The sequence below is a fragment of the Alnus glutinosa genome, chromosome 7 (genome assembly GCF_958979055.1).
Source record: "Alnus glutinosa chromosome 7, dhAlnGlut1.1, whole genome shotgun sequence".
NCBI classification, from domain to species: Eukaryota; Viridiplantae; Streptophyta; class Magnoliopsida; order Fagales; family Betulaceae; genus Alnus; species Alnus glutinosa.
In genome coordinates this window covers 7,480,929-7,624,412 of record NC_084892.1, presented here as the reverse complement: position 1 = coordinate 7,624,412, position 143,484 = coordinate 7,480,929, and the positions used below count along the sequence as shown (strand labels likewise).

The 143,484-nt window shown below is 36.2% G+C and overlaps 13 protein-coding genes and 1 long non-coding RNA gene across 21 annotated transcripts in view; 9 read left to right on the top strand and 5 right to left on the bottom strand.

The window, feature by feature from the left end:
* Positions 1-1,908, top strand: part of LOC133872181 (glutenin, high molecular weight subunit PW212-like) — a 2,133-nt gene extending 225 nt beyond the window's left edge. The window contains exons 2-3 of the mRNA XM_062309621.1: positions 41-695; positions 762-1,908. Coding sequence (XP_062165605.1) covers positions 41-695; positions 762-1,708 — 1,602 coding nt within the window. The 3' untranslated portion in view covers positions 1,709-1,908. The remainder of the gene's footprint in view (positions 1-40; positions 696-761) is intronic.
* A 6,365-nt stretch (positions 1,909-8,273) lies between these two features.
* On the top strand, positions 8,274-8,933 carry LOC133874052 (11 kDa late embryogenesis abundant protein-like). Its single transcript, XM_062311886.1, has 2 exons — positions 8,274-8,456; positions 8,555-8,933. The coding sequence occupies exons 1-2, from the start codon at positions 8,361-8,363 to the stop codon at positions 8,711-8,713; spliced, it is 255 nt and encodes an 84-aa protein (XP_062167870.1). The 5' UTR covers positions 8,274-8,360; the 3' UTR covers positions 8,714-8,933.
* Positions 8,934-15,741: 6,808 nt separating this feature from the next.
* Positions 15,742-16,053, top strand: LOC133873204 (late embryogenesis abundant protein 46-like). The gene has a single exon (XM_062310934.1). The coding sequence runs from the start codon at positions 15,742-15,744 to the stop codon at positions 16,051-16,053; it is 312 nt and encodes a 103-aa protein (XP_062166918.1).
* An 8,100-nt stretch (positions 16,054-24,153) lies between these two features.
* On the top strand, positions 24,154-24,974 carry LOC133873096 (11 kDa late embryogenesis abundant protein-like). The gene is made up of 2 exons (XM_062310817.1): positions 24,154-24,324; positions 24,418-24,974. Exons 1-2 carry the CDS (start codon positions 24,229-24,231, stop codon positions 24,580-24,582), a joined length of 261 nt encoding a protein of 86 aa, XP_062166801.1. The 5' UTR covers positions 24,154-24,228; the 3' UTR covers positions 24,583-24,974.
* An 18,491-nt stretch (positions 24,975-43,465) lies between these two features.
* On the top strand, positions 43,466-43,744 carry LOC133873202 (18 kDa seed maturation protein-like). Its single transcript, XM_062310933.1, has one exon. The coding sequence runs from the start codon at positions 43,466-43,468 to the stop codon at positions 43,742-43,744; it is 279 nt and encodes a 92-aa protein (XP_062166917.1).
* Positions 43,745-47,037: 3,293 nt separating this feature from the next.
* Positions 47,038-51,424, bottom strand: LOC133873047 (zinc finger CCCH domain-containing protein 14-like). The gene is made up of 3 exons (XM_062310760.1): positions 51,127-51,424; positions 50,247-50,301; positions 47,038-47,979 (listed from the first exon to the last, which is right to left on the bottom strand). The coding sequence occupies exons 1-3, from the start codon at positions 51,197-51,199 to the stop codon at positions 47,232-47,234; spliced, it is 876 nt and encodes a 291-aa protein (XP_062166744.1). The 5' UTR covers positions 51,200-51,424; the 3' UTR covers positions 47,038-47,231.
* Positions 51,425-54,268: 2,844 nt separating this feature from the next.
* On the top strand, positions 54,269-59,566 carry LOC133872938 (enoyl-[acyl-carrier-protein] reductase [NADH] 1, chloroplastic-like). 2 transcript variants are annotated; one of them, XM_062310608.1, is made up of 13 exons: positions 54,269-54,420; positions 55,470-55,762; positions 56,302-56,411; positions 56,515-56,570; positions 56,676-56,760; positions 56,849-56,896; positions 57,323-57,397; positions 57,478-57,589; positions 57,737-57,788; positions 57,871-57,922; positions 58,035-58,092; positions 58,866-58,964; positions 59,268-59,566. In XM_062310608.1, exons 2-13 carry the CDS (start codon positions 55,486-55,488, stop codon positions 59,417-59,419), a joined length of 1,176 nt encoding a protein of 391 aa, XP_062166592.1. In that variant the 5' UTR covers positions 54,269-54,420; positions 55,470-55,485; the 3' UTR covers positions 59,420-59,566. The 2 variants fall into 2 exon arrangements, with proteins under 2 accessions (XP_062166592.1, XP_062166591.1); XM_062310607.1 differs by having other exon boundaries at positions 54,270-54,420; positions 55,448-55,762.
* Positions 59,567-60,499: 933 nt separating this feature from the next.
* LOC133873123 (non-structural maintenance of chromosomes element 4 homolog A-like) lies at positions 60,500-64,542 on the bottom strand. Its single transcript, XM_062310846.1, has 7 exons — positions 64,162-64,542; positions 63,640-63,720; positions 62,244-62,496; positions 62,040-62,130; positions 61,675-61,891; positions 61,479-61,570; positions 60,500-61,099 (listed from the first exon to the last, which is right to left on the bottom strand). Exons 1-7 carry the CDS (start codon positions 64,325-64,327, stop codon positions 60,815-60,817), a joined length of 1,185 nt encoding a protein of 394 aa, XP_062166830.1. The 5' UTR covers positions 64,328-64,542; the 3' UTR covers positions 60,500-60,814.
* A 1,771-nt stretch (positions 64,543-66,313) lies between these two features.
* Positions 66,314-88,003, bottom strand: LOC133874238 (protein PHOTOPERIOD-INDEPENDENT EARLY FLOWERING 1). Of its 3 annotated transcripts, none has more exons than XM_062312109.1 (21): positions 87,731-88,003; positions 86,813-86,926; positions 82,852-82,932; positions 82,570-82,677; positions 82,362-82,442; positions 82,190-82,278; positions 81,897-82,030; positions 81,737-81,798; positions 80,660-80,795; positions 79,844-79,966; positions 79,681-79,754; positions 79,462-79,596; positions 78,054-78,092; positions 74,798-74,866; positions 74,561-74,623; positions 71,393-74,474; positions 70,394-70,458; positions 70,235-70,305; positions 68,421-69,204; positions 67,698-68,230; positions 66,314-67,217 (listed from the first exon to the last, which is right to left on the bottom strand). In XM_062312109.1, exons 2-21 carry the CDS (start codon positions 86,870-86,872, stop codon positions 66,764-66,766), a joined length of 6,243 nt encoding a protein of 2,080 aa, XP_062168093.1. In that variant the 5' UTR covers positions 86,873-86,926; positions 87,731-88,003; the 3' UTR covers positions 66,314-66,763. The 3 variants fall into 3 exon arrangements, with proteins under 3 accessions (XP_062168093.1, XP_062168094.1, XP_062168095.1); XM_062312110.1 differs by having other exon boundaries at positions 86,813-86,888; XM_062312111.1 differs by lacking the exons at positions 82,190-82,278; positions 82,362-82,442; positions 82,570-82,677; ... (1 more) ...; positions 86,813-86,926; positions 87,731-88,003 and having other exon boundaries at positions 80,660-80,791; positions 81,897-81,952.
* Positions 88,004-94,686: 6,683 nt separating this feature from the next.
* LOC133872992 (uncharacterized) lies at positions 94,687-96,186 on the top strand. Its single transcript, XM_062310688.1, has one exon. It carries the CDS (start codon positions 94,943-94,945, stop codon positions 95,984-95,986), a length of 1,044 nt encoding a protein of 347 aa, XP_062166672.1. The 5' UTR covers positions 94,687-94,942; the 3' UTR covers positions 95,987-96,186.
* Positions 96,187-100,086: 3,900 nt separating this feature from the next.
* Positions 100,087-104,141, top strand: LOC133872925 (uncharacterized). The gene is made up of 3 exons (XM_062310587.1): positions 100,087-100,585; positions 100,693-101,386; positions 102,857-104,141. The coding sequence occupies exons 1-3, from the start codon at positions 100,233-100,235 to the stop codon at positions 103,925-103,927; spliced, it is 2,118 nt and encodes a 705-aa protein (XP_062166571.1). The 5' UTR covers positions 100,087-100,232; the 3' UTR covers positions 103,928-104,141.
* Positions 104,142-112,051: 7,910 nt separating this feature from the next.
* LOC133872585 (uncharacterized) lies at positions 112,052-115,011 on the top strand. Its single transcript, XR_009901060.1, has 3 exons — positions 112,052-112,378; positions 114,100-114,207; positions 114,309-115,011. It is a non-coding gene; the product is annotated as an uncharacterized LOC133872585 (long non-coding RNA).
* LOC133872583 (protein EMSY-LIKE 1-like) lies at positions 114,438-123,436 on the bottom strand. 5 transcript variants are annotated; one of them, XR_009901058.1, is made up of 11 exons: positions 123,140-123,436; positions 122,005-122,207; positions 121,799-121,908; positions 121,586-121,706; positions 121,166-121,393; positions 119,234-119,302; positions 115,673-115,918; positions 115,526-115,594; positions 115,379-115,442; positions 114,702-114,823; positions 114,438-114,599 (listed from the first exon to the last, which is right to left on the bottom strand). XR_009901058.1 is itself a non-coding variant. In XM_062310139.1 (10 exons), the coding sequence occupies exons 1-10, from the start codon at positions 123,165-123,167 to the stop codon at positions 114,780-114,782; spliced, it is 1,182 nt and encodes a 393-aa protein (XP_062166123.1). In that variant the 5' UTR covers positions 123,168-123,436; the 3' UTR covers positions 114,438-114,779. The 5 variants fall into 5 exon arrangements, 3 of the variants coding, with proteins under 3 accessions (XP_062166123.1, XP_062166125.1, XP_062166124.1); XR_009901059.1 differs by having other exon boundaries at positions 114,702-114,820; positions 123,140-123,434; XM_062310139.1 differs by having other exon boundaries at positions 114,438-114,823.
* A 17,389-nt stretch (positions 123,437-140,825) lies between these two features.
* On the bottom strand, positions 140,826-141,822 carry LOC133873008 (uncharacterized). Its single transcript, XM_062310712.1, has one exon. The coding sequence runs from the start codon at positions 141,791-141,793 to the stop codon at positions 141,206-141,208; it is 588 nt and encodes a 195-aa protein (XP_062166696.1). The 5' UTR covers positions 141,794-141,822; the 3' UTR covers positions 140,826-141,205.
* Positions 141,823-143,484: the final 1,662 nt, after the last annotated feature.

The following is a 143,484-nucleotide window of genomic DNA, read 5'->3' as shown; positions in this document are numbered from 1 at the left end:
TTTATTGTAATAATGGAATTTATGGTATGTGGTTGAGCAGATGGAAATGGGGAAAGCCCGTGACCCAGCGCAGAAAGAAGCCGTCACCAGAAAGAAAGAGGAGAGAATAATCCAGGCTGATCGCCAACAGCAGGAGGAGCGTGCATGCAACGCAGCAGCCATGCAGTCGGGAAAGGCTGGCACAGGGGGGCCCACAGGCGTCCATACCACCGGAACCCACACAAGGTCAGCCTTGCCTCAACAAGGCGTCCATCCCACCGCAACCTACCCAACGTCAGCATTCCCTGGACAAGGCTTCCATCCCACAGGAACCCACCCAACGTCAACCTTGCCGGGACAAGGCACAGGCGTCCAACCCACCGGAACCTACCCAACGTCAGACTTGCCTGGACAAGGCACTGGCGGGTATCCCACTGGAACCCGACAAGGCAGTGGCGGACATCCCACTGGAACCCGACAAGGCAGTGGTGGGCATCCCACCGGAACTCACCCAACGTCAGCCTTGCCTGGACAAGGCACGGAGGGGTATCCCACCGAAACCCATCCAACGTCAGACTTGCCTGGACAAGGCACCCGCCAACCAACGTTAGACCTGCCTGAAAAAGGCACTGACGGGTATCCCACCGGAGCCCACCCAACGTCAGGACAAGGCACTGACGGGTATCCCACTGGAACCCACCCAACGTCAGGAAAAGGCACGGACGGGTATCCCACCGAAGCCCACCCAACGTCAGGAAAAGCCCACCCAACGTCAGGAAAAGGCACCGACGAGTATCCCACCGGAGCCCACCCAACGTCAGGAAAAGGCACCGACGGGTATCCCACCGGAGCCCACCCAACGTCAGGAAAAGGCACCGACGAGTATCCCACTGAAACCCACCCAACGGCAGGACAAGGCACTGACAGGTATCCTCTTGGGTATCCCACCGGAACCCACCCAACGCCAGGAAAAGGCATTGACGAGTATCCCACCGGAACCCAGCCAACGTCAAACTTGCCTGGACAAGGCACCCGCCACCCAACGTCAGACTTGCCTGGAAAAGGCACTGACGGGTATCCCACCGAAACCCACCCAACGGCAGGACAAGGCACTGACAAGTATCCGCTTGGGTATCCCACCGGAACCCACCCAACGTCAGGAAAAGGCATTGACGAGTATCCCACCAGAACCCACCCAACGTCAGGACAAGGCACCGACGGGTATCCCACGGGAACCCACCCAACGGCAGGACAAGGCACTGACGGGTATCCCACCGAAACTCACCCAACGGCAGGACAAGGCACTGACGGGTATCCTCTTGGGTATCCCACCAGAACCCAACCAACGTCAGGAAAAGGCATTGACGGGTATCCCACCGGAATCCAGCCAACGTCAGACTTGCCTGGACAAGGCACCCGCCACCCAACGTCAGACTTGCCTGGAAAAGGCACTGACGGGTATTCCACCGGAACCCACCCAACGGCAGGACAAGGCACTGACGGGTATCCGCTGGGGTATCCCACCGAAACCCACCCAACGTCAGCCTTGCCTGAACAAGGCACTGGCGGGCAGAGGACTACTGCAGGACAAGTGATCGAAGGTGAGGTCGGGTCGCACCCCATTGGGACCAACAAAGCTGGCACCGGAAGGCCCAATGCCAATGACCCCCGCGTGGACCATGACCCCATTGATGAGGGTTATGGCACTGGTGGTGCCCATAATACTTGAAGTTGGATTAATAGAGCATGAATGGAGGCACCGTGAATGTCGTGTGTAGTTGGTTTGCTGTTTTTTGTGTTTTTTTTTTCTCCTTCTGTTTGTGGTTTTCCCGCATTTAATTAAGGTTGTGTTTTCTAGATGACCTTACATGCTGTAACTATATATGTAGTTCGGTGTTCCATTTGAATAAAAATACAATGATTATGTAATTAATTTTGAAGTACATATGGGTTTGTAAGAGACACGAGAGAGAATTTTACAAGCTATGACTGCTCAGCCTGCTCACGAAGAGAAACCAAAGAAAAGAAAAATAAAAAGGGAAACCCAATCTAAAATTGTTGGATCTTTATTTTGTTTTGTTGTTATGTAGAATATCAAACTAGACACGTGTAATTTGAGGGTATTAAAATTTTGGATCTTCAACATTTTTTAAATATTTTTTTTAAGTGACCGGTGTTGATCATGAAGACAAACTGACACGGGATAAAAGAATTGTAAAAGAGTAGCATAGATAACGCAATTATCTTTGAATTTTAACATAAATTTTAGTTAGATATTAATGAGTTTTTGAAGACTTTGATGCCACAAAAAATAAATAAATAACGTTTGAGAGAGGGATAAGGATCCACTATAATTTTAAAGAAATTTAAAAATTTTAAATTATGTGTAATGTAAATTTCAATCGTTTCATGAATCGAAAGACATGAAAAATACTACATAATAAAAATATGAAAGGTTAACAATAAGAATTAAGTATATTTTTATTAGTTTCTTACACTTTATGTGGTATAAAAGGTTTGAACAAAAAATTAGTGTCTTTTGGTTTAGTAAAGAAGATGCGTCTTTTTAAAAATGAAGAAAAAGTCTTTTCGATGATTTTTTTTTTTTTATTACATCGATAACATGTTATATCTTTTAAGATATAGTACTTTTCATGCCGTTTGATGGATGAATGATGAAACGACCTAAATTAACATAATTTGAGAATCTCAAATTTTGTAAAATTGTAGAGGATCCTAATCCTTTAAAGAGTCTTGAAACATCGATAAAAATAAAAAAAAAAAATAAAAAAAAAATTGAAAAAAAAAAAAGAAAAAAAGCAAAGAGTTACAAAATACCAAACGGCCATACGTAAATGAGTGAAGTTATGTTGGTGAATATTACCCCATATAAACATTGGAATATAGTAGATGGTATTTATTTTTTAGTTATATGATTATGATTTAAAATTGGTATATATAAAAAGTCAATGTTGACACGTCTTTTAAAAAAATCAAATAAAAAACTTTTTATCAAATTCTAAATTAACGAAAAATTCTAACCATTGGTAAAATTACAAGAGAGAGAGAGAGAGAGAGAGAGATATGAATATATTAAATTAATAGTTTTTGAAGTTTAGAGAATAATTATAGAAGTGATGATAATTCAAGAGTTAAAAGTGAAATTTCTCCAAATTTAAATAATGTACAATCGTGAGTTAAAAGTGAAATTTCTCCAAATTTAAATAATGTACAATCGTGTGTGTGTGTGTGTGTGTGTGTGTGTGTGTGTGTGTGTGTGTGTGTGTGTGTGTGACAATATAAAACAAAAAAACAAAACCACGTGTCAACCTTTGAGGGTTGACACGTGACAATATAAAACAAAAAAAATTGAAAATAAAAATCTTTAAAAATTAATAAAACTTAAAAAAATATATATTAAAAACTTTTTTTTTTTTTTTTTTAAAAAAATGGTGGTTCAGCCACCATGGCCAAAGAGAAAAAAGAAAAAAATTGTTAGGGTTTGGGCCCTTGGGGGTGGCCGAACCACTCGAATGTCCAAAAAGAAATATATATATATATATATATATATATATATATATATATATATATATATATATAAGGGTTTTGGTCATTGGGGGTGATCGAACCACCCTCGAGGTCCACGGGGGTGGTTCGGCCACCCCTATATCGGCCGGCCTGGAGGTTGCCGAACTACCCTCATGGCCCTTGGGGGTGGTCAAACCGCCCCCAAGGGCCAAAAACCTCACAATTTTTTTTTTTTCTTTTTTCTCTTTGGCCATAGAAGTGGCCGAACCACCCCCATGCCGGCCAAGGGGATGGCTGAGCCACCCCTTTATAAAAAAAAAAAAAAAAAAATGTCTAAGTTTAAATATTTTTTTTTGTAAAGTTTTATTAATTTTAATTTTTAATTTTTCTATTTCTATATATATATATTGTGCCATGTGTCAACCCTCAAGGGTTGAGGGTTGACACATGACAAACCGTTAAATTAATATTGGACGGAAAAATAGATGGGAGTATCAATTCCATTTTTTCCCAAGACCCACGTACTATTTGTGATGCAAATTGAAATTGAGGTACCAAAAACTAAAGTTTTGAAACCACGTGCACCAAATATGTATTTAACCCAAAACTTTATTGGATACTTGTCTTCCCTATGGGTTCAATTGTTCAAATCCTATATATCACAAAAAAAAAAAAAATAAAAAAAAAAAAAATAAAAAAAATTCAAAGCCTAAAAGGCGATAAGGGCCAACTTAAACAATGACCATCCAAACAAATCGACACGACATGCATAGCAACTTCCCTCTTCACGGGGATCCAGACTCTCTTCAGTTCTAATGAATTGGAGAGGACCCGGTTGATGGCCTGAATCTCTTTAAAGAGATCCAGGCCAAAAACCGGCCATGTTCTCAAGAAAATAAAAAACAAAAACAAATTTAAACTATCTAGCATTCCAGCATGGCGCTATCACCCAAAACTTCTGCAAAAAACCCAAAATACACTAGAAAATCCTCACCTCTCTCAAGACCGTCATCTCCCTGAAACCCATCTTCCTCGGCTCTCTCCAGCAGACCCACAAACACCGGTAGGTTTAGGAATCGGGTGGGGATCATGAAACGCTTGCGTTCCTGGCCAACATACACAACGAGATTAGGGTCGGCAATTTTGACACGACACGACACGACAACCCGACACGAACACGACACGAAATTAGAGGGTTTGAGTCTACCTTAAATGGGTTTAGGTCATAAACGGGTCCGTTTATGACCCGTTCATCTCAGTTAAACGGGGGTGACCCGCCAAACACGATTAACCCCCCCCATTTTTTTTTTTTTCTTTTTTTTCCTGGGGGATTCAATAATGGGCCATGGCTGAATAGGCTTATAAGTTATAGCTTATTAGTAATTTAGTTATTTAAATTATATTATTTTAGTAATTCTGATTGTCTGATTTTATGTTTTAATTTTTAAGCTTTAATCACAAAACAAATGTTCAAAAATCACAAAACAATGAAAAGAAAAAAGTTCAAAAATCAAATTTCAAAAGACGACTAAAGCTATTAAATTGAAAACCCTAATCTTTTCCACAGTTCCACGGTCTTCCACTTCCACCGCCCTCCAGTAGTTCAGCCCCTTCTCTTATTCTTTCATCTAATCATCTAAATATCTAATCATCAGTTCAGACCCTCTCTGACTCTCTCCAAGACTCCAACAGACTTCCAAGTCCAAGCAAGTTATAAGCAATGTCTCTCTCCACCGGCCGACAAAATCCATCATGGTAAGAGTCCAAAATTTGTTCAGATTTCAAACAATTTTCAGATTTTCATCAAATCTATCACCGGCAAGTCTAAGATTTTCTTTGTGGTTTCAGAGCATGACTTTTGTGGGTTGTGGGTTTTGGTCCTTCGGAGCATGATTTTTATTTTTTACTCTTTGAGTCTTTGCTATGGCCTATGGGGTTGTGGACCGTCGACACTCTCTCTCTCAGTCTCTTTAGTCTCTAATCTCCGGCTCTCCGCTCACTGCCAACTGCCGACGGCCAACGCTCGATGCTCGCTGCTGACTGCGAACGCTCTCCCCATCTCTCTGTCACTCTCTCTCTCTCTCTCTCTCTCTCTCTCTCTCTTCCGCCGATGTCGCATCCGGTACCGCCGGTATGTTAATAGTTAATTTTCATTTTTAGAGCATTTTGATTTGTTTCGGGAAATGGATTGTCATCTTAGATTCTCAGTGGTGTTCTTACTTGTTAGTGTGAAACTGTGAATATAGGCCCCCTCACTGCCTTTTCCAAATACAAGGGGATCTCTTTTTCTTTTGTTTTCTTTTTCTTCTCTTCTTCGGAGTTCAAAAAGGCAAAATTGCTTGGATTAACATTAACTGATTAAGAGTCAAGTACTTCAACTGTAAAGGAAAAAAAAAGGGGTTAAACGGGTCGTGTTGACCCGATATGACCCGTTATGCTTAACGGGTCGTGTCGGGTCATGCTGACCCGATATGGCTCGTTTTGCTAAACGGGTTTCACGGGTTGTGTCGGGTGACCCGTAAAATAGCCGTGTCGTGTCTGGAGCCTCGACCCGTTAATATAAATGAGTCGTGTCTGGGTCTAGCTTAAATGGATTGCAGGTCTTAACGGGTCATAAACGGGTCGTGTCGAATACCCGTTTTGCCAGCCCTAAACGAGATAGCCCTGACGAGGTGCGCCGATTCGTACCGGAATCGAAGGAGCAGGATGGGTCGGTCCAGAACTGAAGGCTCATGTGTGAGACAAAGTAGTGGTGATCGAAGTGCGACGTGGTAGCGAGACAGATCATGATGTCGGCGACGAAAAGCACTAGAAATGAGAGGATTTGGACCATTTTTTACTGACCCGTGTGCTTCTCTACGATTTCTTCTCCATCTCCAATCCTATTGCTAATCCGACGCATTGGGTAAGTTTTTTTATAAGTAGTCAACGAAGGACTTCCAACTTTGATTTTGGCCTCCTATATATTGGGTAAGTTCAAAATCCATAATTCAAAATTTTCAATATCCAAATATCAAACGTTATTGCACCCCCAAAGTGGTCATAATCAATGATCATTCTTGCATCAGCCCAAAAGATACTAGTAATCAACTCTTCAACATCCAATTGAAAAGCATAATAATATGAAGGATTTTATTTAAATTGACCCCTGAAATATCTTTCCAAACTTGCAGCTTCCCTAAACTTCAAGGCTCTTTGTCGCTTATTACGTAGATAGTTCTTATGATCTTACTTGGTAAAACCAAGGTTATCACCTCCATCAACTTGCTTACTTATAAGCTGATAAGAATCCTTTAGTCTTAAACCTAATTCATATGCCAAATCAATCTCAGCAGCTTGAGTTATAGAGATTTTCCGTTGTGATCAGGGGCATCATGTGCACAGTTGTTGAGAGATGGAGATTATGATTATACTCAACGATGAAGTCAGTCACTATGTATTTGTCACTATCTCAATTATATACAATAACTAAACATGCATTACATGCATCCACATCTTGTTTCCGCTTGAGGTTTCCTTGTTTTACCATATATCTCGCTTGTCTATGCCCCAAATTTCTTCATTCTCACACACAAATCTCCTTGAAGTAACAATTCTCGTCTTTTTTACATTTGTTTACATATTCTTTTATGATATTAAAACCTGTCATTCTCTCATACTCAGTATACAAATTATATGCAATCTCATCTAATTCAAACTGCATGCCTTTTGATGATGTAAGTTCTATAAGCATATATGGGGACACGAAATCTTCCATCGAGACATCCATATATTGTTATCCTTAAAAGAAATTACATTATCAACCAAAGACATTAATTCAAATTGTTCTTAAATAATAATATTCACTAATATTTATTCAAACAATATCCTACATCAAAAGCAATTTAAAGGTTTCAAATTTCAACCAATAATGGGCTACACCCAACTAAAAGCCAAACTTTTTTTTTCTTCGAATCTTACACGAATAAGACAAACATCTCAAACTTTATGATTAAAAAACCTTATTGTATCTTCCTCCAAGAATTTAGCTTGACCATTTTTTTTTAGCACATATATTGATTTGGTCACACTATTACATAATAAAAACTGATGCTAGCAAGCTAAATAAAAAATTAAAAAAAAAATGCCATTTTTTATTGCCGCATTCAAGATTAAAACCACAAAAATCAAGCCTTAAAATATGAAACATCATATAATAACCATACCTTGATCCAGCGAGCTGCTTGATGAGATATAATGGAGTTGATAACTGTAGGAATTGATAACTGTAGGAAGAAGAACAGAGTTACGAAAAAAATCAGGAAGACCACATGTATTTTGCATTTATCTTTTCTTTGTCTTTTAGTTGGCTTGTTTCACACGTTGCCGCCCATATTTTTCGGAAAAGCAGGCTTTAGTTCACAGGCGCGCCAAATCACGTTTTCTTAAAAGAGGAACTGAGTGACAGGACAGGTGCTCTTTAGAGATATTTTTCCTGTCCTTTAGAGTTATTTTTTCTTGAGAACGTGGCCGGTTGATGGCCTTGGATCTCTTTAAAGAGATCCGGGCCATCAACCGGCTCTACTGGAGAGGATCCCATATATTCCGCTTCACAGCAGGGAGAGAATCAAAATATGTTTCGGACGCGTGTCGACTCATGACGAATCAGAAAGAGAAGAACCCAGAACATAATTCATTACAGCTGCCACCTTGCTTTTTTTTTTTACCCTTGCTACGTGTCTCCACGCGAGACGGCCTGAAATACTATTTAGTCCACAGCCATGAACAAGGTCTTTCATTGCTAGTGTGTGTGTGTATCTCCAAGCAATTGAAGTGAAAAACAATTATACACAGAAGAGAAAGAAAGAGCGAAAATGGAGGCAGCGAAGAATGCAAAGGAAGCGGCAGCCAACGTAGCGGCCTCCGCTGCGTGTGCCGTGGAGAAGACCAAGGCAACTGCAGAAGAGAAGGTATGTTTGTTTTTTTTTTTCTTTTGGTTCTTTAGACAGTACGTAGAACGATATTCTTTTCATTGTAATAATGGAATTTATGATATGTGGTTGAGCAGGTGGAACTGGGGAAAGCCCATGACCCAGCGCAGAAAGAAGCGGCCACCAGAAAGAAAGAGGAGAGAATAATCCAGGCTGATCGCCAAGAGCAGGAGGCGCGCGCATGCAACGCAGCAGCCAAACTGCCAGGAAAGGCTGGCACAGGGGGGCACCCATAATACTTGAAGTTGGATTAGAGCATGATCGAATGGAGCTAGGCACCGTGAATGTCGTGTGTAACTGTTGTTGGTTTGATGTTTTTTGTACTGTTTTTCTTCTCCTGTTTATGTTTTTCCCGCATTTAAGGTGGTGTTTTCTGGCTGACCCCTTAATTGCTCTAACTATGTAGTTCGGTGTTCCATTTGAATAAAAATACAATGCTTATGCAATAAATGTTAAGTACGTATGGGTTGTAATGCTAACTTGGTACTGTAAATTAATTCCAGAAATTACGATCTAGCCGGATAAAGTTGAACAATAATGTAATGTTTGGATCTGACTAAAAGCATGGCCTGGGTAAAGTCATTAATATGTTACTGGAACTTTGACTGAAAGTTGAAAAGTTCTGTACATAAAAAAGAGAAACCAAAAAAAGGAAAAGAAAAAAGAAAAAGGGAAACCCAATCTGAAACTTTTAGATATTTGTTTTGTTTTGTTGGTATGTAGAATATCAAACTATTTGCTGACACGTGTAATTTGAGGGTATTAAAATTATGGGTTTTAAATATTTTTTTAAGAGGCCGGTGTTGATCAAGACAAACTGTCACGGGATAAGAGAATTGTAAGAGATAACAAATTCTATGAGTTTTGAAGACTTTGATGCCACAAAAAGCAAAAAAGAACGTTTCAGAAGGGCGGTAGTCGGTAGACATCGATAAAAAGAAAGCCAAAAGTTACAAAATACCAAACGGCCGAGCTAAACTTGGATGATAGCTAAATATTTGCTTTTCTCCTGTTTATTATGCCTTACTAAATATTAGTGTTACGAGATTACTTCAACAGATTACCGACAATCCCCCTTGGTGATAAGACTAGGATTAGGAAAAATAATTCAATTAGAAGAGATAATTATTTTTCTGAGTAAGGTTATAGATAGATTCAAAAGAGATCAATAAAATATGCTGGAAAATTATAATGGACAACTTCCTTCTTATAAGGCCTAAATGATTCCCCATTAATTATGCGCTTTCATACAAGCATATGACCTGATTATTTGGGTTAGGTTCTTCAAGGCCAGCAATACGTTCGCTTTGAATCAATTTATAATATAATCGATGCTCGATAATTAGTCAGGCTGAAAAGCATAAACTCCAACAGAGAAATCTTCAGTACAGAATTAAGCTTTGAAAATATAAGATTTTTGCACTATTTAAGCATAGGTTAAAAAAATTTATGACTGTTCAATCTCCAATCATTAGCCTGAGTGCGCCAAATTCAACATATATATATATATATATATATATATATATATATATATATATATAAGCATTAACGTTAAAAACATCTAGTTCTAGAAGGCAGATTATGGATAATAAAGCCTAGCTATGATAGTTTTCGAAATAAACAAGAATCCCAAAAACTCAGATGTCATAATCTCATCAAATCCACTACGTACGTTGCATTGCATAACATACGACAATCCAAAACAGACCTCCAGCCACTAATACAACACCGCAAAACAACTAATGCCTTGAACTAATCAAGGGAAAGCCACAAATTAATTAACCTAACATAACTTATTATTAAGAAAACATAAGGTTTAGACTACCTAAAAATAACCTATTAGAAAAATAAAATCAAAATATACAGCTTATTATTAAGAAAATAAAAATGTAAAGTTTCTTAACATATTATTCTTATTTTCTTTTACCAGTCTCCTTCTTGTTGTTAGACCGATATTTGCTCAAATAAAAAAATAATAATAATAACAATAAAAAAAAAAAATCTATATACCCAATAAACTTAAATCGGCTTTTTTAGTCTTGCAAGATAGAAGAAAAAAAAAAATTCAATTATTGGATATGGTGGTTTGTGAGACTTATAAAAGAATAATAATAAAATAAAAAATAAAAAAGAAATTGATCCATCCAAAAAAGATTGGTTCAAAGGAGATAATTAAAGGTGGCTTACGATGACTATCCAGCGGACACGACACGTGTAGTAACTCTCCTCTTCGTGTTGCCATGTAGATCTGAACATCCATAACTGTCATGTCAGAGAGAAACATGGATTCCATATGCATGGGTCTTATACCGATTGTTAGTGTGTATACAATATGTGTGTACAAATATCATTTTAGAATAACTTCACAAAAGGGTATCGAATTTTACGCCGTTTTGAGATAAGGGTACTAAACTAGCAAACGTCTCAAACTGGAGTATCCACATTTTCAAGCGTCTCACTTAAGGGTATTTCGTTAGGATTTGCTGTTAAATCCTGCCAAAATTCCTAAAATACCCCTATGTTTTTTTTTAATTATTAAAATTTTCAAATATTCAGGCATGGGTATTTTTACAAATTCCGTTAAATTTTGACCAACAGCTAAATCCTACCATTTTTTTTCTTTTTTTTTTTTTCCTAAAAAAGAAGGGGTATTTTGGGTACTCCGTTAGGATTTAACAGCAAATTCTAATGGAGTACATTGCAAGGTGATGTCTAGGAGACCTAGTGCTTAATATCCGCATAGCTAGGTGATATTTTACTCACTGAGAAACTATTATTTTTATGTATATTAGAATTGCAAAATATATATGTTTTATAAATCCGAACTAACTGTATGTTGAATATATATGTTTTGGTTGATTTGAGTAGTTTCAATTATGTTCAAATAATATTAATGATGTTATGAAATGATGTATGGATGAAATGTATTGAATTGATTTATAGTATTTGAATGTGAGCTGTGGTTGAGATTTAAATTATGCAAAGTAGAATGATAAAATTACATGTTGATTGGTTTATCGTATTTGAAGAAAGCATGATTTGCAAAGAATAGGAGTATAGAGTTTAAATTGTAAAGCATAAAGCATGAACATAAGAATGAAATGAAGGATAAGCCGCATAAGAATAAAATGGAGGGTAAGCCTCACAAGGAATGAAAAAACAATCATGAGCATGCATATCATTGTTTAAATTGTGTGGTGTTTTCATGATATAAAATATTGTAGTTTTTTTACTAGACGTATTTGTATACCTAAGAGTTTTACTGGCAAAGAACTTATGTATACTTTTATCGTCTAATTGCATGATTTAAGAATATTGAGCTTTAAGGTGCAAGGATATTGTCATTGTTCGGTATGAGTAATTCAGTGTCCTGGGAGTATGCAGATGGATTGTCATGGTACATCAGTAAGAAGTGTCTGAATATCAGAGTTTTACTCTAGTAACCGCATGGACAACTATGTGCCATAGACATGAAGTTGTAATGCCCTAGGATTCGGCATTAACCATATTCGGAAAATGATAGTAACCTCGTGCTAAAGAGCGAGATGACATGTTTTAAGCTTGGTGTACTTGGATGTGATGCTATTGGTTGGGATATCAGTGTGACTTGGGAGTAGGTAGATGGATTGTCATGGTACATCAGTAAGAAGTGCTTAGATATCAGAGTTTTACTCTAGTAACCGCATGGACAACTATGTGACATAGACATGAAGCTGTAATGCCTTGAGGCACGGTGATATCCAGTTAATAACGCTAGATCTCTATGCATTTGAGCTACCAACATAAAAGTATTATTGTAGGTGGTGTATACGTGGTTGCATCCAAGCCATTGGAACTTCTATGTATGAGTCCAACTACATAGTATGTTTTAAATGTTTTCTGATAGTCGGTGTTCGCTATATCAACTATGGGGGTTTTCAAACAAAGTTTATGAATTGGTAGCTGTTATAGTGTATGCGAGACTAAAAAGAAAAAGTTGATTCTTTGCGAAAACTCAGTAAGTTTAATATCACTGAGGTTTCAATATGTTTTATATGGAGACGGTGGGCTTATAATTCCACCTGTGCGGATGCGGCAACCCCCGCAATTGTGCAGACATTAATGCTTTTGTTGCAGGTTCTGCGGATATAGATATTGACTTGTCCACCTAGCATATCGGATGTTATGATTGGAGCACATCGCGACAGTCATAAGTCACGAACTCATGGGTAGTCCGCATTTTGGGTATTTTATTTATGGCTCGTGTCTTACGGGGCATAGGTATTTTTTGAGCCTGTAATTTTAGTATGTAGTTAGTGTAATGTGTTTTATAAGCCTTAAATAGATAGACTTGTAAATGGCTCTTGTTGTAATTAACAGTTATGTATTAAATGTACTTCCATTATTGATATGTGTTCCGCTGCACATTGATATTTATATTCCGCTGTGTTAGATGTAACTCTGAATATCAGCTACATGTTATGGCACATGTACGTCATGTTAGCTGAGCGACAAGTAGTCGTGCCACTGTGAGGATCCATTTATGTATGTTTTCAAAAAAAAAAAATGGGTCGTCACATGTTTTCTATATATAGCACTAATCTAGGGTTAGGGTTCAATAAAAAGAATATATACATGATGTATATAGTATTAAGTAAAAGTTATTTTATTCTTTAAAGTATATATATATATTATATGTATAGTATACAAATGTGAATCCTAACCCTACGTATACTATATATAGTCATATTCTAGGGTTAAGGTATATAAAAGAATACTTAGATCATATAGTTAATTGTATGATTAGTACTTATATTATTATGTTAAATATATTAATAATCATGTCATACATAATTAACTAGTTATAAATTGCATGTACTAATATACATAGTTATTTAATATTCAATAGTATTATGCAATTAATTATAATCAAATAATATTTTTAATATGTTAAATATATTATCTAAACAATTATATATCAATAAATAAATATTTTAAATATTTATTTATTTAGCCATGTGCCACATAAGGCATGTCCCGAAATCACCACGTGTCGAATAATAGCACGTCGGCCATTAATGACATGTCGTGATAACATGTCATTAATGTATGAATTGCTGACATCACACGTTAGCATTTAATGATGTGGAAAAAGCCATGTCAAAAAATATTTGGTGATGCGGCATTTTTACACGTCATTAATGTGTGACATGTCTAAATGCCACGTCAATAATATATGATGTGCCCTACTACCACGTCATATTTTGTTGATGTTTCACAAGACCACGTCAACATTTTTTGCTGAAGTGTTAAACCTACCCGTCAATATTATACTACGTGGCATTGTGACATGTCATTTTTTCTGACGTGATTTTCTAAAAATGTCATTAAGTTAATGACGTGTCACTTTGTGCATGTCACTAATAATTTACATTTATGTTTTTCTTTAAAAAATTATGTATATAGTGACGTGGTGAATGTAGGACGTCACCATACAGTGACATGGAAGATATAACATGTCACTGTATGGTGATGTGTCCACTTTACCACGTCCGGAAATGCGGACGTGGAACAAAGACTACATCACGAAAATTTTTCTGAACATGGCCTTAAACCACATGTCGTGATTCGCGGATGTGGCACAGATCGAGCGACTTTGATTCTGAACATATTTAGTCAAAACTAGATGTCTTTTGTAATTTGTGCAAGAATGGATTCATTGAATGATTTAATCAATTTTTGAAGCATAGTAGAACAAACATAACATTTGTATGGTGAGAACTTCGAATATGTATTGATGAACATGTGAATATGTTGTTGTGATTTAGTGGGTGTGGATTCTTGAACCTTAGAACCCTATCTTTTGATTTATTTAGTTTATGTTATCTTTTATTAAAAAGCCATAAATTTGAAACTCTGTTAAAATATGATTAGTTTGAATAAAGATTAATTTTTGCAACACAATTCTCTGTGGATTCGACCTCGCACTTACACACACACTATATTGCAAACGATTCATGCGCTTGCGAATACATTTAAAACTCACAACAAGCGCCGTTATACCGCCAAATATTTTAAAGTAACATTAAGCGTTATTAATATTAATCCCGTTACTCTGCTTAGTTTTTTAAAGAAATAAAATTGAAATTATTTATAACTATGGCAATTAGTTATATTAACTATTATATCTATTTTAATAAAAATAGGATATTATACTACTGTGATATTTATGTAATTTAATAATGTATAACTATTGTATAAATATATAGCCGTTATAATTAAAAGTGTTGGTAAAATGATCATTCTGTAAATAAGTATTTTAAAATGCAAAATGGTATTTTGGTTATTATTTACAATGATGTTATAATGCCCACATAAAATATGTGGCATTATAATTAAACTATTTTATATGCTGTTATTATCTTTAAATGATGTTAGAATGGTTTGGTAAAACTTACCTAAACCGTGTATTGTATTGCTCTTATATAAAATTTACAGTTGAGAGAATAAATGAGGGAGTTACAAAGATTCAAATATTTAAATACACAACTAATTAAATAATCCGAGAGGTAGAGTTCTACATGGATTTTTGGTTAACAGACGGAAGGATTAATCTTTGGTCACAATTTGGTAGTTTGTTGTATTTTCAGTTATGTTCAAAATAGATAGTATATAGTTTAAGAGGTTTAAGTATATATATTTATCTTTAAAAAAAATTAAAAAAATTCCTATACCCTATACATGGCCGGAATCAATATTATCAGGTGAGACTTATTAAAAAAAAAAAAAAAAAAAAGTACTATATGTACGTTATATATCATATAAGTATCTCATTAATTAATAGGATCCAGTGACCAGTAGTCATAGATATTTTTTTTGTTGTTGACGAGCTGATCTTTACTAAATCTTATCACATTAACTTTGTCCGATATTTGTAAGATATTTATTGGATACTTGTCTCCCCTAAGGGCCGGCTTCTTAAACGATGACCATCCAAAGGAATAGACACGACATGCGTATTGCGTTTCAACTCCCCGCTTCACGGCAGGGAATGTCTGGGACGCGTGTCGACCCGTGACGAGTCTGCAGAAAGAAGAAGAACCCAGAACATTCATATCAGCTGCCACCTTGCTTTTTACCCTTGCTACGTGTCTCCACGCGAGACGGCCTGAAAACCTATTTAGTCCAGAGCCAATGAACAAGTTCTATCATTGCCAGTGTGTGTGTATCTCCAAGCAATTGAAGTGAAAAACAATTATACACAGAAGAGAAAGAAAGAGCAAAAATGGAGGCAGCGAAGCATTCGGCAGCCAACGCAGTGGCCTCCGTTAAGCATGCCTTGCCCGGCCAAGGCACTGGCACTGGCGGGCATACCACCGGAACCCACCCAACGTCAGCAGCCAACGCAGTGGCCTCCGCTAAGCATGCCTTGCCCGGCCATGGCACTGGCGGGCATACCACCGGAACCCACCCAACGTCAGCCTTGCCCGGACATGGCACTGGCACTGGCGGGCAGAGTACTGCCGGAAAAGTGATCGAACGTGTGACTGGGACCAACAAAGCTGGCACAGGAAGGCATAATGCCAATAATTATTAACCCCCGTGATCAGGGTTATGGTAGTTGAAGTTGGATTAATAATATTTTATCAGGATGAATGGAGGCACCGTGAATGTCGTGTGTAGTACTGTTGGTTTGATGTTTTGTGTTTTGTGTTTTTTTTTTTTCTTTTTATCCTTCGATCTGTTTGTGGTTTTCCCGCATTGAAGGTGGTGTTTTTCTGGCTGATGTTACATGCATGCTAACTATGTAGTTCGGTGTTCCATTTGAATAAAAATACAATGATTATGCAATTAATCTAGAAATACATATGGGTTTGTAAGAGACAATAGAGAGAATTTTACAAGCTATGCAGGCTGCTCACGAAGAGAAACCAAAAAAAGAAAAGGAAACCCAATCTGAAATTGTTGGATATTTGTTTTGTTTTCTTATGTAGAATATATATCAAACGTTTTGCTGACACGTGTAATTTGAGGGTATTAAAATTTTGGATCTTCAACATTTTATAAATATTTTTTTAAGTGATTGGTACTGTTGATCGTTCCAGACAAACTGAGATGGAATAAAAGAATTGTCAAAAGAGTTGCAGAGATAACACATTTATCTTTGAATTTAACATAAACTTTAGGTAGACATTAATGAGTTTTGAAATATATATATATATATATATATATATATATATATATATATATATATATATATAAAATTAAAGTTGACACGTTATTTAAAAAAATTATAGGTGAAACTTTTTCATCACATTTGAAATTATAAAAAAATCTTTGACGGATCGATAAAATTAAAAAAAAAAATATTGAAAGATTAATACATTAATAAAAATAATTACAAAGATAGTGATAATTTAGGAGAATTAAGTAAATTTTCTTTAAAATTAAATAATATAAAATAATGTATACCGTTATATATATCGACTTTAAATTCTGATAATGAAATGGATATTATAATATTCTTGTCCATAAACATAAACATCAAGATTTCTGAGTGAAATTTTGAAATTCAACCGCAGGCCAGGAGCAAAGATGCTCCAGACATTTATTTGAAAATTTATGTAAATAGCGAAATCCAGTTAGCTTTTAATTTCTTAAACCAATACACACGAAATGTTTATATTGATAAGCTATGGGATTAATCAATTTCGTATTAGAAGAAATTTCTGCAAAAGGTTTTTTTTTTTTTTTTTTCAGAAAGATTTGTTTAATCCAACGCAGAAATGGAAGATTTCAGAAGGAAGAAGAACGAAGATAGCCCCCCATGTTTTTCTTTTCAACACAGAAATGTCTTTTCTGCATGATCATTTCACTTCCGAAATTGGGAGTAATATTTTGGGTTTAAAAAACGAGATGTTTGTCCTACATGTAGATGTTTGTCTTACAAATCAGATGTTTGTCCTAATATTTTGGGTTTATATTTTTTTAAAATTAACTATTAAATTTGTATGACTTACATGTAGATGTTTGTCCTACAAATCAAACGGTTAAAATATATATATATATATATATATATATATATATATATATATATATATATATATATATATATATATATATATATATATATATATATATATATATATATATATATATATATATATATATATATATATATATACATGAAATGTGCAAAAGATGTATGTACGTGTGCATTTAATCTCTAGGTTTTGAAGTCTATAGATGAGGGTGAATCTTCTTCACAGCTGAAAAATTTAAGAAGAAAAAAAAAAAGAAAAAAGAACTGGTGATGAAGTATTGACCGTGGCTGAACTTGTTCTTTATAATTTTAGCAATCCCAAATAGTTTGAGAAAATTAAATTGGAAGTGGGTTTTCTAACATAGCTATCCAATCCGTATTGCAAATTGATTTATAAGAGCCAAACTTGGATGATAGCTACATATGTGTTTTTCTTCGATTCAGAAGCTTTGACGCACAAGAAAATGTAAGATTTTTGAACTATTTAAGCATAGGTTAAAAAATTTTACGACTGTTCAATCTCCAATCATTAGCCTGAGTTCGCCAAATTTAACATATATATATATTGGAGGGGAAACTTTAAGCATTAACGTTAAAAACATCTAGTTATAGAAGGTAGATTATGATTTATGGATAATAAAGCCTATGATAGTTTTTGAAATAAACAAGAATCCCAAAAACTCAGATGTCATAATCTCATCAAATCCACTACGTTGCATTAAGAAAATAACCTAACTTATTTAATTAAGAAAATATAAGGTTTAGACTACTTAAAAATAACCTATTAGAAAAATATATAAAATCAAAATATATAGCTTATTATTAAGAAAATAAAAATGTAAAGTTTCTTAACATATTATTCTTATTTTCTTTGATTAGTATCCTTCTTGTTGTTGGACTGATATTTGCTCAAATAATAAAAATAATAATAATAGAAAGAAAAAAAAAAATTTATACCCAATAAACTTAAATCGGCTTTTTAGTCTTGCAAGATAGGAGAAAAAAAAAATTAATTATTGGATACTGTGGCTTGTGAGACTTATAAAAGAATAATAATAATAATAATAAATAGAAAAGAAATTGATCCTTCCAAAAAAATTGGTTCAAATGAGATAATTAAAGGCGGCTTATGACGACCGTCCAGCAGACACGACATGTGTAGCAACTCTCCGCTTCGTGTTGCCATGTAGTTTTGAACATCCACAACTGTCATGGCAGAGAGAAACATGGGTTCCACATGCATGAGTGATGAGCCTCACACCTATTGTTAGCGTGTATACAAAGTATTATGTATGTGTATAGAAGTATCATTTTGGAATAACTTCACAAAATAGTATCGAATTATACGCCGTTTTGAGATCCAATGACTGGCCAGTAGTCATTTAGATATTTTTTTTTTTTTTGTTGACAAGCTGATCTTTACTAAATCTTATCACATTAACTTTGTCCGATATTTATCTCTACTCTCCGACATCCAAATGTTTCTCAAGATTGGAGGATTTCATCCCTCATTTTGAAAATGATTGAATCCATCTCAGTCTCTTCCTCTTAGAAAGCTACAAAAATTTAAAGAAGTACAAACTTCTGTGCCCATTATGTGGCACATTAGGCTGCAACCAGATTCTTTTCTGGTAACATTCTCACTTATCCTTCTCCTTTACCTTCAATTCCTATTGTAAGTGGCAAAGACCTTCCTCTTTCTTGAGATGTGGTAGGCTTTTTTCAATCTAGTTCTAATTTTTTTCCCTTTTGCTTGTTTCTTTCAAAGTATTTAAAAAAAAAAAAAAAAAAAAAAAAAAAAAAAAAAAAAAAAAAAAAAACTTTGTCCGATATTTATAAGATATGTATTGGATACTTGTCTCCCCTATTGATTAAATTGTTCAAAAGCCTAAAAGGCGATAAGGGCCGGCTTCTTAAACGATGACCATCCAAAGGAATAGACACGACATGCGTATTGCGTTTCAACTCCCCGCTTCACGGCAGGGAGAGAATCAAAATATGTCTGGGACGCGTGTCAACCCGTGACGAGTCTGCAGAATGAAGAAGAACCCAGAACATTCATATCGATCAGCTGCCACCTTGCTTTTTACCCTTGCTACGTGTCTCCACGCGAGACGGCCTGAAAACCTATTTAGTCCAGAGCTATGAACAAGCTCTGTCATTGCCAGTGCGTGTGTATTCCCAAGCAATTGAAGTGAAAAACAACTATACACAGAAGAGAAAGAAAGAGCGAAAATGCAGGCGGCGAAGGAAACGGCAGCCAAAGCAGCTGCCTCCGCTAAGTGTGCCATGGAGAAGACCAACGCTGGCACAGGAGGGGGAGGGCATCCCACTGGAACCCATCCAACGTCAGCCTTGCCTGGACAAGGCACTGGCGGGCAGAGTACCACTGCCGGAAAAGTATCGAAGGTGAGGTGGGGACCCACCCCACTGGGACTGGTACCAACAAAGCTGGCACAGGAAGGCCCAATGCCAATAACCCCCGTGATACGGGTTATGGATCTTGAAGTTGGATTAATATTTTATGGATCTGAAACTTTATTGAGAAGTTCACCTGTGTCATCCTCCTATATAGGTTAGAGACCCGCATTCCTTGCAGGCTGCCAACAAAACATACATTCGTTGAAAGAACACTCTAACATTTCCAACAACCAACCAACAAGAACAGGACAGAAAATGCCAAAAGCTACAACCGACAAAAACACAGTGCATTGAAGACCCTACATAAAGTTCGGGACTTTATGCTTTGCCCACAAAACCAAACTCATATAATAAAATACTTTGCCCAACAATCAACCCTAAGACAAAAGATGTATATAAGGCTTCTTGGGTCAAGTTTTTCCACATATCACAAAGAAACTTCACACTAGCATCATGAAAAACAACTTTTGGGTCTCAAAAATACCTTTTGTCTTTTGTTGCTACTCTGTCGCAAGTGGGTTCCGAGAAGGTTAGCCAAGTGGGTTCCGAGAAAATATAATCAGAAATTTGCCTCTAAGCCTCGAACCTAAACAGATCCAACCTAAATGTTGGAACTTAGCTTTGGGGGGAGATCGAAAGGAACGAGTTGAAAGGGACGGAATAGATTTGGGTAAGGTCGACAAACTTTGAGAAATTAGGGCTGGGAATAATCGAGAAGTTGGGAAAAAAAATGGTTCTAATCAATCGGAAATACACAAGTCTTATTTTTTGAAATCTTGAAATATTTAATTTCCCTCTTAAGTGATGTGGCAATGGAGCGACTGACGTGGCTGTCGTTTGAACTCTGAGGTGGCATATGGACAGGTGTCGTAATATTACACCAACACTTGTCCGATGACATGGCCATACGTTAGTTTTGAACGGAAAAATGGACGAAAGTACCATCTCCATCTTTTCCCATAGCACAGGTACCGCTTATGACAAAAATGAAAACTCATGAGACAAAAAATAAAATTTTTAAACTACAGGGGATGTAAGGTATTTAACCCTAAAAAAAATATTTAAAAAATGTTGAAGATCCAAAATTTTAATTGTTAGAGTATATTAAGAGATTTGATTTCAGAGATTTATTGTTATTATTGTTATCTTCTATAAATCAGTTTTGATGGTGATTTGATTGTAATCAAATTTGATGGTTATCAAATCACATTGATTTGATTACCATACTTATCTAGGGGTGTGCAGATTAACCGATTACCGCCTACCGACCGCTTACCGAACCGCGGCCGAACTGAAATTGACCACCTACCGACTTAACCGACAAAATTCGGTTCGGTAGTCGGAAGAGAATCTTTTTACTGAAATTTGGTCGGTTCGGTAGGCAGTCGGTTAAGCGGTTAACCGAATTTCCAAACCGGCCCGAACCGAAAGTTAACCGACCGCCTATATCGAAACGACGTCGTTTCAATTCATTTTTTTTTTTAAAAAAAAAAAACCAAAAAAAACAAAACGGCTTCGTTTTGTATGGAGTATATATTCATCTCATTCTTCAATTTCTTCTGCTCTTCATCAGTTTCGACTGTTTCGTAATTCGTGAACCTCCTTGCCCAGTTGCCCTTGACTGCGTTGCCGCCTTGACGGACGGCTTTTGGGCTTTGGCAGTCTAGCTATCCCGAATCCCCTCTCCACTTCTCCAGTGATTCGGCCATTCTTGGATCCCCTCTCTGCCTGCTAGTTGCCGCGGCACCTCCCCGGGACCCAGACTCCCCACAACCCTACAGTCCCCACCTGGCCACCTGTGAGTCGGTGACCTAGTCACCAACCCTGTGCCGAGTCGCCGACTGCTCAGTGCCGAGTCTGCCAACTGCCGACTGCCCTCTTCTCCGGTAGCTCTCTCTCTCTTTTCTCTTGGTCTTAATTTTTTTTGAGGTATCATACTATCATTTTTAAGTTTTTTTTTTATGTATTATTTTTAATTTTTTTGAAACAGCCAAACAGCTTATTGATATAGGCCTTAAAAATTAAAATTATTTTGAGTCTTTTTGACCCATTAAAAATTGAGGCCCAAATTAAGAAGGGTCAGAAGGCCCATTTTAAGGCTTAATCTTAACCAAAACCGATTAACCGACCGCCTTAACCGCTTTAACCGCCTTAACCGAAAAGTTTGAAATTTTTTCTTGTTGGTTAAATGTCGGCGAATTAACCGACATGGTCGGTTAACCGAACCAACTTGGCCGATTTAACCAACTTTCGAACCGCTGCACACCCCTATACTTATCTACCCAAATTCTCTTAAAAATATGAGTCTAATGTATTGTGAAAATATGAAGAAATAAAAGCATAATGTAGTCTTTTGGACTTTATCCTGTGAACCTAGGTCATATATATACCGAACCATGTAAAATATTATTATTTTATTATTTTCGCATTTTATCTTTAGTTTTCTATTCAATTATACTTTCTAAAGTATTTAACCCTATTTTTTAAGTGAACAGTGTTGATGAAGACAAATTGACACAAGATAAAAGAATTGTAAGAGAGTTGCAGAGATAACACATTTATCTTTGAATTTAACATAAACTTTAGTTAGATATTAATGAGTTTTGAAGATTTTGATGCCAAAAAAAAAAAAAAAAAAGTTTCAGAAGAATGGTAGATGTTTAAACGGGAATCAGGATCCCTTGCAATTTCAAAGAAATTTTTTATTTTCAAATTATGTGAATTTAGGTCGTTTCATTTATCGAACGACATGAAAAATGCTATAATATTAAAAAAAATATATGACATGTTAACAATGAGAATTGAGTATATTTTTATCAAGTTCTTAGAGGACTCACAATGGCTTATGTATTTTTCAATTTAGAATAGCTAATCAAAATCTATTTTATCTAGTTTAGCTAATAAGTTTTAAAATGCACTATACATCCGATTATCTATTCTTAACTCTATATTATTTTTTTATTATTTTTCATTAATTTTTTTCATTATAGTATTTTTTTTCCACGTGGGTCCCGCTTGATAACTCCACTACTTTACACACTTTCCCTTAAATCTCCACTATAAAGAAAAAAAAAAAAAAAAAAAAAAAAAGAAAAAAAAAAAGAAAAAAGGTAGAGATAAAGAATAAAAAAAAATAGATAAGTGAATAGTATAATTCTACTTGTAGAGTTGCACTATTTATGGAATTAAGAAAAATCTATTCTAGAGTTGGAATACATAAGCTCATGGAGTCTCTTTTTAGCACTTTTATTTTTTATTCTAGCTTAAAGTTGCAAATAGATAATCTATTGGGAGTGCTCTTACACTTTATGTCGTATAAGAGTTTTGAGTAAAAAATTGTCTTTTGGTTTAGTAAAGAAGAAATGTTTCTTTAAAAGTGAATAAAAAGCTTTTGAAATGATTTTTTTTATTGCCTCGATAACATGTCATATCTTTAATATGTAGCATTTTTCATGCCGTTCGATGCATGAAACGACCTAAATTCACATAATTTGAGAATCTCAAATTTCTTTAAAATTGTAGAGGATCCTAATCCTTTAAAGAATCTTGAAACATCGATAAAAGAAAGCAAAGAGTTACAAAATACCAAACAGCCATACGTAAATGAGCAAAATCATGTCAGTTAACAGTACCCCATATAAACATTGGAATATGATAGATGGTATTTTTTTTTTTATAGTTATATGATTATGATTTAAAATTGGTGTATATATATATAAAATCAATGTTGACACGTCTTTTAAAAAAATTAAAGAATAAACTTTTTTATCGGATTTTAAATTAACGGAAAATTCTAAGGATTGGTAAAATTAGAAAGAAAAAAAAAATGAGAGATGAATATATTAAATTGAGAATTTTTTTAAGTTTAAAAAATCATTATAAAAGCAATGATAACTCAAAAAAGAATTAATAAAATATCTCAAAAATTAAATAATTTAGAATCATGTATATATATATATTGACTTTTTAAATTCTTATGATGAAATGGATGGTAAACGATAACCATCCAAACGAATCGATCGACACGATATGCGTAGCAAGTCCCCGCTTCACGGCAGGGAGAGAATCAAAATATGTCTCGGACGCGTGTCGACTCGTGACGAGTCAGAAAGAAGAACCCAGAACATTCATTACAGCTGCCATGCACCTTGCTTTTTACCCTTGCTACGTGTCTCCACGCGAGACGGCCTGAAATCCTATTTAGTCCACAGCCATGAACAAGCTCTTTCATTGCTAGTGCATGTGTGTGTATCCCCAAGCAATTGAAGTGAAAAACAATTATACAAAGAAGAGAAAGAAAGAGCGAAAATGCAGGCCGCGAAGAATGCAAAGGAAGTGGCAGCCAACAGCGCGGCCTCCGCTAAGTGTGACGTGGAGAAGACCAAGGCAACTGTAGATGAGAAGGTATGTTTGTTTTTTTTTTCTTTTGGTTCTTTAGACAGTAGAACGATATTCTTTTTATTGTAATAATGGAATTTATGATATGTGGTTGAGCAGGTGGAACTGGGGAAAGCCCATGACCCAGCGCAGAAAGAAGCGGTCACCCGAAAGAAAGAGGAGAGAATAATCCAGGCTGATCGCCAAGAGCAGGAGGCGCGTGCATGCAACGCAGCAGCCAAACTGCCGGGAAAGGCTGGCACAGGGGGGCACCATAATACTTGAAGTTGGATTAGAGCATGATCGAATGGAGCTAGGCACCGTGAATGTCGTGTGTAACCAGGGGCGGAGCTACCCCTGGCCTTGGGGGGCCAGGCCCCCCAAGCCAGGGGTTTCTCCCAAAAAAAAAAATTTGAAAATTTTACATCTAAATTTTTTAATTTTTTTAGTTTTGACCCCAAATTAGTTTTTTTTCAATTTGGTCCACCAAATCCTAAATCTGCCAGTGTGTAACTGTTGTTGGTTTGATGTTTTTTGCACTCTTTTTTTGTTTTTTGTTCTTCTCCTGTTTATGTTTTTCCCACATTGGGTGGTGTTTTCTGGATGACCTTACATGCTCTTAACTATGTAGTTCGGTGTTCCATTTGAATAAAAATACAATGATTATGAAATTAAAAGTTGAACAATAATGTAATGTTTGGATCTGACTAAAACAATGGCCTGGGTAAAGCCATTAATATGTTACTGGTACTTTAACTAAAAGATGAAAAGTTCTGTCCATAAAAAAGAGAAACCAAAAAAGAAAAAAGAAAAAGGGAAACCAATCTGAAATTGTTTGTTACGTAGAATATCAAACTATATGCTGACACGTGTAATTTAAGGGTAGTAAAATTTTGGATCTTCTACATTTTTTTAAATATTTTTTGAAGTGGCCGGTGTTGATCAAGACAACATGACACGGGATAAGAGAATTGTATAAGAGTTGTAGATATGTTATTCCTACGTCACATTATCTTACATTAATTCTACACTAAAACACATTGGGCGTGAGACTTATGTATAGGACTCACATATATGGGACTCACATGTATAGATTTTACTCTATGCATTTTGGTATAGGATTGATGTAGAGTAATGTGATGTAAAAAAATCATTTCGCTTACAGAAAACACATTTGAGTAACGTAAAAAAAAACACCACAAGTTATACACTATGTGCAATCACCCTCTTACATGGGGTGTTCCCCCAATATGAGAGGATGAGTGTGCACATAGTGTGTAACTTGTGTGTTTCTAACACATCCCTAACACATTTAGCTTTGATATTAATGAGTTTTGAAGACTTTGATGCCTCAAAAAACAAAAAAGAACGCTTCTAAAGGACGGTAGATGTTTAAAGAGTCTTGAAACATCGATAAAAAGAACGCCAAAAGTTACAATATACCAAACGGCCATACGTAAATGAGCGAAGTCTTGTCGGTTAATACATATGATTAAGGGTATTTATTTAATGGTTATATGATTATGACGTAAAATTAGTGTATCTAATTGTATATATAAAATTAATGTCAAAACGTTTTTAAAAAAATTAAAGGTGAAACTTTTTCATCACATTTGAAATTAACAAAAAATTTGAACGGATTGATGAAATTAAAAAAAAATAAAAATTGAAGGATTAATACATTAAATTGAGAGTTTTTTAAATATATGAAAATAATTGTAAAAAGGGCTATAATTTATGAGAGTTAAGTAAATTTTTTACAAAATTAAATAATGTAAAATAATGTATTCCATTATATATGTCGATTTTAAATTCTGATAATGAAATGGATAATATAAGATTCTTGTACATTAACATAAGCATCAAGATTTATGAGTGAAATTCTAAAATCCAGTTAGCTTTTAATTTCTTAAACCAATACACATGAAATCTTTCTTTTGATAAGCAATGGGATTGATCAAATTCGTATTAGAAGAAATTTCCTCATTGGAAGAAGAAAGAAGAAAGCTTCGTTTAATCCAATGCAGAAATGGAAGATTTCAGAAGAGCTAAACTTGAATGATAGCTAAATATATGTTTTTCTCCTGTACGTTTATTATGCCTTATTAAATATTAGTGTTACAAGATTACTTCAACAGTGCAAGGTTCTAAGACTAGTACATCAAATGTAAATAAACCACTCTGCACTTACTTTATGTGTTTTAAAATTGTTGGGAGTAAAAAACAGTGCTCACGTACAAGCATAGGCCAAAATGATAGAAAACCAGATGATCATTGGCTTACAAGTTAAATAAGCCTAACGATTTTTTTTTATTTTTTATTTTTTTGGTCTTGCTTGCCCCATCTTATGATCCATGGAGTCAAGTTATCAATTTGGGAAAACTACAATATAATGGAAATAGCAAAAATGACAAAAATACCACTTGTAAAATAAATAAAAACACAAAAAAAGGACCCACAACCAGGCTGTACGTGCGTCAATTCAACTTTTTTTCTTTTTTAATTTAAAGGCATAGTTGTATTTTCATAAATTTTACGAGTGTATAGATATCTTAAATCACGTGATGCATTAGGCATCATGTGATTTGTAACTTCTTAATACAACTGTGCCCTTCAATTCCCCCTTATAGTCAGGGTTTTTTTTGTTAACTCAAACAACTAAGAAGTTAAAGGTCTCTTATACCTCTATAAATTTGTAAAATACAAATATATTCTTAATTAAAAAATTAAAATTTGACAAAAAAAGCTCCAAAAAATTAAAAAAAAATAGAAGAATAAAATAAAGTAAAAATGGCCGTGGGTCACAATGAGTCAAGATCCACGGCCCGGTCGTGGGTCAATGAAGTGGATTTTTTTTTTTTTTTTTTTTTTTTTTTTTTTTTTATCTTTTTTTTTTTTCTGGTCGTGTCAATGCAGTGTATTTTTTATTTCATTTTTTTTTCTTCTTTTTTATGTTTTTTTTTAAAAAAAAAAAATTATAAATGATGGTATTTTCTTCATTTTTGTTTTCCCTAGGTTGACAGGAGCTAACAAGGCAGCGTTGGCTTCTCCTACATTAACAAGTTTAGTTTAAAAAATTTAACGACTGTTCAATCTCCAATCATTAGCCTGAGTTTGCCAAATTCAACATAGAGGAAACTTCATAAAAGGGTATCAAATTATCGCGCGTTTTCAATGGGTACCGATGTAGCAAAACGTTCGATTGAGTGTATGCATTTTCAAAAACGTTTAATGTTGGGTATTCTGTTAGCGTCCATCCTAAATCGATGACGGAACCCAACACACGTGTGTTTCACATGATATTTTAGCCTCGAACTACCACTTTTGCCCCTCATCTAAACGATCAAAAGACCTGTTATACTCGAACTCAAAACACACTCTTCTTCCCTCCCAACGCAACACAGCTGTCGAACCAGAGAGGTTGGGGTCAAACAGCTTCTTCCAACAACATCGTGAAAAGGTGGGTTTTTATTCTTGGTCATTGTCCTCCTAAACTTCACTAGTATTTTCGTTCCTCAAGGAGACCATTTGTGCAGTGACGGCGCCAAGGTGAAATGGAGCCTACGTCCAACAGTGAGTCGACCGAGTCCAGATCAAACAGCCCAGCATGCAAATGTGGAAAGACATCATCATCGTGGACGTCGTTCACCCTAAATAATTTTGGTATGAGGTTTTTTTCTTGTATAGATTACAAGGGAAGAGATTTTTCCCAAAGTTTTTCCTTTTGATTTTCCCCAAAATTTTTTCTTTAGGGTTCTATCTCTGACTTACCGTGAATGATGAGTTGATTTGATTTTATTTCCAATTATTCAGAAACCAGAGGTGAGATGTAATTATTTTAAATTGCGTGATCCTGAAATCTGCGTCTACGGTCAGAAAGTTGTGTCGAGATTAAGAGATTGGCATGAGAATCTGAAGGCACTAAAGGCCGAACAAGAACTGAGTTGAATAAATAGGTTGGAGGAAGTTAAAAAATACAAGAATGAAGCTGAGAAATGCAGGGTTGAAGCTGAGAAATACAAGTTCAAACTATGTAGACAGAAGGATAAGTTTCGGTCAGTAGAGAGGAAGTACCAAATTGCATTGATCTATTCATGGGTGATGTTGAAGTGGTTGCTAGTATATCCTTCGTATAACTGAAAGTTTCTTCCATCAAGAATGATGTTGCAGTGAAACAATTAATCAATTGTAGGATGATCAATTGATCAATTTTGTTGTTGACCAAATGCTGATGTTGTAGTATTTTGTAATGCTCTGAACATTTTTTTGCTTTTTTTTTTTTTTTTTTAGTAATGGTCTTCCTAAACTTGGTGCAAGACTCTGTAATGTTATTGTTAATATTGATGTTATTGTTGATGCATGTTATTGACATTGTTGTAATTTGTATGGTGTTTGGTATGGTAATTCATTATGCACAATTCAATTATAAGCAATAGTTGCAAGTGGGTAGCAAAATAATTGCAAGTGGGCAACAAATGGGCATAAGCAAATATGGTACCAAATTTTGTAGCATCTTTGGTCACAACCTGGTACCAAATTTGCAAATGGGCAGTAAATAGGCATAACCAAAATTGTTGCCAAATTTTGTTGCAAATTTGGTACCAAATTTGCAAATGGGCAGTAACTAACATAACATAACATGGTACCAAATTTGACCACAATCCTCATATGTTTGTTGATCAAATGCTGATGTTGTAGTATTTTGTAATGCTCTGAACATTTTTTTGCTTTTTTTTTTTTTTAGTAATGGTCTTCCTAAACTTGGTGGAAGATTCTGAAATGTTATTGTTAATATTAATGTAATTGTTGATGTTATTGACATTGTTGTAATTTGTATGGTGTTTGGTATGGTAATTCATTATGCACAATTCAATTATAAGCAATAGTTGCAAGTGGGTAGCAAAATAATTGCAAGTGGGCAACAAATGGGCATAAGCAAATATGGTACCAAATTTTGTAGCATCTTTGGTCACAACCTGGTACCAAATTTGCAAATGGGCAGTAAATAGGCATAACCAAAATTGTTGCCAAATTTTGTTGCAAATTTGGTACCAAATTTGCAAATGGGCAGTAACTAACATAACATAACATGGTACCAAATTTGACCACAATCCTCATATGTTTGTTGATCAAATGCTGATGTTGTAGTATTTTGTAATGCTCTGAACATTTTTTTGCTTTTTTTTTTTTTTAGTAATGGTCTTCCTAAACTTGGTGGAAGATTCTGAAATGTTATTGTTAATATTAATGTAATTGTTGATGTTATTGACATTGTTGTAATTTGTATGGTGTTTGGTATGGTAATTCATTATGCACAATTCAATTATAAGCAATGGTTGCAAGTGGACAACAAATGGGCATAAGCAAATATAGTACCAAATTTTGTAGCATCTTTGGTCACAACCTGGTACCAAATTTGCAAATGGGCAGTAAATAGGCATAACCAAAATTGTTACCAAATTTTGTTGCAAATTTGGTACCAAATTTGCAAATGGGCAGTAAATAACATAACATAACATGGTATCAAATTTGACCACAATCCTCATATGCTTGAGCATTAACATTATGCACTTATCTTTTCCTTTGGTACCAAACTTGGGCACTTGGCATACCAAATTTGGTACCAAATCTGCAAATGGGCAGTAAATAGGCATAACCAAAATTGCTTTTTTGACCCCTACCTTGTGCAGTAGTTGCACTGCTTTCACCCCTTCCTCTTGTGCAATTTTGAACTCTACCTTGTGCAATTGCAATGCCTTCACCCTGACCTTGTCCTTCCCCTTCACTGCTTGCACCCCTTCCTTTTGTGCTCCTTTGACCCCGACCTTGTGTAGATGCACTACTTGCACTCCTTTCTCTTGCGCTCCTTTGACCCCGACTTTGTGTAGATGCACTGCTTGCACCCCTTCCCTGACCTTGTCCAGATGCACTGCTTGAACCCTCTTCTCTTCTCCTCTTTTGACCCGTCCTTCCTGTTAGGTGAGTAGGATTACAACACATGGGGCACTAGATGAACCATCCAACTACAAAAGCAAATAAACTAGTTGGTAAACAACATTGAATAACATACAAGCTTGCAGTCATAAATAGAAGAGAGGAAACACGTACCATGTCAAGATTGCAGTCAAGATCTACTATGTTTTCTATAGAAATTTCGCCTACATTCTTGTCTTTCATCATGCCACATCCTCGCAGTGCATGTTCTAGTATGACCATATTTTTTGCACATCCTACATTGGTTCTTCGTACCACCCTTTCTAACTGTGTAGGGATTTGAGGTCACATCAGCCCTTTTGTTCCTCAGTTTTTTAGGTCTTCCTGAAGATCCCCTTGCCTTAAGTGGTTCAATGATGGGTTGATTTGTCCTAACCCACTGCTCCTCACTAGGTACATGGTAGATGAGGGGTGTATATGCCTTTAGGTACATCTCCTTGCCAAAGTATGGGCTCAAATAATCCTCAGGATTGCCTCAACCATGCCATATTGATTAGATGGCATGAGCACATGGGATACTAGAAATATCCCACTTTCTGCACCCACATGTTTTGGCAGGTAAATTCACAGCATACCTTTTACCCCTGCACTTGACCTCAAATAAACCCTCACCAGCAAATGTTAGCATACAATGTCCGGCCTCATCTTCCTCTATCTCTAACTTCTCCTTAATTTTTGGCCCAACATTGCCTTCCATCGCAGCTATAATTTTTCTTTTCCTCTGGTACCTTCTTATCAAACTTGTTCTAATTCCTTCCAACATTGACAGTATGGTCTTATCTCTGAACTTGGTGGTCCAAGAATTGAAGTACTCGGCCAAATTGTTGTGTAAGAGGTCACACTTTGCATATTTGTTAAACCATCCCTTACACCAAGTTGCAGTGTCAACTTTCGAAAGGTACTCATATGCTGGCAGATTAAGGCCCTTAAGCTCTTCCATTGCAGCATATAAGTCATTCTGTGTGTAAGATGCAGCAGCTCTCCATAGCATGTCCTTTAGTAACACCCCCCGGTGACCATCATTTCAGAAATTGGAGTAAATGTGCCGCACACATATCCGATGCTCAGCATTAGGGCACACCTCCATAAAACTTGGTACAAGACCCTGTACACATGAAAAGCAAATCAAACACATAGAAAAATACCAAATAATCTGGAATGAAATGTCTAGCATAAAAAGCATAAGTTGAAAGATACATATTGTCTATCTGAAATAAAAGTCCATCTAGGTACACCATTGGGGCCAAAATTAGCCAATAGTGCCTCAAGAAACCATGACCAGCTATCCTTGGTCTCTGCCTCTACAACTGCCATAGATATTGGATACGTGTTATTATTGGCATCCCTTCTAATAGCTGTCATTAACTGCCTCTTGTAAATCCCCTTCAAGAAACAAGCATTAAGGCATATCACAGGCTTACACCCATCCTTGAAGCCATTTTTCATTGTTGCCAAGGATATGTATATCCTTTGAAATCTACATGGCATTTCGAGCATAGGTCTCTCAACCATCAAAAGAACACAACTCCCCACATTTGTGCTTCTGATTGTCGCACAATAGTCCCATAGATAATGGTACTGCTCACCCAACTTTCCATAAATTACCTCTTGTGCCCTCTTCCTAACCCTATACAGGGTATTAAGGTGGATTTCAACATTCTACTTCTTTTTCACCTTTTTCTTTATGACTTCTACGGGCATGTTCGATTGATCTTTAAAACTGTTCAAGCACCACTCAGCAATCCACTTGAAAGTAATCAAATGATTCTTGTCTTTCCTGGCACATGTATGTTTGGGCCTAAGCGAAATCAGCATGAATGTGGCCTCACCCTTCAACTACCTTCCATAAACCCTATATTTACAATTCTTGTCTCCACACACTGCAATTACTTTCGATCTAAAATTCTTTTGGTAAACCAAGTCATTCCCCTTCAATATATTGGCCTGTTTAATGGCTTTTCTGAAATCATACACACTCTCAAAAGTATTACCTAGCTGCAGAGTCGGCTTCTCAAAATCAAATTTTGTAAATGGCACCCTCTTGTCAACACATGGCCTTTTTGAAGAATCCGGCTCATCCTCTTCACTAGTATTACGAGGAATGATCAGTATATCACTCCGAGACATATCGGAAACAGGCTCATCCTCACCCTCACCTTCTGCGACCTCATCTTCAGCTGCAGCTAAAGCAACTGCTACTTCTGCTTCCAACTCTTCTTCTACTACATGTGATGGTTCTCCTACAAACTCTTGATCTACTTCTACATCTTCTCCTTCGACAGAAACTCCTGCCTCTCCATACTCCGTATGATCAGCAACATTTATTTCTAAGGCGTCGGAGTCATCACTTAGAACCTCATTCCAAAATGGATCACTCATATATACAGTATTTCTCTCATATTCTTCTTCATATTCTTCATCAACACTTTCCTCTCCTCCAGGTACATCTACAGCTACATCATACAAAATAAACCCAACCACATATAACTCTACTATTCCATGGCCATTATGGTGCCCCACCATTTCAAGGATATCATGGTCAGAACACAGAAGCTGTAGCCCTTTATCTAGACTCTTGTTGGGTATTTTGTAATAAATTAGGTCACCGGGACTATACCCATAACACTTAATTACAGTCTCCACCTCAAAAAATGACAACCCATCTCTGCCATGCAAGTCAAGGTAATTTGTTACATCCCCACCAACATAAGCTACCCCATTTTCCCTATTAAACCGACCTCTGTGGTGCACCTCAAGCATAAGACATTCATTAAACATTATGTGTCCTACAAATTGACAAAAAAAAATATGAAAATGAAATTGAAAATTCAATGAGCAGACAAAAAGAAACGGATACAACACATTGGGACCACAAGAGTAAAGATTTTATTCCAAATAAAACACTACAATATTGCAGTTACTAGATAAAATCATTCGGACCACTTCATCACAGACAAAAACAAACTAGCACATTGCACAGTCATCAAAAAGACCCACGGGACCACAAGAGTATAAAAAATTCAAACCATGATCCTACATCATCTCGACCCATTTGCTTGCAGCACCAATCACAACACACCCACAAACAAGATACTCACAACAAACCAGCAACATGAGGGACCACAAAACGTAAAAAATATACATTTTTCACTAACATAAAAACACAACCAAATGTTGACAGTGGCGCTAAACATGGTACCCAAACAAAATCAACCATTTAATCGGAAAAGTATGTGAAAATCCAATCAACTACAAACATGATGTTATTAACATGCAAAAATTGCATAAATGAACCGGATTCCACAAACCCATTAACAAAATAGTAAACTTTGATAAATTAGGGTTACATAAATAAGCTAAAACACTGAAATAGTTCATTACCTTTCTCAACCCTTTGTGTATTTCACTTGTGTATACAGTCGAAAGCCGAATCGATTTAGAACGGAATGCACCAGATTAGGGTTCCGAGTCGCAAGAAGGAGTTGGGTGAGTTGAGTTCGAGGGTCTAGATGCTTCCAAAGAATGGACCGAATGGTGATTTTTTTTTTTTCAGCCAGTTATTTTTAAGTTTAAAAAATTCAAACGTTTAGATGAGGAGCAAAAGTGGTAGTTCGAGGATAAAATATCACGTGAAATGCAAGTGTTTTGGGTTCCGTCATCGATTTAGAACGGAGGCTAACGGAATACCCTACATTGAATGGTTTTGATAAATGCATACACTCAATCGAACGTTTTGCTACATCGGTATCCTTAATTGAAAATGCGAGATAGTTTGATACCCTTTTGTGAAATATATACATATATATATATATATATATATATATATATATATATATATATATATATATATATATATATATATATATATATATATATATGTGTTGGCAGGGAAATAAAACCACAATACCACGTTAAGCATTAATGTTAAAAACATCTAATTCTAGAAGGTAGATTAGGATGATAAAGCCTATGATAGTTTTCGAAATAAACAAGAATCGCAAAAACTCAGATGTCATAATCTCATCAAATCAATTTACGTTGCATTAATTGCGTAACGACAATCCAAAACATACCTCCCACTAATACAACACTGCATAACAACTAATGCCATGCACTAATCAAGGGAAAGCCACAAATTAAGTCTTCAAAATAACCTATCATAACTTATTTAATTAAGAAAATATAAGGTTTAGACTACTAAAAATAACCTATTAGAAAAATAAAATCAAAATATACAGCTTATTATTAAGAAAATAAAAATGTAAAGCTTCTTAACATATTATTCTTATTTTCTTTGATTAGTCTCCTTCTTGTTGTTGGATTGATATTTGCTCAAATAAAAAAATAATAATAATAGAAAAAAAAAATCTATACCTAATAAACTTAAATCGGCTTCTTAGTCTTGCAAGATAGAAGAAAAAAAAAATCAATTATTGGATATTGTGGTTTGTGGTTTGTGAGACTAATAAAAGAACAATAATAAAAAAAAAAAAAATAGAAAAGAAATTGATCCATCCAAAAAAGATTGGTTCAAAGGAGATAATTAAAGGCGGCTTACAACGACCATCCAGTGGACACGACACATGTAGCAACTCTCCCCTTTGTGTTGCCACGTAGATCTGAACATCCACAACTGTCATGGCAGAGAGAAACATGGGTTCCACATGCATGGGTCTCATACCTATTGTTAGTGTATGTACAATGTACTATGTATGTGTGTACAAATATTATTTTGGAATAACTTCACAAAAGGGTATCGAATTATACGTCATTTTGAGATAATGGTACCAAACTAGCAAACGTCTCAAACTGGGGTATCCACGTTTCCAAAAGTCTCACTTAAGGCTACTTCGTTAGGATTTGCTATTAAATGTTATCAAAATTCCTAAAACACCCCTGTTTTTTTTTTATAATAAAAAAAAAATAGAAAAGTTTTAAATATTCAGGCATGGGTATTTTTGCAAATTCCATTAAATTTTGACTAACACCTAAATCCTAGCATTTTTTTTTCTTTTTTTTTTTCATAAAAAAATATGGGTATTTTGGGTACTCCGTTAGGATTTAACAGCAAATTCTAACGGAGTACCCTTAAGTGAGACGTTCGGAAACATGGATAGTTCAGTTTGAGACGTTTGCTAGTTCAGTAGTACCCTTATCTCAAAATGGCGTATAATTCGAAATTTTTTTGTGAAGTTATCCCTATCATTTGTCTAATATATATAAGACACGCACTACAAAAATCCACGTCACTAATGGAAGACGTGGCAACTTGACCACCTCACTTGATGTTGCCGACGTGGGAAGCAGGCCACATCACCAATATTAGTGACGTGGCATAAAGTGCCACATCATTTTTTTTTTTGGCAGGTATCCAATAGACAATTTGCCTTTCAAAGAATCTATCAACAATAACAACAATGTACATTTTCATAAATTATCAACATTATAATTACAACAATTCAAATTTAAAACAGCAGTTTCAACAAACTTACATGAAATATCTGTCATAGTTAGTAACAAATTAATTATAGTACTAACAAAACACAAGTTATATTGAAATTACAAAACAGCATCAAAAAATACATTCTGGCCACTTCTTCACGCTCCTTGATTTTCGATACCACAATTTGCCGGAACGTTCGACGGCTGCCCAGCGGGCGTTGCATTACCTGCAAATAATAAGAACAACAACATTAAGAAAATAAGATATATGCATGATAGAATGCATATCAAGTCCAAAGCATTGAGCAACGAGAGAGTTTACACAAACGTAATCATACATACATAACCACTAGCAACAGACGATTTCACACATTCCAAAAGCGGTGTCCTACTTTTTGATTAAGAATATTATTGTAATTTTAAAATCTCAAAATTTGATTAAGAATATTATTGAAAATTTAAAATCTCAAAATTTGTTTTTTTTTTTTTCAAAAATACCAAAATTCATCTACAAACATCGCACCCAAAAAATATCTCTAATCTTCTCACAGCAACAATTAAACCAAAAAAAAAAAAACACAGAATATAATAGAAACATAAACACCCAAAAAAAAATTAAGAATTAAAAACACACACACACACACACACACACACACACGCAACACACTTAAACATCAACACCCAAAAAAATCAAAAACACATACACGTACTGAACAAAAAATAAAATACAAAAATTACAAAAAATAAAATACATGTAAGAGGATAGTTAGTCGGCCGTTGGAGACTCACAGTGGCATTGGTGGAGCTTTTCCGGGCTTCAATCGGCGGACCTGAGATGAAAAAGAGAGAGATATTCTAAGTGAGAGAGAAATCGATAGAGAGAGAGGGAACTGAGAGAGAGGGAACTGAGAGAGAGAGTGAGGTGGTGTCATACCGGTTGTGTTGCCGTACCGGTGGTGTCGTCGGAGGGGGTTGCCGGACGGTGGGCACCTTGGTGTTAGAGAGAGAGAGAGAGAGAGAGGAGTGTTCGAGAATGTTTAAAAGGGAGAAAAAACAAATTATTTATTTTTAGCAGGTGGCGCTGAGATGTCCCACGCAGGGGCTCAGATCCCCAGCAAATTTTTCGTGATGTGGCAATGTGCCACGTCACGACTTAGTGACATGGCACACTACCACGTTACGAAAAGCATCGCGATTGTGTATCGTGGCATGAAGCCACGTCACGATTGTGTGATGCGTGCACTAGCCACGTCAATAATTAATATTTATTATAAATTTAAACCTTTATTATATATATACTATATATAGCACTCCTATCTTAGTGTCCTAAACTATATACCAAATCTCTATCTACTTTTCAAATAGCTTAACTAATGGAAAAATCTACAATATTATAATAAATAGTATATTTATAATTAATACTATATATACACTATAAATTTAAACCCTAATACTACTATATATACTTTATATGGCACATTATATATTATATGTATAGCATACAAATGTAAACCCTAACCCTACGTATACTATATATAGCACAAATCTAGGATTAGGGCATATAAATAGAATATATACATTATGTATATAGTATTAATTAAAAGTTGTTTTATTTTGTAAAGTATATATATTATATGTATAGCATACAAATGTAAACTCTAACCCTACGTTTTCTATATATAGCACTTTAGGGTTAGGGTTCAATAAAAAGAATATATACATAATGTATATATATAGTATTAATTAAACGTTGTTTTATTTTGTAAAGTATATATATTAAATGTATAGTATACAAATGTAAACCCTAACCCTAACCCTACGTATACTATATATAGCCCTATTCTAGAGTTATAGTATATAAATAGAATATATACATGATGTATATAGTATTAATTAAAGTTATTTTATTTTTTTAAAGTATAGATATTATATGTATAGTATACAAATGTAAACCATAACCCTACGTATACTATATATATCACAAATCTAGGGTTAGGGTATATAAGTAGAATATATACATGATGCATATATATAATATTAATTAAAAGTTGTTTTATTTTTTAAAGTATATATATTATATGTATAGTATACAAATGTAAACCCAAACCCTATGTGTACTATATATAGTCATATTCTAGGGTTAGGGTATATAAAAGAGTACTTAGATCATATAGTTTTTGTATGATTAGTAATTATAATTATGTTAAACATGTTAATAATCATGTCATACATAATTAACTAGTTATAAATTTCATGTACTATTATACATAGTTATAATAATATTCAATAGTATTATGTAATTAATTATAATCAAATAATATTTTTAATATGTTAAATATATTATCTAAATAATTATATATTAATAAATAAATATTTTAAATATTTATTTATTTAGTGACGTGCCACATGAGGCACGTCCCGAAATCGCCACGTGTCGGATTATAGCATGTTGGCCATTAATGACGTGTCATGATAACACGTCATTAATGTATGACATGCTGACATCACATGTCAGCATTTAATGACATGGAAAAAGCCACATTAGAAAATATTTGGTAATGTGGCATTTTTACACGTCATTGATGTGTGACATGTCTAAATGCCACGTCAATAATATATGACGTGCCCTACTACCACGTCATATTTTGCTGACGTTTCACAAGATCACGTCACCATTTTTGCAAATGTGTTAAACCTACCTGTCAGTATTGTACAACTTGGCATTGTGACACGCCATTTTTTCCTGATGTGGTTTTCTAAAACATCATTAACTTAATGATGTGGCACCACACTACATCATTAAGTTAACGACATGTCACTTTGTGCATGTCACTACTAATTTACATTTCTGTTTTTCTTTAAAAAATTATATATATAGTAACGTGCATGGTGAATGTAGGACGTCACCATACAGTGACGTGGAAGATATAACACGTCACTGTATGGCGACGTGTCCACTTTACTATGATCGGAAATGCAGACTTGGAACAAAGACTACATCACAAAAAATTTTCTGGACGTGGCCTTAAACCACACATTGTGATTTGCGGACGTTGGCACAATTCCGATTACTATAGCCACGTTGCGAATTCCTTAGTTTTTTGTAGTGACATGTCAGGAGAAGAAGGCAAGAACATCCTGCAGAGCTGCCACGTTGCGTTTTTACCCTTGCTTCGTGTCCACGGCCTGAAAACCTATGCAATTGAAGTGAAAAACAATTAAACGAGTGAAGATCAGAAGAAAGAGTACTGAAAATACAGGCAGGGAATTAGAATGCAACGGCGCGCGTCTGCAAAGCAAACAGCAGCCAACATAGCTAGCGGCCTCCGCTAAGTCTCGCATGGAAAAGACCTGAGGCACTCAATCCCATATGCATCTTTTCTATGCTAATCAAAAAGTCCAACCTGATTTTCTTCCTTTGAAGCTTTTGCAGCTCTTTTCGGGATTTCTTTAATGCATGCATGGTTCAGTAAATTCTGGGTTAATTAGTGCTGATTATGACCTTTCTGATCGATCCCTTAATGTTAGAGTTAGCCCTATATATAACTAGGTGTTTGCACTAGAACAGTGAAAGTTAACCCTATTAGGTTAAAAGTCTAAGAAATAATAGTATGGTTATAAAAGCTTTAAAAAGCTTGTAAAAGCTTTATAAAATTTAAGAATATGTAACTTATTGTTGGGGATAAATTTCACTCAACCCGATCCAAGGAGGACATAGACATTTAGCAACTACTTCAGATAAATCAGAGAATTGGGATAGGACTCAAGGTCCTATCAGATAAGAATAATGATCAGATCAGAAGTCTAAGAAGATATCAAATTAGAAGTCTAATAAAGGATCAAAGTCCAATTAGAACTCTGACAGCAGTTCTAGATCAACAAGGAGCAGGAGTCCAAATCCAGGTTTGACTCCACCTCTATGCCTATAAATAGGTCCATACCCCAGGTATAAACTAAGACTCAATTTTATGCATAGAGCATTATTTTCTTACAGAAGCTAACTTAAGCATCGGAGCGAGATCCCCGGAAAGGTCCCTAGTTTTTGTTGTTTTGCAGATTTATTAAGAAGCGTGAAGAACATCAGGAGAACGTGCAGATTCACACCATACCGGAAACTGTACCAACAGTTTGGCGCCGTCTATGGGAACCGATTTTTCGTTCCTCATAAAAGAAAAAGAAGATCCAGAATGGTGATGAACACACGTTCCGGAAGTCAGACCAACCGACAGCCTAGAGCCCCACTGGAACCGGTTATTCAGAATGATCTACAGCCTCCACCGACCGGTGGAGACCAGGATCGCATAACAGCGTTAGAAGCTCAGATTGAAGCCTTAAATGCAGAATTGTTGCGTATAAGGCCGAGACTGCCCAATCCCGAGATGAATAGGGATGAGCGTGAGGAAGAAGATCACAACAGCAACACCAATCCTTCTTACAGGAATGCAGGACTATCAGCCCCGAGATCAGCAGCCACGAGATTATTATCCCTGAGACCGTCCTCAGCCAAACAAAAGGGATCAGGAGAATGATCCCCGAGATGACATAGAAAGAAGAGAGGACCAAGGAAGCAGAAGCCCACGGCGTAGAGAGCCAAGGCAACAACAGAATCTGCTCGTGATAAGGTAGACAGGACTCTCCGAAATTTCAGGCTTGCTTTTATTTTTTAGCATTTATGTTTGCAAAGAACTAGACTTTTATTTTTAATTCAGACTAGTTGTAATAAAAGACAGAAAATTCCCCAGATTTTGGGAATAAGTATTTTCAGAATAAAAGATTAAAGCTGACTTAAACATCGGAGTGTTCCCGGTCTAGGGACCGGGAACCCATTGATGTCGCTTATTTTGTAGGTAAAGCCTCTCGGATCAGTCCTAGCCGAGAGCAAGAAGAAAACTCTCGGATCAGTCCTAGCCGAGTTCAAGAAGAAAACTCTCGAATCAGTCCTAACCGAGAGTCTCGGATCAGTCCTCGCCGAGTTCAAGAAGGAAACTCTCGGATCAGTCCTAGCCGAGAGTCTCGGATCAGTCCTAGCCGAGTGCAAAAAGAAAGTCTCGGATCAGTCCTAGCCGAGTTCAAGAAGAAAACTCTTGGATCAGTCTTAGCCGAGTTCAAGAAGAAAACTCTCGGATCAGTTCTAGCCGAGAGTCTCGGATTAGTCCTAGCTAAGTTCAAGAAGAAAACTCTCGGATCAGTCCTAGCCGAGAGTCTCGAATCAGTCCTAGCCGAGTGCAAGAAGAAAACTCTCGGATCAGTCCTAGCCGAGTTCAAGAAGGAAACTCTCAGATCAGTTCTGTTCAAGAAGAAAACTCTCGGATCAGTCCTAGCCGAGTGCAAGAAGGAAACTCTCAGATCAGTCCTAGCCGAGTCCAATAAGAAAACTCTTGGATCAGTCCTAGCCGAGAGTCTCGGATCAGTCCTAGCCGAGAGAAAGAAATAAAGAAAGCCAGGGGGGTCGGATTTAACCCTCGGGTTTTGCAGGAGTTAGCCATTCAAAGTGACAAGGAGAAAACCCTAAGGAAAAACAAGAAGGTAATGAGGAGGGTAAGATTTAACCCTCAGGTTTTGCAGGTTAGCAGGTTTTCAGAAGGAGACAAAGCTCGGGTTTCCTTAGACATGGAATTCCCATTATTCAAGCAAGTTTCGGATAAGGGAATTGGGGGGTAATTGTTGGGGATAAATTTCACTCAACCCAATCCAAGGAGGAAATAGACATTTAGCAACTACTTCAGATAAATCAGAGAATTGGGATATGACTTAAAGTCCTATCAGATAAGAATAATGATCAGATCAGAAGTCTAAGAAAAATTAGAAGTCTAATAAAAGATCAAAATTCAATTAGAACTCTGACAACAGTTCTAGATCAACAAGGAGCAGAAGTCCAAATCCAGGTTTGACTCCACCTCTATGCCTATAAATAGGCTCATACCCCAAGTATAAACTAAGACTCAATTTTATGCATAGAGCATTATTTTCTCACAGAAGCTAACTTAGGCATCGGAGCGAGATCCCCGGAAGGGTTCCTAATTTTTGTTGTTTTGCAGATTTATTAAGAAGCGTGAAGAACATCAGGAGAACGTGCAGATTCACACCATACCGAAAACTGTACCAACACTTATAATGCCTTAGATTTTAAGAAATAAAATATAATGTCTTAAAGCAGAATTTAAGACCTAATAATAAGGTAAAGGAATAAATATGAATATTTATGAAAATAAATATTCATTAATTAAGAAGCGTTTATAGTTTCAGTTTGATAAAAGTTCAAACGGACCTTAAACTTTGGAACGACAGAAACAGGGGCAAACAAACTTCATTTGAGTTTATTCAAAAACTAGAAAACTCCATTTGAAGTCCTCTATCTACCCTCCGAATTTCATAATTTTTGGACTCCATTTAGGGCGGACAAACACCCACGAAAAATATTACAACTGATTTGGACGAAAATTTAACATTAATAATTGATGGGCCCGTTTTATCTCTTTAAGAACCTAGCCCACATGTTTAAAATGACCCAGCCCAGCTTACACAAACCCAGCACACGTTGATGCCCAGCCCCAACCCACACATACCCGTTAACCCAGTTTAATCACTAAGAGAACCAAGTTAAGTTTAGGAATGATTAGTTAGAAATCTAAGTACCGGTTAGAATTAGAAGATAAGAGATATTAAAGATTGGATTGATTGTTTTCTATCTTCTTGAAGTCATTACCGAATACTTATGCCGTAATCTGACGACGCCCGGCTATCGTCGTCGGATTCTGGCAGTACCAGACTGCCACATTAATATTATTGTCGATCAGTACTATTTATTATTTTTAGTTCTTGAAGAGGTAATATTATTATTTTTAATGTACTATTTAACAATTTTTCTTTAGTGCTAACTTTTATGAAATATTTGAGCTTAAGAAGGTTTATCATATAATAATTAAGCTGTGTTTTCTTGCTGGACCTTACATGTTAACTTTGTGGCAGTTGCATTTGAATAAAAAGAGATAATATCACTTTTTCCATCCATCCTAACGTTTGAGGTTGACGGAAGGATTCTTTGGTCACAATTTGGTAGTTTGTTGTATATATTGTCGGTTATGTTCAAAATAGATAGTATATACTTTAAGAGGTTTAAGTATATATATTTATCTTTAAAAAAAAAAAAAAAATCCTATACCCTATACATGGATTCATCAATATTATCAGGTGAGACTTATTAAAAAAAAAAAAAAGTAATATATGTAATATATCAGATAAGTATCTCATTAATAGGATCCAGTGACCAGTACTAGTCATTTAGATATTTTTTTTGTTGACGATGGAGCTGATCTTTACTAAATCTTATCACATTAACTTTGTCCGATATTTATAAGATATTTGTTGGATACCTGTCTTCCCTATGGGTTCAATGCCTAAAAGGCGATAAGGGCCGGCCTCTTAAACGATGACCATCCAAAGGAATAGACACGACATGCGTATTGCGTTTCAACTCCCCGCTCCACGGCAGGGAATGTCTGGACCGCGTGTCGACCCGTGACGAGTCTGCAGAAAGAAGAAGAACCCAGAACATTCATATCGATCAGCTGCCACGTTGCTTTTTACCCTTGCTACGTGTCTCCACGCGAGACGGCCTGAAAACCTATTTAGTCCAGAGCCATGAACAAACTCTTTCATTGCCAGTGTGTGTGTATTCCCAAGCAATTGAAGTGAAAAACAGTTATACACAGAAGAGAAAGAAAGAGCGAAAATGCAGGCAGCGAAGGAATCGGCAGCCAAAGCAGCGGCCTCCGCTAAGTGTGCCATGGAGAAGACCAAGGCTGGCACTGGCACAGGAGGAGAAGGGCATCCCACTGGAACCCACCCAACGTCAACCTTGCCTGGACAAGGCACTGGCGTTCAGAGTACTACTGCCGGAAAAGTGAGCGAAGGTGTGATGGGGACCCAACCCACTGGGACTGGGACCAACAAAGCTGGCACAGGAAGGCCCAATGCCAATAACCCCCGTGATACGGGTTATGGATCTTGAAGTTAAGTTGGATTAATATTAGCAAGAGCATAAATGGAGGCACCGTGAATGTCGTGTGTAGTACTGTTGGTTTGATGTTTTTTTTACTGTGTTTTTTTCTTTTTCTTTTTATCGATACTTCTGTTTGTGGTTTTCCCGCATTTAAGGTGGTGTTTTCTGGCTGACCTTAGATGCTTTAACTATGTCTATGTAGTTCGGTGTTCCATTTGAATAAAAATAAAATGATTATGCAATTAATGTTGAAGTACATATGGGTTTGTAAGAGACACTAGAGAGAATTTTACAAGAAAGCTATGCAGGCTGCTCACGAAGAGAAACCAAAAAAAGAAAAATAAAAATAAAAGGAAACCCAATCTGAAATTGTTGGATATTATTAAAATTTTGGATTTTCAACAGTTTTTAAATATTTTTTTAAGTGACTAGTGTTGATCAAGTCAAACCGAGACGGGATAAAAGAATTGTAAGAGAGTTGCAGAGATAAAACATTTATCTTTGAATTTAACGAAAACTTTAGTTAGATATTAATGAGTTTTGGAGACTTTGATGCCACAAAAAACAAAAAAAAAATAACGTTGAGAAGGACGGTAGATGTTTAAACATCGACAAAATATCAAACGGCCGTACGTAAATGAGCGAAGTCATGTCGGTTAATATATATATATATATATGAGCAATATATACAGGTGAAAGGAGAGGGGATCAAAGGGAGATGTGGAAATGCTTCTATAACAATGATATGAGTAACGGTCTATTTGGCAATTAAATGTGTCCAGGGATTAACACTCCTTAAAACTTTGGTCACAGAACAAGAGGGAAAAAAAGAAAACAAAGAAATAGAAATAGTAATAGTAATTATGGATGTCGAAGACCATTCAACACTTAAACAATAATTATTTAAAGCTGAAATAGTAATTAGAGAGTCCCCTTCAAGCAGAATTTGAGAAGAAGAAGACAGGTTGACAGCAGTTTTCACAGCTAGCAAGGCAGCATTGGCTTCTCCTGCATTAACATTAAGAGAAGGGAGTCTACGAGCAGTTTTCACAGCTAACAAGGCAGCATTGGCTTCTGCATTAAGAGAAGGGAGTCTACGAGCAACCGCAGAAAGAATAATTCCATCATGATCCGTAATATCAGCAGCAGCCACCATAAAAGAATTTCTTACTACAACATCAAAATTCAGCTTAAGAGAACCAATCGGAGGGCAAGACCAAGAATCTATATCTGACCAAGCCTTATAATGGATAGCAATAGAAGTCTGAATCTGGGCCAACAAACTTTGCAAATATATATGTCGGTTAATATATGTGATAGAGGGTATTTATTTTATAGTTATATGATTATGACGTAAAATGTGTATATATATATATATATATAATCTGGGTCAACAAACTTTGCAAATATATATGTCGGTTAATATATATGATAAGAGGGTATTTATTTTATGGTTATATGATTATGACGTAAAATGTGTGCATATATATATAAAAAAAATTAATATTGGGACTTTTTTAAAAAAAATTGAAAGTGAAACTTTTTCATCACATTAGAAATTACAAAAAATCTTAACAGATCAATGAAATTAAAAAAAAAAAACAAAAACAAAAACAAAAAAAAATAAAAATAAAAATAAAAATAAAAATTGAAAGATTAATACATTAAAAGTTTTTTAAGTTTATAAAAATAATTGCAAAAATAGCAATAATTTAGGAGAGTAAAGTAAATTTTCTTCAAAATTAAATAATATAAAATAATGTATACCGTTACATATATCGACTTTAAATTTGATAATAAATGAATATTATAAGATTCTTGTCCATAAACATAAACATCAAGATTTCTGACTGAAATTCTGAAATTCAAGTGCATGAGCAAAGATGCTCCAAACATTTATTTGAAAATTTATGTAAATAGCGAAATCCAGTTTGCTTTTAATTTCTTAAACCAATAAACACGAAATGTTTATATTGATAAGCTATGGGATTAATCAATTTCGTATTAGAAGAAATTTCTGCAAAAGTTTTTTTTTTTTTTTTTTTTCAGAAGAAAGCTTTGTTTAATCCAACGCAGAAATGGAAGATTTCAGAAGAAAGAAGAAAGAAGATAGCCCATGTTTTTCTTTTCAACGCAGAAATGTCTTTTCTGCCTGTTCACGTCACTTCGGAAATTGAGAGTAACATTTTGGATTTAAAAAACAAGAAGTGATCTTTTTATATCTCTTATTTATTTTTTTTATTTTTTTTTTAAAAAAAAAATCAACTATTAAATTTGTAGGACCTATATATAGATGTTGGTCCTAAAAATCAAATGGTTAATTTTTTTTAAAAAAAAAAAAGTGTACATAAAATGTACAAAAAATGTATATACGTGTAGGATTTCTAGGTTTTAAAGTCTACAGATTTGAGTGATTCTTTTTTCACATATGAAAATTTTAAGAGATAAGTAAAATTTCCTTTCTTGACTCTGTCCATTGACGTCAAATCTTTAAAAAAAAAAAATTAAAAAAAAAAAAAAAAAAAAAAAAAAAAAAACTTAACTGGTGACTGGATAAACTTGTTCTTTATAATTTTACCAATCCCAAATAGTTTGAGAAAATTAAATTGGAAGTGGGGTTTCTAACATAGCTATCAAATCCGTATTGAACATTTGTTTATAAGAGCTAAACTTGGATGATAGCCAAATATGTGTTTTTCTTCAATTTATTATGCCTTATTAAATATTAGTGTTACTTGCTTACTTCAACAGATCACCAACAATCTCCCTTGGTGATAAGAGATTAGGATTAGGAAAATATTATTCAATTAGAGATAATTACTTTTTTGAGTAAGGTTAATTATTTTATCTTGCTAGGGATTTACTTAATTAGTAGGATTAATGTTATCTCAGTCTATTTATAGATGAGTAATTCTAATGAGGCCTAAACGATTCCCATTATGCGCTTTCATACAAGCATATATATATATAACCTGATTATTTGGGTTAGGTTCTTCAAGGCCGGCCAGCAATAGGTTCGCTTTGAATCAATTAATTTATAATATATTCGATGCTCGATAATTAGTCAGGCTATATATATAAAAGCGTAAACTCCAACAGAGAAATCTTCAATACAGAAGCTTTGAAAATATAAGATGTTTGTACTATTTAAGCATAGGTTAAAAAAATTTATGACTGTTCAGTCAACAATCATTAGCCTGAGTTTGCCAAATTCAACATATATATATATTGGCGGGGAAATAAAACCACACTAGCACGTTAAGCATTATTAACGTTAAAAACATCTAGTTCTAGAAGGTAGATTATGGATAATAAAGCCTATGATAGTTTTCGAAATAACCAAGAATCACAAAATCTCAGATGTCATAATCTCATCAAATCCACTACGTTATATTAATTGCATAACGACAATCCAAACAGACCTCCCACTAATACAACACTGCATAACAACTAATGCCATGAACTAATCATGAAGGGAAAGCCACAAATTAAGTCTTCAAACTCCTGCCTTGCGCAATTCAGCACCACCATGAGCAAAGTGACATCTTTCTCCAAAAGTGCAGGATCCTTTAGCAAAATTTTCACACAGCTTAGTCTTATAGTTGCTTCCTGGTGGAGCCGCAGCCCCAGGCATTCCATGGGATTTTGGAGGGCCGGTCACCGAAACGGTCACGATTAGTTGTCTCACCATTGCACTTGCTTCCTTAATCTGTTCAAAAGTCCCCTCAAGTTCAATGTTCCTTAGATTAGGATCAGACTCGTGTTCTCGAATTGAAAGCTTGGCTCCTGTCTGCCGACATATCTGCTTCGAGTTCACACCACCCTTCCCAATGATGGCTCCTGCAAGTGAAGCATCAACACTGATTTTTGCAGTGGCTGAGGCACCAAAGCTAGCAGCAGGGCCTGGTGGGGGTGGCTCCATACGAGAACCCATACGGCCTGGAATAGGTCCCATGGCACGCGGATCCTCATGGGATGGAGCGATAGGCTTACCAAGTTCCCACTCGTTATGAGCAAAATGGCATTTGTCACCAAATTTGCAGCCTTCAGCAGTATTATACTTGTTGCACATGCGAGTTTTAACTGAAGTTGTAGAGCCATTAGGGATGGCTGGTGGCCCAGCCATGTTTCTAGATGGTGCAGGAACAGCCGGGGCTAAATTCATCATATGGGCCACAGCATTATAACCACCGGGAACAAAATGCAGAAAGTGGCAGCTCTCACCAAAGGGACAGCCGGCAGTGCTGCAATTCAAAGCATAACATGTCAGATCACACTACACAATTTTTGTTTTTTTATTAGCCAGATCACACTAAACAAGTGATAGCAAGATACTGCATCTGAAGCAAAATATAGATTAAAACCCATCACAATAATGCACAAGATTGTTACATCCGAATGAATTTTTGGATACTGCGACAAGGCCAACAATTACCACTGGACTAGAAGCCCACAAAAAATAAAAAAGTTAGGCTGCAGTTTCATAATTTATTAGATGTCAAACTAAACTGTTTTTTTGATAAGAGTAATATCATTAAACACACAAAGCGCAATAAAGTACACAGGGAGTCCTTGATGTCAAACTAAATTGTTGGTAGCTTATTCCAAAAAATATTCTGTTGCCTACCAAGGTTCTAAGACTAGTACTTCAAATGTAAATAAACTACACTCTGTGCACTTACTTTATGTGTTTTAAGATTGTTGGATGAAAGAGCAGTGCTCACGTACAAGCATACGCCACAATGATTGAAAACCAGATGATCATTTTTCACCATTGCCCCATAAAGGTAAGAATCAGAATGACAACCCATAGCTATATATTGTTTTCTATTCTCTATCAAGAAGAGATCTCTAGATTATGGAGAGAAGATATGTTTATTATGCAGAAGTATTATCACAAAACTTTGGGTGGTGCGGATGAGAAAATTCTAACAAATTATTCATATATACAAATTGAGGGTTACTGCATCTAGCTTGGTTTCACTGGGGAGGGAGTCAAATAGAATAGATCTAAGACGCTCTTAATCATTAGAAAGTAGTAACTAAATTATTAGTCCAGCATTTTCCACATGAAGACTTAGGTTGCGTTTGTTTCGACATTAAATGTTTTACGTCAGAAAATGTTTTCAAAGAAATCATTTTTCGGAAAAATGATTTCCTTGAAAATATTTTTACGTCGAAACAAACAGAGCCTTAATCTTCAGTGATGAATTTCTTTACTGTAAGATAGCACACAGAGTTAGGTCAAGGCACATGTTTTTGTTTTGCTAGGCTTCTAGGACAGGTACATACTACATATTGAGAAGGCAGTTAAGAATGGATAATGTGATATATATATAAAGGAAACATCAATTAGTCTTAGGGAGCCACACAGAACTTTCTCGGAAGACCAAAGGGTTTGAAATTCAGTAAACCACAGGCAACAATCTATCTCCTTTCTTGATATAAATTTATACCGAGTTCCCCCATTCTAATCCTCTTCTTCCTAAATTTGATTCTCTGTCCTCTTTTAAGGAATTCATTCCTTATTGTATTTTCTGTGTTTCTGAGAATCAACCCACAAAAAGAAACTAACAAAACAGAAGATATTGGTTCTATTGTTATCCAGATCTAGTGACAATAGCCCTCTATGAAAATGTATGAAAATTATAAAAGACTTGCATAATGCAAGAGGTAACCCACACAAACATATCTAGCAATTAATACTCGAAAAAAAATTCACAATGCGTATATAAACTTTTTAGCCTATTTTTCTGAGATAATTTACCCCAAGCTTTTCATTAATTTTATGTTACAATAGTATTTGGGGCACGGGGCTGCTGAAAAAGACTACCCCAGATATTAGAGAACACCCCCCCCCCCCCCCCCCCTTCTATTCTTCTCTCTTCTCATATAGGTAAGGGAAAAAAAAAAAAAACCAAAAGTGGGGAAAACAATGTATTGAAGGTAACTTTAAAAAGTAAAAATGAGACCAATAGACATATTTTCGTGGCCTATTTAATTACAAAAATGTTTGTGTTGCTGTGCATGGAATGATATATTATTTTGACATACCTGAACGCGATTTATCACACTTCAACGTATTAAAATGTGTATCTTACCGAGAGAATTGGTGGGTTCAATTTCTGTAACAATCCACTTAAAGATGGAGAAATACCATTAGATTATTTCCACTGGATTGGTGGGGAAGTTCTTGGACTTCAATTTAGCTATAAGGTACAGTATAAATGAATTACGAGAAAAACGATCAGTTTCCATGTAACATCCTTAATGCCAACTTTATAATGGCAAATGGTTATCTTTTGTACGCCATTAATAACAGAACTATTCTGTTAGACTGCACAGTATGTACCTGTATAAAAGCTATGAATGCCCAGTTCATTAGTGATAGTGAAGGTTCATAATTCTTATCTTGTACAATCATAAATTAAATTCTTACAGAAATTTAAAAACATTAGAAGAAAATAAGACCAATCTCAAAAAGTTTCTTTAGATGAGAAAAGATTTGAACCTGAAAAACTTGGTGCATGGCTTCGATTTGCTTCCTACACCAGTTGAGTCCATTTCTGTTGAAAAAAATTAGTTACTTTTTCTCAGTTAATATTCCTCTGGATTCTTCCTCTAATTGTTCTGAATATTTCAAACTCATTAATCTTAATACCGTAAAATTTCACTAAAAAAAAAAAAAGTTGTTTTCTACAACAAATGTCCAAATAATCCATGACAAAGCATTCGTTAAGTTAAATACAGGTACTAAGTAAATTTAGTGACTTAATTTTCTTTTTTTCAAGCTGAGAAAAGGTAGTTTTGACTTTCCAATGCCCTCAATAAAGAGAGAGTGCTAGTGCTTTAAAATTTAGGGCAGCGTAACCGTAATTATCAACTAGAATAAGACCCAGTTGACAATCTTTCCAATAATTGAGCAAGTTCATAAAAAGTTCTCTTCTCACTGTTCTGCTATTTCAGTCTTCAAAAACTCAAATCCCAAATGAGTTTTAACCGGATTTGTTTTGTTGGTAAACACTTACCACATTAGAAAACTCGTCAGGCCTAAATACACGATTAAATTACAAATTTTTATTTGCATAAATAGCCCCCATATATAAATACAAAATTGTACGCCAATGTTTTAAGTAAAAACCCGCACAAATATAGCTGACAATTTCTTAAATACTGCTACAAATAGCTAAGTATCTGAAATTTAACAAACCCAGAAGAAAAAGAAAAGGCATCTTAACGCAAGAAAGACAGAGAAATGATTGCACTCTTTAAATTTCTATTACCCCAGTATAGTTTCTCAGAAACCAAACAGAGCATCAAATGCATAACAAATCAGAAGCACAACCAGCACATGAACATGCCAAAATCGGAAGAGAAAGAGCGTCACGAACCTTGCTTGGACTTCTTGAAGCCGCCATTAGCGTTCAACCCAGCTTCAGGCCTCCCTCTCTTACGAGTATCCATTGGCGAACCTCACAGATCCAGATCCAGACACAACAATTCGAAAAAAAAGAAACCGACAGAACACCTCAAAAACCACAGAGAAACCAAAACCCCAAGCAAGGACGGTGAACTAACGAGCCAAAAACCCTACCCTAACCCTAACCCTAGACGAGGGTTTTTGTGGCGGAGAAGAAGCTTGGCGTGGTGGGCTTTCCCAAAAGAGAGTGAGAGAAGTCGGGAGTGGGATATAATTAATAATACCGCAATTTATAATTATTATTTTTAACATTTATTAACCACTGTCAAAATTTAATGTGTATTTGACAGTTTGTGTGCGGGTAAATAATTGATGGCAATTTCAGATTCCGCGCGGTTCGGTAAAAAAGAATTACTCTACGTCACGTGCGCTGACGTTTGTTCAAATTTAGTTGGAATAGGAAGATGTACAAGTTCGTATTCTCGGCCTTTTTCTTGGGAGCCCATTGTGTTGGCCTATCGTGGAAGCCCATTGAGTAACACTATTTATGAACTTTTATTAGTCATTGAATTGTATTCGTAAAAAATAATAATTAAGAATTTATTTTTATTGACACGTCATTTTAATATTTTATGTATAAAAGTCAATTCATATTTAATCTCAATCGAATGAGACGTCAGACTTGACATTTCACATTTAATTAAGCGTCAAATCTCATAAATCTGCTCGTGCTAACCTCTACTCGATCCACATTTAATAAGCTTTTGTTTGAATGAGATGCTATCTGGGCATTCACATTTAAAGCTCATCTATCTGCACGTGCTGGCCTAAGCTCAAACTACATTAAATGAGTTTTTATTAATTAAAAAGAGTAATTACAACATCAGAATCATTTGATTATTTATATAAAAGTACATTTAGGATTGTGATTTTGTAAACAATAAGTACTATTTTAAACCAAATCGTAGAACATAAATCGTTTGGGAACTACATTTTTAAAATTTGCGATTTGAAAACGCAGAAAAATCTGCTTTTTCAAATCGCAGGTAAGATGGTGCTTTTTTGAAAACGCAAAATTTTAAAGGTTAAATTGCGATTTTGCCAAACGCTTAACTGCATTTTTAAAAATCACTTTTTTTAAATCGCACTTTTTGAAATCGCAAATTCAAACAGACCCTAAGTAAAGCTTATCAATTACATTTTTAAAATTTGCGATTTGAAAACGCAGAAAAATCTGCTTTTTCAAATCGCAGGTAAGATGGTGCTTTTTTGAAAACGCAAAATTTTAAAGGTTAAATTGCGATTTTGCCAAACGCTTAACTGCATTTTTAAAAATCACTTTTTTTAAATCGCACTTTTTGAAATCGCAAATTCAAACAGACCCTAAGTAAAGCTTATCAATGTATTAATTGCATAACAACAAAATGACTACACAGAAGCATCACATCTGACACGTACCAGATATAAAATATCTATACAAAAAGTAGAGCATCCACAAGTCCAACAAATATAATTATTGTGAAGAGCTTCAATCGTAATATTCCAAATATAAAGTCATTGGGTCATCGTCAACGCCAGCAGCTACATCCAAAGCATCTACATCTATACGATCTCGATGGTTGCCACATTCGCATAGGTGGATTAATGAGTCTATGGTCTCAGTAGTATATAACTCACTAAATTTTACAATAAGCCGACATTTATTCATTTTACCATACGTTTACACTGGCAACTATGCTTTTGTAAACCATTCATTTTCTCAAAATATTTTGCAACTACTAAGGTAAATTGAGGCATATTATAAACACATAAAACCATTGACATACATATACAACATGTGACTAAGTTATACCCATATAAAGGCCTTCCAATCCTTTTGAAAATGCAAGCATATAAGTACGTATAAGCATGAAATGAATGACATCATAACTCGGCTATACTTGCATACAAATCTTCCAAACCTTTGTAAAATACAAGTATACATGTACATCCAAGCGTAACATTACATAAAAACAATCGACATCATAATTCAACTATATTCGCATACAAGTCTTCCAAACATTTGTGGATTATAAGTTCCTAACTCCAAATCCCACGTAAGTTATTGATTTTCTCAAGAGCCATCAACCTATAGAAACTCATAGAATTTATAGGGTTCCATTTGACAACCTAATAACTAAAAACACTAACCCATAGTAAAATTTTAGGGTTAGACACACAAATCACCAAATTATAATACTTAGTAAATATAGGGTTTTGGGTCTTATGTTGACTTCTCATCAAAAATGAAATCCAACACTTGAAGATCGTTTAAAACACCTCTAAACACGAAATACCTAAAGAGGTTTGAGGGATAAAGCTCAAGCTCCCAAAGATAAATCACAAGTACAAGAAAAGTTAGGATTTTACCTCAAATCAATCGGTGAAAATAGAGATTTCATGTCCAGGATCATGTTTTCGGTTTCGAATTCATGTTTGAAGGCTTAAAAATGCTAGAATCTAGGGTTTAGTATCAAACCCTAGGGAGGGAGGAAGAGAGAGAGGAAATGAGCCGGAGGAACTAGTATAGAAAAATATGTCTTAACTTGTCCGGATAGGTTAGTAAGCTGTTCGGACACGCCTGCATAATATGCGCATCCAACACTCTCAAATCAAACTGTCCGGATGCATAAGTGTCCCATTCGAACATGCGTGCACTAGGGACTCACGGTAAGCTCCATCCGCTAACCGTCCGGACACGACAACGAATAAGACACTATTGCCTAACTCGTCCGGACACCCAACTTAGAAAATTTATAATTAATGTCTTGAATGTTACACATTTAAAATGCTTCTTTTTTTTTGTTCATTAATAGAGAGCATCCTATTCCTATTATAAGATACCGTCCATGCAAACGATACGGATTTTTTCTTTGTATTTCAGAAAAATTTGGAGTTAACATAGTAGGGAATATGGTCACTTATTTGGCTATAAATTTGATTAAAAAAAAAAATAAAAATGTTGCAACGTGTCAACAGGGGTATAAACGTCTCGTTACCTCAGTCCCTTACTCGACAATCGACATTTCCAAAGTTCCTAACCGCCAACAACCATCAAACAAACACAGCTTTGGTTTCATCGAAACCCACACTCAAACACACACACACACACACAAACACAAAACCTCAAACACACATACAAATATACACACAAAAAACAGTCGTTCTCTCCCAGCTGCCAACCTTCTTTCTAGCTGAAGTCTCTGCATCACAACTGCTAGCCAAGGTGTGTTTCGGATCTTTCTATGAATGTATATTGATTTTCTCAGTGAATGTTGGGACGAAAATCCGGGTCCTATTGAGTTGTTATGTCTGATTGTTGCTTAATGCGGTTGGATTTAGGCACTTTAGATGTGGATTGATTTCGTATTTGTGTTTCTCACAGTTTTGGTTTTAATTTGCTCCTTTTTTTTTTTCCTTTTTTTTTTTTGGTTTCTGTTCTCTTGAATGAAATGCTGATTTTGTTTTACGTTTTAGTCTTTTAGAGAGTTGTACAGAGAAACTATATGATATTTGATTCCTGTTTGGTTGCTCAGAAAGTTCATGAAAAGAAAAGGAAAGAAACTAATCTCTTTGATTTTTGTATTCACTCTGGGTAATCTTGGATCTCATGTTTCTGTTTGTTTTTTTTTTTGCTTTCCAGAAACTAATCTCAACTTAACTTAATAGTTGCAATAAGTTTATGTTTGATATGCTGCATTTTATTGCCCACCAACATGTGAGTCTGTGACCAAAAAAGGTACTAAAATAATTTTCAACCGAGCGAAAATGATTTTGTTGGCCTTTTGTAAACGTGAATTCAATGTATTCCAAACATCGATCTCCACCATTTTCTCGGTCACAGTAAGAGTTTTACATAAGGCAAAAGAACGCCATATTTCACTTTTCTTCATTCTGAGACATTTCATTTTGGTAAATTCCAATATTATGTGTCTTTACATCTTGTTTTGGGCTGAGTGATACCTGTTTTTGCAACTTAATTTGCTGATCAGTTTAAACTGATCAGCAAATTTTTTTTTTTTACTTATCAAAAAATTTGCTGATCAGTTTATATCCGGAAAAAAGAAAAGAAAAAAAAAGAGGCATTATTTACTTTTAATGCTGATCAGGATGTTGTTTTGTGTACTAGATTATATGTTTTATCATAGTAGATATCTTGAAAATAGTCTGATACAGACATACCATCTAACAAGGAAAATCTTACTGTGAACAGTATTACTAGGTTCGTTGATTACATGATTCTAATCTTGCAGAATATTGTTCTGATTTCTGAAGGTCGAAGTGATTGAAAATGGCGGCGACTGCAACTCCTGGCGTGTTCATGACCACAACTAATCCTTGCATATATTCTTCCCGCAAAAGAATTACGACAAGCACAGCAAATTTCAGTACACAGTATAAAGAGGCATCTTTGACAAGGCTTACAAGCTCTTCTCACATCTCATCAAGGCAGCCACTCTTCCAGAGCTTCAGATTAGGACATGTAAAATCCCAAAAGATCATTACAAGAGCAATGTCCGGTGCTGATGAGAGCAAGCCTCTGCCAGGATTGCCTATTGATTTGAGAGGTCAGACATCTATATCTTTTCCTAATTGTATCAGAATTCCTTTCATTATAAGATGTCAATATCATCATTTGGTCTTTTCTTTCAGCATTATGGCAGTTGCTCATTAGCCCCTTCATTGGTTTCCCTATATCAAATGACACACAAACAAAAAATAAGAAATATGAAATTACCAAGAATAGCTTCCCAGACTATTTTCCTCCAATTTTTGTTTTCTTGCATGCTAAGATGATCACCCGTGTCATGGAGCCAAAGATTTGCTCTTTTTTTCTTTTTCTGATTAAATTAAATGTCTAAATATGAAAAATGTGGGTTCTAAAGCAAGCAGATTACAAGAGCATGCGACTTTATCTAGCAAGAAGCATCTTAAGGCAGCAAAATTCATAATACTCTTAACTGCGTATGACTAACTTTTCTTTTAGGTTGCAGCACTTGTGCGCTTTTTTGTACAGTTACTTTCGACAGGCCATTTGATACTTGTTCAAACAGAATGAGCACAAAACATCGGCCACTATATCTAACATTGGGACAAATATGAGCAGGTAAGAGAGCATTTATCGCCGGTGTTTCTGATGACAATGGATATGGATGGGCAATATCAAAAGCTCTTGCTGCTGCGGGTGCTGAAATTCTTGTTGGTACATGGGTGCCGGTATGTAAATTGATCTAACTAAATCTTATGATTCTAGAGTCTCAACTACTGACAAGAGTTACAAGATTGTGGAATTTTCAATGTAAACTTTTGTTTTATGCAGACACTGAATATTTTCGAATCTAGTTTACGGCGCGGGAAATTTGACGAATCACGCAAGTAAGAGTAGATTTTGTGTTTTTGGCTGTATGAGTAAATCAATTTATGTTTGCTGTACTTTCTCCGAGTCTTTGTTAACTGCTAAATGAAATATAATTTTTTCAGATTACCAGATGGGTCTCTTATGGAAGTTACTAAAGTGTATCCATTGGATGCGGTTTATGACAATCCTGAAGATGTTCCAGAGGATGTAATAAAAAGCTTCACATATTGTTTCTGGAATAATCTGCACAATGTCAAATTGTATTCTTCTTGATATTCTTGGTGGCTTTATGCAGGTAAAAACAAACAAACGTTATTCAGGATCCTCAAAATGGACTGTTCAGGTATCATTTGTTGCAAAATAGTCGCTCATTATTATCAAGCAAACCAAATTGCAACAGTGCGTCTGACTTGATCTAATTACTAGTGTTCTGTTGTCTTCTTTGGGAGATAACAACATTATTAGTCAAATACCGAACTTAAGTCACCCCATGGTCAAATTTATTTTCCTTTACATAGAAAAAGGGTTTATTGTAACTCATTCCTATTAATGATCAAGTTGCATTTGTTTCACAAACTGTTCGAATCCTGATTTTGCCGATCATTGAACTTCATGTCCAATTGAAAACCTTGAAATGTGAAATACTTGTCATGTTCCTTTCATGTTCCTCTGCTTAGGAGCTAAAGTTCTCTTTACTGGCAAAGACATACAGTTGGGATAAATGACCCTACTGAACACTGTTAACCAAATTGGTTCTAATGTTTTGCAGGAAGTTGCTGAAGCTGTGAAACAGGATTTTGGGAGCATTGACATCCTTGTGCACTCGCTTGCCAATGGGCCAGAGGTGTTGTGTTAGATACCTTACCTTTTATGCTGTTCTTTCAAGATCTTAACGGTAATTAAAGCGTGATCTTTCAAGTACAGGTTACCAAACCTCTCTTGGAGACATCAAGGAACGGATACCTTGCAGCTATCTCTGCATCTAGTTATTCCTTTGTTTCTTTACTCAAGCATTTCGTTCCAATAATGAATCCAGGCACATTTTCTCACTTCATTTCTTCTGTTGCTTTTCTTTAATTTTTATCTTTATGTTCTTCTCTTCCCCTCCCCATCCCACCTTTTTTCTTTATCCCCATTTTTCCCAAGTGTTGCTGGAATTTAACCTTGGGTGTTGATTTTAAAGGTGGTGCTTCGATTTCCCTAACATACATTGCTTCTGAGAGGATCATTCCAGGGTATGTTTTCCTGTTCATTTTGAATATTGGTGTGTGGTACATCAAAGAACAAATTTCTTCATTTTGACTGTTTTACATGCAGATACGGCGGAGGTATGAGCTCGGCAAAGGCTGCTCTGGAGAGTGATACACGTGTAAGTCATATCTTTTATTTATTTATTTACTATTTTTATTTGATGCGTTTCAGTTTCTTCACATGTTTGTGATTACGAGCATAACATCTATCAACTTTTGTGCTTGATCCAGGTACTGGCTTTTGAAGCTGGAAGAAAACACAAAGTCAGAGTCAACACAATATCTGCCGGTATTGTATTTACTTTGTATTGACAATCATATTCTCATCTAAAACATGAGCATAATCATCCTTGGCACTTCATGGACTGGTTTCTGTCCTGGTGCCGGAATGTGTGATGTGCATGCTATTGGTGTGCCATCTGAAATTAGGCCTATAGGGATGCTGTATTCATCTTTTCTCTGTATCCCAAGTAAAAGATAAAATGATTTAATGATTTTTATGAAGATCTCTCGAAGACATTTATCATTCCTGGGCTCTTCCCTAACTATATGGACAGTGTGTTCCACTGTTGAGATACAGACATTAATTTAGCTCCCTAGCCTTTGTTCACCTGGCAATCAATTACAGTACACTAAAATCCCCAGTACTCAAAGGTGCTTTTATTACTTTAGCTCCCTCGCCTTTTATCATTCCTGGGCTTGAATCTTGTTTAGCATACTTTCATTGGTCCTGTTAGTAATTCTAACATGTGTTTGAATTCCAGTAGAAATACATTCATTTTCTTGATCTCTACTTTGTATCTGAAAGGACAAGTCCAACACTGTAAAATAGAGCTACCATTTCTCACCATGTAGTTTTTTTATTTTTTTTAATAAGATAACGCAATCTGAGTTTTGTACCCTGGCCTGTGGTGGCCTTAAAATCAATTTTTGGCGTTAAGATTACCTTTGACTTCGAGAGAAGGCAAAGTCTAATTATAAAAATTAAACTAGATAAATTAATGTTTCTTAGATAGAATATATTTCCTCAAACGTTATTCTAACAAACAATAAAATTTTCAGGTCCATTAAGAAGTCGTGCTGCAAAAGCAATTGGTTTTATTGATATGATGATTGATTACTCCTCGGCCAATGCTCCCCTACAGAAAGAATTATCCGCAGGTGAGTCATAAACTTCTCCACGGCTGTGCCTGTCTACAATTGGTTCTGTTTTAAAACAATCATTACTAGCTACTTTCTGCATAACAAGAAAGCACAGTTCAATAAAGTCTAAGAATTGAAAATATTATCCTAGTTTGTCGTCATTATGACTTTACACTGTTATGATTTTTCTCCAATAAACAACTGAGGTGCAAAAGATGCTTCTTAATGAGACAAGCAGATCGCTGCAGATGCAACTTTTTTGGCAGTCTCCTTTCTTTATTACATTGTTTAAATACTGACCCTGAAACATAAATGGAACAGAGGAGGTTGGGAATACTGCAGCCTTCCTGGCATCTCCATTGGCTTCAGCTATCACTGGCGCTGTTGTGTATGTTGACAATGGTCTAAATGCAATGGGAGTGGGAGTCGACAGCCCAATATTTGAGAACTTAGATATTCCGAAAGGTAACTAGAGCTAGAGATTGAGATTCCAATGTTGTGTTAACTGTATCCTATGGTGGGTTCTATTGAAATTTTTTTTTCTAGCCAAAACAACAATTGTTTTCTCACTTTTCATATGTTATTCTATGCCATTTTAGAATGGCTTATTTCGATGCCAAGCTAAATGCTTTTTCCCCCAATTTGGAATTCATGTTTGTCATGGGTTCTTTTCACTAATTTCCATGATTACATTATTTATTCTTTGGCTCTTTGCATTCAAACATATGACCAAATAAAAGTTAAGATTGGGATTTCCAGCAATTTGGACAGTACATTGTGAGAGAATTCATATGTGATTCACCTTCTTAAATAAATTGACTACTTGACCACTTACTCAATTAGGTAAGTCTTATGTGGGCTCTCTCACTATGATGCCCAACAAGAAATTGCTAGAGATCCTTATCCTAAAAAGCCCTAAGAGTTTAGGGTATTGCAATAACTACTTTACTTGATGGCATGGTTGCTCTGGGCCTTGTCTCTATTATTTCCATCCTGCGATAACTAATAGTAATGGTTTTCGGGGTTTGTAAGTTCGAACTAATTGTGTTGTCTTTCACTAAAGGCTTGTTTGGGATTGTGTTTAAAAATACAGATTTTATAATCAAAAAGAGCTTTTGAGAAAAAACTTTATTTTCAAGCTTTTCCTAAAAGTGCATTTTGGCCTTTGTTTAAGCAAAAAAATCAAAGTACTTTTTTAGGTTTTTTCCAAACAAACTCATTTTTTGCTTTGTACAACTTTTTAGGTATTAAAAGTACTTCTCATTAACGCAATTTCAATCAGACCTTTAACTCTGCTAATGTTGAGCAGTTAAACTGCTATTTTCTTGGACATACAATAATTGATTTTCTTGGCAACGACCAATACTGTTTCATGGATAAACTTAAAGGTTATGGCAATGTTTAAGTTATGGCAATTACATTAGAGAGAGAGAGAGAGAGAGAGAGTAAAAAGATCATGAGTAAGAATTTTTCAGTTATCCCATTTCCTGATGCCACGCTGGAGATTCTATGAATCCAATGACATCCATCTTTTTCAGTACAAGCACCAAAGGTAGATGAATCTGTAGTTTGTATTTCGAACTTAAATAGTTACAACGAAATAGGGAAACAAGGGGAAATTTTCTTGTATCAAAAAGAACCCCACAAAATATGCCAGAAGGCTAGCATATGGGAAAAGGACCGGAATGATTGATTATATTTCTAGGATATACACACACTAATGAACTTGATAAATTTCTAGGATATACAGAGCTAAATGACTGTACCTTACAAGCAATATCTTTCCCTTCCCCCTTCCCTTGGCCTTGGGTTAATTTCTTGTCAAAAAACAAATTTACTAGCAAATCCTAAGTTTCATTTAGAAAAAGTTATGACGCCACTGAAAATTCGGCATCCGACCATTTTGAAGTCCTACGCTTCTTTTGAATCGCAGCAGCTCTTTCTTCAACATGGTCACACTGTGGTGAGTCTTCCACAACTGACTGTTCTTGTAAAACCAGGCCACGATTCCTACACAACTTCCATATAGGCGTTGTAGACACCGCCGCTTGAGATTCTGCAGATAGTGGATCTACTTCAGAATTGCTTGATATGTTTGCTTGATTCCTGTGCGGCATCAGCTCTTCCCCAACCCCAACACAAGAAGTCATCAACTGTAAATTGCAGAGGCACAGGTTCAAATAAAACAATATACCAAAAACAATAATACTAGCGATTGGAAATTACATAATGCTTTTATGCGTATATATACATATGGGTAAAAAACACATCAAAACCAAAAAGAATATAATAAAGAGGAGAATATACAAAGAATATAATAAAAAAGGAGAATATACAATGCGATACAGACAACAGGGGTATACTGCGAGTATAATGCTTTTATGTGTATATATGCATATAGTGTGCTTATGCCAGAAACGCGTTCAAAATGCTCCTAGACTAATTATCATCGATACGAAATTAAAGAAAGAAAAATATATCTTATGAAAGTTAAGTATAGAGATCTAAATTATAGCATCCTTGTCCAATTACCTTCCAATCCTTAAAATCTAATCTGAAAACAAAGTGGCTGTAAGCAGCATCACCTGAGACAACAGCACTTGCAGAAGGAGCATTCCTTGGTGCTGACATGGAAAAAAAAATTGGTGTAAAGAGAATGAATACAAAAAGAAAAAGAAATTAAGCTGACAAACAGACACCAAAACGTGGCATTTGAACAGGATCTTACAAACAAAATGACAGCCTTTCTCATTGACTTTTATCTCAGCCCGCCCATCTTTAACCAGAAATGTTAGGGCAAATAAATTCTCCACTGTCTGTGCAAAAGAGTTTCTGTTCAATACAAGATTTTCGAGCCCGACACTTTTATTCTTCTTCAAGATATCAAACATAGTCGACATATTTTTATCAGTATCTGTTCTCTCTTCTGCAACAGCATCATCAAACTGCACAGATTAGAGGGAAGTTTAAGTAACTGTTCGAGTTCCAAGGTGGGGAAAAAGTAAACTTCTCGAGGATCTTTACATAAACAAATCCTTCAATCACTAGGTTCTTGAATAAAAGAAAGACTGCATCTAGATGGAGAATGCATACCTCTTCAGGCTGAGCTCTCTCTGTGGGTCTCACACGTTTTCTATGGACAAAACTCTTCCGTTGCTTTAGCTCAGTGTTCATGGGCCCAATCCTGAAAGAAGAACAATGACAAAAATACGATTATTCATTTTTACCAGATAGAATTATCTGAGGTATTTAGAACAAAGAATATATCAAAAAGAAAAATAATTCTATATTTATTACATGGTACAGCATCCTGAACATCTCCTGAAAACATGTGAGACTGCAACACCAATATCCTTCCAGAATATAGTGTTCCTGGAATCCTCTGTGCTACCACCCAGTCCACTTTGCTGCCCAAAGTCTCTGAGAAGACATGTTACAAAATCCGAAGGTGTTATTCCTTCAATGTTATGTGCCTTGACAGAAGATACCAATCTGTTTGTAATATCCAAAAGAGCCTCTGCATCAGCAACTTGTTCTCTTGGTTTCTGTACTGAAATGTCATATCCGAAAAAAGAGAGGGCAAAATCAAAACCCCGAAGTTGAGATTCTTATTATAAGAAAATAACATAGAAGTAATAAAATTGGGGAAAAAAAAATGTAAGATTCAACTCCATAATTAAAAAAGAAAACATAACTTAAATGGGGAAAATTGTCCAGTTTGCAAGGATATATCAAATGATAATTATTGTGATACTTTTTTTTTTTTTATGAATATATACTTATTGTGATACTGGACAAGCATTGTTCAGAACAAGATCTAAAGAAATCAATCTAGGAGTATTTTGAATGCACTCAAAGCTCGTTCAAATGCATTTTTCAGAACAATTGTTCCACACAACAACAAAAAATCGCAAGGAAAATGCATGTCTTTTGCTCAATGTACAAAACTGAACAAATATTACAGGTATGTTTGTTAATGTGTTTTTGGTTCTTTAGTTTGAAAAAGTGTTCTAATGTAACATAAAGGTGAAACCGTTTTTATATTTTTAGAAGTGTTTTATGTTTTGAGTTGTTTGTTGTTTTCGTTTTGAGAACAAAAAACAAAAGTTTTAACAAATGTAGCACATTTTTTATAAAGGTGAAAAACAAGAAAGGATATAAAGCTTTTAAGAACAAAAACTATACTGCATCAGGCCATTACTTATTGCAACTTAAGGAATCACACTTGCAATCAGACCACCACCACCTCCTCAACAGCTGCTCTCTTTCATTTCACTTTATCACTACTTCTAGTGCTACAAACTTGTGATTACCAGCACAACATCCAAACTCCAAAACCGCTACCATTTCCAATCCCACTCGCATGTTTCACCCTTTTTTCAGATTTTAAAACAGGTTATAATTTTGGACACCAAACATGCCACACTCTGTGAATTAAGCATGAAAATAGAAATCAATAGAAGTGGCCCCAATGAAGTATTGGCAAAGATAAAGAGTTGTGTGAATTTCTTCTTATGATTGATAAGTTACACATGCGCCCAATGGGTCTTTAACTCACAAATTCACATTCCACACCGTTCCTATGTGAAATGGAGTGTGTGCCATTCGAACTACAGCTTATTGGCTAAACAATTGGGTAATATATAATTAAAAGAAAAATAACAAAAAAGATACGAGATAGTAGGGAGAATACCGAGATTATGCAAGCTCTCCACTTCATCGATGATTGACTGAAACTTATCAGAATCTACTCTTATCATATCCTCGCTTTCATCTGCACAACCATTACCCAAAAGCACGGAAAAATAGGTAAAAAACCAAAAGGCAAAACCTAAACATTTTCTTGTAGAATTTCTTTTTTTGATTAGTAAAAGAGAAAGCATTCAAATGTAGCAACTTGTTCAAGGCCATAATCAAAGACAAATTGTAATCCGATCAGTGCAATCTGCGCCATCTTTAAGGCTAATTGACTTAATAATCTTAACCATTTCTATTTCTTGAAGTCCAAGAAAACGAAAATAAACATACTTGGTTTAGTTGCTTAATCAAATTACTCATAAAAATAAAAACTCCACAAAACTCGAAATTCGATTTGACCAAACCCCAATGGCGCCAACACGCGCCACTCAAACCAAAAATCACACAAATGGAGATAAAAAATAAATAAATAAATAAATAAAGGGCAATAAATAAATATATACGAATAGAAATATACCACCAATGCGGCTTTTCACGGCGAGGTACCGAGAGCGAAGGACTCGACGGTCAGCGAAGCCCCGAGGTCCAGAGTCGCTAGAGCCTGCTTCATAGGCTTCTTCAACTCCCTCATCACTGGGGGTACTGGTACCGTTACAACTGCCCAATTCGCGTTTCATGGTCATAACCGTTGCTTTTAGATTTGGAGTTTTCTGTCACTTTCTCGGGAAAATTCAGAGCAAAGAATGATGTTCCACAGTAAACCCTAAATTCAAATTCTACAATTCAAATACACGAATATATAAAACAAAAACCCTAGAATGAGAATTTGAAGAGGGGCTTTCCCTCCTCGTCTTAGCATCTCTCTGTCCCTCTCTCGCTCTTCATGGCTGTGTATATATATATATATATGGTTTTTTTTTTTTTTTTTTCGGGTTTATATTTTTGTGCCGTGCATGGGTAGGCGATCAAGGAAATGAACGGCTAGAATTTGACGCACTTTGAGTATCGAGGAAGAAACAAACTCAAAGTAGAGGGTAAATATGTAATTTCACACATGAGGGATCCTTGTCCCGTAAGGAACTTTTCGTCTTCACTAACCGTCCCTATGTATTGGGGGGGAAGCAAATGGACGTTTGGTGCCTTTTTTTTTTTCCATCCGTTTAGGATTGTGCACACTATGACGGAGGGTTGCTACGCAGGAAACACTCATCCGTCCCTCATTATTTATTTATAATGAAAAATTATTTTTTTATTATAAATGAGTGATGGGGGACGGATGAGTGTCCCTCATCAAGCATTTTTCCGCTATGACGATTTTGATCGAGCTAACGCGCTTTTTCTTTTTTCTTTTTTCTTTTTTTTAAGGGAGCTAATGCTTATTATTAATACTAGGAACTATATCTTTATTTCATAAATTATCTCATAATGTTAATATGACAGTCACAATTAATTTTTGAACTTTTATATAAAAATTAAAAAATTAATTGAGACTGTCATATCAGTATTATAAAATAATTGTAAAATAAAAATGTAATTTTTACCATTACATGCCGTTATTACGGGGAATGTTCTTTCTTTCTTTTCCTTGAATTTTCTATGTATTCTCATTCTTGTTTCATGCCAATTGACCTTGTTTATTGGTTGGTTTAGCATTTTTGGAAGGATATGTCCATTTTAGCAATGTGGTGGTGTAAAGTGGTTTCAGAGTGGGTGGATGATTATGACATTGTTTGTTGGTGGTACTATTGATGGTCTTTTGGCTTTAAGGAGCTTAAAACTATGAGCTCTATTTGCGCTATCCGCACGGTTTTTGAATTCCGCTATTAGTTGCTATTTGTAGATCAAGTGATGTGCTTTTTTTTGACATATTTCAATCTTTTGAGCTTTTTTTCTTTGTCTCTATCAATGCCTATTTTAAACAATTTTAAAATAATTTAAACTTTTTTTTAGTGTTTTGGGCCTTAGTGTCCTTTTAAGATCATCGTGAGAGGAAGTCAACTACGGCTCAATGAGAGTGCGGTGTAACAGCGTGAGTGCGAGTATGTGAAATATGAGATGAGAGAAAAGAAAAGAAACTAAACATAATGCTATACTAAATCTAAAACGAAGTCCTTTTGATAAATTTGTTTATATATATAAAGATCGTTTTCCGGTATGCATTGCACGGTGCTATACATTTTATCTTGACCGACCATTCCAATTGGACGGTCCAGATTGAACAAAAAAATTAAAGGAAAAAAAAAATGGTTTCATAGGTGGTCACACCACTCTCCACTCCTAGAGTCCCTTGGGAGAGAGTGGTTGCAACCACCCCCGTTGGCCAGAGCGGGTGACCGAACCACCCCAGGCCCTTAAGCAGTGGTTCGGCCACTCTCAAACTAACCCTCGGCCCAAACACCCCTCAAAAAGTACCCCAAACAGCCACTTTTATTATTTTGGGTTTGTGGTCACGACCTGGACAACTCATTTATAATGAACGGCTGACAAAAAATAAAAACATTGCATAGCTGCTCAGCCAACATGCATAAACATGTGTTTAACAGGATTGCGGGGGATCTCTCCTCTTACTGTGTCAACACAATCATCATTTTTTAAGAAAGATGCGACCCCAGCCATGCATATATAAACATGTCACATGGACAGGAGTGAGATTTCAAAGGAAACCGAGCTGTACTAACTTTCTATTTTCATTAATAACTTTTTTCCAGGGGAAAATGTGCCCGCAAAGACATTTCAATTGAAACCCCAACAAAATTTGCACAGATTCCCCAATTAGAAATTGAAACTAACTAGCCAAACAAAACTTTTATGTTACATTATGTACTCCCTATCCAAGATCCTCCTACAGGCCGCTGCTTCGATTCCCCTTGCTAAAACATAACTTCTGCGTGTGTAGGCAGACATTCCAAATCGCTCTTGATTTTTTTTTTTTAATAATAATAATAATAATAATAATAAAATAATAAAAAAAAAAAAAAAGTGCTTCCAATGTACCACACGCCACCGAAGGCACAGTAATACTGCCCAGAATTGATGGTCAGTAATTCACCGACTGGAATTCCACTAAGAGGTCCCTGGTTTCCCAAAATGATGAGGTCCAACTCACGATTTCTTGTGGTTCAAGCTCCTGGATAATCAGTATATTCTGGCAATAATGGATAATCATCCAGGCCAGAGATTAAGCCAGGAACATAGTCATGTGCCACCACTTCAAAACTATCCATTTCCATTGAAAGCCCTGTATCGATGCTAGAAGGTAAAATACCTTCCACATTGTCAATCCCAACATCTGGGATGATAGGTTGAGTCAAGTCAAATCTTATATTAGGATCCTTCAGTGCAGCTGCTGGCAAGGGTCCCGGCGGTGGCTCAGCAGTATGGTCGGGCATCTCGCCATGCTCCAATGAAGTTTTTTTGAACTTTAATTTAGAAGGCTTTATTGAGTCACAGATTGAAAGCTTGTGCTTTCCCAACGACGGTAACTTTGATGCTGATCTAGACCTGAAGTCATTTGTTGGGAATACAGAGGAGGCCCATCCCAGACTATCTTCAACACAAGCTCTTGCAGAAACCCTGAGAATCAGGCAGTACACTATTAGCAACTGCAGCATATTTTTTTGGCATACATATAATAGTTGTTCATAATGTTTTGCCTTAATGACTTAAAATGACCTCTCAGGTTTCTATCTCCAAATGGTATTGCCAAAAAAAATAAAATTAGGTGTGACCCAGATACCCCTGATGGAACGAAAACACGCAATGAAAAGGTGAAGGGGACACTTCCGCTATCAAAGGCCAAATGAGCAAATGCTGAATTTCAATAGCTAATTCTCCACAAGAACCAAACAAATTTCTTACCTAGCGACCTACTACAAGAAATTTCTATATTGATTAGTAAATGAAAAGGGCAAATATCTCAGTTTAAAGACGACAAATTTTACCACTAAGAAATAAACTCTGAATTTTGTCATAAGAGAGATCTTTGATTATAAACGGTTGTTGGCAAATCTAAGTTATGAAACAAGTAAACTGCATGGTTGCATCAGGCCATACCTGAAACGGTTCTCAGCCATATTTCGGAAAGCCTTAAGATGATGATCTTCTCCGGAATCCTTGCTTACAGACGGAGTATCTGCCCCAAATATTGATAAACTTATAACAGATGGCAAAGGAACCACGGCATCACCCATTTCTTTCTGGAATTCTAGTGTTATCTCTAATTGTTCAGTTCTGGCTGAAGGGTCATCGCCCTGGTTGGGAAGGGAAACTCTCTCATCCTCATCTTGTCTTCTATAATGGGCATCATGGAGTGCAGCTGCTAGCATCTTGCTACTCTCTCCTAAATTAGTGAATTTAATCCTTTCTGCATGTCCCTGCATGAAATTCTGAGAAATCCGGCTAACAGAAGAAGTAAAGAACCTTCCACCAAGATGGAGACCATTTCGAGGTGATGAGATGCTTAGCCTGCGATCAACACGTGCTGTCACCTTCCAGACAGAAGAAAGCAGGGCAGTAAAGTGCTTCTGAAGGAGTAGCTCTCTATCTGGCTGCTCAGCAGCGACATCCAAAAGCATTTGAATGTTATCCTGCCACAAAAGAAAATTGACGAGCAAGGTTTCCTTATTCAATCTTTATCACAATGATTTCTAATTAGTATTATCAATTTGTTTCATTTCCAGTGGGCCCACTCGTACATAATTGACATGCAGTTAACACTGTAGCATGCAGATGTGCAAAGCAGTAAGTTCACAAGAAGTTTGAAATTTTTATGCCTACCTCTGTTACTTTGAGAAGAGCCTTTCCAGAGCCTGTATTGCTGACCTTTTCAATATTAGGATTTTCAGGTGCAGACAAGACATGTCTCTGGATGAGTTCTCTAAACCTCTCACAACAATGAACAGGATGGCGATGTCTTCCCCGATAATAGCCACCGGCAGCCATCCCATACAAAGTCTCACTAACCAAGCTCCAATGAGGGCCATATTCATGTACAACAGCACATAATATTGCGTCCTCCTGTGGCAACCAAAAATCAGCAGATGGAACACACTCCCTTGACCAAATGTTTGCCTTCTTTAGTTTCTCTGGTTTTATCATTAAAACCCGCTTTACCGGCATAGTAGTAATGGATACTTTGCCTCCCATCCTGCTCCTGCTTTGTGGTCTTTGTTCAATATCCACCACACTCTCACATGGTTTTGAATCTATAGGTTCATCATGCTGCACACCTGACAAGTTAGAATCTAAATCTAAAGAACATTTTTCAGGGCGAGGCTTCTTGAGTTTCTTAGACTTCTTTTTCGAAGTCTTTTCGTCTTCACCATCCAGTGTAGATTCAGCCTTTTTACGTTTTTTCTGCACACTTGAAATTGGTGAAACAATATCTGAAGAGGTGATCTCATGACAAATAATCTCATCATCTGTAGACATAGGTTCTGTTGGTGCTTCGTCCTTCACAGGTTTCAATTCAGACGCTAAAGATCCTTTCTTCAGAGATTTGAACTTGGCTTTCTTCGGCTTCTTTTTAGACTTGGGTTTAGGATCGCTTGACATTTCATTCCTGCAAACAGAAATAGATTAGTCACTGAACGTCAAATCCCAATACACTAAAAGGACCACTCACATTCCCACATTAAGGATACTACAACACAATGATCAAACTTTCATGCCTTATTCTGATATAGTCATCCATGTCAAACCCAAATATTTCTGTCAGCTGTATTATTTATCAAGGACAATGCTGGGCCACAAACAAGCCCCCAAGCTGACGTTCTTCTTTTTTGTTTTGCTTTATTTTTTGGCGGGTTTGATAAGTTATACACGCACCCAGTAAGTCTCGAGCCTATGACTTCACCCTTCACTCCATTTATGGGGGAGGAAGTGTCATTTGAGTTAGAGCTGACATCCATTTTACTTGGATAAATAAATAAAATTTCTAGATTTGCTCAACAAATAACTGATTTAAGAAAAATACTTCAATTCCAGCATCTGTATTGTATTGGGCTAATGGGGATGACTTTGCAAACTCTTCGAATAAGCATTTTATTTTAAAGTCACCATCTCAGATGACTTACAATTGTGTCCAACACCAAGACCATTGTCAATATCCCTATTATGAAGGAATCTGTCAATTTCTATGAAACAATCCAAGACTATGAACCATAGATACTGAAATGACTGTCTAATGTTAAGCTGGCTTTTGAGATCCAAAATTGATCCCAAGCTTCCAATTAAGGACAGTCAATACTCCAGTCAAGTTCCAATATTATTTTCACCATAATGACAAACAGGCTTTATAGGAACAAGAGGAAATGACAGTTCAAAAACCCTGTCTTATTGTTTTGTTTTCATTTTTTTTCTTTTTGAAATCAACTACTTTAATGAGGTTGTGATAAAACCAGAAAATTATCTTCCCACCATGATTTTTCAAGTTACTCAATAAAGCCAGAAATAAATTTTTAAAATAAATATAAAAATAGTCAATTCATCCACTAATTGCCCTAGTATGATTCTAGAAATTTTCCCCAAAAAAATAAGAAATAACGAACTTGTCAGCCTGTCATTATCTCGGTGACAATACAGTGTCTTACTTCATAGAGTCGCCATTATCATCCACTGCAGCTTCCTTCTCCTTAGCTTCACACTCCAGTTCCTCCATCAACTGTAACAAAAAAGAAAAAAGAAAAGCAAAGAGTTGAATTGAAATTCGTCCAAAAAAGAGTATGCAACATAAAGTTTATATTATGAACCTGGTGTTGAGCCAAGGCCTCAACTTCCTGTCGATATGCCTCGGTTGCAAAATCAGCATCCCATCCTAATACAAGTAAAGAGTCCTTGAGATTTGTCCCAATACACAAACCATGCAAATTTACAAGTGATTACTAAGTTAATAAATATGACACACTTTCACGGATCAACAGGTTCAACACAACTACAAAATTCTCTGGGCATGCTTCATATTATTTTACCACCAAGTGACAGTTAGTAAAGCTTCACGTACAATATTGCAAGTTCAATATAACAGAAGGCCAAATCAATGTAAAGCATTTTTTTTTTCGTACTTACACATGGAGTTTGATCTTTTTTCCTTTTTGGGTTGGAGGGGAAGGGAGGAGTGACCGAGAGAGAGAGAGAGAGAAAGAGAGAGAGAGAGGGGGGTAAGACATGCAATATCCATTTATTTTTACATTTCTTATAGTCAGAGAGCATGTCTCATGAAGTAATATTATTTGAAAATTAACTGAAAAATTCAGTTGCAAAAAGTAAGGATCTAAAAGCACTAGCAGCAGCTTCCCTAAATCTCATTCTCTTCTCTAGATGTAGGGAAAACTCAAAAAAAAACCCATTGAATCAAACTTCCTTCTTGTTCCCTAAACTAAGAAAACAATACCAAGGGAACCAAAAGTTGTACCCTAGATCTGGGGAAGCAAAAGTGGTTCCCTTAACATTATTTTAATATAAAAAATTTTATCTTTCCTCTCTCATTCTTCTATCATTTATTTGAAACAATATTTAAATGATTTATCTTTCCTCTTTCTTTCTCCTATCATTTAATTTAAAGAATATTTGGATGGTATAGGAAAAGAATAAAGGAAGCTATTGCGAAGTGCATTTAAATAAAAAAGCAAAAAGTGTGGTTTAGTTCCCTAAATTGAGAAAAAGTTGAAGGAAAACTGCTGCTAGTGCTCTAATAGAAGTCACTTTGAGCCAGCCAATTGAGGAAAAAAAAAAATTAAAAGGATACTTACTCTCATATACAAGGGGCTCCTCATCTTCGTCAATCTCAGCTTCCATTTCCTCCTTATACCTCTCGATGCGGTCCAGTTCCCACTCTGTCTCCTCATATCTAGCTTGAGATTCCACTGCTGCCTTGTCAATAATGGGATCCCAAAATTCCAGAAATCGAATTGCATATCGATCTATTGGACGTAGCTGATTCTCAAAGGATGAGATTGCTTGTCCAGCGGCTGCTGCTGCCGCAGCCATTTGTTTGACATCAGCCAGCATATCAACATCATCTTCTTTGCTAGCAACAGCGGGAGCTCTATCTTCATTAGGATTACCCCCGTTCAAAATCACTCCAGTTTCTTTAGTAGAAGTTGTGATCCAGCCACCCTGATCTACAGGCTCATCAACCTTCGGATCATCTTCATTTGCAAATTCATCATCTTCCAACCTCCCAATGGCTTCTTCTGTAAACTCCTGGTTGTCCACAGCTTCTTCTTCTTCGACTTTCTTCAATGCCATGTAATCTGCTTCATCTTCTACATATTTCAAAGCAGCCTCCAAATCCGCATTAGATACAGAAACCTCACTTCCATTGTTGTTGTTGTTCTTTTCCTTCTGCAAATTCTTGATTTGAAGTGTTCTATGGCCGGAGAAAAGTTCCATAGGATCTAGCTTTTTAAAGAATTCAGTGTTGTAGCCTCCACTTTGTATAACTAGATCATCAAGAGCACGCTTCTGATTTGCTTTCTTTAAAATGTTCTCTTCAATTGTGCTCTCGCTGATTAACCGATAAATATGAACTTCACGTGTCTGTCCTATCCGGTGGCATCGATCCTGAGCTTGCTGATCCATAGCAGGATTCCAGTCACTGTCATAGAAAATAACTGTATCTGCCCCAACTAGGTTGATACCAACACCCCCACTACGAGTTGATAAGATGAAAAGAAAGATCTTTGGATTTGTGTTGAAGCGTTGCATTAAGGTCTGCCTCTCCTCTGGCTGAGTCGATCCATCTAAACGCATGTAAGTGTAACCATACAAATTGATGAAAGCCTCCAAGATATCAAGCATCTTTGTCATCTGGGTGAATATTAATGCTCGATGACCTTCTGATTTTAATTTTCTGAGCAAAATTGCAACCTGCTGCAATTTACCACAGTCAAATTGTATAAGTCGCCTGTCAGGGAAATATACTTGCCTCCGGACAATTGCAGGTCTGGTAGGTGATAGAAGGGGTGATAATATTTCAGAACAGTTTTGCTTATAAGTTGGGTGCAGAAACACAGAAGTCCCAGATTTACTGCACCAGAAAACAGGTGCCGGGGCCCTTGCAGCTGGTATTGCAAACATGAAGCTTTCAACAAGGTCCAACATTCTCTGGAAGCGTTCCACTGGTGAGAGGACAATGTCTGCAAGCTTCGAGGAATACAAGTAGGACAAAGGGTTGGCCTTCAGATGATGAATATCATAAACATGATGCTCTACGGTAACAGCTTTTCTTAGTGTTGTTGAGTATATAGGTTTTTTCTCACACCTCAAGGAATTCCACCATGCTATAGCTGCTGCCCGTTCCTTCGCTTCTCTTAGTCTCTCCTCCATGATTGCCTTACTGATCTCTTCAAAAATATTGGTTCCATGCAACTTTTTTCGATGCTTAAATCCTGGCCCAATTTCTTCTATGTTATGCAAGTCAGCGCGCTCCTTGATTAAACTTGAGGGGGTAGCAATGGCTTTCACTTCATCACTCTCCCAAGAAGTCATGCTAAAATCAAGATGAGTAAATAAAAATCCCAAACTCCTAAGGTCGACATTAGAAAATGGACCTGGTGAAAGCATTGAACAAACAGAAGAACTCAATTGGATGTCAATACCACCCATATCAAAAGAACTGACAATTGGACGACCCTCGAATAAGTCAGGATGATTACAAACTTTGCGAAGTTGCATGATAACACTAATCATCCCAAAAAAGTTCGCACTGGCAAGAGTAGCTTGTGTTTCCGAGCTAGCAATAAAATCTTCATACAAGTTACGCTGCCTTTTTGACAGTCTACAGTAAATGACATGTTCATGTTTCGAGGGGAGCTGCTTCTCCACATCTCGTTTCAACCGACGGAGTATAAAAGGACGAAGGACATTATGAAGACGATCAAGAACTTCTTTATTTACTTTCTCTTGTCCATCAACCATTCCTGATATTGGATTACTGAACCAATCCTTGAATTCCTGATGAGATTGAAAGATGTGGGGCATCAAAAAATGCATTAGAGACCAGAGTTCCATGAGATCATTCTGCAGAGGTGTCCCAGTTAATAAAATACGCCGTTTTGAATTGAAGTTCAAAAGAGTTTGCCATCTTTGTGACTTCCAATTTTTAATCAAATGAGCCTCATCTAAGATCAAGTATTTCCACTTCTTACGCTTGAAAACTTTTGAATCTTGAATCACCAGTCTGTAGGTCGTTATGCATACATGAAACGAGTTTTGTTTCAACCAGCCTTGCCTTTTATATTTGCGTTCTTTTGCACTTCCAAAATAAGTCAAAATTTTAAAAGCAGGACACCATTTCAGAAATTCAGTCTCCCAATTAAGCATGACACTCGTGGGGACGACAATGAGATGAGGGCCCCATATTCCCTTTTCACACGCTAGGTGTGCAAGCAGCGCGATTGTCATAATTGTCTTTCCGAGCCCCATTTCATCAGCTAGAATCCCATTCAGTCTTTTCTCATACATTGTAACAAGCCAATCCAAGCCAATATGTTGATACTCACGAAGAGGAAGCTTCAGAAGAAATGGGAACTTAGTACGCACTTTAGTTGTGGAAAAGGTGTTCCCTGTTGGTTGTGCTGATCTTGCAGCCGCTGCTGCATCAGCAATTCTATTCTCACTTTCCATCTCTTCTTCTGTTTTCTCATGCGGTCCCGCTTGTTGCTCTTCTGCAGGAGAATGCGCAACTTCACCAGTTTCAACATCTTCATCCATAGACATTGCTTGCTGCTCAAGTTCAATGTCTTCATGGGCTGGAGATTCCACAAGATTGTCTGATAAAGCAGATGCATAGTCGGATTCCTCGTCTGTAAGTTCGTTACCATTGAAGCCCTAATAAACAGATGTAGATAACAGAACAAAATCAAAACATAACGCAAATCACCCAAGCAATAAGGAGAAGCAAACATTTAACCTACCTCTTTATACCTTGCAAGCAATTCTTCTACAGGTATTTCATTCTCCTGTTGCAGTAATGCAATCTGCAAGATAGAAGCATCATTCAGAAGGTATGAATTAAGGGGGAAAACCAAAAACATGGTAACAATCAACAGGCTGGACGAAAAAACTTAAAAGAATAAAGCAAAGAACCCTGAAACTTTTGGCCTAGGATATTCAAAGTTGACAGACAAAAAATAGCTTTGCTTGCTCTTTACCTCATCCATGGGATTGCTTGAATCTGCTTTTGCCAGTTCCTCCTCCTCTAACAAGGTTGTCTCATCATCCTGGACATTGAAGTTAAATTAGAAATAGGCATGGCAACTCGAAATCGCGAGTATAACTTAAATATAAGTCAGTCAATCATTCAACCACTTCGAACCTAATTCTGACTAAAGTAAGCACAACCACACATTACCAGTAACTTCACTTGAAAAATAAGAAAACACTCTTCTCCATAATTTGACAACAATAAAATTTCTCCAACTGAGATCACCAATTTTATTTTCCCCTGATAACTAGACACAATTTATTAAAAAGTGCAATAGACACAAGAAGTATACAAGAGAAACATTGAGTTAGGAGATGAAAAAACACTAAAGAAAAACATGAAAAATAGAAATATTTGATTCAAAGGTAGCTGTCCTTAGCTAAAGAGTCTTAAAAGAAAAAATCCTTTAAATCCTCCAAATCGTCCGTTCACGGACTTTAAAATATCAATCATTTCTTTCCCTCCAAGGACACCAAATAAGACACGATTAGGACCATCTTCCACATAGCAATGTTCTGAAGCCTACCCCATTGCCCTTTCCAGCAGGTAAAAATGTCTTCTACTCGACTGGGCATAACCCAAGCCAGCCCTACAAGGCTGAGAGAAGGTATTCAAAAGAGCACTAGCCATCTCAACAGAGTAAAAGGTCCATTGACTCCCAACTCTTCTTACATATACAACACCATTCAAACACAATGAGATGCCGCTTTTTAAGATTATCCATGGTTAGGATCTTCCCCAAGGCAGCTGGTCCAGCAAAGAATAGCACTCTCAAAGGAGCCCTTATTCCACCAAGTACTCCTCCAAGGGAAAGGAGTGTTATACATTGTAGTAAGATCTAACATCAAACAACCCTCTCTTGGAAGGTACCCAATAAAGTTTGTCTTCACCACCCCGTCTCAATCTGAGGGAATACAACTAATTAAAGTTCGAGGTAAAAAGAACCACCTCCCAATCATGAGCCACTCTGAGAAAATTAACATTCCACAAATAAGAGTCGCTCAAAAGCACCAAATAGTCAAGTCATGGAAGCATCCTTACATTGAGCCAAAATGAACAATTAAAGAACAAGGCCGGATCCGCACACCACACATCATGTCAGAATTTAATATTAGAGCCATCACAGACCTCAAATCTAGTATAACTAAAGAACTATCCCCAACCCCTCCTGATATTCTTCTATAGTCCCACCCCATACTTGTGGTGAAAATGCGGGTGGATAATAGCCGTCAGCATCCGCTATATGCCTCTGCAAATGCGGTTATCAAAATCCATTATCCGCACATGCTGATGTGGATAGCGGTTTTAGTGTCTGCGGATGCGGTTAATAATCGCATCCACATTCCCTTTATATATAATATATATTATATATATTTAATTAAATTCACTAAAATGAGGTCGTTTTGAATTTGGTAAGTTTAGAACATTTAGGTTATGTTAGGTTTTTTTCACTATCATCTCAATCATGCCTCACTACATTTATTTTTTCTTTTCTTTTCTTTGGGTAATCTAAATCCTGATTACTCAATGATCCTCTATGGTTGATAATTGTAAATTGTATAACAAGTGAAATCTTAATTTATTTAAGCTTGCGTATAATAATAACCGCATTATTTAATATTGCACATAGATTTAGATAATAATCCAAAACGCTCATGACCTCATATGCGGATAACGGATAATAACAGCATTGAATAACCACGTGGATGCGGATAGTAATCGCATGTTGCGGAATGCGGATATCTAAAAGTAATAACCGCATTATGCGGATGCGGATATTGCTAATAACCACATCCGACCGCATCCGCATCTACATTATCACCCCTACCCCATAAGTCCCGTGAACCTCATTAGAACACTACCCACCCCACGCGCTACCGCATTTAGCATCCACTACCACGCTCCACAAAGTTACTCTATCATAAATTTTATTTTTTTTTATAGGTAAGAATACTTTATTAAAAAAAGCGTAAGGCGCCCTTAAGTACACAGGAAGCATACATAGAAACAACCAAAGCTAACCCGCTAAAACCCAATAGAACCAACAAAACCCGAACCCCTTGAAAACGAAGAAAAACCCCAGACTAAAAAACCAACTAAGAACAAAAAAAAACCCACCACCCACCCACCAAAGCACACAAACCTACATCATGTGTGCCTTGCCTTTCCTACTCCTAGAAGGAACTTTAGCATCACCATAATCGATTGAGCTATGCAAAACGCCAAAGTCACTTCCCCAAAAGAGTTCGATTGAACAAAAGTAAATTACGAAACATTAACCTTCCTTCTGAGATCGGATAACAAAACCTTAGGTCAGATAAACAAATGGAATTTGAACTCTTCATCGATAACACCCACAAAAAGTTTCGGTAGAACTTCTCTATGTGGTTGGACACCAACCAGGAGGGGAAATAGAGACAAGAAGAAAGCAGATTAAATAAAGTACTTTTAATCAAGGTAACCCTCCCACCCTTAGACAAACACATCCTCTTCCATCCAACCAAACAATGTAATATCTTATGAATAACGCCATCCCATATAGAACACCGGCATGGACTGCGCCACCCAAGCACGCCGGCACCTACTGTTTAGCTTATCTTCGCTTTCAGACTAGAGACTTAGAACAACCCAAACACAGGGTTGCACTTTGCACATATAATTGAAACCATGGTTATCAAGTAGAATCGGGGATACATGGTCACAACATCTCTCCTGACCTAATATGCTGTTTAGAGCATAAAAAAACTTTGCATATCAATGGAACCACATCCCCAACCTACTAATTCAACCACTCAAAAATGATGGAAAGCCCCTTTAGTTACATAATGTCATGTCATTTAAGCCTGACTTGTGCCTTTGATCAAATAATATGCTATAGCACAACCAAAAGCTTATAGGTTCTGATCATATCTACAGAAAAGGAAAAATTAAAGACAAGAAAAAAAAAAAACATGGAATATTTAGTAAAGCACAACGTTTGACAAGAGAACTTGAAAATAGTAATACTACTGAGAGCAGAGAATTCTTTAAAGCATTTCTGACATCATGTATCTGTACCAGCAACTCATTTGACATCAAAGTCTCAACAAGGGAATTTTCTGATATCCTTATAATAAAAAGAGCATTCCTATAACAAAGGACACCAGAAACAGAAACCAACAGTGGGGAAGATGATAAGAAGCATGCTTCACTTTACTCAATACCTTTTCTTCCCCGGCAGCAAGAACAAAGTCAGCATCTTCCTACATAATTTGAGATACATGTCAGGCAAACAGCATAAGAATGTCATATTGATTTTATAAATATTTATTAAAAGAAAAAACATAAAACAAAAGAATATAGGGGACAATCGAACTGTTGCATTTAGATTTGATATTAATCCAAAATAACACCCAAAAAAACAAAAAACAAAAAAAAAAAAAAACAAATCCATGGAACCATTGTATTATTAAAAAAGATAAATGAATAGATTCAAAAAAACAAAATATTTGGAAGTCAAGTTATATATTTCACCAACCGAGGTTATGCATTGCATTGCAATATGACATATGTTACATATGTTCGATAATAGAATATTAATTGATAACTTGAAGAAATTGGTGATACAAACCTTGTTTATGTAGAAAGTGATGCTACAGTCTATGTTTGAGTATTCTTATTCTGATTTTTTAGATATGTGTTCTTCTTTATCTTTGAATTAGGGGTATCACGTATACATTCTGTGTACTTTGGGTTGCGCCCCTTTGCGCTTTTTTTGAAATATACTTAACTTATCAAAAAAAAAAATGAATAATTAAATTCACTATTTTCCATTAGTTAAAAGCTTTGGGATAATTGGTAATTTGACATGATACCAAAGCAATAATTCCAAGTTCATTGACTCCATACTTTTTTTCGTGAAAAACAAAGTGTGAGAATATTAATTAAATGATTCTATTCACTATTTTCAATTGGTTTAAGCTTTTGAGACAACTAGAGGTTGAACATTTAATATTAAAAAAAAGGCCTAAAATTAAATTGGCACACCATAGAAAATGAAACATCACATCAAAATCCATTTAAATGTCAATGATTTTTTACTAAATGTTCTTACTCCAACTTTTACACTTATAATCCAACTCCTACATATTCCTGTCCGTCACTTTCTTGCTAGTCTATATAAAATTAACTAACAAAAAAAGAAAGTTTTATGCACACAGCACATACCTCTTTGCTTCTTTTTCTTCATACACACTAAAGTTGTACCAAAAGAAGGAAGGTGTATCACAACTAATGTAGGAAAAAAAAAAATGCACACTATGTAACTTTACGTGTACACATGTCGACATTGAGACGCAAGTACATTTATTGAAAATAAAGAATTTTCTACAATATGATGTAACAAATCCAAAAGTGCACATAATGAGATCATGAAACATGAATAATTGCAATTAGCAAGCTCCCACACTGTAACAATAATCAGAGCTAGAAACAAGATTATAATTGAATCCCATATAAATTTCAGTCTAAACCGCAAAACCTGATGAAGCCTTTTTGCAAAATATACCCTATAATTTTATTAAAAAATAAAAAGGAAAAAGGAAAACAAAACATAGGAACTTCTATTCTTACCTGTTCATCACTAAAATCATATAGCACATGATGTTTGGACGACTCCCCAGCAACTTTTGACAGATCACTAGCTTGACATGTCTCACTTCCTAATAGATGGCTTTCTAAAACGGGTAAGTCACCATTACTTTCACCCTGAAATTAGAAAATAGGTATTACGTTGAGGTCTTATCTTGCCCCACAATTCACTAGTCACAACCACAAACACATACAACTTACAGAACGACGACCAGTGGCTATGACTGAGTTGGTTCTGTCAATCTCACTGACAGCAGAAAGATTATTTCCATTGCCTACAGCACATTTAACACCCCGCCCCACAGCCACATTAGAGACAGTCACGTATTTCAGAAGATAGCATGGTTTGTTAACTGCTTCTTACCGTTTCCATGATCTTCCCTCATGGGTGTTGGTTCAGCCCTATCTCCATCCATTTCTGGAGTACTTTCTCTACTCAGAGGCTCAGCCTTGTCTTCATCATTTTCCGGACTACTTTCTCCGCCAACTAAATATGCTCATATTGATCAAAATTAATCATGTGCTAAATAAAAAAGGAAATTGTCCACTAAGCCAACTTTAGAGACACAGCAAGAGAGATATCTACCAGTAATTTTTAGCTACATCGTTATGATTACATGTATATAAGCAATTTGTATTGCATGAAACATATATATCATGGAGGATATCGTAAAGGGAGTAGTGCAATGCAAACACCAGTTTCATTGGGTTGTTTGACAAAACCCAAAAACTAGCCACCCAAGGCCAAGGCTTTACCCTGAAAACTCTAGCAATCTGGCAAGTGCCTTAAGGAAGTGTGGTAGGGAGTAGTGCAATGAAAACACCAGTTTCATGGGGTTTGACAAAACCCAAAAACTAGCCACCCAAGGCCAAGACTTGACCATGAAAACTCTTGCAATCTGGTAAGTGCCTAAAGGAAGTGTGCTGGTCCTTCTTTACACACAAGATCATGTCTCATCCAGGGCTCTGGAGGGATAGAAGAAGGGTAGCTGGGGGAATGCAAACCAGAAATTACCCAGTTTGTTTTTGCATAGAATTACAGCTGCTTCAAACTTGTGGTCACTCCATTAGGAGACCCCAATAGACCATTATGAAAAACAAATTTAAATCATGATGAAAATTCACCTTTTTTTTTTCTTTAATAAGCAATAACCCAATCTTATTAAAAAAAAAAATTCACCTTTGTTCAAGGCATAACGTTTGAGAAGCTCCTCAAGTGGAAGATCTACTTCATTGTGCAAAGCTGCCAATTCTTCTTGCCTTTCTTCTTCAGTTATAAGGGCCTCGTCTTCCTCCATCGTTTGCTCATCATCTTCCTAAAACAGTAACATTATGTACAAAAGAATTCTAAGCATGCAAAAACTAACAAACCAAAAGAACAGAAAACATAGGATATCAATGATACAGATCTATGGAAACCACATAAGGTGCAAAACTGCAACGACATCCAATCTTTAAGAATACAAATGAAGAGAAAAGGCTACAATACAGACTTGCGTGCAAGAATAGTTGTATATTTGGGAATATACAAATGCAGGTAACTGTCTCAACAACATGATAATTGAAATATTAACCACACCTATGAAATATGATGCTGCAAGCCTGCAACTACAAGTTATAACTATCAGCAAAAAAGGGTTATACTTGTCCCCTCATTGTGGTCAACATCATATCTTCTTTTCATTCCTCCTTTCCTATTAAGCTGTCATTTGATATTTCCCACAAGAAATCTGTGTTCCTTTGGCTGCTTTGTTAAGCAGGCAGATACAGGGACCATGAGAATGAGAACTGAATTCCATTGATCTGCAGTACTTTCCAATCCTATATATTCCACTATCTTCCAAGACAGGCTTAAGATCATCATGCAATTTTATCTAATAGGTGGAAGATCATCTTACAATTTTACTTCACTGTGTAGACAAAAAGCATGCGCATTACTGCCATGGTCTTCTGTAGCCAACTTGGCCGTTTACCCTTTCCTAAGTATATTCTTTCTAAATCAAATAATAACAAAAGTGATAAGAAACCACTTCAGCTACTGCCTGCTGAGATTGGCCACCAAATAGCACTCAATACTTGCTACTCTCCCTTGATAATAACATGATATATGATATAAACCCAGTCCAATTATTCAGTCTTTTGAAAGAAACAAGCAGAATAAGCGGCAAAGGCATAAGATTTCCCAACATTTATTTGCATATGAGAGGCATATACTACCATATATATGACAACAAACTATAACTATTAAAAAACATACCGACTCATCTTCAGGTTGTATATTATAATCTTCATCCCTGTCTGCGGTGTTTGACTGAGACTCTGTCAGAATGTGTTAAATATATTTTTTATTAGTAAAATTATGTCATCATTTTGAGGTTGTCAAGTAAATAACAATGAAACCATAAATTCCGACTTACCAAAATTTAGTTCTAGAGATTCATTTACATCATTATCCACTTCTTTGTATTTAATACTTATTTGATCTTGTGTAGTATGTTGTTGCACTGGTTTATGAGTATCCACAAGATTTTCTGCCAACATTGTTGAGTACCTGAAAATATACAACAGAAGGATAGGTCATTTCACATTACATATGGATGCATAATGAGAATTTTTTCAGGAATGATATCCAATGCACAGCAAAGAACTCAAGGCAAGTGCATTAAACCAAAAAAAAAAAAAAAAGCAAAAAAAGCAAAAAAAATACTACCTCTCAGTTTGCCCCAAAAGAAACTCAAGTTGCTTATCAAGTGCCTTTTTCTTTTTCTCATCCAGCTCCATCTGATGCTTGTAAAGCACCTGCAATTACAAGATTGTTTTTAAAGATATGGACACAGAGGAATAAATAAGTTTTGAAGAATAAATATCATAGATGCACTTGCCAGCTTTTCTATTTTTATCCAGAACTTCTTCACATCCTTTGAGATATTAAGTGCAACTTTTCTCAACCGCTGCTCCTCTTCCTGTACAAAATTTTAGTTTATTGTGATCCCATGATCATTACATCACTATGTTTTGTGCAACGTGAAAATTCCATTCTACCCCTGGTGCAATAAAAGATTCTTTAACTTGAGGAACAAAGAACCCAACCTTCATTTTCCTTTCTCCCCTTGTAGCCTGATCTAGCATGCCCTTGCTCGCTCTTAAAGCAACCCTCTTTGCTTGCGCTAATTTCCATTTCCTCTCTGACTCGAAGTCCTGCTAACAACTAGTTTAATGAGCTGGAAAAGGAGATGAAAGGAATATCTTACCAAGTTCACTAAACTTTGATCAAAAGAAAATGAATATAGCGTGATCGTGTGAAGCAAATGAGATAGCTAATAGGTTTCCTACATCACAAAAGGTGAGATATTTGGGGCAATAGTATGTTACCTTCGATAACCAAACCATCTCTTCCAAAACATGATCCCAATGAGTTTTAGGGCGACGCGGCTCTTTGGGAGCTTCAAGTGCCTGAAATAACCAAGCAGATTCAAAGTGTCAATAATTGGAAAAAAAAAATATCAAATTACTGGCATTTCTCTGTCTACTGAATGTTATCCCTGTAAAGGAGTGAGAAATAAGAAGGAACCGCTCACAATTAAAAAAAAAAGATTGCGTTGCAAGGATGTTGACTCTCTGACAGCAACATATAGCTATAACCCATTTGTATGAGAAAAAAAATTGCAGAAGACTACTAACTCCTGATCCAAGTTGCATACTTTACTATTCACCTAAGAAATAGATATTGTCAATCTAGTAGATGTAACTTGTTCACTGGGCTCTTGCATTTTAATGTCAAATGCGTTCAAGTGAAGAGAAGTTTTTCGTGAAAAGTGAAGGACAAAAAGAACATACGTCAAAACCCAGATAAGCGCTAGTTACATTTGTGTCATACCTAAAAGGACTAATCACTATTGGAGCTCTCTGAAATTATTTATATAGCCCAACTCTACCATTAACACAACCAATTTGGAATTTAGGACATACCCATATAACACCGTCATAATTTGCTCATCCAATATAGGCTTTAAAACAATATCCAATACAGGGTATTACAATCTTTCCTACTCAAATCTCTGAAGTTATTATCAACACCCACATTATGCTGCAATACCCCAATACCACATGACATTACTAAGTTGGCTCCAATATAATTCCTGATTATTCAAACAATATGATAACCACATTTACACTATACTCCAAAAAAACTTATCACTATTAGAGCTCTTTGGAATTATTTATAGTATCCAATTTCATCTAGTATACAATCAATATAGGACTTACCACACACCCATGTAACACCTTCACAATTTAGCCACTCAGGAGTATCATCATATGGGGTGGGGCTTTGAAAGAATATTAGGTGGGGTTGGGGGGAGCTTTCTAGCCATACTTGATTTGAAATAGGGGATGGGTCCAAATTTCAATTCTGGCATGATATTTGGTGTGGAGATCAAGCCATAAAGACAAATTTTCTAGAGTTGTTTAGCATTGCCCGTTTTAAGGAAGCTACAGTTGCAGGCCATTTGGAGCTTTTTAGTGCCTCACATCAGTGAAATATTAATTTTCTTAAAGCAGCTTGTGATTGGGAGATGGATCTCTTCACTTTGTTGTATTCCGTTAGAGTGAAACAGGGTGGTGAAGACATACTTTTTGGATTCCTTCGAAGAAAGGGTTGTTTGATGTTAGATCTTACTACAATTTTCTTGTTTCCCATGATAAAACTTTTTTATTAATACTCATATCCCTTGGAAGAGTATTTGACAGAATAAGGTTCCCTTGAGAGTGGGTTTCTTTACTTGACCGGCCGCTTTAGGGAAGATCCTCATTAAGGACAATCTAAAGAAACGACATATCATTATGGGTGAGTGATGTTGCATGTGTAAGAAGAATGAAAAGTCAGTAGATCATCTTCTACTTCACTATGAGATTGCAGGTGTTCTTTGGAATACTATCTTTAGCAATGCAGGGCTGGCTTGGGTAATGCCTAGGTGTGTGGTAGATCTCTTTGCTTGTTGCAGAGCGCCAGGGTGTAGGTTTCGACTTAAAGCAGTTTGGAAGATGATTCTGTCTTGCCTTCTGCGGCATCTCTAAAGGGAAAGAAATAATCAAAGCTTTGAGGACCATGAGAGAACCTTAGTGGAATTAAAGACTTTAATCTTTAAGACTCTTTTTCTTTGGGTTGCTGCCTCAAATTTTTAGTATTTTTTGAACTATCATGTTTTTTTTTTAGATCTCTTTGCTGCTTCTAGCTAAGTTTCTCTATTGTATACTCCCTATGTACTTGGGTTGCGCCTTTACGCTTTTTATTGAATTTGCGATTACTTATAAAATATAATAAATAAATAAATAATAAAAAACACATGTTTTTTTTATAAGAAATTTTTTTTTTTTTTTTGATAAGTTTTTTAAAAAAAAAAAAAACACACACACACACACATATTTTCGTGTGTCATATTCTTTCCATCCCAAATACATTACCCTCCTTTCCTTTTTGTTCTATCCTAAAATTTGTCCAATTTGAGAAATTGATGACAAAATATCAAGAGTGCAAAGAGGAGATTTGAATAATTCCAGATTCAATGTGAAATGTTGCTAAATTGGCAGGCAAGAGAAAAGCAGGAAGGTAACAACCGAGAGAGAGCAAAGTTGTGAAGGTAACAACTTAGCCACTCAATATGTTCCCATTTCAAGAGTCAAAGTAGGAAGGTAACAACCGAGAGAACAAAGTTGGCACACATCTAGTTGGGATGGAAGGTTCCATAGATGTGGTTTAGAAGAAAAGAAGTGAAAATAGGAGATATGGAGATATCTATTTTGCTTCAATACTTAAAGATTCTCTCCAAAAGCGGCCCGTCATCGAGATGGATTGGTGTGTTATGTGTAAAAAGAATGGAGAGTCTGCAAATCACCTTCTTCTTCATTGTGAGGTTGCTTGTGCTATTGGGAATGTCTTCTTCAAATGTTTCAGGTTGTCTTGGGTTATGCCTGGACAAGTAGTTGATTTGTTTGCTTGTTGGTGGATTGCCGGCAGCACTCGGAGTGCCGTTGTTTGGATGATGCATTTGTGCCTTTTGTGGTGTCTATGGTGGGAGAGGAATGATAGGTGTTTTGAGGACCGCGATAGATTTTTGGAGGAGTTGAAATCTTTTTTCTTAAACACTTCGTACATTTGGACAACTGCTTATGTTTCTCCTTTAGTGATTAGTTTTCATGAATTCCTGGTTCTTTTTCCCTCACTACCTAGACGGCTTCTCTTGTACATTTCCTATGTACATGGGGGCACCTTACGCTTTTAATGATATTTCGACTACTTAAAAAAAAATATATATATTGATGGTAATAAAAATGCATGTTATGTATCTGAGGTCAAACATCCTTACCTCTTCAGTATTATCTAATTTTTTTTGCTTCTTAAGAGTTTAAAAGAAAATTTTCAACACAAAAGTGAATTCAAATAATAGAACATGTATGTGAAACTTTCAATTTTTCTTCTAAAAACATATAAATTCTTTTTTTTTTTTTACAAAGGAAACACATTTCATCTTTTTTTATTTTTTTTCATTCTAGCATGAGACATGAGCCTTTTTTTTTCTTCTTCTTAAGTTTTTTTGCTCTTAATTAACTTTTCCAGGGCTCAATGAAAAAAAAAATTCCTTTTTGAGTACCTTTTTTTTTTCTTTTTTTCTTTTTTTAACAATGAGGAACCTCTCCAAAGTAGAGCCACTTCATGTACCCATTCCTGTCAAATAAACCTCGGACCCGTGTAAAGCGCCTTCTCCACACGGATCAAGACATTTCTGAGTACCTTTAACTGCTTAATTAAGTTTACCGAGGCTCTAGTTCCACGCAAATGTTTGATTAAAAATGAAGTGTTTGTTCCAATTTGACAAATCAAAAGAAAAGCAAAAAGCTTGTACACTAAGTTTGATTCTATACAATGAGCTTGCACAACTTATTTAGTTATGAATATACCGACAACTGCAATTTTTTATTATAATTGTAAATCCATCATTTACACTGAAGTAAAAAAAAATTTAAAAATAAAATAAAAAATTGAACAATAATAAATAACAGTATGAAGTTCGAATTTTGTAGAAATGCCATTTTTACATTATCTAAAATTCCCTTAAATCAGACAATGTGTAGTCGTAGGCTTCAAGAAGTTTGCAAGGGTGTCCAAAAAGAAAATAAAATTGGGGATCTCAAAACTGAATTGAACAGCTAATTATAGTTAGCACCAATGATAAAAGCCTCTAAAGGGCACAGAAAAGTATAAAATCACAGCAAAAAATGAATGACAGATATAGCAATTGATTTCTTCCCCAAAATAAAATATTCACAAACTAACCTTTTGACGCTTGGCTCTTGTCTCGTGATCAAGCTTACACCTAGGACCTTTGGATGCCATGATTTTATTGTAATACCTATATCATCATAATGTCGCTGAAGATCAATGAATGACCTAAAACCAAACATCCATTGCAGGTATCAGTTCAACCACTCGTCAAAATGATAAGTCCCATCAAACACACAAGCTACAGAAAAGGAAATAAAAACATCCATATAAATTCAAAGCACAATAAATCTGATTCTTAAAATTCATGTTAATATAACCCATCGAATAAGAAAAGCTATCAAAATATAAATTATGTATTTACAGATTCGAAAACGCTTGTTCGCGGAAGTCTGAATTTCTTAAGTAAACTAAGTTGGAGTTTCATGCCATCTAAAGTTTTTGGCACTTGGTGGAGCTCTCTCAAACTAAGCTCCAACTTTAAGAGCATCTGGTAAATTGGCACAATTGCTCACACAAATGAGTATATTACTCACACAAATGTGCAGCATGTAGCAGAAATGGTTCTACAAAATTAATTTTTTTATAAGGTTCTTCAAAAGTAAATAACAAAATAACAAAGAAAAAAATATAGTCTCTCGCCCTTTGTTTGGTTCCCGAGAAAGCTTAAAATTAGTGAGGGAAAAATACAGAGATAATAAAACCTTTTTTTTGAAAGAAAGAGAAAATAAAACCTTGACAATATAAACGAGAGCGTAAGAGGTGTTCTGCTTCTTCTTCCCAAAAACCACAATGAGAGAGAGGGAGAGCAAACACTAAACCAAAGAGCTGCGTTCAGCTCAGCAAGTGGAAACTTTTGTATTCGAACGTCGGAAACAATTAGAATCAAAATCAGAACAAATTTCCTGCATATTTGTTTTTTTTTCTCGCGACTTTCTCGGAAACCAAACAGAGCAGAATCCGAACACTGACCTGGTAGAAGCTGCGGGCGTGCTTTTTCACTTTTCAATTATCGCAGTTCTCGCCGATCTTTCACAAGAAAACTCAAAGCGTATAAACCAAGGTTTTCACAAAGAAAATGAAAACCAAAAACAAACAAACAGATAGAGATCTTTAGTAGTGGTGGTGGTCGTCGCCGTTGGGCGTGGCGCTAGGGTTTTCAGTCGGGTTTAAGCGCAGGTGAAAGGTCCGACGAGCGAAGCCCGAGATCCGACTGGACGAAAATGAGTATAAAATGTCACGCTCCTTTTTGGCCCTTGTTTGGTTGTTTACTTTATTTCCTGTTTTTAGTTTTTACTGATCATTCTGGATAATGATGATCGTACGGCTGACGGTCCTCCTGAGTCCTGAACGCTGAGTTTGATTGCGTTTATTTAATGTTAAGCCGGTAGCGACCGATATTAAAATTAAGTCGACGTAACAATAATAGCTATTGTAACAACGCAATGAAAGCTTCACTTATTGGGAACAACCTTTATCGACACAATAAATATCAAGAGATTTGGAAGTTGGAACTCGTTTATCTTCAAAAAGCTGTAATTTTCCATTCAAATTTACCAAAACTTTTATATTTGGTTGTTAATTCAGTTCAATTTTTTATATCAATTTTTGACGATAAATAATTGTCATACAACCGTAGACATAATTTTCGTCCAACTTTACTTATGTGGTAGTTTATTTTTTATTTTTTCAAGAAAATGACATTGCATTTTCTCTCACAGTAATTTTATCATTTTTAATTTTTCTTAACAAAATATAAGTAGAATGTAAATTGCCACGTATACAAAATTTGACGATAATTATGTCTACAGTAATCATTTCTCTTTTTCGACATGTTACTATCGGTTGAGTTAAAATTCAATAAATAAAATTGATTGGTATTTCTTTACTTCCAAAATATTGGCCTTGTTTGCCAAGTACCGGAACGTTACACAGTAATGCGAGATACTATTTATGTCTTCTTCTTTTTTTTCACTTTTTCATATTTTCTAATACCAATCAACATCAAAATATTTCTACTTTTTTCACTTTTTATATCACATCAATAACTTTTTATTACTATTCAAATAAAAACATTCACTACAATACAAAAAAAATTTCACTTTTCTATACAAATTCTTTTTATTTTATATCACATCATTACTTTTTACTAATTTTAAAATTAACAACTCACTACTCTGTTCTATACATGTCTTTGCTAAACAAACTCATTTTTATCAAAAATTGTTATGTGGAGGTGTATAAAGTGGGTTTCATAAGTAAATTTGGGGGTATGATAGTATAAAAGGATCAGGTGAAAGTTGTATTAGTTTTTACTAATTTTAAAATTAACAACTCACTACTCTGTTCTATACATGTCTTTATCAAACAAACTCATTTTTACCGAAAATTGTTATGTGGAGGTGTATAAAGTGGGTTTCATAAGTAAATTTGGGGGAACGATAGAATAAAAGGATCATGTTAAAGTTGTATTAGTTATAACTAAAGATAAATAAAATTAGAGAAACAAATAATATATATAATCAATAAGTGGAAGAGAAATTCACGAGAGAGGGAGAGATTGTGACTGAAAATTTTTTTTTATAAAAAAAATAATAATAATTATTATTATTATACTATATAATCAACTTACAGGAGAACGAAATGGGAGATCTTGCCGAGAGAGAGAGAGAGAGCGAGAGAGGGGGTAGAGAAAAGGGAAAGTTTTTTTTTTTTTTTTTTTAAAAAAAAAGTTAAAGATCAATTTCAATAGATTGAAACGAGACCATATCGATCTAATGTCCAAGGTTACAAATAATCCCTAATAAATTAAGTCAGAGGTACAAGGTTAAAGTATCCTCCACTCAAGCAAGGTCAAACTTAGACCACCATAACATACCACAGTTGTTACAAAATAACCTAGACAACAGAAGATGCATCTATGTATACATAAGCATCTACAAGATCGAGGAGAGGTCACACATTTTGTGTTATAATACACTAGCTTTTCCAGATCAGGTTTGATCTAAAAATACAGAGCAACTGTCTTACAATACAACAAACACAACAGGCAACAAACGACAAATCCAGAACAAAACTGGGTTACGCCATCAAACCAACTAGAAGAAACCATAACCAACACCCGGCAAACACGCCCCCACGAGCACGCCCAAAAGAAACCCCTATACACAAAGAAATGCCCCTCTTGCAGGGGAACGGTTCCCCAAAGAAGACAACTGTCACCCGAGCCAACGGTCCACACCTGCAAGACCATTAAAAAAACAAACAGGGGTATCAACAGACAAAACCGCCGGAGTGAAAAATACGCTAGGTCCGGCACCGGTGTCCACCAATCAAACCGAAAATCAATGATGTAAAGCCATTTCCGTTAACAAAGCCCCACCCCCCCCACCCAAAAAAAAAAAAAAAAAAAAAGCTCTATACACAAAAAAAAGGGTAAATCAGATAAGGAAAACCATCCCCCGAACCATCAATCCGTTGCCAGTGAATCCAATTAGACCAACAGGACATTTTCAGTCAGTGCCGCTGATGTAGAAAACCTCTAGAACTCAGACCCACAATCAGCATCAGTGGCCCGAAACAAGTCCCCAACGACCGCCGTTAACCCCAACAAACCAACACTATAACAACCTTCTCAAACCAGAAAAGGTCAAGAAAAACAAATCATTTATCCTCTAAGAAGCTAACTAAGCCCAAAGAGATAAAACTTTTATTGAGAAAACAAAACTTAAACAAACAAACGAGGGCGCTTCCCCCTCCAAAACACGCTCTACAAAAAGACAATTCCCTCGTAGACCGAACTTCTGTGGGTTATTGATTGTTCTAGTCTGAAAAGGGAAAGTTAATGGGTGTTCGAATATTTACAGATAGTAGGCCTTCTTTCTACGGGAATTGTACGTGGAATTAGAAAAATCTTAACTATCAAAAATATATTAATAAAACAAATATTTAGGCTGCTTGTTTTATGATCTTCCATGGATCCAGCTTCGCCTTACACCTACGCGTTAATGTTTTATGGGTTAATTTTGTTGGGTTAAATATATTACTGGTTTTTGAGTTTTAAAAATTTTATTTTTTAATTTTTGAGTTTTAATTCGCATCACATATGATATCTTAATTTTGAAAAAAAAAAATCAAATTAATACCTCAGTCAAGTTTTTATCCGAAAACTAACGGTCCACCATGTGTCAACTCTGAAGGTTAACACATGTCACAATATAATAAATTACAAAAATAAAAAAATCTTTAAAATTTAATTATAAATTTTTTGTTAAAAAAAAACTAAAACTAAAAAAATTATTAAAAACCTTAAAAAAAAGAGAAGAGGGTGGCTCATGATCGGTCTGGGGTGGCTGAACCACCCCTATAAGTGGTTCGGCCACCCTTAACACAAAATAAATAAATAAATAAAATTATTGAAGCATTTTAGCCCTTGGGGGTGGCCGCGTGGTTTGCGGGGGTGGTCAGCCACTCCCAAGGGCCAAAACCCTTAACAAAAAAATTGTTTGTTTTTATTTTTTCTGCCATGGGATGGCCAAACCATCTCCCATGGGTCACGTAGATGATTCGGCTACCTCCAATGGCTTTTTTTTTTTTTTTGGCCATACCACCTTGATTACTCCCACTTTGGCCAAGAAGGTGGCTCAGTCATCTCTATTTTTCTTTTTTTCAATTTTTTTTTTTAAGTTTTTATTTTTTTTTTAATTTTATTTTTATTTTTTATACTACAACACGTGTCAATCCTCAAGGATTTGACACGTGGTGGACCGTTTGTTTTTTTACGGAAAACTTAACTGATGTACTAATTCAGTCTTTTTCCAAAATTGAGGTACTATATATGATGCGAATTGAAACTCAGGAATTAAAAATTAAAGTTTCCAAAACTCATGGACCAATAGTATATTTAACCCTAATTTTTTTTTTAGTATTTGTGGCAAATGAAGTCTACATGAGAGTCTCGATTTCAAAACGTATAATATAGTATGTAGGGGTCTAAATGCGGAAGGATATTAACTGTACAAATTCGCTATCCGCACATATTCGTGATCCGCTATCCATACATGCATATGCTCATAGCAAAAAAATACTATTCACAAATGTGGATAGCGATTTTAGGGTATGCGGATAATAATCGCGTCTGCATATTATTTATATCTAATATATTTTTTTTATATATATTTCACTTATGAATGTCGAATACTTAGACAACTTATGTTTTTTATGTTAAGAATTTGTAGTATTATTTTTTTATGTTGAATTTGTAATTTATATATATATATATATATATATATTTGATGTTCGCTGGCTTGATGGCTATGCTCATTGAATCATAGATAAAAATAAAAAATATGGGTGTTTCTTGTGAGCATTGATCACTATGAATATTTTGAAGTCGTATTCATCATCCTCATTTTTTTTTATCGGTTCAACATATTTTTTATGTTACATTATATTTTTTCAAAAGAAGCCAAAAAAACTAAAAATTTGTTTAGATTACTTTTAAAAGCGTTTAAAATAAGCCAATTACTTATTTGCAGATATCAGATAATAACCACAATAATCGCATGAATGTGAATAATAACAAAATTATGTGGATGCGGATATCTAAATGTGGTATTACATTTTACGGATGAAGATATCCAAAATAAACGCTCGGATAGTAAATTTGACGAGGCTTCTTATAACATTTTTAGTAACCTCATCAAATGTTACTACCAAAATAGATAAAAACCATTTTTCTCTATTTTAGCCATCAGCTTTTTTAAAGTACTACTAATAGCCTAACCATTTTAAGTATCAGTTATCACTATTTCATTTAAATAATATTTTTCAAAATGAAAGTTATATGTGATGTACAAAGAGCAATAAAAAATAAATAAATAAGAGAGATAAAATTTTAATATACTTCATTGATTTAATGAGCGAATAATGCTTACTATTGTTGGTGAGTACCGTTTACTCACTAAAATTGTTTCACCAATTTGCTGAGGCTACTGAAGAGTCATTTTGGACAATTTCACCAAACTGGCTCATCAAAATAGTCGAAAAAAATATTTTGACAAGGTTACTAAGAACACTAGTAGCAGATACCCTGTAGGTAGTTCAAATCACAAAATATACCTGTAACAGATTCCCTACAAGTTCTCTAAGCATTATGAATGCTACATTGTTTCCCGATGGGTTGGAAAGTACTTTAGTATTCACAATGATTATTATAATCATAAACTCGATTCTATTTCCTCTCACATCTCTTCTCATTATAATAATAAAATGAAAGAAAAAAAAAAAATAAAGTAAAACTATATATATATTTGAATGGTTTAGGGGAAAATTAAGGGAAGCTCTTGTAGAGTATTTTTAGAGCACTAGTAGCACTTACCAAAAAATGGTTATCCTCCCTAAATATATTTTGGGTAACATTGTAGTTGCCCAATGAATTATATAATGATAAAAATGACAAAAATAAGGAAAGTAAGAAAAATAATAAAATAAGAATAAATAAAGAGTATTTAATTGATATATGAAAATATAAGATAATCTATTGTGAAATGTTTTTTATAGGGAAGTAAAAAGTAATTTTGTTTCCTAAATTTAAGGAAAATAGTTGGGTATTTGCTGCTAATACTCTTAGATAGTGAAACAAAAAGTAGTTTTGTTTCATAAATTTAGGGAAAATGGTTGGGTGTATGCTGCTAGTGCTCTAAGAATGCTCTTAGACCATTTTAATAAAATAGCTCACTAAAATAGCAAAAAAATTATTTTGGTGAGTCTATTAAGGATGCGTTTGAGATTGTAATTTCGTAGACAAAAAATGCAATTTTAAACCAAATCGCAGAAAATGAACCGTTTGAGAATTGCGTTTTTAAAAAATTGTGATTTGAAAACGTAGAAAACTGATTTTTAAATCGCAGACAATGGGTTTTTTTTTTTGTTGGAAAATGGGGAATTTTAAAAGGCTAAATTGAGATTTTAAAGGCCAAGCTACGATTTTGCCAAACGCTTAATTGCGTTTTTAAAAATCACTTTTTTTAAATCGTACATTTTAAAATCGTTATTTTTAAATTGCACTTTTTAAGTCGCAAACCCAAACGGACCCTAAGGGTACGTTTGAGATTGCGATTTCATAGATAAAAAATGCGATTTTTAATCAAATCGCAGAAAAATAAATCATTTGAAAATGACATTTTTAAAAAATTGTGATTTGAAAACGCAAAATTTCAAAGAATAGCTTACGATTTTAAAAGCCATACTGTAATTTTGCTAAATGATTAACTGTATTTTTAAAAACCACTTTTTTAAATCACACATGTTAGGATCGCTATTTTAAAATCTCTTTTTTCAAAACCGCAAATTCAAGCATAACCTAAGAATGCTCTAAGCTACTAAAACATGCAAATGATCCGATGTTAATTGGTAGAGAAATGCTAGACATCTCAATATTTTTTTTTTAGAATTTGTTTTCAATATGATGTTTCACGATCCTATGAAATTGTGGTATATTTTTTAAAATAATAAATCTCATAAAATTGTGACATATTATGTTGAAATCAAATTTTTAAAAAAATGTGTTTGAATGTCTAGCCTTCGTTAAATCGGTGGGAGAAATTGAACGTCTGGGCAGCACGTGATTCATACCACTGCGCCTGTGAAATATTTTCCATAACCAGCATCGAACGTTATCACACCTTCAAATGGAGACCAAGCGGTCCTGGCGCCAGAATCTAGAGTGGATTCAGCGAAATTAAAAATCCATTTTTTGTTTTTTTTTGCTGTATTTCAAATTCAAAAAATTTCACGGCTTTCATCTTGCCACCTGTTACGAAATTTAATCCTCATCCTTTTCTAAAATACAATTAAACCCTTCATTACATCACAAAATTACACTAGAACCATAACACCCTCGGTGGGTATAATTCCTTCGTTATTTTGGCGAAACCTGGGGGTAAACGTTGAAAATAGCCAAACTTGGAGTCCGCCCCAGACACCGAAACTGAAACCCCCAATCCAGCCAAGTTTTGACGGAAAACCCGTTGTCTTTGGCAGCGTTTTCTCCCAAATTCAAAAATCCCTCAAGAATTATATAAATAAATCTAAGCCCACCTCACTCCCTACTCTGAATCTCAAAAAGCTTAAACGAATTGAAGCAGTTAGGGTTAGGGTTAGGGTTAGGGTTTTGAACAAAAAATGAAAGCTTCTCTAAAGTTCCGCGAGGACCAGAAGCCACTTCTCAGAGCCAAAGTCCCACTCAGCATTTTAGGCTTGCCGTTCCAGTCCGGGATCGTAGCTGGCGAGTCCAAGGAGCTCACCCTCAATCTCGGCACCTTCTTCGAATCCGGGCCGTCCTTTAAGATCGCTTACCGCCCCAACGAAACGTGGAATCCGTTCTCGCTCGTGATCAAGACCGGGACGGGGTCGTACGGCTCGCCCATCTCGAGCTCCATGCTGATGAGCGCTGAGTTCAATCTGATTGGCCGAGGAAACCCTAGCTTTATGCTCCACTTCAAGCCTCAATTTGGGGATTTCTCGGTTAAGAAATCGCAGTCCTCGGTCTTCGATAAGACGAAGGTTGCGCCTGTGGACGTCCTCGTCTCGGAGGGCGATGAGTCGATTGGGGTGGTGGAGAACCCGGTGATGAATGGCGCGTTACACGGCAAGAAAATTACGGCCTTGACAACGGATTGGCCCGCCGGGGTGATCTCCGGGCTGTTATCCGGAATGGAGGTGGCGGCGAGGACGAACTTACCGGTGAGAAGCCGCGCCGTTGTTAACTTCCGTTGGGGGGTTAGGGTTCCGGCGGAGATGAAGAGTGCGGGTAATAATCCAACGGCCGGGATTGCGTTCCAGAAGATCCCCTTCTTGGTCATGAACAAGATAGGGATCGAACACGTGGACGGAGGAGATTCCAAGAATATCACATCCAAGGCGGGCCCGGATTCGGCCCTCGCTGCTAGTGTTGACGTGGCGGAGGCCTGTTTCAGTGTCAAGCGTCAGCTGGAGGTCTTGCAAGCGGAGAATGGGTTGTTGAAAAAAGCCGTGGAGGATCTCCGTCGAGAATTCGCCACCGCCGCCGCCGCCGCGAAATCTGTCTCGCCGGTGGGAGAATCGAGCCCCGGAAAATACCGGGACTTTGAAAGAAATGGAAATAAAGCCCCAGGCGGCAAATCGGATCGCCGAAACAGCGAGAATGAGGAGGTGAAAAAGGCGTTTATGGGAGCTACTGGCTCTTGAATTCGTCGAAATGGCACCAAAATTTTGTGAGTTTTGTTTCGGGGGTTTCTGAATATTGTTAGTATTTGTTTTGTTTCTTTTAGTCATGTCGCGATGGATAGCCTTGCATATGTAAATTGTGATTTCTTTGGGTTTGCACTTTTATATCATATTATTTATAGAAAATAATAATAATAATAACAAGTCGTTGTGTAATCTTATTCCGGACTTCAGGTCAGTGCAATCTCCTTCTCTTGTCAGATGTGGTTTGGTTTATAAATTTCAGACAAGTTGTCTTTTAAATTTTCTTAATCCAGCGTTATGGTGCTCTTGCTTTTGAGTAAAAAGACAAAGAGGTGACAAACTCGTTGGTCTCCTTTCGCTTTCTGAACAGAACCAGAAACAAACTGCGAAGGAGCTTCGGTTGTTGACACAGGATGCCCTCGTTCTAGATGCTCTTTGGTGAGTCTTTAGATGCCATTCCTAAGTTGCTAAGAGCATTTGTAGTGAAGTGAAATTTTGATGAAAAATATCACTTAGTTTTCAAAAACTCTAAATACCAAACTCTCTAAATATTCACACTTTAAAATAAATACTATTTTTTATTAACCTTTCAACCAACCAACCAACTAAAGGCCCTCTTAGAATTCAGACTTTCATCAGACCCAACCTTTGACGACTGGCATCTAAATCCACCGGTGGATGCTCGACAGCCGACTTCTTTGCTTCTAGATCTACCGGAACCAGCTTCTTCGACGATCGGCTTCTAGATCCATCGGTGGATGCTCGACGGTCGGTTTCTCTGCTTCTAGATCCACTGGGACATGCTTTCCACGACGGCCGGCTTTTCCTCGACGACCGGTGGAGGATGACTATCAACAACCTTTGCCCGCGAAAATGGAATAAAAAATTTCAAAATAATAAGAGACGATCGATTTTGCCCTTGTCTTATCGGACAAGAGTTTTAGACAATCCGCAAATTTTCTATAGCAATAGAAAGTTTGTTGCGGATGACATTTATGAGCAAAATCGTCTAATTTGAGTGATTTCGTCTGTTTGACGGCTTCACTACAAATGCCCTAAGGCTGCTTTCTGAAATGGGAGAACTTGGTGCAGTTGTTCTTTGCTTGTGTTGCGTTATTAGAGAGAGCACTTGTGGAAGGAAATGAGATCAAGTGTCTGGTGAAAGGTTATGTGGCTTCCTTGCTCTCGACATTACTTATTTTATTTATTTTTTGAACAATTTTTTCTGCAGCTGTATGAAGTAATCAAGTTTTTAGCGGAGTGATTATGCTGACCAACCTATGTTCTATTTGTACAGTTGTAGGGAGAAGCAGCGAGAAGAGGCGTCACGCCTTGTTGGCGTGAATTTGTAGCTGACAAGTGACAGCGATGAATAAATTTGTAATGGAGGAAAATGATCGGTCGCGGAAGTACTTGTCACAACTGGTGTTTTCGCCAACTAGGGATGTAAATAAATCAGTCTGTTTGACAGCCCGTTCGATAGCCGCTCGGTTTAGCCCGATTCGAACTCGAGCTCGATACTGTAGAAACTCGATTGTTATTGTAGAAACCCGCTCGATTAGTAAGTGATACATACCCCACTCGTTCGACAAAACTCGATAGGGGCTCGCAAGTTCAGCTCGTTTAAAGCTCGACCGAATCGCTCGCCCGACTCGTTAGTTCAACTCGTTAGCTCGTTCATATCTTACATATATATTTGTGAATAGTAAATATAGTATAATATATATAGTATTACATATTAATTATAATACTTTGATAACAATATTTAGTATGTTAAATTAACATATTAAGTTATTAATAGTTAGTATATAATAATATTAAATAGTTAGCATATATATATATATATAAACAAATATATCACATCACACATGGTTAACAATAGTTATAATACTTATATTTTAGTTATTTAGTTATATAGAATATACTAGACTTACTATTTGTTCACGTTATACATATACCATAGTTTATACTCTCTACTTATATATAATAACATATTGTTAATTTGTTACTTATAAACTATAGTTATGCACTATATTTTACAATATGCCTTATATAATTACATATTATATATTTTTGTTATTAATAAATGCATAGAGGTTGTTCATAAACTTGGGCTTGAATTCTGCTTTGATTACTCATTGAAAAATTTAATAGTCTACATCGAGCTCTAATTGAGCCGAGTTTGTCCAGTAACTCGACTCGGCTCGAATGTCATTTTTAACGAATTCGAGCTAGCTCGAGTTCGCCTGAATTTTAAACGAGCCGAACTTGAATATACAATTTATAGCTCGACTCGAATTCAAGCTCAACTCATAAATGAGCCAGTTTTAAAATCTTAAAACTCGACTCGATTCAGCTAGATTACATCGACGCCAACAGATACAAAATGTTTGTTCTCATCTTTCTCCTATCTCACCTCTTGTTCCTTCTTCCTTCTGCTCTAACGCCCTTCTTCCGACAAACCCTTCAATTTTCTCCCCCCCGCCCTCCTTTTTCGTTCCCCTTCGTCTCTTCATCATTTCTTCGATGTCCATGGTCAAAGAGCAATAATGGGCCCGTCATACTATATGTGCGTATATCATATGCTCTGAAAAGATGAATAGTTTGGTAGCACAACGGCCCATGTTTATTACAGTCTTCGGCTTTATCTTCTCTTTTTTTTTTTTTTTTTTTTTTTTTTTTTTTTTTCTGTTAGTATTCACAAACTAGACTTACCCAAATTGCAAAAAAAAAAAAGCGGGGAGGCCTATCGTGACACGTGCAAAGAGTGGCAAAAGGCTTTTGGCCTTTTGCATTGGGATCGACCGGATAATAATTGGCCGCAGAGAGTACTTTTTTACTTAAAATAAAAATTCAAAACTACGCTACAGTACGCTTGAAAATAATTCTTTTTTTAAAAGTTCAAAGAAAAGACCGAGAAAAAAAACATTAAGAAACGAAAAGACGAAAAGGATGCCTTCCTTTTCAATATAGGTAGAAAAAGGAGCTCGCAAAGTAGAAAAATTAAAAAGGCAGCTAGAAAAAAAATCTAATCGCAGCATAGGATATCACATGATGGGTACAGAAATTTACAATTCAGTTAATATGATTAGTTGTCTGGCTAGTAATAAATGAAATAATGGTAGGAAAATCGAAAATGAGAGATGAAATACGTTAATCTTGAATGATAACATGATTATTAATGGCAAGAGTGACAATTATAGAGTCGTTGTCAAAGATGATAGAAAAAAGCTAATTAAGGGAAGAAGATAATTCTATTGCAAATAAAGCTGCTTGGGCTTCGCCATAAACAGCTGCATAAGGATGACTGATTTTTGTCAAACATTGAATGATGGTACATGTGGAGTCTTGACAAACAACAGCCTAAATAAATAAATTATTTCGGATAATTGTATCATAATTAATCTTGTAGGAGAGTAGCTCAGACTTGGACCAAGTTGCGTGTGAAGGGCCATTTTTATGAGACCAAGCAACAAAATGTTTCTTAGCAATTTTATTAATAGCAGCAGAATCAGACATTGCATTTGGAACAAGAACTTCATGAAGAGCTTTATTTATAGCAAACCAAATATGATCATAAGTTATTGCTGCAAAAATTTGGAATAAATGAGAATATGAAGAGGAATACCAATTTTTTAATGCAATTTTAAACAGGCTTATGGTTCGTTTAGGTGTTCAATTCGAATTCATTGTACGAATTACGAGTTTGGCTTTGCGAGATAAAATTTAAAAAAATTTGAAAAAATTAAATAAAATATGATTTATTTTTTTTTAAAAACAAAATATTATTTGAAACAAACGCACCATATTCTCACGCGTGTTAAAAAACGGAGCAGTAAGGCACGTGTGACTCGCTATTACAAGCGCTAGTGCCAAGATTAGGTTCTGGGTTTCTAACTATACCGTACCTACCCAAAAGGCCGAAAGAAAACAAAACGTAAGACGAGAAGGGCACATCCGTCATTTGGGACAACAATGATATGTAGTTTAATCTAATTTTTATGAAAAATAAAGGAGGCGTGAAAATGAAATTTGGCCGACAAAAGAAAGTCCTCGTTGAATCGTATCGATATGAGCGCCTCTTCGTGCAAGCCGAGTCGAATAAACGCAGAGGAAAGAGAGAGAGAGAGAGGAGGAGGAGAGAGAATAATAAAGGAAAGAAATACCCCTAGTTTTTGGGAAAGCCCAAGGAAATGTACGAATTGCAGAGAAGTTAAAAACGAACTATTTTCTTTTCTTTTTCATGGAAAAACAGTACCATTTTCCGGAGAAACAAACATGGGGGACGTGGGAGGAGCTGCTGCTAGCGTGCGCCGTCCATCGGTACGGCACCGAGAGCTGGGACTCCGTCGCCGTGGAACTCCAGAAGCGGAGCTCCACGCTCCACCACCTTCTCACCCCTCAGAACTGTGAGCAGAAGTACCACGACCTCAAACGCCGCTTCAGTCAAAACGAAGACGTCCCCGAACCCAACGACGATGATAACAATAGAACCGAAGACGATTCTGCTGCTCCTATCCCTTGGCTCGACGAGTTGAGGAAGCTCCGAGTCGCCGAACTCAGACGCGAAGTCGAACGTTACGACCTCTCCATAGTGTAAATCTTCACGATTTTTTTGTTTGATTTTTTCCCTGAGAATTTTGAGTTAACGACTGGTGGTATTTTTGGTGGATTTTGGAGTTATATTTATTGTTATGGTTTAGGTCTCTGCAATTGAAGGTGAAGAAATTGACGGAAGAGCACGAACGCAGTTCGAGAGACGATGAGAAAGTAACGGAAAAACCGGATCCGAAGAGAACCGTAGAGAAATGCGGAGAGGAGGAGGAGAAGAAGAAAGATCACGATGGCGAAAGGGAGAAAACGTCGCCAGAAAACGTCGCCGTGAAAAAGGTTCCCGGCGAAGATTCCGACCCGGAGTATCGGTCATGTAACGAATCAAATTCCACAGATCCGAAATGTGAGGTTCCAAATAACGGATCCGACGAGATCGAGAAACAACCGGAACCGGCAGCCGGAGGATCCGAACCGGCTATGGTCTCTACAAGACCGGCGGTCGAGGACTCGTTTAACGGGAGCTCCGATACAGTAGCGAGGGGATCGGCGGGGGCTTCGCCGTTTCGGGAGTCGGAGAAGGGTTTTTCGGAGAGGGGAGCGGCTGACTCGGCCGGGATGTGGGAATCGGTGGCCGAGTCAAAAGAGGAGGGCGTTAAAGAGAGTAACAGTGACGTGCAAAGCTCGGCGAGCCTGCCGAGGAAGAAAGCGAACGAGCCAAGAAATGAGGATCAATCTCCCGCCATCCAGCGAAGCCCCGTTAAATCTCAGCCGTTGGTTGATCTCCTCGAGATCCTCCTGTCTCACAGGTTTGGGTCTGTTTTCGAGCGCCGGCTCGAGAGCCAGGTAAAATATGATTTTAGTGTTATAATTATTCCATTATATTTTTATAAATCTCCATAATTTCTTTTATTAAGATTAAAAAAAAAAAGAAATGGGTTTGATTCGGTGAGAGTGACATATCACCGTTCAAGAAATTGCCAATCGTATGCCGACGTGTCCGCGTGATCTTATGGATACGATCAACGATTAATATGGGCCCGTGGAAGTGTGGAAAGAAAGAGGAATCCCAAGCCTAATATTACCAAAGATGTGTTGGACGGACCATATGAATTCTCTCTCTCTTAAAGGAAATGGGTAGTCTTTTTGAAAAGATCGTATTTCACATAAAAGCTATATGTATTGTAACACCCAAATGACTAAAAAACCCCCTGCCAACAATTGGCTGGTGAACATGGTTTGGTCATGCAGCTTATCGTAAATAAATAAAGTGATGACCACTTAGCCCCGTGATATCTAATGCGCCAAAGCGCAACGCCGTAGAACACATTTCTATTTTATTTTTATTTCATGTATTATTGTCAATTAGTTATTGAATTTTTTTTTTTTTTTTTTTTTTTAAGAGCATTTTCAAATCTTACCTATGCACATTTTATAACGTGGTAATAAAAATTATTATTAAATTTAAAATTTAATATGATTAATCTAAAATTTAATGATAATTTTTATTCACCCGTTAGAAAGGATGTAGTTAAGAGTAAATATTTGAAAGTGTATTTATTTATTTATTATTTTAATAAAGGCCGATTAACAGTGTCAGATCTAAAAAAAAAATGAAAATGTCTTTTCAAGCCTTCTCATACGCCAAATATCTTTATAGACCTTCAGATTAGGTTTCCACGTCAGCTCGATGGATCTGTCCTTATCATTTTGTGGAGAACATCTTCTGTTTTAGTGGGATATGTCCGTGAATAGGAACGTCATTGATTGGTAACCTTTGTGTCACCTACTTAGTACGTTTTTGGCATGGGTTTCATTTTTTTTTTTTTTTTTTTTTTTTTGTAATGGGCCATGTCATAATACTCATAATGTCGGGAGCTTTAATAAACCGAAAATTTCAGTGGTTTTGGGTCCATTGAAACTAAATAGGTGCCCAAAAAGTCAAGTCTTTATATTAACATTCTATTTACACGAGACTTGGTTGGTTGGACTAATTCATTCCTTTTTTTTTTTTTTTTGTATCTTTATTATTATTATTATTATTATTGGAAAAATGATTTTTCACATCTTTTCTACTTTACTTTTTTAAATCAATTATTAAATTTATAAGACTCACAAAGATTTACATGTGAGTTATTCAGATTCAATAATTATTTTATTTTAAAAGGTAATATATTTGTAACATTTGTCTTAATATTATCTACTTTATAAGCATTTTATGAGTTCCAGGTCGTCTTATCCTTGTCTCTATTTTGGTAATGTTGTTTTGCTGCCATTGAGGTATGAAAGTTCATTTTGACGTGTGGAATAATGCAGGAAACACCCAATTACATGAGCTTGATTCGGCAACACATAGACCTCCAAACAATTCGAACGAGGCTTGACGAAGGTTGGTATTCATCTGTTGGTGACAGCAAGTTCTTTCGTGATCTGTTGCTTCTCTTCAACAATGCCATTGTCTTCTTTGGGAAGAAGTCCTCAGAATCCGTGGCCGCCGTTGAGCTTCGACAAATTGTTCTTAAAGAAATGGCTTGCAAGGCCCGTAAGCCAGATCCAGCGCCAAAAGAACAGAAGTCGGTGCCTCCTGTTCCCAAGTGCATAAAATCGGATCCAGAGCCATCAGATTCTTTGCTACTTAAAACGAAAATATCTGTCCCACTTACTGCTTGCCGCAAACGCAGCTCAATCACTGCAAAAGCATTAGCATCATCTTCAGCATCAGACAAGAAAAGAGAGCAGACGACCGCGTTGGTTGATGACAAGCCAGTTGTAGATTGGAAGCAGAATGATAAATCCTCTGGTAAGGCTGAGGAATATCGCGTCACAAAGAAGAGGACAAGAGAAAGATTTAAAGCCAATTCAAGAAACATGAGCAGAAATGGCAACAAGGGCCGTCCTAATCTTAGCACAAACAAGAATTCGGATGCCATTCCCCACACCGGTTTTTCGAGCAGAGAGTCTCACAGTGAGAATTCCGAGTCTAAGCCTGAGAAAGTGAAGAAGAATACTACCACGAATGCTAATGCGAAGAAGAAAGGCGCTGCGAATTTCTTGAATAGAATGAAGCGGTGCTCATCGTCCAACAACGGGCCGTCATTGCTAGAGACATTGAAGAGTTCTGATAATGGCAAAGGAGGAGGTGAGCCGAAGAAGAACGGCAATGGTAATGGCAATGGAAAGCGTGATTCACGGAAAGATCAAGCCTTGCGAAAAGGTTCTGGAGGTAAAAAAGTGAAGGAGCAAGGAAGCCCGGCGAAAAGGAGCGTGGGACGGCCGCCAAAGAGAGCGGCAGCTCCATCCCCGCCTGTTCCAGCTAAAAGGGGTAGGGAAGCTGTTGAAACTGAGGCAGGTGCATCCCGACATTCAAAGAAACGTTCAAGGAAATGATGGTAGTTTCTCTAACTTTTTGAGGCGTTATAAGTTGTAACAATATGTTTCTTCCCCTTCTTTTTTTTTCTTTTTTTTTTTTTTTTTTATTTAATTTTTTTATTCCACGCCACTCTTCTTAATTATTTCTTTTTAATTTTTTTATTCCACGCCACTCTTCTTAATTATTTCCGTTTAACTTATATATATATAGGGGATGGTAGACTACAAATCATGACAATTTTTTCTTTTTCTTTTTTTCCTCTCTAATTGTATCTAATGTTGTTGGTTGAATATTTGCCCAAAATTAGCAACCCAATTGGGGGGCTTGTGTACGTTGAAAGTGAAAACTAGTAAGCCAATCTCACAAACAGTTCTCTTTTCTAAAAGAAATGGGCCATCTTAAGGAAAGAATTAAGAAAAGAAAACGAGTAATGTCATTGTCAATTTGGTCCACACGCCTAGGCTCCTAGCTAGCCTTCCTACCAAGGGAATAAGTTTTCGATAGTTACATTAGTGGCAACCACCAACATTAAAGGGCTCCAAGCTCTATAGATCAAGATGCAAACAAATCTGCTTGGACAACATTAATAGATATTAAGGTTTCTAAGTTTGGATGAAAAAATTTGAACAAATTTACTTGTGGCCAAAACGCCAATGATTCGGCCAACTTATTCCCAAGCTCGAAAACCTGCGGTTTGGTTTGGAGTAATTTGGTTCAAACCACGAGCTCTAAGGTATAGGAATTGACGTACTAGCGCACCAAGTGTTTAGATAATAATTGAGACGTGGCAAAGAGGATAGTTGCCCAACAATTTCATCTTAACTGTCCCATCATTCTTGACAAAGAGGATAGTTGCCCAACAATTTCATCTTTACTGTCCCATTATTCTTGACAGGAAACGTGACAACATTCTTTTATATATATATATATATATATATATATATATAGATAGATAGATAGATACATTACAAACAAACAAACCAAAGCCAAAAGGCCCAGGGAGAAAATAACAACAATTAAAGATCTGAATGAAGAGCAGCATTGCTCGATGGATCAGTGTCACTGACAAAAGGAACATGAGATGGATGGAAAACATATGCGGTAGAAATGCTGCTAGAACTAAATCTAGCTGCGGCCCAATGTGCCACATAATGGGCATCGGAGTTTGCACTTCTATTGACTTTTCGTGCTGACCATGAAGTATCAGGTGGAATAGAGTCTAAAGTGTTGGTAATGATGTCAGTGATATGCCAATCCTGAACAATTGTTGGATGTTGAAGAGCAAGAATAACTACTTGAGAATCCCCTTCTAGGATGGACCCGTTGAGGTGGAGCGAGGAAGCCAGAGAGACAGCAAGTTGTGCAGCTAAAGTCTCGCCTTTATTAGGGGAACATTTGGATTGTATTTGGGAAGCTATCTTGATCAATTGCCCACTATGATTTTTACAAATAGCAGCTTGGCTTGAAAAGGAGTCTTGAATTGCAATATCAAAATTGATCTTATACCAATTTAGGGGAGGTCGGATCCATTTTTCTGGAATGGGGTCAAGCGTGTGCGACCAAGCATTACAATGTTGGTGAAATTTTTTTGTAATGAGCTTGACAATAGTATGAGCATCAAAGGAAAGCCCATCATGGAGTGCTTTATTATGATGAAACCAAAGCAGGTCACACGTAACAGTAGCAAAGACTTGAAAGCGATGATGTCCAGAACTGGAAATATTCAGATTGGCTCCAGGGGATAGAATAATTCTTATCCAGTCGCGTAAATTGAGTGAATCCAATGTTGTAGAATCAAGCGGCCAAGGCGAAAGACGTCCAATAACTCTCGCAAAATGACAATGAAAGAAAAGATGCCTGGTAGAATCTGGGCTAGACTTACAAAGTGGGCAGGGAGTATTAGGTCTATAAGCTGAAATAATAGACTGCAACTGCGTTGTAGTTGGGAGAATATCCCAAGCTATTTTCCAAAGAAAAAGTCTAAGGCGATCTGTGAGCTGTAACTTCTAAATATCCTTCCAGAAAGAAGATGGGGTAAGGAGTGTGTTACCAGTAAAGTCATTATTCAGAATTACAAGGTACGCCGAGTTGGATGTGAACCGGCTAGAGCAAGAGGGAGTCCATAGATAACTTGAATTGACTTCCTGTGAAATAGGCAAACGGCTGATCGCATTAGCAGAGGAAAAATGAAAGATACCATAGAGAATATGCTTGTTCCATTGCCTTGTGCCTGGAATAATGAGATCAGAGATAGAGATAGATGGAAGATTCCTGCTATTGGGATTTCTTGGAGAAGGCCGATAAGAAGGGAGGGAAGGAACCCGGGCCGTAGTCCAAATGGGCTCAGAGCTAGTTGTAGAGATATTCAAACAAGAACTAGAAATCAGTTATTGCTTGCATTTTTGAATTTCTCTCCATAGTCATGATGCCGTAGGGGTAGAGGGAGCCAAAAAGAAAGAACCATATTGTATGTATTTTTTATGCAAGTGTTGAATCCATAAGAATTGGTATTAAGGAATTTCCATCCGAGTTTAGTAATAAGTGCTAGATTTGTGGTGGTCATTTTCCGGAGACCAAGACCACCTTGATTTCGTGGAAGACAAATCGAATCCCAAGATTTAAGACTCAGATTACGTGATTTATCTGGGGAAAACCCCCACCAAAAATCTTTAAAACGTCGATCTAGAGTCTTGCATAGGAATGATGGCAAAAGGAAAGTTCTCATGGCATAAGTAGGGATTGCTGCTGCCGTAGATTTAATGCGGACAGTCCGTCCAGCCTGAGATAGAGTCTTTGCTCACCAGCCATTGATTTTTGAAAGAACTTTATCAATCAAGGGTTGGAAAGCCTCCTTCCGAGAGGACCCAAACATCAGAGGCAAACCCAGATAAGAAAGGGCAGAGGTCGTTATACGATAAGTAATAATCCCCAGGATACTGGAAATACTGGCAGGAGAGGTATTCTTGCTAAAAATAATGGAAAATTTTACATTATTAGCTTTTTGGCCTGACCAACTGCAGTATTTATTGAGATAGGAGGTGATCACTGTCGCCTCAGTGGAAGTTGCCTTTGCAAAGATAATTAAATCATCCGCAAACAAAAGATGATTAATCGGCGGACAAGATTTGGAAATCGTGATTCCTTTGAGAAGACCAATGGATTCCTGTTGTTGGAAAAGTCTGGAGAGAACTTCTGTACCTAGAATAAAAAGGAAAGAGGAAAGGGGATCACCTTGACGTAGTCCTTGGGTTGGAGTGAAAAGCCCAAAGGGGGATCTATTAATTAGAACCGAAAAGGAAGTGGAGGAGACACAAATCTGTATCCAATTGAAAACCCAATTTAAGCACAATGGTTAATAAGAAATCCCATTCTATTCGATCAAATGCTTTTTCCATGTCAATTTTTACAGCCATAAGACCTCCACGACCTCATTTGGACTTGAGAGAGTGGAGAAGTTCATGAGCCATAATAGAGCTATCTTGTATCGTTCTAGAAGGAACAAAAACCGATTGATATGGAGAATTAAAGTGATGCAGAAGGCCTTTGAGTCTATTTGCCAAGAGTTTGGAAATGATCTTGTAAATAATATTGCAGAGATTGATCAGCCGGAAATGATAAACCATAGAAGGACCCATCTGCTTGGGGACGAGGGTAATGAAAGTGTGATTGTGCTCTTTCAGAAGATGATGCTTATTAAAGAAATTCCAAACGTAGTTGAGAACCACCAATTTGACAAGGGTCCAATATTTATGACAAAAAAAGCCTGTGAACCCATCCGGTCTAGGTGCCTTTGTAGCACCAATACTAAAAACTGATTCATGAATTTCCTACTTAGAAGGCATGGAACAAATGGAAAGATTCTCCTCCGTGGAGATAATATTTTTGAAGAGATTGAGTAGCTCATCCGGAAGGCTCGGATGGGAAGAGGCAAATAGATCCGCAAAGTGAGTACACAGTGAGGTTCCTATTGTCTGTCTATCAGAAACTTAGGCTTCGTTTGATAATTTGAGGAAATTAATGGCGTTCCGTCTACGCTTGACTATAGTTGAAAGATGAAAGAATTTCGTATTTATATCTTTGCATGTAAGCCATTGTTCCCTAGATTTAGATCTCCAGAGAATTTCCTCTTGCCACAATAGATCATCAATAGCCTTCTGCAAACCCTGTTCTTTAGAAGAAGAGTTAGACAAATTAGGAGACTGCTGTATAGCATCAAGTTGGGATGTCAATGAAGTAATTTGATGCTGTATATTGCCAAAAGAAAGGCGATTCCATGATTTGAGAGCCACTTTTGTAGAGCGTAATTTCTGATTCAGAATATGTCCCGGGGAGCCAAAACAATTCGGAGACCAAGCAAGATTAATAGTGGAATCACAGTCGGGATGACGAGTCCAAAATTCCTCAAATTTAAATGGTCGTAACAGAAAGGCCTTAGATTAAACAGTATCAAGTAGAAGATGGTTGTGATCTGAACTCGATGCTGGGAGATGCAATATGGAAAAGGATGGGAATAAATGGACCCATTGGGAGGATTATGGCCATCCCGATGGCTAGACCAAGTGAAAGGATTCCCTGTAAACCTCAAATCAACCATGCCATAGGAATTGACAAAATCATGAAAATAATCCGTAGAGGAAGAGGCATACGGCAAACCCCCCATCTTGTCTTGCTGTGAGAGGATCATATTAAAATCACCAATACCAAGTCATGATCCATTAAAATTTTCACCCAACTTCATCGTATTATTCCAGAATTGAGGTTTATTAAAAGCATAAGGAGAGCCATATACACATGAAAGTATCCAAGGGTGGTTAAGGGGATCAGAATAACACCAAACACTTATTGTATTTGTATTAGTTTGAAAACACTCTAAATCAACACCAGGTTTCTAGGCTAACAAAAGGCCTCCTTTGGAACCGATATGAGGGGCATGGACCATAAAAAAAAATCCCAAACCATTCAATATAATACAAGCAGCAGATGGTGGGATTTTTGTTTCAAATAGATACAAAATATCAGGAGAGTGTTTCCTAACTTTAGCCCATAAATTTCGAATTGTAGAGGCTCAGGCCAGTCATCTACAATTTCAGGCTATGAGTTTCATTGTTGGGGAGGTAGACCCGCCTGGTCGACCCCCTTTGCATCAGTTTGTTGCTCAAGTGTAGGCTTGGAAATAAGACCAGAATTCTGAGCTGCTTGAATGCTAGAAAACACATCAAGACCTCTGGTTGTTCTGAAGAACATGCGAAGTGGCCTTGGAAATACTGAAGTAGAAACTGAACTAGAAATAGAAGTATCATCAGTAGTAGGTAAGCACTCCTGAAGTGGTAAAAGCTCTTGGGTGGTTGAAGCAGGAGAAAAGGATCGGCCTTCATTTTGCTGAGGGTGTATAGACCAAAAGGTTCTCTGTGAGGAGCCTCCATCCTTAAATGAAACCAGAGAAATGACTGCCAATTCAACATTGGACATAAACCCTGGGAATAAATGTTGCACTTTATTTATTTATTTTTCAGTACTGCCAGTGGGATATCATCTATCGCAGGCCATTTACGTTTGAGGGGAGAGGGTGAGAGGGCCACCGGTGTTTAGGAAACTGCCGGAATGGAGCTTGTGGTAGAAGAGATTGTGCTTGTGGGTGAAATGGTTGTTGGAGTGATTGACAGTGAAACAGGTTTGACATAAGGGTGAAAACGGGATAGGCGAGGGGAATGGCAGGTTAATTTTCGTGGTGGGGAAGTTACCAGTGTGGAGGCAGTCGTAAGCGATGGGGGTGGCAGGGAGAGGGAGGTAGGGTTTAGGACAACATGAGTATATGGAGGTTGGATTTGAAAAGGGGGTCGAACCATGTTGTAGGATATGGGGGTAGAGATTTAGCTGAGCTGAGGGAACGGCCATGATCGAGTTTCTGCGTGGTAGAAACAATGAAGGAGTGTAGAGACTGGGCTGGAGTGGAAATGAATGGAAGATGGGCTTCAGTGGAAGGAAGGCTGCTTAGGCCAATGGATGGGTGGAAAGGAGTCTGGTCCAAGTGAGAATCTGATGGTACGAAATTAGGAGAATGTTGGATAATGGGCCTAGGAGAAAATGGCTGAGGCCATTTAGCAAGGAAATCGGTGAAATGGGTTGGATGGATAAGTGGTGGGCTTATAGTTATTGGGCAGGGGTGAGAGATATTTGTGAGTGAAAAAGTTTGGGTAGGTTCGGTTAAGGGAGGGGAATCAGAAGAGACAAAAACCAAGGGGGACTTACCTTTGTCAACTTCAGAAAAGCGGGAAGATCCCCTCTAAGACGTGGTAGCCAAGGAGCTTGTAGATGGGATTGGGCGACCCAAGGACGTAAAGGGATTCACGCCCACTTGAGTGCAAAAGTCAATTGGTAGAACATGGAATGGATGGGGAGATGCCACAAATGTGTTATCAGGAAGATGTTCTTCAGGAGGGGATAGCATTGTAAGGGGCTGAGTTTCAGTTGACAACGTAAGCTGCATGGCTTGGGATTTGTGAGACGATGCCACGTGAATGGCCGGATGAGTGGAATGCTGGCGAGGGACGAGTTGGAGTGTCTTGCTATGAAGGCAACACTTGGTCAAGGTCTGTTAGCTGGTAAGCAATTTGCATTAGGGTGGAGATGCAATTAATTTCAGGGTACATTTCTATTGCATTCGCATGATAGTCTTTTTAACTTTCACCCTATAAAGTCCACTACTACTAACTTAATTATCAAAGTTTTTTCTAGCTCCAGCAAGCGCTCTTGACAAGATTCCAACCATTCTTGTTCTCTTAGCGTTTGTTGTCCAAGCTTAACTATGCGATCAACAGATGAAACTACATTATTGAAACTCTCATTTCAAGAAATCTAATTAATTAATTCTAAGCCTGTTGGATGAAGATGTTAAGGCGGCTCATTTGTGACAATGTACCAAAAGATATGTGAGCTTCACAACTTTTGCACAACAATGCTTACGTGTAAGTGAATTCTCCCCCCCTAAATGTTAGGGGTGTGCAAAACTCACCCGCACCCGTGAACCCGCCCCGCCCCGCACCAACCCGCCCCTTCAATAACGGATATAAGATATTTCTAAAAAAGTGCGGATCCTAAATATGCCAACCTGTGATTTATGGGGCGGGTTGCGGTATGAAATTTTTTCTCACCCGCACACCCGCCCCGCCCCGCAATCCCTTTATACTCGTACCATCAAATTTTACCCAAAAAAATTATAAGAATCATGACTAGGGGTGTGCCTTTGATTTCATCAAATTTTTTCCAAAAAAATTATAAGACTCACGAATTGTCCAGATTGTGTACCTTTGATTTCATTCAATTCTGCACTATCCATTTCATCTCTATTCTTATTCCATTTTTATATACACTTTCATCTCTACATTCTCACATACACATACTCATTCAATCTACAATCACATAAAAGAATAAAAAAGGTATTAACAGTTAGGTTTGTTGGTAATTCTAGTTCTTTCTTCTTGTTATTGTTTGCTGGTGAGGTTGATTCAATTGAGATTTTCAAATTTTGAATTGGGTTAACAAGATTGTGAATTATTTTTCTAGTTTTGGGCCAATGAAAAAAAAAAAAAAAAAATACCCGAACCCGCATGAACCCGTCCTGATCCGCACTACCCAAGGCCCAGCGGGTTGACCATTCACTATGCGGGTTGCGGATCTTGATTTTCAAACCCGCTCACTGCGGGGCGGGTTGTGGGAAACATGCAAATCCGGCCCGCGCCCACCCCTACTAAATGTTATCCAGCATTTTTTTATAAAAAAAATTAAAAATTAAAACTCACTTATACGTAAGCATTGTTGTGCAATTATTGTGTAAACGTTGTGGAGCTAACATATGTTAATAATGTCAAGTACAAAAATAACATTACAAGTTTATTTTTGGTAAGTAAAAGCATAATGAAAATATGTCAAATGAAGAAGCTAAATTTTTTAATAATTTTGTCAAAATGCGATGGGATTGCCAAAAATGCAACAATTAGCTTTTATGATCTAAGCTTGTGGAAGAGGGGAATTTGTTTTTGCCCATTTCTTCTAAAGAAAGTCATTCTCATCATTATGCCCTGTCCCTTTCTTCGCCAACCTCGACCTTTGCTACACCCACACTTTTAACTCCTCGACTTTGCTAACCTCTCTCTCTCTCTCTCTCTCTCTCTCTCTCATGTCTGTGTATGACAACGAGGAATTGAATCGGGCCATTAACAGTTACGACCGTCCACGCACGGATCTCCGAGCCCATAGAATAATCCTTAAACGGCATCGTAACAGTGCTCGTCACACCTGTGCTCGGTAGTCGGTAGTGGGACGCTTTGGAGCGGTGACCTTCGACATGAGGTGCGTGGACGGGCGCGCTGGGCGCCCTTCCCTCCTCGGGCTCCTCTGAAATCCACGATGTTGTTGCTGTCTGCAACTGGGTCTCTCTCAACTTGTCCGCTAATCGCATTTGGTAGCAGGTGTGTTTTTCTTTATGGTTTTGTTCCTCTTCTTCTTCTGGGTGTTTCGGGATTCTTTTTTTTTTTTTGGATTGATGCTTTTGATTTATATGCTTTGTTGGGAGTACCGATCGAATCTTTAGGATTGTGTACTGTAGATGGGTTTCGATGCTATTTTTGTTTATATTTTTTGGTTTGATTTTGATTGATGATCGTTGATTTGTAGCCTTTATTGCAGTTACTGGTCTGGATCCTTATATTTATCTAATTTGACTGGGTGGTGATGCTTCTGAGGTGTTTTCTTTTTTCCGTTTAATTGATAATCATTGATTTGTGTGCTTAATTGGTTCAAATGTTCATTGAGACAAAGTTTGGATGCATATAACATATTCATAGTTTTCTTTTTCATTTCATGGGAATAGGATGTTAACTGCAGATCAATAATGAGTTGTATACGTGAATATTTGAGTTAGACAATCCCGCAATCTTTACAGTTGGATTCATATTCTTTTTGTGTTCAATTTGATCGTCTATTTGTCTGGCCAAAGTCCCAAAAGGACCGGACCGCTATGCAGATCAATAATTAGTTGTATAAGTGAATATTTGAGTTAGAGAATCCAGCAATCTTTACTGTTGGATTCATATCGTTTTGTGTTCAATTTGATCATCTATTAGTCTGGCCAATGTCCCAAAAGGAGTCGGCAATAAGATGGAAGAAGAAGATTAATGGTTGTTTCATTTTACCTTTGTTATGCAGTCTTTTTGGCATTTTATAAGCTTCAGGAACATCATCTTTGGGAATTGTTGTTGTTGTTCTTCTTTGTTTCCTTACTAGATGCTTGATTTTCCCTTTCATAGTGAAAACTTATAAAATTACCGGTGTGCACTTCAGAGCATCTCGAACAGAGGCTCTAAATGGCTCATAATAGTTATATTTAGCACATTGAACCTTTTGTTTAATCCTTTATCTCCCCCTCTCTCTTCTCCTTTTGTTTTAAAAACAATAATAATAAAAAAAATTTAAATAAAGGAGAAAGTTTAATACACGACTCTGTTGGAGTTTGTATTAAAAAATTGGTAGCTAAAATGAAAAAAAATAAAATGTGTATTTTGAGTTGCTAAAATAGCCACTATTTCTGGAGATGCTCTCAATAAAGTTTTATTTTGTTGGTTGAAGATCAGTTTATAAAAGATTGAGCTCCTTGGACTAGGTAGGATATTTAATTAAGAGTTTGGCAAGGCCTATATTAAAAGAGGTTATCTATCTTTATTTTATTTGGTGAAGATAATTATTGGCCTCTTCTAGGTGTATCTTTTAAGAAAACTTAATTGGGAGGAACACTGCTGAAGGCCATATCAGAAGAGGTCATCTCTCTTTCTAAAGGACTTGGGGACGTTTCGTTCATGCAGAGCTAGAAATCTTGTGCTCTGAATCGCTTTGTTGCCTGTAAGAAAGTAGCAATGCCACTTCCTTGAGTTCCTTCTCGGATCAACACATTCTAGTCATACCTTTCGACACTTTGAAGTAATCTAAGCATACAGCTATAATTTAGTTCATAAACATACGTTCAAGATTTGGTAATCGTTCATTTCTCTGGTTTTATGCACATGGATTAAACTCTGTTTGTGTGGTTGTTTACTGTTTCCAGTTTTTTGAATACTGTAACTCAAAATGATCGTTTTTTAAGAACACCATTTTTGTGTTTTCATGCTATGTTCTATTCGTCACTTTGAAATGGAAGGTCCTGCAAATGATGCTGATGGTGGGGACGTGGATCACTGGATTTATACAATTATTGCATTGGATGTCTGAGCATAAAATCAACATGACAGTAACTCGATGAACTAAGGTATTAAAAATGTAACAATCATTTCTCCAGTGATGTCATTGAGTTGCTCTCCTGTAGATAATGTCTAATTTATGACTTTGTTTGTCTGCTTTGGCTCGCAGGTTTGGTGTTTTGGTTCAAAATTCTGCAGCTACAACCAAAAGAAGGCCCGGATATTTAACGAGTTAAAAGAGTCTTTGAAAAAGCTTGTTTCAGGACGGCATTTGAAGTGCAACCCACAACATCAGAGATTCAGAAGGCACCCAACCCATTATACCAACAAAATCTTTGAATCTTTACTTACATATTATCCACCGCCATTACATAATTTCAAACAGAGACCAGGCTGGTGGAAATTTAACACCACCTTTCTAGTGGTTTCCAGGTGGGTGTCCATAAAGTCTGGGTATAACCTTGGGAGGCAAAAAAAAAAATCCCGAATCAGATGCTGACAAAGTAAACAAATTGCTAGTAATCTCATGCGACCCATCGCTCACTTGATATTTGATCATTACCTTGAAAACAACCAATCCTTAATCCTTCACCCACCCAGTCTTGCAGTTGGTTCCAACATGATGCTGGTTTCTCCATTCTCATCCAATAGATTGCCCGTTCAAAAGGGGCCGCTCTCCATCTGCTTTGAAGTAAACAGGATAATATTACACGGAGTTATGCTAGCAAATTGGGCAAAGAGAGAACAAAGAAGAAACATGGAGCTATAATACAATATGTATTCTGTTCTAGACAGTCAAACATGTAAGGCTGTTCTAAAACTCAACACTACCACGTTGATACCTCAATACTATTGCACAATCATTTAGTTCATCGGCATTACCAGAGCTCAGGAGCTTGTTGCCCCTTGCCGTCTCCATTTTTTGGCCTAACGTCTAAAGCTCTGAACCCACCTTAAAAAACAGCCTAGGCTATCTTATTTCTGTTCATGTATGATCCAATAAGCACAAGAGTTGTGAAAAAATATATAAACAGTTTTTTCCATTTTAATAATTGAAAAAGAATAGGATTCTCAGATGTACAGCCCTCATTCAGATCACCAAAAAGCCCCAAAATTTTTTTGAGGATGCTAATAAAATAAACCCTTCATATATTCATACAGGTACAACAATGGGCTATATTCAGCTCGAAGTAAAAGAAATATGCAATGCATGCTATCATGCACACACGTATTTATTACCACTTTCACCGTCGGACGCATATGCAAGCCTAGCAATTGCATCAATGAGTGCCTGTTCGTGCTCCTGCAGGCATCGTGTATATATCAATCAACTTTGCAAATGTCAAGTGGGGAGAGAAGTAAGAAAATTCATATCACTTATCTCACTTTAAGCATTTTCTTCGCCTTTTCAAGCTCAGAAGCATCTGGATGACTAGCGCTGAAAACCCTCTCTACCTGTTGATATAATATGATAAGGACATCAATAAATAACCTAGTTTTTTACACAAGTTGGCTCAGTTCTGTCATACATACCTCCTTCACCAAAGAATCAGTGTTAAGTAATTCTAGATCATCAGAAACTTTCCTCCCAATACCATTTTGTGATGGCAGCAATTCTTTTTTGGATTGACCCCTTATGGATCCTCTCCCTCTTCCCACACCTGAAATAACACCAGTCTGGCTCAAGGGTTTTCTAACCCCACGGGCTTGCCCACTATGACCCCCTCGATGCAACATGCCTAGATCCTCACCTTCCCATCGGATATCCTCAGGAGATATCTGTAATAAGTAGATTATAAATTTAGATCTAAGAGAACCTTCGTAATCTAGGCAAGAAATTTATCCTTCTACCCAGGACAAAACAGTAAGGGTTTGAAGATGTCAAATGATATCACCTATCTTCAAACAAAATCTATGTCGCAAGACAGAAAAAGGAAAAAAGAATGTCAAGGCAAATAGCTTAATTCATTAAAAGAATGGACATGAAGCAAGATATGCAAGTAAATGAGCCAAGAAAAAAGTTTTTGACCTAATGATCTAAGAAACCAAACTACAAGCTTAACTAAAGGTGTTTTTTTTTTTGGTACAGCATTAGAACAAAGGATTACCCTAAAAAAAGAAAAAAAAAAGAAAAAAGAAAAAAGAAGAAGAAGACTGCCACTAGCGCTTCAAATTTTGCCTACCAAGCACATATGCAGATTTAAGCCAAGAGTATAGCCCCACATAACTGGTCCTTTGCCTAACCTCCTATTCCTCTTAGTCTCCCATGCAAAGGGCTTTGCCCAAAACCTTCCACAGCTGAAATATATTATATTTGGGTAAGACCACATACAGTTTGAGAGGTGTAGTTTGGTTTTGGCTATTTAATGGCATACCTAGAAAGGGCGATAATGAAAATATTTAATACCAAAACTGGCTGCGGTTTCTGTAACTCCAATTTTTCTCACAATCATCAAAAACCTAACCCTATAATCCCACAATCATCAAATACCCAACCCCCACAAAAGTAGGAGGGGTCATGTGAGATTTATGTTCTGTCGAAAAAACACTGGTGCTAAGTGTTATGAGAACTTACAATCACCAGCGAGGTTAATGACTTTGATACACAAACTACGTGTAGATATAGTATTATAACACCAAAATAGGGAAGGAATAAACTTCAGTCAAGAATTGAGAATTTATGCCAAGCCAAAAAGAAGGGAAAACTTTACTTATAATCCCTGATCTTTCATCACTTTTAAAAAAAGGTACCCAAACTTTAAAAAGTGTTAATTTAGGATATCCATCTTTCAATTTTTTTCAATCTCAACCCTCCATTAAAATTTCCTGTGAAATCCTATCAAAATTCTCAAAATACCCCTGTGCTTATTTTTTTAAAAAAAATTATAAAAAATTTCAATGATTCAAGCATGAGTATTTTTTATCAAATTACAAAATCTTCTTATATTTCAATTTCAACCCTCCATTAGAATTTTGTAATTTTTATCAAATTACAAAATAACCCCCCCCCCCCCTTCTCTCCAAATCCCCAACCCAATCTGTGATTGACGAGTAATGCTACATATCATCTCCTTGTCCTCCTTTTATCCTCCCAAAATTGATGTGGCTCTTAAAATCACCATTGAATTTATGATAGATCATTATTGGATTTTGATCCAATTGTGATTTTAACAGCCACATCAATTTTGAGGGGACAAAAGGAGGACAAATAGATGATATGTAGCATTACTCATGATTGACAGTGGAACCAAAGGAAATTATATCAAGTCCAATAGAAAAGACAGCCAGCAAATTGAGAATTAAATTGCTAGGAACTCAAATGGGAATCTGGAGTGGTTTGTGGAGCTGAAAGTGGTCTGGTTCTGGTGTTATGTGGAGGATGGTGAAAATGATGAGAATGACACTAAGACCTGATGACAGGTTAACATCGTTGTCTACCAGAGGATGGTACAAGTTACAGTTGAACTGGGGAGGGAGAGGGACAGCAAGTGTGTATGTGTGTTTGATAACTCAGAAAAGAGAGAGAGAGATGGGGATGGAGTTTATGGTTCTTTTAATAGGTTAAAGAGGAATATGTGATGAAAGTATGCTGAGGTAAATGCTCTGGAAGTTACATTTTGGATGAATTTTTGAAGAGTGTTTTTAGTGTTTGAAAACTGAAGTTTTTTGTGGGATCCACATCTGAAAACTTGTTTGGATAACTGTTTCTGAAAGAAAAGAAAAAAGATTTTGGAAATAATATTAATTTTTTTTTTCAAAACATAAAGAATCAAAGCAAAAGGGAAAAATCATTGAACCACTCCACGAGTTTCTATTTTTATCTTTTAGCCCATTAAGTTCGTCCCTATTATTAAATTGATCATTCAATCCAATTCCGTACAGAGTTCATCAATTTTTTTGACAGAGGTAGTATAAAATTACAACTTTACCATTTCCTTCAAAAAAAAAAAGAAAGGGAAGAGGGGGGACTCATGGCCACCCCCTTTGTTAGGAGGTGTCTCCAAGCCACCCCTTTGTTAGTGGGGGTAGCCGCAAGCCACCTCCATGTCAATAGAGGAGGTGGGGAGGGGAGACCCACCTCCTCCTTTGCCAGAGTGAAGGGTCACTTTTATTTTATTTTTTCTTAATGGAGGCCAGCATCCACTTGTTAGGTTACTGTGCATGAAAGATTGAGCCTTGTTTTTAAAGGTGTTTTCCCCTTTGTTTTTAAAAAATTGAACTTGTGTGTTCAAAACATTCTTATATGAAGGTTGGAAATTTTTTCCAAAAGTGATTTTTTTTTTTTTGTTTTCTTAATCAGTCTTTTGTGTTTTGAAAAGTGTTTTCGGAAACAAAGGACCATATCGAAAAACTTGTTTGGATAACGATGTGTGAAAAGTGTTTTCAATGTTTAAAAAGCGAAAAATAAATATTGCAACCAATACATGCACTAAATTCCTCGGGGATGAGCCAATTCAAAAATCAATTTCATTAGATCAAACATGGCCTGTTCTTGGGCCCAAGTTGGACAACAAAAAATGATGTCTGGCATTGTTAAGGGGACAAAAATTAGCAACAAATTGATTTGTAGCTAATTCCTACAAACAAGTCTAATAAAGTAACATGTATTTCTAAAGCATCTTATTAATTCTATTAAAAAAACATGTGAGAAGTATATACTATTAAAAAAACATATGCTTCTCACATGCTAAGGGACATATGACACTTTATTAGCCTGGTTTGTAGCTAATTTTTGTCCTTATTAAGGATAACACCAAACAAGGAACCTAAACCTAGTATACAAAGCTTGCAGGCTTTTGGAATTTTTTTTAAGTAATTGAGATATCATTAAAAGCGTAAGGCACTCCAGATACATGGGAAATATACATGAGAAAACACCTAACTAGGAGAAGGCTTTTGGATTTTTCTTTAGCTAACTTCGAATTATTGTAATTAAATAGAAAAAAGGAGCAGCTAGAAAACAAACAAGTGAACTTTAAACAACAACACCCCCCCCCCCCCCCCCCCCAAAAAAAAAAAAAAAGGAGAAAAAAAGTTCCCAACCCACTCAACACAACTAGAAAAAGGAAAAAGAAAAAAGGCTATCAAACTTACCTCTTTGAGGTCAACCCATTCCCAGGTCTCACTAGCTGTATTCATATCATATACCAAAGCATGCCGGCCCTGTAATTTGTAGATATTTAGTGAGCATGGCTGAAGAATATGCCAAATAAGGGAATATTTAGAAAACCAATTAATTTTAACATGCTAGCCAATTTACTCCCATGAACTAAGGTTTAAGCCATAAAGCATTGGGTGCAATCTTTAAAATAATCATTCTATAGTTAAAAAATGTTTGAAAACACATGAGTAGGAAGGGTTGTAGTTAAACACTTGTAAGGCAAGAACAATGAAATAAAGAGACATTGTTCATATTTCACCATAAATCAATATATAATATCATGTAGATAGTGTAGGCAGCAATAAATAAAACAAGAACATGGAAACCAAAACATAAATATGTTAGTCGCTGAAGAAGAAGAACAATCAATGTTTGAGAACTCTTTATGCTGGCCGTACTACTAAGCTTTTCCTTGAGGAAAAAAATGCTCCAATGATCCCTGAGCTTTCACCTTTTATCAAACCACTTCTTAAAATTTAAAGGTTATCAACACTTCCTAAGATTCACATTGTTATCAAGTAACTTTGTTCCTCTTTTGTAAACTTTTTAACGATGACGAGTGACATGTGGCCATCAAGCGTCCATGTCCAATAAAAATAAGACACGTGTCTAGACCGTCCAGTCAACTAGCTTACATAAAACACATACCATGCTAGATGCGTCAACTAGAACAAAAAAAAAAAAAAACCTATGCTACAAAAATAAAAGAAAGCCAAGGGCTGGCCATGTGACCACCCCTTCCCACAACAGATAGGTGGCCACGCAACCACCCTCCCACAACATAGGGGTGGTTGCACGACCATCCCTCTCACAATAGATGGGGTTGCCGCGCGGCCACCCCCCTCCGACAATAGAAGGAATGGCTGCGCGGCCACTCCCTCTCACAGTAGAGGGTTTTCTCTTTTGTTTTGGCCGACATGTCCAATTTTTTATTCTGGGCTAATGTGTCCATGACGTAGCGCGTCCAACGTGGAATGTGTTTGATGTAAGCTAGCTGATTAGATGGTCTAAACACGTCTTCTTTTTATTGGATATGACATGTCCTGATGGCCACGTGTCACTTATCATTGTTAAAAAATTAACGAAAAAGGAATTGGAGGGAGTTGTTTGATAATGGTGCAAATATTAGGGAGTCATTTGATAACTTTTGAACCATAAGGACTGATTTGACAAAAGGTGAAACCTTTAAAAAATATTGGAGCATCTTTCCATTTCCTTGATGCTGGTCAGATGCTATGTGCTCTTTATCCCTTTGGGAAGGAGGGTGCAATAGCTTCCACCAGCCCTAGGTGAATGCACCCACTCTCTTAAGCTCCCCAAGGAGGTCAACCTTTTTCCTTGGGACACATCTCCCTTAGCATGTCTCAGTCTAATAAAGTCTTGTTTTTTATTGACAAAAGTGACAACCTAAACTCTTTTAAGTAGCTCACTTTAGCATAAACATGAAGTCAAACATTCATAAAACAAAACCACTATTCATTTCATTTCATTCTCTCAAAATCGTAGACCCTCTTGGAAAAGATGATGCCAAGAGACCACTAGACAATTGTTGGTACGAAGTTACTACTATTAGCCGGAGGTTGTCTCATTCTTCTCTCAAACTTTGACACTCAACCATCCCATCCAACTTCTTAGAGTGCACCACATCCTTCCAGAACATTAGCCCCTAAACACCCAGAGAATAATAAAAAGTTCTAAAGTAATGATGTTGCAGAGGCAAATTCCTAAAAGATCAAATAATAACCAATAAACTGAAATAGCCTTTCATGTATCAAAAGGAGCCAGTTCATATCACATCTTCACTTACTATTAGAACATCTTATAATTGACTCACTATGAGCCGAGTTTCAAAACTACCAACATACCTCAGCATGGTTGTAATCTGTTATGACAGCCTCATAGAAATTGTTGTCATCAGGCCATCTTGTCCACACTTTCCTTCCAATTAATGGCTCAAATGCTGCAGCTTCAGGACGTTCATTTGCCGAAAGGACAGCAGAAGAACTGCGATTCAAGAAATGCCTACTTCCAGCAGGACCTGTGGAAGGGTACTGCATGGACTTCATTGAGGATAAACCAGGCAATGGCTGAACCTGCCAAGAAAAATGGAAACAAAAATCCAGGTCAAGCTAAAATATTTCTTAGCACTTCTATCGCAAACAAAAATGCCAATGATTAGGCTTTTTAGCAGTGCGAAAGCAGCTTCTCGTTTTGCAGTGGAAGACAATAGAGCTACTGATAGAGCAATCAAATCAAGTGATTGCTCCAAATGCTAGAGAAGGTACCAATTGGGATGTCTTCTGTTTCTTGCGGGATGCTGAAACAGTAGGACTGGGTACAAGATCATGATTAAGCTGAGATGTGTTGAACCTGGCAGGTTGCTGCCCACCTGACTGTCTCCACTCCCTGATGGCAATGTCCAACAGAAAATATTAAATCGCTCCTTGCAATTTTATTACTTTTTCCTAATGCAAGGAGTTCATCAAACAGTCAGAGACCTTATCTTACGAATGATGTCATCAGCATTAACCTTGCCCAGAAGCTCCCTGTGTTCATCATCTGATACTCTCAACTCTTTCCTAAGTTCAGTTATCATTTCTTCTTTCTCCTGATGGATAAACATACAATGAAGCAATCAAACTTGCTTGGCAGAAAATATAAATAAAGGTTAATAAAGAATGTGTGAACAAAGAAAAGTAAATACCCAAGTAATGGCATTGGACTGAGCTTTAAAAGCACGCAGGACTGAATAGTATGCCTCTTGCTCAAGGTGATGAATTTCAGCCTCCATGTCACTATGCATCCTAAGGTATGAGACGGACCCTACAGCAGACCTTCCATTTCCTGTAACGTGGCTCCTTCTTGGAACTCTGTTTTGGTGAGATGGAGGAAGATCATCATCGGTATCTGCAAGTTTTTCATTGGGAACATACATGATCTTACAAAAGAATATAACTTTTTTTCTTGGATAACTAATTTCTCTCTCTCTCTCTCTCTGTGTGTCACACACACGCGTGCGCGCGCACACACGTTGGTATGGCATAGAGCTCCACTTCCTACGTACAAAGTGAGTTAGCGAACTTTTGATCTATTGCTAGTAAGGTTTGCCCCAAATTTCCTCCTCCAATGAACAAACATCTTAGAATATCATTTTTTTTACTAGTTTCATATTTCTGACAAGTGCTATTTTTCCTAGTTTCATATCACATGTAAGACGCTTTCACGTGTCTCTGCATATAATTCTGTAATAATTTGGTTATGCCAATTGCGTGAGAGAGTAGAAAGCCAAGCAAAAGAAACATAAATAAAGTTTAAACCTTGCAAGGATTTTCACATGGGAATTTTCCTTCTTTGGCGAGATATGGTCAACAAACATGAACATAACAACAATAAATCGTAGATGTAGATGGTACATGTAGCAATATGGAGAAGACCCAGAACCACTTTTCGCGGTTTAATCCCCATATTCACACAATCCCCGATGTGAAAAAAGCTCTGAATTGCCAACCCAGTTCTACGCCAAGAAGAAGCACCACCATATTTATACAACACATACAATCCAAGCAAAGAAAATGGAAACAATTTCTTGTTCCACGTCATGCCCAATATTTCCTCGCAAGAAATCAAAACCAGGAACCTAACCCAAGAACCCAACCCAAACCCTCCAGAGAAAAGAAAGATAAATTCCCAAAAAAAAGCCCTAAAACCCTAATTTCTTCAGCATTTCCATCACCATACTCAATTCAAACCCAATCACCCGAATTAAACCATAACGAAGGAAGCAAACCATCGGAAATTTCTCCATTTCATACACGATATGCAAAGGTAAACTTACTCACCGCTACTATCGGAAACTTCGTAGTCCATGACAAGAAGTGGGATTTTCTTTTGGGGGCCCAAAGAAAACAAGAAACCAAAGCAGAGCGCAGCGAGGACTCTTGTGGAAGATTAAAGAAAGCTGAAGCTGAGAGCAAAGGCGGATTAGACGATGCAAAGAAGAGAAAGAGAAATCAGTTAACGACCGAGCGAGCGAGCGAGCAAGAGAGAGAGAGGGCTCGAAGGAGAGGGAAGGGGACTACAAAGCTTTTGATATATATAGTTGGTCTGTTGTGTTCCGCTATCGTTGGAAAAAGCCCCAACTGGCGGCCCCTCTTATGCATTGCTGACAACCTCTTCGTGCGTGTGTATTTTTAAGAAACATTTTGGTAGAGTGCCGATGTTTGTGTGTTTTTAAGAAACATTTTGGTTACGATGAACTTCCATGCAAAAAATATGGGATTTTTTTTTGAAAATAACCTAAGATTATTTATATTAAAATGTAGAAAACCTTGCATAATCTATCAATTGCGAACTCTATCTTGTCAGGATGGAGTGAGGAATTGGGTTTTATCTAGTCTCAAAACTAGAGCAATTCTTAATTGTGTCTCTTCTTTCCCATTTGTAACATATGGCACATCTCTCATCAGAAATTCCAAGCTGCCTAGGACCATTTTCCATGTTTGCTTAGGAAAAAAGAAGAAGAAAAAAGCTTACTTTGTCCACCAACTTACCAAGTTGAGGTTATAAATTAGAATAGGTTAAAAGGTCTAACCATTGACGGGACCGGCTCGATGGATTTAGACAGGAGTGGAGCTACCATTTGGGATTTAGGAGGGTGGGGGGAATTTTAAAAAATAAAAAATGGGGGTGCAGAACTAAAAATTTAGGGGTAACATTTTAATTTTTAATTTTTTTTTTTAGGGAAAATATGATGGCTTGGAGCCCCCAAGCCTAAATATAGCTCCGCCCCTGAATTTAATTAGAAGTATAAGGCAACAAGTTTAAATAGGGCCTTTTTTTTATTTAAATATTAATTAGTTATATGATCTAACGTTTATACTAGGCAAATAATTAGTTATAATCCTCATATATGAAAATTCAATAATTCATGAAATAATCAAATAAAAAAAATTTAGTGCAAATGCCTGAGTGAGTTTTTGGTAATTAGGATTTACTAACCTTTTTATCATTGATGATTTATGAAATGATGTTAAGGAACTGTGAGTTGGGTAATTATGAAATTGGAGAAGTGGAGAATTTTTAAATGAGACTTGAATAGACAAATTGGGAGAAAAAAAGAATATGGAAAAAGTTATAAAGAGAGTGATTTATAGTTGAATAAAATGCCCGGATACTTTCCATCTTCTGAGCATTTATTTTTATTTTTTCATTTTGAATTATGAGCCTTTCAAGAATCAAAGTTGAAGAAGACATGGGATATATATAATAGTATTAATATGCTCGGAATTGAATGTTGTTGATTTTTAATGCAATCTTCTTTTTAAGCGATTTTTAGAAGAAAGAAGAAAATTATTTAACTTCAAAATCAAGTGGGAACTCTAGAAGAAAAAACCACAAGAATAATCTCAAAATGCGTCAATTACAAGCAATAGCATAATCTTGCAATGTGTTTTAATGCTATTGCTATCAAATCGAACATAATGCTATTGAATTGATTATTGTTTTTTTTTTTTTTTTTTTTTTTTTACATGTCCATACAAGAGGGGATGTGAGATTCGAACTAGTGACCTTTGCTTTATGAGGCGTAGTCCCTAGCCGATTCAGCTACCTTTTAGGGACAATTGATTATTGTTTAATGCTATCAATTTTCAAGAAGTTTTGGGTCTATTTGAGAAAATCCTAATTAAAGATATTAACCCCCCAACTATTTGTAATTGTGTATAATATTAATATCTTAGGGATTATTATTATTATTTTTTCATTTTTAACTATTTGTTTACTATAATTGGAGGCTAGGTCTTAATAAGAGTATTGACCATAATTAAAGCCTTATTTTTTTAGGAAATAAATTTTTATTAACAATTATTATTTGGGGGCCTTTGGTTGCTGCCTAATTAGCCTAATGGTGGAGTCGGCCCTAACCATTAATCTAAAAGCCTAAGGACGGTTAGATATTAATTTTTGGTCAGTATACCTCAGTGTCTTACATATTAGCATGTTATCAAGCCAGCACTAAAAGAAACAAGTTGGATCTGATTTTTCTCTTAACTGACATGAATATGATTTTTACAACATGATTGTATGGTTTTCCTGAGTGTGTGATATTAGCATGACATGTGTATGAGTCATTGAGTGTACCTGTGTTGCATTGCATTATAGGAACCAAACATTAAGATTAGGTTGCTGCAAAAAATTCTGCAGCTAGCACTGCATTCACCAAGAAAGGTGGTTGTAGGGCCTTATTGGAAAAGTATTTTGCAATAATTGGACCCTAAAATAAAACCCTCTTTGAGTTGTCTTCCTAATGGGCCAAATCATGTGATTATTGGAGATGCCAAGCGAATGACTTGTATTGTTAGATTTTCTTAGATAGATATAGTAGTTTAATTTCATAGAAATATCTATTTGGAAGCTCTGAATCTATAATTGATGATACATGTTTTTGTTTATAAGATTTATTGTTAGAAATCTCACGTTATCTAATTCCGCTTTCCGCTATAGTATAATCTGTAATCAGTGTAGCGCAGTTAATTTAGCTAATTACCTGTCAGATACTTCGGTGTCTAATCCATGCACGTGAAAAACCTAATAACGTGCGCAGGAGGTACACTAATATATGATTAAAACCCTATAAAAAGTATATGATTAAAACCCTATAAAAAGTTTATTGAGGGAAAAGATGTCACCTAAGATAATTTGAGAGCGACTTGACCCTAGCAACGTGATAGCAGTGGGGATTTATTTGGTGGGTTGCAACACGATCTCCAGTACCATTGACGGCTTCTCTGCTGTGGCAACCGAAGCCAAAACCTTAACCGCACCAGCTCTATGACTACCCATAATGCACACATTCTTGTGCTTCAAAGTCCAAGAATTTAATCAGACTAAGGGTCCGTTTGGGTTTGCGATTTCAAAAAGTGCGATTTAAAATCACGATTTTAAAATGTGCGATTTGAAAAAAGTGATTTTTAAAAACGCAGTTAAGCATTTGGTAAAATCGCAGTTTAGCATTTAAAATCGCAAATTAGCCTTTAAAATTCTGCGTTTTCAAAAAAGCACCATCTTACCTGCGATTTGAAAAAGCAGATTTTCTGTGTTTTCAAATCGCAATTTTTAAAAACGCAGTTCCCAAACGATTTATGTTCTGCGATTTGGTTTAAAATCGCACTTATTGCCTACGAAATCGCAATCCCAATGGTGCGTTTGAGATTGTGATTTCGTAGACAATAAGTGCGATTTTAAACCAAATCGCAGAACATAAATCGTTTGGGAACTGCGTTTTTAAAAATTGCAATTTGAAAACGCAGAAAATCTGCTTTTTCAAATCGCAGATGAGATGGTGTTTTTTTGAAAACGCAAAATTTTAAAGGCTAATTTGCTATTTAAAATGTTAAACTGCGATTTTGCCAAACGCTTAATTACGTTTTTAAAAATCATTTTTATCAAATCGCACATTTTAAAATTGTGATTTTAAATCGCACTTTTTAAAATTGCAAATTCAAACGGACCCTAAGAACTGTGACATGAATTTGGAGATTTGGGTTTGCGGGGGTTTAGGATTTGGGGTGCTTTGAGCTCGATCTGTCAATCAACTCCATATATCAACTTTGATCTCCTTTTGTTTTAAACCCACAACTTGCTCGTGCATGATCCACCGTTGGTATTGGTATGTATGGTGGCAAACTAAGGGGAATAGCTCTACATAGAACCAAATTCGGTGTTTCTAAGATATCCATCTTTTAAATTTTTTCAGCTTCAACATTCCATGAGAATTTTTCGTTAAATGCCGTAAAAAATTCAAAACACTGCTATTTTTTCTTTTAGGAAAAAAAAAAGAGAAAAAATTGCTAGGAGCTTTTTAGGTGTTGGTTAGAATTTAATGGAATTTGTGAAGAAACCCGTGCCGGAATCTTTAAAAAAATTTATAATTTTTTTTTAAAAAAAAAAAAAAAACATAAGGGTATTTTGAAAATTTGCAACATTTGCTTTCTTCTCCCTTTTCAAGCAATCCTCTGCCTAAAAAATTGAACACAAAGGTTATATATATATATATAAACTAGATAAGGAAAGAAACCTTTTGTGTATAGACTTTGGCTTCAACAAGTAAATTGCATAAGAATCATCATCAATCCAGCTAGATGCTTTATTAGAGTAGTAAGCAACAGAATCTTGAAGCATCTTTGATTCAAAATCCCGTTCATAAATCTCCATTTGTGTTTTTGACAAATATGTGTAAAACATTCTTCAACAATGACTTGTCAATATGTTTTTCTTCACAGTCGACGTTAATTAGTACCGGTTGGTCAACAAGCATTGGTTAGCTAACCGTCTAGAATCCTATACAATCTAAGATCCAGAGCTAGCATTTGAGATTTAAGAGGACAAAATTAAAAATAAAAAATGAAAAAAAAAATTTAGGAGTAAAAGAGCACGTACAATTAGTGTATACAACAACTGTCTCAATAGTCCCTAAAAGGTAGCTCAATTGACTGGGGACTATGCCTCATGAAGCGGAGATTACTAGTTCGGATTCTCCATCTCCCTCTTAGGTAGACATGTCAAAAAAAAAAAAAAAAGAAAAAAAAACCTTCTGTCTCAATATATTGAATGTTTGTCATTCAAACTTATATAAGTCAACATTTTTTTTTAATATATATATAATTGTAGGCCTATTAAGCAGCCCAAGTCAGCTTAGCTCAACAGCCCATCACGGTCCAGTTCCTGGCAATTCACAACCCAACACCATCACCTGCCATCTACGGCCTAACATGTTGGCCATTGTCCAATTGTCGTTATTCGGCCTTCTGCTTGGTCGTTCCCTAACCGTTATTGTCGACCTCCACTTGGCTCCGACTTCGGCAACCGCCCGACCGTCATTATCACTATATTCTGGTTGTCAGCCTTTGGCCATCCTCACCGACATCATCCTCCCGCTGTCCTTACCACTGCAGTCCATCGGTCATCATCCACCACTATCTCCCGACTATTGTCATTGTCATTTACGGTGGCTCCCACCCTTACTAGATCTCCTCCACCCAGTTTCACCATATTTCTGCCCTAAATGAGCTCATGTTACGCATGTTGCACATGATCATCATCTGCTTCATCAACGGATTTGAAGGCTTAAATATTTGTTCTTGCCGCACCAAATCCACTTCAACAAAAAAAGAAAGAATATTTTTCATGTTAAACCTTGATTTAGTTTTCTTGTAGGTCCATCAATAATTCCCATCTTTTTGGGTCTATCTCACCAACAACAATCTCCCAATAAATAAAGCATGTTACTCAATTGCAGTACACAATTCAATACAATAAAGATGTAGTCTTTAGGGCTCTTATAAGTGGTGTAGATGTAGATCTTTAAAGCTAAACCACTTCAAATCTCTAGTATTCTCTTTTCCTCCTACTTCTGCTCTATTTTTCTTTTATTTTATATTTTACTCAATTATAAGTGTTGCTATTGGTTTTGATGCTCCAGACATGATACTCATCTTAACTGTTGCTGTCACACTCTGTTGGTAAACACAGTCTTCGATCGAACTGTACGTAATTGTATTTCCATAACTTACGTACGTTAGGAAGAAGTAGGTTCCATGCTACTGTTCGATCGATCTGTGGTTTTAGAAAAATTATTTTTCTGATCTTGCACATGTGCTTTGGACAAGCACATAGTGACCCTAGCTACGTAATGATCACAGTTGATCATATTAATACCCGAAAAGGGTACTAACATCAACAGATCGACAACAGTGACGCAAAGGGATCGTACATAAATATAGGGAAAAACACTCTAATTCCAGTAAAGTATTCTTATAATATATATATTCTTCATCGAAGATGGCTGATGCCTGATGGTGTCTGGTCAATAAATTTCTTCCAAGTTGCTGAATTCCATGTTCATACGCATCGCATCGTTCAATCCCTGTGAAAACAAATAGCGATCTTCAACGAAAACGGCATTAAAGTAATCACAAAATTAACCTGACAAGCCAGCTAAAGTCTAGTTGCCTAGTTGGGTCAAAAACTCCACATGCTTTTTCTTTAGGGTTTCCACTCACTCACGCTACTGTACAGTAGGATTGGTTACCAACTAAATTAACTAATTACAAACACTGAAGTTTGTGATAGTCTAGCTAATTATCTATAAGAGAAGAGAAGAGAAGTCGGGGCTGGACAATTTTGTAAGCGACTTGTGAATTTGAAATGGATTCAATATAAAATTAATGGATTAATTTCGATAGATCTTATTTATTTAATTAAATGAGTCAGATTAGAGTTAACATATATAATCTTATATACATGCCTTGACAAAATCTAAATTCAACATGCGATATTCAGAATTGTCAAATTTTGACACGATTTGCAAACCCAATGTAAAATTAGTAGGTTAGGATTGATGGGTTTGACCATTTAATTAAATGAGTCAAGTTAAGGTTTATCTATGTAGTCTTAGGGTGCGTTTGAGATTGTGATTTCATAGTCAAAAAGTGTGATTTTAAACCAAATCGCAGAAAATGAATTGTTTGAAAATTGCGTTTTAAATAAATTGTGATTTGAAAACAAATAAAATCTGTTTTTTCAAATCACAGACAAGTGATGCTTTTTTGAAAACGCAGAATTTTAAAGGTTAACCTGCAATTTTAAATACTAAATTACGATTTGATCAAATACTTAATTGCGTTTTTAAGAATCACATTTTTAAAACTACACACGACCCAAACTCAAATGTGTGAACATAAATTTAAATCCCAAGTCGAGGCAAGTTAAAAGGGGCTACAAGAGGACAGAAGAGCCAAAAGTTTTCTCTAAAAAGTGAAAAGGCACACTTACCCAGCTATGTTTAGCTGGGTTAACCAAACTTAGAGGCAATAAAGAAAGGGTTTAACGACTAAGAAAAACCAATGAGAATATGTAATTATTGTGGTTGATTCAAATTCACGTGCTTAGCCACATGAGCATTAATATAGTTTAAGTCCCTGATCGCCGATTGCAATGAAGTGATCAGAAACACAGTAATAGTCAATTGATCAGCATCACATGATATGATCATGCGGCTTCCAAGTTCCAACACAGTTAGATTAGGATTAAGATATTAATTAAACCATTATTTTACCATTCATGATTAACTGTAGGCCTGTAGCTGTTAAGGAATCTAATCTTGGAGATTTTTTTCAAACTGCTACGCCCATTGTCGATCTCTAGGGTCTAAAACCTCTCTAAAAGGCCGGTCATCAACATGAATTCTTTTTTTGACATTCAAGTCTATCAATCATTGTATCTAAGAAAAAAAGAAAAAAGAAAAAGAAAAAGAAAAAGAAAGAAGTCTATCAATCATTAAATCTTTGGCTTAAAGTGAACGGTTTTTAGAACTTTGTTTTGATCTCTCTAGTTTAATTGACCCACATATTCCAAAAGAATCACTTCACTCACTCACTTGTAAATCAATCAAATAATTAATTAATGTCTCAAACCGCGTTTTAATACAATTGTTTAACTTCTAGAAAAATCAACAAGAACATGCTCGATCTACTTTTTTTTTTTTTTTTTTCCCTTGGCAAATAGACATGCATGATCACCATGCAATCTATTTGAAAATAGGGGAAATTTTACTTCCTCTCATTGTGTTTTGGTGCTTTTTCAGTCATACTTTCAAAGTTTAAAAAAGTTGCAATATCAAGTTCTCATATTTAAAATTTTACAATGCCACTAGGCACCTGTTAAATTTTTTTATTAAATCTTAATGGAGGCTGCTAAAATATCCCTGTTTCAAAAAAAAATTTCAAGGCTAACCCATGGCCGGGTTCCATTTTTTTAATTATTTAATGAGGGTAATTTTGTATTTTTATAAGGGTATAAAGGATATTTCACGTATTTATCATTTGATTGAACGTTAAATCTTAATAGTAGGGGTGACATTTTAAAATTTTAAAACAAGGAAATCCAACTTTACAAATTTTTTAAACTTTAAAAATATAATTGCAAAGGTACCGAAATATGACGGCCGGACAAATCAAGTTTTCCCTTGAAAATATTTTGGTTGACGAAATTTCTAGCAAGCATATTCTAAGCTAGAGGTTTTCACAGACCACGTGGAGGCCAGAGGCATGCATGTCTTAACACAGTCTATATATATATAACCTGCTTCCTCTCTTAGTCTCTTCCACATTTTAACCATCAATGATTCTAGTTCTTCCTTCCACTTAAGCCAACCTCATGAAGATCAGACGTTGCAGAACTTTGGCTGCTCTTTTCGCTTTGATTCTGATTGAAATCCTCATGTGCTCTTCGTTTTGCCAATGCCATGAAAGCATTCCAAGGAAACTGCTCGTTTCTATGGCTTCTGTATCGACAAGCACTCTAAGCAAGTTGAAAGAAGCCATGAAACAGCCCAAGAAAGCTGTGGAGCCAAGCTTAAGGAAAGCGCCACCAAGCGTTTCAAATCCTACCCAGAATAAGTAGCAGGCCTTAATTATCATATTTTTAGTTTTGATCATCTTTTTCCCCCTCACCTACAGTTCTTATGTTGGGTTTTTTTTATATATGTTAATTTCCATTATATTTCTGTAGTAGGCCTTAATTATGAGTTGTATGTAGCTGAAGTGTACATAAAGATCGAGTAGACCTTGACATTTTTGAAAATTGCTTGTCTATCGATAAATTAAGGGCAGAAATTTGATCAAGCAAATGCCTAGGATTCAATTTTGTTGCAATTCAAATGAATGTAAGTTCCTCAATCTTGATTTCTTGGACGAGGATCTTCTAGAATTTCGTGCCCGATTTCAAAGAATTCGGACAAAAAAAGAGAAAGCGGTGTGGGGTTTGGGCACGTACTCCAAGCAGGTGGTCGGGCTCTCTACGTACACCTCTCTCTCATTCCCTAGAATTCGAGCCCGGAGACCTGCTCAAGGTACTCGGATTCCTCATCCACCCCCCCTCATTCGTTACTCAAATTCTCTGAAATTTGGATAAGAATTATTCCAAGTCTCCCCGCCGACCAATCTCTTTTATTTACTCTCTGTTTCATTAACTGCTGACACTCAAACGTAAAAAGCAAACTTAGGAAGCTTACAATTATTCAGTTTGGGATATGAACACAAGTGCAAATTCAATTTTGGGCAGGACATGTTGAAGCATAGACTCTATATATATATATATATATATATATATATATATAATTGTTTGAAACAGAAAAGAAAAAGAGAGAGAGTGGATCGCAAAGTCAGTGTATATAACTTAACGTTTAGCCTTGAATTCACTCCCCCTCAAAGTCAGTCCAAGATTTGTTAGACATGGGAGGGAAGAAAGCACATGATCCACATTTATTTTAATGCAATTCCTGGCTTACACATGTTGTCCCATGCTTGAGATTTGCTTTGGAGCTGATGATGCCACCACCAGAGGAGCCACAAGACAGATGGAAAGTGAAGGGGTGCACGTTGGGTTGTCAAGTAGTACGTTGTTGGGATTGGTAGTCATGGATTCATTTCATTTACCTTCTAGGTATATACACCTACAATTTAGGTTGTCATTCCAGCCCAAAAGTTCACTACTCCAACCCACCAAGTGCCTTAAACAGGAAAAATTCCATTTTGGGTCAGCTTGTTTTATTACAAAATTCTTTTTTGGATTTTAGTATTGTAACCTAATGCATCACCCTATTCAAACAAGACTTCGAACAAGCTTCTCGAGTTTTTGTAGTGCCATTGATGTACATCCTTGTTCGAACGAGATTTAAACAAACTTGCGAACAAGACTTCTAAATCTTTAACTTTAGTTCTAAAACTTATACTCATGACTTAACCCTATATATTACAACCTACCGGCTAATTATATATTTTGACACTAAATTTGTCAGTACTAAAAATTTAATAATCTTACTTTTTTAAGATCTAGCTTTTATAGACTCTAAGGAGTAGCTCAATTGACTGGAGACCATGCCTCACACAGTAAAGATCACTGGGTCGAATCAATTCCCCTCTCCCATTCCCACTGGTTGGTCATATAAAAAGAAAAAGAAGAAGAAAGATTTAGCTTCTATAGTACCTCGGTACCTCCTACCTTATTCTTTACTTCTACATAAATGTTAATTTCATCCCTTTGGAGTAATTAGATAAATTTGGGCCATTTAGTTAAGGTCTTAAGAAGTTTGTGCTCTTATGTATATTATAGATGTATGCCATAACAAGCTACCAAAATATTTTTGTACTCAATTAATAATGGTGTTGGTACAGCTTTTGATATGGCACGAACATCTATCTTCTCGTCTGTCAGTTGCATCACCTAGGGGTTGCAATACCTGCAAGGTGAAGAGGGTACAACTGGGGTTAGCCGGAGTTTCTCCCTCCGACGCTTAAGTCAGTTAGGGTAAACTGAATGTAATTTTTTAGTGTTCAAAAGACAGTTTGTATCATACCTAGGGTATGAGATGTATTTATAGTCCTGACTTTACTTGGCGATGAGTCATCCCTTGGGATCCACGCTTGGGGATGACTCATCATTTCCAGCCTTCATTTCCTGTTAAGGAAGGCATCTTAGTGTCTTGTCATTGTATTGCATCTGTAGCTGATATTTTTGGTGCTCTACACGAGGCGAGATATTCTTGGTGCTCTGCACGAGACATTACAACGGCTACATCCTTTCTGCACTGCCAATGGCGCTTTGCACAAAGCATTGCAAATATGTTTTTTGAGTTCTCGGGACGTGCTTGTCCTGGACCCTATTGACTCGGCACCTATCTTCCGGGATAGAACTGCCTGGGAGCACCGCTGTCTTGGCTTTACAATCGCCAACTTTTCTTGAGCTGATTCTGACCTAAAGGTCCATGGCCCTCTAGATGGCCTAGTCTGGTTGGGATTATTCCTATCAAATGGGTTAATAATTAATGTTTGGGAGGTTGAAATTGAGAGTTAAGTTTCCTCTAAAGCGTGACCCGCAAAAGCATATATAACATTTTATAATTGTTTTAAGGCTAAATGACACTAATCTTGGTTAAAGTTTGGAAAAATGTTTAGAACTCGCTCTTTTTTTAATAAATGACATTCTATCGATTGAGACAACTAATAGCTTACACCGTACGTTAACAAAATACTTTAAAATAAATAAATATCTTTGAGCAAATATCTAAGTATTATTTTTTTGTCATCCCAGTAATTTATATTTACACACTCATGCTTGAAGAAAAATATCACGTACGAAGGCTACTGAGATTTTTTTATTTATTTTTTTTATTTAGTTTTATAAATGTATATTTTTAATATATTAATATTTTTTTTAGCAAGAGTGATACATGTCATCATTTTATTGGTGTTGACGTTGACACTAACAGAATCCGTCAAGTATTTTGACAGAATTTGACTACAATAACTAAATTGTTATTTTTTGCCTACCTTGAAGACTTTTGAATTATTTTTTATTCTGCAGTGAACGATTTGTAATTTTGCTTTTATCCTTTTTTTTTATTATTATTTTTTCAAAAAAAAGTTTAGTTTAGTTTAGTTTTTAAGAGGATAAAAGTATTATAAGAATATTTTGATAAAATTGATATTTTTGACACACTTTGATAATTTGATAGGTCACATTAATGTAATTGAAAATTTAGGGGACTATTTTAAAATCGGTTATTTGTTGATAGAGTTTTTTATATTTTCCCCTAAAATTAAGATGTCAATAACATTTCTCTAAAATCTTAAGTGAGCGCAGTGTAATTTAATTTTGTTTTAATTAAAGAAAAAAAAAAAAAAAGAAGAAGCAAGAATAACATGAGATATTTGCTGTGGCCCAAGTCAATCTTGGGCTTTGGGCTTGGCAAGTCTCTTATTACACTCATTCACTGTACCATAACAAATTTCCAACCCAAAAGACAAATATAGAAGGGAGGTTGGAAAGGGGTGGTGTTTGAGGAAGTAGGGTTGTAATCGAGACGAGTTTGACCGTTTAAGTCCGACTAAAAAAAATTACTAAGACTCGAGTTCAACTTGACAAAAAAATCAACCAAGCTTGAGCGCTCGTTTGATTAAACAAGCTAAAGTTGAGCTCGAGTTAGACTCACATAATTTTTTTTTTTTAGTAAATTAACATTAATTCTACACTATGAAGTTTATATATATATCAACTAATATGGTCCGCAATGTACAAAAATGGATCAACCAAACTTGGTTCAAACCGACAATTGCACCTCTATTTAAAGGTTTTTTTTTTTTTTTTTTTTTTTTTTTTTTTCAGATTTTAGCTTAAACTCGCAGCCTTGATTAACTGGAAAGTGCTTTGACGCCAAATGAGCCACGGATAAAGATTCACGACAATTATTTGTTCAAATTATTAACAATTTAGGCATGTAATGTGAGAGACTTTAAAGCCGGTCACTTGTCCGGACACATAAGTTTCATATGAAATTTCTCACATTACCTACCTGAATTACTACGAGACCAAAAAGTAATTTGTTTGAAATGACAACAGAGCGGCCCTAGCTTATACTAATACAAAGAATAAAATCCTCCAAGAAGTACCGGGCATTCGCTTTTATGTAAAGGCAGTCCATAAATAAGGAAACGAGGAGACCAAAGGAACCAACATCGCCCTGCCAAAGCTTCCTCTGTCTGTCTCTCTCTCTGTGAAATAAAAAGCAGCAAAAGAAGTTTTGGAATAAAGAAACAGAGAAGAGATAAAAGAAGCATCAATGGACAATGATGATTGATGCCTTAGCTTACCCTCCTCCTTTTTACTCTACTCCTACAGACTCTGTACATGCAAAAAAGTGTGCTTGACTAGTCTTAGCAAGCTCTCTAGCTTTTTTGTTTTTTGAGCAACAGCAGGGGAGGGGGAGCGGGACGATTACACCAAATCAAAACGCAGAACAAGGGCCGAGCAACCCGACAATAATCCTCAACATAACCAAATTAGTGTGGGTAAATATAAATAAAAAGGAAATGTGTTAAATGAATGACACGGCTGACGGCTCGAAGTATTCTTAGCACAAACGCTAAAAAAATTGTCCGTCACATCTACACTTTCAGGATTTATCAGCTTCAATATATTTTTGAACCTAAGCACTATTAGACTACTAATTAAATATGTTCATATCAACAGTTTTTTGAGATAGCTGGGCGGAGTGGTAGTGCTATAGCAGAATTTCTGAGTTCGAACGCTGAATCTACAATCGATTGATGTCGTATTAGGTGAACCAATTGCCATCCTCTTACAACAGTTTTCTGAAACAGAGATATACTCTGTTGGAGATCGATCCTCCATATTCAACTTGGGATATGAAAATACATAAATAAGACTAGGAAAGGTTGAAGAGCTGCATCAACTGTCAATTTTACAAAGAATTTGTCAATTTGACAATGGCAGGTCACTGTAACTGAACCGGCCGGAATATATATAATTTTCGGTGGGGTACGTTCATGAAAATCTATTGCGCAACCATAAAAGAAGGTAGCTAAGCTAAGATTAATAAAAGGATCCGCAGATTCGGAGAAAGTATGGGCTTGTGGTTATGTGCGTTGGTCGACGTGACATCATTAGCGTCGTCTATGCTCCGGTCAAGCGCGTGAAGTGGGTGCTGTACGTAGACTCACCTAACAGTAGTGTTTGGTCTTTTTTTATTCGATTTCTAGGTGTCTTGTTTGGAAAAACAGGGGAAAGTTGGGAAACTGCCAAATTTGCCGCGACTTTCTGCAATAGAATTCAGGAAAATTTGTACCGCATCCGGGTGGAAGACTTGCACATATACGTACTAATTACATCCCACCTTCGTCTAATAATTGCCACGACCTTTTGAGTCACTCACCTTCTTATTTCGATTTAAAATTAAATAAATCTTCTATTGAATTGGCAATTGATTTTATTAATTACTGACTATCTAACTTTCATTTTTTTTTTTTTTTTTTTTTTTTTTTTTTTTTTTTTTTAATGTTATCATTTCATTAGGGTGCTGTAAAAAAAATTATAGTACAAGCGTTGTAGTTTTTTCAATGGTTAAGATCTAGTTTTAAGTATTTTATAAAAAAGAGAGAGAAAATGAAGTTAGATCTTAATTAACCATCTAACGGAAGGATATCAAAATTATCAAAAGAGTCACAAATTTTTTTAAAAAGAAGAAAAAAATTACAAAGATTTAGCCTCTGTTAGGATTTAACAGAATTTGCAAAAATACCCGCGCTTTGAATCTTTACAATTTTGTTTTAATATTAAAAAAATGAGTATTTTAAAATTTTTGACGGGATTTAAAAGAAAAAGTCTTTCGAAGAGGTGAAATTGTAAAAAATTAGAAGTTGATACATTAAATTAAGAGTTTTTGAACTTTTAGATTAATTGCAAAAGTGATGAAAGTTCATAAAAAAAAATTAAGTTTTGTTTTCAAAAAAAAAAAAATCCTTGATCTAATGATCTACTGAATTGGCAATTGATGTTGGATTACTTATTGAGTACAGTTAGAGATATTACAAATTTTTTACAAACATATGTGGTAGTTTATGTAACCCTAATCACGTCAGCCACTAACAATTAAATTTTATTTATTAATTTATTTTTCACTCATGTTAATTATGTGAGGTTAAACTCCTATGAACCGCCACATGAATTCTTAAGAAAATTGTAATAAAAACTGTTCATCGCTCAAAACTATTTACTACAGCCTCTACAGCACCACATTACGGCAAGGAAGTGGGTCCACATGCTGCTTTCAGTAAAATTAGCAAATATTAAAAGAAAAAAAATACTGATAAGTAATAATAGTCTAAATTAAATGAGTGATAAATAATTAAATATCGTATCTTTCACTTCCAGATTTTCAGGAATCATTTCGTTTTCTTACTTCTTTTTTATCTTAAAAAAAATCTTGCTGTCACAGTGGGATGAATCAGTCCTTATCAGTTTCCCAATTTTCTCCCACTCAAAATAAAAGAAAAAAAGTCCCATCAAATCATCTCACAAACCAGCAAATCTTAGTTTCCTTTTATTTTATTTTTTTGGATCATCACAACGAGCTTTTTAAAATTTAGCTAAGCAAATTGTTTTTATTATTTTAGGTAATTCAACCACAAAATATCAAGATATTCATTTTTTTTTTTTACTTTAATTAAATATTATTTTTTTAGTGGTTTTAGACTATTAGTTGGTTGAAAGTTGAAACTAAGTGCTATGGAGGGTGATGTTTTACAAAACATTTTAGAATTAAACCCAATCAGATAAACACCTAGAAGAATAAATCCAAAAATAAAATAAAACCCAGAATACCAATATCTCTCTAAAAAGAGAGCAAAAAAAAAAGGGCCGTATTTGTTTTTTGGGAGTTCATGATGCCAGGTATGAAGTGGGTAGCTCGTTTGAGAACCTTTTAATGAGCTTCTATCGATATATGCACACAAAAAGAGATAGAGAAATAAGAAATACGAAGAGATGAGAGGAAAGTGAAGGCAAAAAGCCGAAAAGAGGTCATTTGACGAGAGCCCATTCGAAGAAAGGATAGAGATTTTGATAAATTGTGTTTTTTTTTTTTTTTTTTAAAGAATATTCTCCAAATTTTATTAAAAATTTTGAAATAAAGAGCTTGTTTCATTTTTATCCCTGTCTATTTTCTACTGAATTTACATGAAATATTGACTTACTTTAATTTAAATTCAAAGATGAAACATCAAACTGGGCTCCACTTGCTCCACTTGTGACCAGCAGGTTACAAAAGCGAGAGAGACCGCAAACTACTCCAATCTTGGATCTAATGTGATTGCCAACTAACCACATGAGAGAAAAATATATGTATATATATATATTGACGCAGTCCACACTTGGTCGTGTACAACCTTAATTAGCTAGTACACAAATTAAATCAAATAATTAATCATCAAGTAACATGATGTACGAAAGATATACACAACATATCAGCATGCATGAGATAGAGATCTTGAAATTAACCAAGATTCCATGCCCTTGCGCAGAAAAAAAGAAAAAGAAAAGAAAGAAAAAAGAAACCAAGATTCCTCAACTAGGGAACTTCAAATATGTAATTAAATATAATAAGAAGATCGAATGAGGGGCAATCCAATTAATTAATAAGCACGAGTTAGACCAAGTAAATCGGCACACAAAAATCTGTCTCCTTCTTTTTCTTTATATATATCTGATTATACAGGCCTCTCGATATACCCTAAAAGCAGGAATTGGTTCTAGCCTTGAGCACGGTGTCCTCTATGTAGTAGTCATGCATTTTGTATACATACGTTACGTACGTGGGTATATCATTCAAACTATAACTTTAATCAATACTTTAACACTTTTTTTTATATGTGGGTTTAAATTTTCTTTTTGGGTAATTACCTTTTCCTCTCATGAACTACAAAAAAATGTGTAATGCCTCCATGTACTACCAACTCGACTAAAAAAAAGTATCAAACTACCATAGTTACATGTTTTGCCCATCTATTAGCCTAACTTGTGAAAATACTTAAATATCCTCACTTAATTTAAAAAATGACCTAAATGCCATCAACTTAAAAAAGAAAAAGAAAAAGGGGTGATGCCAGACGGGGTGGCTTGCGAGCCACCCCCAGAGGTGGGTCAGGCTACCTCTGGGGGGCCGCGCGGCCACCTCCTCCACCTAAGGGGGTGGCTGCCACCCCCTCCGGCAGCCACCCCATTTTCTTTTCCTTTTTTATTTTTTTATTTTTTTAAAAAATATATTAGTTTTAATATTTTTTATTAATAAATTTAAACCAAATTAATAAACCATTTTTTTTTTATCAATTGAGGGCATTTTTGTCTTTTAATCAAAATTTTAACGTCCAAAATCGGCATATTTCGTCCATGTTAACGGTCTGACTAACGGAATGGGGCAAAACGTGTATAGTTGGTAGTTTGATACTCTTTTTTAGTCGAGTTAGTAGTTTATGGAGCATTGCGCATTTTTTGGTAGTTCACGGAGGGAAAAGGTAATTACCCATTTCTTTTTTAATATGAGAAGTCCAGCATGTTAAATATTTAATTAAAATAAGCGGTGAATGACATAGACAAAGTTCGATCTCAAGACCTCAAATCAACCATTGTCTTAAAAGCTTAAGCTAATAAAAATTAATACTTTAACACTTTTCCTCACTTGTAGGTTCGAATTTCCCTTTAATAGATAAGGTTCAATACGTGAAATATTTAATTGAAATGAAAAGTGAATAACAAAGGCAGTATTCGAACTCAGAACGTATACTAAGATAATATGTTAAATCACCACTTATTTCAAAAGCTTAAGCTAATAGGAAAGCTTTCTCGCATATAATCTCAAACTCTTTTTAATATGTGGGTCCAACAAGTATAATATTTAATTGAAATGAAAAGAAAATGACGAATACTATGTTCGAACTTGGGACTTCTGCTCTTATATATATCATATTAAATCAATACTTGTCAAAAAAAAAAAATTAAGCTAACAAAAATGGATAAACTTAATAAGTAATTTAATACTGATTAACTTTCAAGACAAGAGAAATGGATAAACTTAACAAGTAATTTAACACAGATTAACTTTCAAGACAACAAAAATGGACAAAATTTCCAGAAAGTAGAATTATTCAAAGGACATTGCTACCAATTTGTCCTTGCAAGTGGTCACCACCACAATGGATTGAATAGAAGAATTGCACAAATCCCCAGAGCACATCATGTACAATTCTCCAAATCCCGTCAGTTGGAAAGAAACACAAAAACCAAGTGAGAAGAAGGAAAAGCAGATCGAACTTCAAATTACAAACTGAATCCAACCAATCATTGACATAAGAGAATGGGGAAAGTAGAATTGTACAACAAAACACCATCATATATTTCACATGCTTCTTCTAACCAGCTTCTGTTGGAGAAATCACATGCTTCCATATATCCAGCATCCATGTCGGTCGTCTAGCTTCGAATCATCACATGATCCATCACATGCTTCTAGCCATCATTTCCTGGAATCTCCTAGCGGATTCCTGCTTCTCCAGCTGAAATTTCTGGTGGGAGCTCGCTATGAACATCTCGGCAAGCTTATCGATGTCATTGATATCCTTCTCAGTGGCCGAATTATTGTGAACCTTTTCCTCAAGCCATTGGAGGTAACCGGAGAGCTGCGACGACTCCCCCACGCCGGCGGCCACCTCGCCCGCTTGCTCCGTCGAAAGCCCAGAATTCCACGTGGAGTCATAGTACAAATGGGTCTCCGAAAACGGCGCCGGCACCGGAACAACATGCGAGGAGCACCAGTTATAGTGCAGCCTAAATGACCCGAAGAACAGCTTCTTGTTCTTGTTTTTGTTCTTGTACATGAAATGGACGGGCTGGATTTCTTTCACGACTTCAATGAGGATGGTCTTGGCTTTGGAGAGACCGCGAACGATGCGGCACACGTGTGAGAATATGAGGGTGTGAATTAGGGTTTTGATCCTCGTGAAGCTTAGGGAAGAAGATGGAGGAGATTTCATGGAGAAAACTTGAAGAGGGTGGAGTGTTTTGGGATAGGATATTGAGCTAATCATGATGGTGCCAGTGTGTACTATAAGCTCCGGTTGAAACGGATTTATAAAGAGCACGGGTTACGAATTTGCCCCTGGACTTTTTGGGTATTTGAGGAAGAACCAACCCCCTTTGTGGATTATGGATTTATGGGTGTCGTGTTTCTTTTTTTCTTTTTGGGATTTGAAATTGACTGCCAGTCTGGGACTTGAAATGGTAAAAAGCTGCTATTCAAAAAGGTCTATACTAGAAGAACCGCTTATATTATTTGAGATAAATCAAAGGGTTATTTTTGGAATAAAGGGGTAAAGTGGGATAGGATTTCCACACATACAGCGACGTGTACGTACGTGAGTGACCATGTATGGCGCCAAGAGCAGTGGGGATTTTTAAATCATAAATTAATTGACCCGAGGACGGCGATTTATAAGGCATAATCTTCGATAGAATTACAAGCCCAAGGATTATTAAAATGGAGATCATGGAAATATTGTAATTAGAATATCCTAATCCTTAATTAATACATAGCCTATATTAGCTAGAGCACTAGGCACCAAATTTCATTAATTACCACGCAGTTTGATAACCACATCTGATCATCCTGTTCATTAACGAAAACGCAAACTTCTCAAAGGCCGAGAAGTTTTGTCAGAATTTGCTGCTAGCTACACTAATCTCACCAGAAATGAAAACTCCAATTTATTTATTTATTTTTATCAAAATATTTATTAAATAATTAAATCCACACTTGGTTATCGGTTTAGGTTAATTTAATCCCAATTTTCATCAAAGATCCATATATGGAAATAAGAAAGAAAATGTTTTAGGTCGAGATAGTTTCGGGGAAAATTATTGTTTGGTTGAGATCGAAATGGTTTAATTTGTTGTTTGGTTGATATGAAAAATGCTTAAATAGTGTAACTGAAAACCTACCAATCAAACAATTAGAATTGCCAGGCAACATCGAATACCGCAACAAACAATTTTTGCTTTTTTAAAAAATACCCCACCAAAACCCATAGACAAGAAAAAAGGAGTGTGACTATAGAACTACAGAAGGGAAGTTGTTGGGAGTTGCAATGTAAGAGGGATGGAGGGGGGAGATTACAATGGGGCAAATGAGATAGGGGTGAAAACTTGGAGCAAGTTTTTGATTACGGGCTAAAATCGGTAATCAGCTTTGGGGTAGTCGGTTATTGAAAATTTCCATCCTACTTCGGTAGTCGGTTAGTACTCAGTTATCCGAACTAGATACTAAAATGTGTTAATCCCAGTCTCAAGTTGAGTTAGAGGAGGACTAGCCATGGGAATTCGTTGCAAAAAAGACATAAAGAAAACGATATCGTAAGCAGGGAGAGAAAAGATATTACCAAGCGATTGAAGACTAGATGGTAATGAATCATCAGTTGATGATTCGATGATTGAAGAGCAAGTAGGGCATTGCATCGATCGCTCGATGGATTTGCCCATGGAGCATTTTGTGTAGGGTTGTTGCTTGTACGGGTAGACATGTTATGGGCTTGATCGGGTAGAGAGGAGTGGTGGAGAACAGTTGACATTTGGGATTTTAGGGTTTGTTCATCACGGAGGCATAGTAGATAGGAATCTAGAAAATATATATGGAGAATTGGGGGATTGCAAAAGTCGGTGGAATAAGTGGGCACAGGTGTCGATTGATAAGAGATGGGTGTAGGTGAGGTGGCTTCCTCTAGAG

Bases quoted from the DNA above. Each gene is read 5' to 3' on its own strand.
- LOC133874238 (XM_062312109.1), bottom strand. From the start codon at position 86,872: ATGGCATCCAAAGGTCCTAGGTGTAAGCTTGATCACGAGACAAGAGCC. The intron at 79,597-79,680 runs GTAAGTTGTATG...TTCTAATTTCAG, and splicing joins TAGCCACTGGTCGTCGTTCT to GGTGAAAGTAATGGTGACTT. The intron at 74,624-74,797 runs GTAAAGAGCAAG...TCTATCTTGCAG, and splicing joins CAAGCAATCCCATGGATGAG to ATTGCATTACTGCAACAGGA.
- LOC133872925 (XM_062310587.1), top strand. From the start codon at position 100,233: ATGGAAAAACAGTACCATTTTCCGGAGAAACAAACATGGGGGACGTGG. The intron at 100,586-100,692 runs GTAAATCTTCAC...GTTATGGTTTAG, and splicing joins CGTTACGACCTCTCCATAGT to GTCTCTGCAATTGAAGGTGA. The intron at 101,387-102,856 runs GTAAAATATGAT...GGAATAATGCAG, and splicing joins AGCGCCGGCTCGAGAGCCAG to GAAACACCCAATTACATGAG.
- LOC133873202 (XM_062310933.1), top strand. From the start codon at position 43,466: ATGCAGGCAGCGAAGGAATCGGCAGCCAAAGCAGCGGCCTCCGCTAAG.
- LOC133873096 (XM_062310817.1), top strand. From the start codon at position 24,229: ATGCAGGCCGCGAAGAATGCAAAGGAAGTGGCAGCCAACAGCGCGGCC. The intron at 24,325-24,417 runs GTATGTTTGTTT...GTGGTTGAGCAG, and splicing joins AGGCAACTGTAGATGAGAAG to GTGGAACTGGGGAAAGCCCA.
- LOC133872992 (XM_062310688.1), top strand. From the start codon at position 94,943: ATGAAAGCTTCTCTAAAGTTCCGCGAGGACCAGAAGCCACTTCTCAGA.
- LOC133873204 (XM_062310934.1), top strand. From the start codon at position 15,742: ATGGAGGCAGCGAAGCATTCGGCAGCCAACGCAGTGGCCTCCGTTAAG.
- LOC133872583 (XM_062310139.1), bottom strand. From the start codon at position 123,167: ATGGACTACGAAGTTTCCGATAGTAGCG. The intron at 121,909-122,004 runs GTATTTACTTTT...TTTATCCATCAG, and splicing joins AGTCCAATGCCATTACTTGG to GAGAAAGAAGAAATGATAAC. The intron at 115,919-119,233 runs GTAAGTTTGATA...TACTTATTACAG, and splicing joins AATGGGTTGACCTCAAAGAG to ATATCTCCTGAGGATATCCG.
- LOC133873123 (XM_062310846.1), bottom strand. From the start codon at position 64,327: ATGACCATGAAACGCGAATTGGGCAGTTGTAACGGTACCAGTACCCCC. The intron at 63,721-64,161 runs GTATATTTCTAT...ATGGTTGTGCAG, and splicing joins CGTGAAAAGCCGCATTGGTG to ATGAAAGCGAGGATATGATA. The intron at 61,892-62,039 runs GTATGCATTCTC...TAATCTGTGCAG, and splicing joins AGAGAGCTCAGCCTGAAGAG to TTTGATGATGCTGTTGCAGA.
- LOC133874052 (XM_062311886.1), top strand. From the start codon at position 8,361: ATGGAGGCAGCGAAGAATGCAAAGGAAGCGGCAGCCAACGTAGCGGCC. The intron at 8,457-8,554 runs GTATGTTTGTTT...GTGGTTGAGCAG, and splicing joins AGGCAACTGCAGAAGAGAAG to GTGGAACTGGGGAAAGCCCA.
- LOC133873047 (XM_062310760.1), bottom strand. From the start codon at position 51,199: ATGGATACTCGTAAGAGAGGGAGGCCTGAAGCTGGGTTGAACGCTAAT. The intron at 50,302-51,126 runs GTTCGTGACGCT...TTTTTTCAACAG, and splicing joins CTTCAAGAAGTCCAAGCAAG to AAATGGACTCAACTGGTGTA. The intron at 47,980-50,246 runs GTTCAAATCTTT...TTTGAATTGCAG, and splicing joins CCATGCACCAAGTTTTTCAG to CACTGCCGGCTGTCCCTTTG.
- LOC133873008 (XM_062310712.1), bottom strand. From the start codon at position 141,793: ATGATTAGCTCAATATCCTATCCCAAAACACTCCACCCTCTTCAAGTT.
- LOC133872938 (XM_062310608.1), top strand. From the start codon at position 55,486: ATGGCGGCGACTGCAACTCCTGGCGTGTTCATGACCACAACTAATCCT. The intron at 56,571-56,675 runs GTAAGAGTAGAT...TAATTTTTTCAG, and splicing joins AAATTTGACGAATCACGCAA to ATTACCAGATGGGTCTCTTA. The intron at 57,923-58,034 runs GTAAGTCATATC...TGCTTGATCCAG, and splicing joins CTCTGGAGAGTGATACACGT to GTACTGGCTTTTGAAGCTGG.